The sequence below is a fragment of the Terrapene carolina genome, unplaced genomic scaffold (assembly GCF_002925995.2).
Source record: "Terrapene carolina triunguis isolate 2854851 unplaced genomic scaffold, T_m_triunguis-2.0 Scaffold836, whole genome shotgun sequence".
Classification (NCBI taxonomy): domain Eukaryota; kingdom Metazoa; phylum Chordata; order Testudines; family Emydidae; genus Terrapene; species Terrapene triunguis.
Window position 1 is genome coordinate 4,034,903 of NW_020665187.1, and position 123,106 is coordinate 4,158,008.

General features: G+C 50.8%; 4 protein-coding genes across 5 annotated transcripts; 2 read left to right on the plus strand and 2 right to left on the minus strand.

The window, feature by feature from the left end:
- The first annotated feature begins 56,320 nt into the window (after positions 1-56,320).
- CTDSP2 (CTD small phosphatase 2) lies at positions 56,321-82,380 on the plus strand. The gene is made up of 8 exons (XM_024218412.3): positions 56,321-56,593; positions 75,089-75,237; positions 75,923-75,961; positions 77,012-77,113; positions 77,623-77,679; positions 78,244-78,336; positions 78,600-78,785; positions 78,942-82,380. Exons 1-8 carry the CDS (start codon positions 56,530-56,532, stop codon positions 79,065-79,067), a joined length of 816 nt encoding a protein of 271 aa, XP_024074180.1. The 5' UTR covers positions 56,321-56,529; the 3' UTR covers positions 79,068-82,380.
- Positions 82,381-85,949: 3,569 nt separating this feature from the next.
- Positions 85,950-99,658, plus strand: AVIL (advillin). The gene is made up of 19 exons (XM_029913732.1): positions 85,950-86,076; positions 86,857-86,931; positions 87,567-87,763; positions 88,207-88,315; positions 88,698-88,808; positions 89,437-89,642; positions 90,082-90,160; positions 90,698-90,796; positions 91,002-91,155; positions 91,470-91,570; positions 92,437-92,574; positions 92,698-92,856; positions 93,589-93,768; positions 93,864-94,009; positions 94,083-94,227; positions 95,910-96,098; positions 97,517-97,585; positions 98,429-98,560; positions 99,038-99,658. The coding sequence occupies exons 1-19, from the start codon at positions 86,011-86,013 to the stop codon at positions 99,149-99,151; spliced, it is 2,469 nt and encodes an 822-aa protein (XP_029769592.1). The 5' UTR covers positions 85,950-86,010; the 3' UTR covers positions 99,152-99,658.
- A 1,041-nt stretch (positions 99,659-100,699) lies between these two features.
- TSFM (Ts translation elongation factor, mitochondrial) lies at positions 100,700-107,913 on the minus strand. Of its 2 annotated transcripts, none has more exons than XM_026660724.1 (6): positions 107,826-107,913; positions 107,059-107,211; positions 103,613-103,741; positions 103,053-103,175; positions 101,952-102,036; positions 100,700-101,316 (listed from the first exon to the last, which is right to left on the minus strand). In XM_026660724.1, exons 1-6 carry the CDS (start codon positions 107,886-107,888, stop codon positions 100,859-100,861), a joined length of 1,011 nt encoding a protein of 336 aa, XP_026516509.1. In that variant the 5' UTR covers positions 107,889-107,913; the 3' UTR covers positions 100,700-100,858. The 2 variants fall into 2 exon arrangements, with proteins under 2 accessions (XP_026516509.1, XP_026516508.1); XM_026660723.1 differs by having other exon boundaries at positions 107,059-107,214.
- A 1,136-nt stretch (positions 107,914-109,049) lies between these two features.
- Positions 109,050-111,646, minus strand: EEF1AKMT3 (EEF1A lysine methyltransferase 3). The gene is made up of 3 exons (XM_024207387.3): positions 111,409-111,646; positions 110,487-110,598; positions 109,050-109,949 (listed from the first exon to the last, which is right to left on the minus strand). The coding sequence occupies exons 1-3, from the start codon at positions 111,640-111,642 to the stop codon at positions 109,558-109,560; spliced, it is 738 nt and encodes a 245-aa protein (XP_024063155.1). The 5' UTR covers positions 111,643-111,646; the 3' UTR covers positions 109,050-109,557.
- Between the last annotated feature and the right edge of the window lie 11,460 nt (positions 111,647-123,106).

A 123,106-nucleotide genomic window follows, 5' to 3' on the forward strand; every position in this document is an offset into this window, starting at 1 on the left:
TGCACTGCAGGATATGCTGTTTGGGGTGTGATGTACACCCAACACCCTGACCATTTGTCGTCATGAAAGGCGCTGTGGCTTTTTTTTTTTTTTACAGGAACAGGTATGTGAACTGCGATGTCTTGTCTAAATTCCAGTGCAGCTAATTGAGAACATAAGAACGGCCATACTGGGTCAGACCAAAGGTCCATAGAGCCCAGTATCCTGTCTTCCGACAGTAGCCAATGCCAGGTACCCCAGAGGGAATGAACAGAACAGGTAATCATCAAGTGATCCATCCCCTGTCGCCCATTCCCAGCTTCTGGCAAAGAGGCTAGGGACACCATCCCTGCCCATCCTGACTAATAATTACATTCTGCCTGCCTACATTTCTCTTGCAGTTTAGAGTAATGGTATTAGAATCAGACCCATAGGTATTTCGCCCAATGGTGCATTGGTGAATGACATAAGAAATTCATTCATGTGCACCAGCCACATGGTCACACACATTTCCTTTAATCAAGGGCATATTGTGCTCTTATGCCAATGGATTTGGACGCCAAATATCTGAACCACGAGGGGAATCAGTTGCTGGATGCCAAATATCTGAACCATGTGGGTGGGGTTTAGAGGGATGTGTCATTTTCCATGGGAACTAAATACCGTCTTTCCCCGAAAATAAGACATCCCCCGAAAATAAGACCTACTTCCAGTTTTGCCTCTCGCTGTAATATAAGACATCCCCCGAAAATAAGACCTCCCCGATAATAAGGCCACCCCGGAATATAAGGCCCCGAAGCTACCGTAAGGCGTCTGACTCCTCTGGACTGTAGCGGCGGGCGCCGCCGCGCAGTTTACTGATTGGCCGTAGGACAAGAAAAATAAGACCTCCCCTGAAAATAAGACCTAGCGCATCTTTGGGAGCAAAAATTAATATAAGACACTGTCTTATTTTCGGGGAAACAGGGTATGGTTTCACACAGGAAACACTACGTTGTGCCCCTAGAAGGACTGAACCTGTGATCACAGCTGAAGTTTCTGTTGAGTTTGAAGACATGAAAATATGAGTAGTAATAATTGTAGAGAAAAATATCCAAAATATGCCAGTCAGGTTAGAGGTGGCTAGGTGATAGAGTGGAAATTATTTGAATACCCCCCTTTTAAAGATTTTACAGCAGGTGACCAGCAGGTGGCATCATCTCCTCAAACAGACTATAAAAAAAAATGGAATGTCAATCTACTCTATTTACCCAAGTGCTGCTTTGTCGGTGGTATTTTATGTAATTCCCCTAGTGTTCTAATAAACTGGTTAATGAGAAGAGAAAAGTAATGGCTCTGGATCTTTAGGTTGTTATCCAGAGAATGCGTAGCAAAGGGTTACTGAAGCAAGCAATACATGATTAAAATACAAGTGTAAAAAAAAAAATCTAATTTCTTAAGCCCCATGTGTTGATCCTAAAGAAAATATGTAATCGTTCTGTAATAGCTGGGACTGACACCTGCTAGAAGCCACAACACACATCTGAACAGGTAAGGCACAGATTCCAGCTCCAACCCGAAGGCTCCAGGGAATGAAATAAAAATACAATCGTTCCAGATTGCTGGCATGGCCCCTCCTGGACTTTTATCCCTGTTACAACACCACCAGATTGATGTGCTGGATTTGGCAGCCTCTCTGCAAGGGAGGCCCAGGATTGGGAAGTGTAGAGATGTTGCAAATCAGGAGGAGAGGGGGCTCAGAAAGCTTTGTTAAATGCTGACTCTGCCTAATCTGCATCAGACAATACTAAATACGCTGTAATTGTAGCTGTGGCAGTAGCTCAGTCACCCTCCTTGTCTCTCTCATACCAAATACAACACCCTCAAGCCAAAACTTCTTTGAGCCCTAAAATAAACAACAACAAGACGCTCAAGAAGGAGAAAGAGGAGAAAGGTGTGAGAAACTGCTACATACTGAGGGTTTATTAGGCGATTGGACTAAAATCTAAAACAGGCAGGAAAATCTGAATGAGACAGAATTCCAAAAAGGATAACTTTATTTAAGTTTCAGTAACACCCAGGAACCACAACCAAGATTGGGACCCCCTGGTGCTAGGTGTTTTATCAACACATGAGGTCAGGATCATCATCCCAAAAAGCTAACCATGTAAGAAAACTAGCAAAATATGAAGAGGGAGAGGGATACAATCAAATAGTTGTAAAATGGACTATCTGATTTGATTCTGACAGCCAGTCACTGTGTTGGTGTTGGGTTTTTTCTTTTTAAGATACTGTTAAGGTGAGGAAGGGCCAGAATTTCCCACATCTATTGTTTCTGTCTGTGAACAATCTATTCTAATCAAGTTCTTATAGGGTCCCTAGTATTACCATTGTATCTGAGTGCCTGTTTACAGCATGCATATGATTATTTTATTCAAAATAAGTACTTCAGTTCTTATTTAAAAGTACAGTGCCAGCATTCCAGCACAAAAAGCAGTCCCCAAATTAAAAAAGGTGCGTATCCCAGCACTCCGGAGTTACCTTATAGCAACAAACCAGTGTGTGCAGCCCAACACTCAAGCAACCCTACAACAGCAAACCAGTTTGTGCAACTCGAATGCTTATAAGCTATCATGCAGTAACAAATCACTGTGCTTATGTAGCTGAAAGAAGCTTTTGTAAGGAAGGGTTTCCGTTTCAAATTTGCAGGTGTTGTTATAAATGAGGAACATTTATTTCAAAATTATGAACAGTAACATGACCGTGCCCTTTTAAGTATGCCCGTGTCAACTGTATATCTGCACTTATTTCCTCTAAACTAGTGCACACGCACACAAAAAGACTGGCTGAATGACAAATAAGTTCAGCATTTCAAAAATGCCTAGTAATGAAGGGGGACAGGGTTTGCCTAATCCGTTAGAAAAAATGTGAAACACAGAATCCCAGTTTGCTAGTCTGTTTTTAAAAAAGCGTATATGCAATGCTGATGAAACTCAAGCCAGATCATAGTCACATGCTAGTTCCCCAGAACAAGTTTTGCTTCATCTGATTTTACATTAAAATACGAAAATGTGGAAGTTGTGTTGCTATTTTTATAAGAAGTTTTTAATTTTATGTCCTTATTTGACAGGATAAACACAGCTGCTGAAAAATAATGTAATTGCATACGGCTTCAGTGACATGTACTGATAAAGGCAAAGCAAAATCAACTGCCACTTGCACTCTGCCAAACCCTGTCATTGCTATGCACAGCTCCACTCAGGTCAGCCATAAGCCCTTCATTCCCAGAATAAATAAGTCTCTTCACACTCACATTCCTGCCCACTTGTGCACACACACAAATACACCAGGCACACGCTACTGTCTCTACCACAGACACACTCCATTCCTGCTACACTCACATGCACCACACTTACGTGCCTTCCTTCACACATAGCAACACAATAATTTCCCCTGCATACACGTATGCACAGAACACACTCAACACCATTTCCTTCCACATAGAGATTTGCAGCACTCTCCCCCTATAGACTCACATGCTCTCACTCCCCTTCTCTGCTGTTACCACAGCCCTCATAAGTTCACATCACTTGCTATTATTTCAGTTGATACTGATGTAACTTTAGAAGATAAATTTAAAGTGGAACAGAACAGACTAACATATAAATATTTACCAAGATTTATCAACAGATTCCAAGGCACTGCAGTAAATTACTGTATTTACTGGAACTGCCATATTCCTTTCTGGCGTAACTCAGCTGACTTAGTGGAATTACACCAGAGAAGAATTTGGTCCCAGGTGTGATTTGATTTCTTTTGCTAGCATGAGATTCATCACAGGTCATTTTTAAATCCAACAACAGAGTATCAGTTTGGGTCAATCCTGACATTGCTGCTGTGTTGTTTCTAGTGCCTGTATTACCCAGTATTCTTTCTATTGATGCTACACTTGTGAATCAAGGCAGCTTACTCCTTGCACGCCCAGTACACTACTATGGTGATGGCTGGCACCTCTAAAATTTACAAGATACCGTGTTCACAACTGACAGCAACTCTGGCATGCTCGTGGAGATGGTGGTTGCCTAGGAACAGCAAAATATTTGGTGACTTTCTTTCAGAGAATTGTAAGCGGATGGACCCCTTCAGTATGCATATGGAAAACAAACAAAATAACCAAACTGTTCACAGCTTTCCAAAGAAGTAGTTCTAGGAGTAAAGGTGGAACTAGAAAGTTTAAATGGGTTTAAAATGCACTTGATCAGAATCTCCCATCCCTAATTAAATTTTTGCTATTTTCCAGAAGATGTCTTTACACACTTGCAAATTACTTCTATCTGTTTGAATGAACAAGTAATCTATCAAAGCAGTCTTGATGCAGACTCTTTCATAGAACTGCCCCTGTCAGCGACAGACCGATGAGTGCACATGATTGTGCTTTTCCCCAATCCGCAGGAAGTTTCACCTTGTAGGAGCAGGCTATTCTCTATGGCAAATACTTGCAGCATGAGACATTGTGTATATAATCTTCCTGACAGCATTGATGCTATTACGATAGAGAGATCTGAGTCCACATTCAGCCCAAGTAAGCAGGTGTAATTTCAGTGAAGCCAATGGAGTTTTCCTACTCCAGGACTGAACTTGGCCCAGAATTTTTATGTCTGCTACCTGGATGATAGAATCATAGAACTAGAAGGGACCTCGAGAGGTCATCTAGTCCAGTCCCCTGCACTCAAGGCAGGACTAAGTATTATCTAGACCAGGGGTTCTCAAACTGGGGGTTGGGACCCCTCAGGGGGTCGCGAGGTTATTACATGGGGGGTCACGAGCTCTCAGCCTCCACCCCAAACCCTGCTTTGCCTACAGCATTTATAATGGTGTTACATTAAAAACACTTTTTAATATATTTATCAGAGACTTGCTATGTGAAAGGAGTCACCAGTACAAAAGTCTAAGCACCCCTGATCTAGACCATTCCTGACAGGTGTTTGTCCATCCTGCTCTTAAAAATCCCCAGTGATGGAGATTCCACAACCTCCCTTGCTGCAATTTAAGCCCATTGCTTCTTGTCCTATCCTCAGAGGTTAAGATGATGATGTAACAAAGAACAAAAGAAGACATACTTGTGGGAGGAAGGGGTTTTATATCCCATGTTTTTAGAGTGTTATGAACTTTTATATCTCGGAAGGATTTTAGCCACTTGAAAAGTCCTGTTTATCTCTGTCCCTTTTCAGCTTGCTGATTTCCCCCCTCCCCTAAGTAATACAATGTTCTGTGAAGCCCAGCTGCTTCATTATTAGTGTCACACATTGTGAAGTGTTGCATAAAATAATTCATTGTCTCAAGCATCTTGCTGGTTTTAATTCAGTACAGTTACAAATGATATACATTCACCTTATATTTATATATACAGAGTAGTTTCAACTAGGGCTGTCAAGTGATTAAAAAAATTAATTGCGCGATTAATCGCACTGTTAATAATAGAATACCATGTATTCAATTTTTTTGATGTTTTCTACATTTTCAAATATATTGATTTCAATTACAACACAGAATAAAGTGTACAGTGCTCACTTTATATTTATTTTTATTACAAATATTTGCACTGTAAAAAACAAAATAAATAGTATTTTCAATTCACCTAATATAAGTACTGTAGTGAAATCTCTTTATCATTAAAGTTGAACTTACAAATGTAGAATTATGTACAAAAAACCAACTATATTCAAAATTAAAACAATGTAAAACATTAGAGCCTACAAGTCCACTCAATCCTACTTCTTGTTCAGCCAATTGCTCAGACAAACAAGTTTGCTTAAATTTGCAGGAGATAATGCTGCCCGCTTCTTATTTACAATGTCACCTGAAAGTGAGAACAAGCGTTCGCACTGCACTGTTGTAACCAGCGTCACAAGATATTTACATGCCAGATGCACTAAAGATTCATATGTCCCTTCATGCTTCAACCACCATTCCAGAGGACATGCATCCATGCTGATGACGGGTTCTGCTCGATAACGATCCAAAGCAGAGCGGACCGATGCATGTTCATTTTCATCATCTGAGTCAGATGTCACCAGCAGAAGGTTGATTTTCTTTTTTGGTGGTTCGGGTTCTGTAGTTTCCACATCTGAGTGTTGCTTTTTTAAGACTTCCGAAAGCATGCCCCACACCTCGTCCCTCTCAGATTTTGGATGGCACTTCAGATTCTTAAACCTTGGTCGAGTGCTGTAGCTAAATCTCACATTGGTACTTTCTTTGCATTTTGTCAAATCTGCAGTGACAGTGTTCGTAAATCAAATAACATGTGCTGGGTCATCATCCGAGACTGCTATAACATGAAATATATGGCAGAATGCAGGTGAAACAGAGCAGGGGACATACAATTCTCCCCCAAGGAGTTCAGTCACAAATTTAATTAACACACTATTTTTTTAACTAACATCATCAGCATGGAAGCATGTCCTCCAGAATGGTGGCTGAAGCATGAAGGGGCTTACAAATGTTTAGCATATCTGGCACGTAAATACCTTGCAACGCCGGCTACAAAAGTGTCATGTGAACGCCTGTTCTCACTTTCAGGTGACATTGTAAATAAGAAGCAGGCAGCATTATTTCCCATAAATGTAAACAAACTTGTTTGTCTTAGCGATTGGCTGAACAAGAAGTAGGACTGAGTTGACTTGTAGGCTCTAAAGTTTTACGTTTTGTTTTTGAGTGCAGTTATGTAACAACAACAAAAATCTACATTTGTAAGTTACACTTTCACGATAGAGATGGCACTACAGTACTTGTTTGAGGTGAACTGAAAAATACTATTTCTTTTGTTTATAATTTTTACAGTGCAAATATTTGTAATAAAAATAATATAAAGTGAGCACTGTACACTTTGTATTCTGTGTTGTAATAGAAATCAACATATTTGAAAATGTAGAAAAACATCCAAAAATATTTAATAAATTTCAATTGGTATTCTATTGGTTTAACATTGTGATTAATCAAAATTAATTTTTAATTTTCGCAATTAATTTTTTTTAGTTAATCGTGTGAGTTAACCGATTAATCGACAGCCCTAGTTTCAACATTAGCACCCCTTCCTTAAAATATATAACTCCCCTACCGACCCAAACAAAAAAACTTGGTGAAAAAATACTTTAGCTTTTTAACATATGCAGAAAAATATTTCTTTAAGTTTTTCCATTTCCTCTCAGTTTATGCTTTGTTTCTATGAAAGAAATTAGCACTTGCTCCTCATTTTATTTGTGACAACACAGCATTCACTGAAATGCACAACATGACAAATGGAGAAACAGTCTTCTGGCTTCCCATGGTGGCCTCTTCCTAAGTGAGTCCACTCATCTATAGGTCTGCATAGGATGGAAAGAGATCTTAGCACTAATATAGGTGTGTCAGACAGAATGAAGGGTAGTTGGAAAACTTCCTAGAAGGACAAGAGGCAGAGATTTATCTAAGGGTACGTCTACACCCAGCCGCTAGTTTGGCGGCTGGCAATCGAAGTTCTGGGTTTGACTTATCGCGTCTTGTCTGGACGCGATAAGTCGAACCGGGAAGTGCTCGCCGTCGATTGCGGTACTCCAGCTAGATGAGAGGAGTACCGCGGAGTCGACGGGGGAGCCTGCCTGCCGCGTGTGGACCGAGGTAAGTTCGAACTAAGGTACTTCGAACTTCAGCTACGTTATTCACGTAGCTGAAGTTGCGTACCGTAGTTCGATTTGGGGGTTTAGTGTAGACCAAGCCTAAGTCTTCTAAAACAGCCACTGGAGACTGAAATGAACATCACAGCTAACACCCTTTGCTCTTCCTCACAAACCCAAGGGCTAAGAATTCTTAGCATAACACTTTCAGAGTGCTTTCCAAAATTCCGCCAGCTAGCCAACTCTTTCTATAGAATGGTTATTTGCATCCACCTTACTTTTGTAGATAATAGCTTTCTAGCTTTGCTATTTGAGACAAGTTCCTGTTTCTTCTTAATAGTTTCTTTAACAGTGGAAGCCGAATGTAACCGTCCCAACGAATGTAACGATCAGATTTGATATATCTATACTCCTCTGGCTGGACTGACTCACCACTTCATTCTTCCATGGTAGATAAACTTGAGTTTCATGCACTTCACTGTACATCGGACTCAAAAATCAAGGCGTTGCCTGCTTTCGTTGACTTTAAAGATCCTGTGGTGCCTTCAAAAATGTTTGTCTCAATTGCCAACATTTCCCTCAGCTGGTGGTGTGCAGTGGTGTAGTTCCCTAGCTGTCATCTTTCACCACAGATGTGGCTGCATTTTAATTAAGTTGTATGTATAGCGCTTATGGCATGCCCTAGGAAGTGTGCATCTTTTATTATCACGACCGTGTCCTCTCCTTGCATCAGAAAGTGCAATCTACTGACACCAGGGCTGAGGCCTGACTTTGAAATGGCCGAACAAGACTCTTCTCTGGAAAAGAGACCCTGTGCCTTTAAATCCACAGCAAATGGAGAAAAACAAGCTGTGATTTATATAAGCTGGGTAATCATGTGATTTGCAGGAAAGCTCTCTCCCTCTGCCTCCTCCCCTTCCCTGTTTCCCCTCCCCACACTGGCCTCCAACTGGCATGCAGCACAGTTCCAAGAAAGAGGCACCAGCATTGGGGCCTGAGCAGGGGGCGGAAAGGAGAATGGGGGGGGGGTTCATTCAGAAAGAGAGAAAGCAAAACAAACAGAAGCGAGGCGGGAAAGAAGAAGGCGGGGAGGCGGGAAACGAGGGTGGGGGGAGAGAGGGGCCTCCACATTGTTTTCATTTCTGCAATTCTTCGCCCCCCCATAGAACTACATATGGGCTATCAGAAAAGCTGGTTTTCTATCTCTCAGGCACTTACCACAACTCGAAGCCCAATTCACAAACTGATCCCACCAGCAGGTTATTTATATTCATGCTAGCAGGGGTAAAAAAAAGAAACATCTTAGACTGTTGACAGTATTCTGGTAGTATCCAGTACCCGTACAATGCAAAAGCATCCTACCTACCAGCCGTGACGAAAGGAGAGACATCTTCATGTCTTCTGCATGCCGGCATTCGTGTGTGTGTGTATATGTGTAAATATCCCATATTTACCCTTTGATTTATTTTATTCATTAAGGCCCAGAGACATTTTATTCATTTAGTAGTAAAGATAAAAAACCCAACTCCATGTGACCAAGAGCAGAAGCAAGTAGTAGATAATTTTGTACTGAAAAGTAGGAAGAAGTGGCCATTTATAGAGCAGAAAAAACGATGTTCTCCTTTGTGATTAGCACATAGGATTTTGCTTCTGGTGAATTGAGCATGGCCTTTTAGATCAGTGCCAAGAACAACAGAAACTCAGATTTTTAGATGCCATTAGCTAAAGGGATCGAACGACCCTTTGTTTTACTCCAGCAGTTCTGGCTGGGCAGAATAAAATCTAAATATTCCCTGCAACATTTTAGCTCATTTCAAGCATACTTTGGGCTTTTGTTTGTAAACCCCCCCCCCCACTCTCAAGATGTATTTGGTGCTGAGACTGAAGTACGTGGCAATGACCCGGGGAGGTAACACTGAGTGATATGCTATCAGGAGATGCTATACATCAAAACGTCTCACAATCTTACGCCTTTTTTACCCATTAGAAACACAAGCTCAAGTGGGATAATAAAATGTCTGTGAAATTCACAGAAGTATCCCCACATTTGCAAATGGCCTGTCAATTTAGCATCAGGAAATGCAGAGTATGTGTAGCATGCCTCACGTGCTGGGTACACTGACTCATGGCAGGGAATGAGTATTGCTAGTTTCTCAGCCCTTTAGGGAGGGAGCAAGGGTCTTTTTCTTCTGGTTTGTTTCTGTAAACCTTGTAGGAAAGAAAGCGAGTAAGGGGGGAAATCCCTAAACATAGAAAAACAGAGCTGCTGCTTGTTTATCGGAGGCTCCCCTGAGACACGTTTTGCAGGGCTCCCATCTGCTTCGGTCTGTTACTTTAAGCCCCTGCATTCTGTTTTGCCACTCAGGCCCGAAGGGCAGCCCCATCCTAGATGTCTTTCCCTCTCTCACTTCAGGGGCCATTTTTCACTCATCTTGGAGTTTGCTGCTGCATATGTTGGTTGTGTTCTGCCAAGAGCTGTCCTGCCAGTTTGCTTTGTCCTGCCAGAAGTTCCATCCCTCCAACGCTTTATTTTGTTAGGTGTAAGCAGCATGCCTGAGGGCCCAGCATGGGAGATGGGGAGTGGCGGGGGGGGGATAAAAGCATGTAGAAAATGAGCATTATGGCTCAGGAAAAATATGGGGGGTGTTTGAGGCTCTGGGACACAGCGGCTCCCCCCCTTTTATCTTTCTACCCATGTAACAGGAGGAAGCACAATCCATAATTAGCCTTCAGCGACCTCCATTTGAAAAGCAACAGTAAGGGCACAGCTGTAATGTGATACATCAGCAGACTGGTTACTCCTCTCCTAACAGTAGTTGAACTGAAAATCTCCTGGCGAGGTACGAGGCCTTTAGAAAATTCCAGACAGATGGTTCTTTCCCCTTCCGACCCCCCAGAGTTTGTAACAATTAGGGGTCTTTCCTCCTCTTCATACCTGACTTCAAAGAAATACCCACAGCCGCTTTTCCAGTTGCATTGCTCAGAAATTTGCAGAGGCCAAGAGCGTGAGGCCTTCTTCGCCGGTACATGGCATACACTTCAGAATCTTCCAGGGCAACGGACAGCTCAGTAATGGGAAACAGAGACCAGCGGGGACGCCGTTTGTCAGAGATCTCCTTTTCTTATGGATATGGGGCACTACCACGTGGAACTAGAGCAGGTACTCCTACTAAAATACTGCCTAGCCATGAATCACATTGGCAAACTTGCCAGGAGCCTAAGGACCGTACCTAATTGGTATAAATGGAGGAGATGGCAGCCGCAGGAAAACTGGTGAAATTAGGCATGTAGGAGGGAGTTGCCATATTGAATCAGACCACTGGTCCACTTAGCCTGTTATCCTGCCTCCAACAATGGATTGTACCTGATGTTTCTGAGGACAGAGAACCCTCCATAATACATTGTTATTGGTTCAGCGTTCCACATGGAAGGTGGAGGAATGTGGATTCTTTTCTGCTCCTTGAAGGTGATCAGCTGATGTCTTAAAGCAGAATAGGTTTCAGAGTAGCAGCCGTGTTAGTCTGTATCCGCAAAAAGAACAGGAGTACTTGTGGCACCTTAGAGACTAACAAATTTATTAGAGCATAAGCTTTCGTGGGCTACAACCCATCCGAAGAAGTGGGTTGTAGCCCACGAAAGCTTATGCTCTAATAAATTTGTTAGGGTATGTCTACACTACCGCGGTAGTTCGACGGCTGGCAATCGAACTTCCGGGTTCGATTTATCGCGTCTGGTCTGGACGCGATAATTCGAACCAGGAAGTGCTCGCCGTCGACTGCGGTACTCCACCTCAGCGAGAGGAGTACCGGGGAGTCGACGGGGGAGCCTGCCTGCCGCGTGTGGACCGCGGTAAATTCGAACTAAGGTATGTCGACTTCAGCTACGTTATTCACGTAGCTGAAGTTGCGTACCTTAGATCGAATTGGGGTGTTAGTGTAGACCAAGCCTTAGTCTCTAAGGTGCCACAAGTACTCCTGTTCTTTTTTAAAGCAGAATAGTTGATTACTCTTATCATTATCTTAACATGCACATTTATAAAAGTTATCAATGCCCATCCAATTATTCAGCCCTAATCTAAAGTTAGAGACAATAGAAGCTCCTTTGCTCCACCTCCTACTTACACCTCTTGCTGCTGCTGTTGAATGCATTCTCCTGAATGGAGAAACGTTTTCTAATGCCACATGAAGGTGTTTCACCCACAATACACTCCTGCTCTGGGAGGAGTTTGTAAAGAGACAATGAACATGTTCAGACAAGGCTGTCAGTAAATGACTGGAGAGAGTTCTGGCAAAACAACACTCAAAGAGAAATAGAGAAGTGTGCAAAGAAGTTCAGAGCTCTGTAGCAAAGCACAGTGGAGTCAGGTGTCTAGCGACACAGCCTCGCACAAGGAACACAGCACTGCCTCCTGCTTACTTTTTCTTGCATCTTTACTTTTATATTTGAGAGTTTCTTTTATCCTTGATTTCTTAGCATGCATGTTCCTCGTCTCCCAAATAGTCATGTCAGAGAAGCAAGGAATTAGTAAATGCTGGCTAGGACTCCAGAAGTAAATGGCACAAGTGAATTGTTAATGCACTGGCCTTTCACCTTTCCAGGGAACTCTCGCATCTGGGTGAGGTTACAACTGAGATGAGTTTAGGGGTCCTCCATTTAATCCCTAGATGAGAGTAAAAAAAAAACTTTACACAAAAAGCACAGTTCGCAATTTCTGAGTTTTGATCAGTTTCTTCAAAATACAGGAAAATAGTTCCTATGATTTGGCTGTTTGCTTCACAAATCCTTTTCGGCTGGAATCCACAGCAAATACCCCTAAATCCAACATTTTTACAAAACAAAAAAAGCAAATGTTAGCAACCCATCTCCAATGTTTGGTAGCTCACATAATCATTAGTGCAAAAATTAGGTGGGGTATTAACATTGGGAGCTATGTTTAAAGCACCCCTTTTGTGTTTTGGTTTGTCTCTCTTTCCCTTTCCCCTCCTCCCACGCATATCTATTCTTTTCTTAATCTCCTTCTCTCTTTCTCCAGTTAACTGGAAAAAAACAAGCAGCTGCACATTTTAGCCAGCTCCCATCTTGGGCACGTTCCAGTTTACTAATCTTGGACATTTGATTTAGGGTTAAGAACTGTAGGGGAATTACTTCTGTTTAGATCAGGCTTTCCCCCCTTCAGTCTTCTCTCGTGTGGCACCTCTCCTTGTTTACCTTGAGTCCAACTGTGCCATTTTTACCGTGGTTAACGTTTATTCAGCAACCTGCTTCTCCGGCATGTATTTTACAGGAAAACCAAATGACCAGTCTAGGACAGCATGTTTTTCCCATTAATTGTATAGGAGAATAAAACAATGTCTGTATGATGTGTAGAACTAAATGTTTAAGCCTTCTCCGTGGTCTGGAAGCTCACCCCCAAAGCATCAGAGAGAGAGAGAGAGAACTAGATAAATTCATGGAGGTTAAGTCCATTAATGGCTACTAGCCATGATGGGTAAGGAATGGTGTCCCTAGCCTCTGTTTGTTAGAGGGAGGAGATGGATGGCAGGAGAGAGATCACTTGATCACTGTTAGGTTCAGTCCCTCTGGGGCACCTGGCATTGGCCACTGTCAGACAGGATACTGGGCTGGATGGACCTTTGGTCTGACCCAGTAGGGCCGTTCTTATGTTCTTATCAGGTGTGACATGACATAGAAGGAAAATTTAAAAGAAAAAATGTCCAAAATGTGGTGGATTATTTGTGTCTATGAAAACCTGAGTCTGATTGCACAAGCAGCACTTGTGAGCACTGTCTGGATGCAGCAAGTGCCATGTGTGCACTCAGAGTCAAGCTTTTCAACCTACATATTGTGGATTCAAATTTGGAGGTTGGTTTGAGGCCCCTTTGAAAATTTGGTGCAATGTGTAAACAGGAAAGCCGCCAGCTTTTCTGCCGCCCTAGGCGGCGAAAGGTCCCGCCCCGAAATGCCGCCCCCCACAGAGGCGGCGGAAGGTCCCACCGCCGAAATACCGCCGCGGTCGCCGTCCCCCAAATTGTAGTGCCCTAGGCGACCGCCTAGGTCGCCTAATGGGTTGCGCCGGCCCTGTGTATAGAATTGACCCTTTTCACTGTTGAAGTCATTTAGCTTTTTATCCACAAGAAAAGAAAATGTGTAAGAATACCATTACTGCAACAGCTGTTGGTTTCATAATTCCCTGAAAGATAACCAAAAGTCACCCAGAAATGAATGGCACACTTAAGCTTCTACTGTTCAGCAGTTTAACAGTTCACTTGGGTGTACAGTAATTCTACAATATATACAAGGGAGAGAATAGGCAATTCTATTTTAACAAAGTACCTTTGTTTGGGAAGCAAAGTGTTCTGGTCTATTTTAAAGCTATTGAAACTTAGGATCCACATCTGGTGACATGCTGTGCTGCAAATTTGTTTTGGATATTAGAGCAAGTAAAGTTTAGGTAATACAGACCATCAAAGGCAAAATAGCAATGCTTAAGTAGCTGCAGAGGTTCTGTAGATTGTATACCAAAGACTCCTTATGTCAACTAGCACTGATGAAACAGTCTAGTTCATGAAGGATATGCCATCTCGGAAGAAAAACAGGCTTTAAAATCTTTACAATTATGCTTTGTTTTAGTTACCTTCCCTTCTTCCCACCCCCCCACCCCCAGTCCAAACAACTCAATGCCACTCCCAGAGAGTGGGTAGACAAATTCTGGTTTGTCCCTGCTAGGAAGAGGGCTAATTCTTGGAGGCAGAAGGTTGCTAGTGGTAAAGGCTATTTAACCACAGTGCTTTCTAAAATTTCTCCTTGTTTTCCCTCTTCAGTGTGTAAAAGTAAAATGTGTGGTAATTCCAGAGCTTCAAGAGATGAAACTAAACATCTGACTCCCTTGTAGCAAAGGGGCCCTCAAGAGGTAAAGCTACTCCAAGGTCAGGACAGAGAGTCACTCTCTAATTCCCAAGGGAACACTCTTGTTTCACAGCAACCCCTGAAGAATTTCCAACGCTTTTAACCAGAAGAATCGTGAATCGAATATCTGCCAATTTCCTCTGCTGCACCAAGAAAGCCTCTCATTATTGGTGTTTGTGACTGCAAAATATATCCTCTCTCCCCCACCCAGTGTTCCTTTCTGGATAAGCAGTAAGGAGAGACCAAGCCACTAGTGAAGACTGGACTTCGGCCGAACCCAAACGCACATTCAGTGTATATTATTTCACCTCCATCGGCCACCTTGAGGGATGGAAGAGACATGATCTATTAGAAAGCAACAGAGGGTCCTGTGGCACCTTTAAGACTAACAGTTCTGTTAGTCTTAAAGGTGCCACAGGACCCTCTGTTGCTTTTTACAGATTCAGACTAACACGGCTACCCCTCTGATACATGATCTATTAGGTCTCTTCCATCTCTAGTTTCTCTGAGTTGATTAACTGATTTCAGCTTAGAGCTTTAGGCAGGCAAGTAAAGTTTAACTAGTTTTAAAGTATATCTCTGCGGTGCCAAATTCAACATAAACTTTGCCCAGCTTCTCTGCCCAGCTGCACAGACTACCTGGTGCTCCAACTGGGCAGTATTCTAATTGAAGATGCCCATATATTCCTGAGAATTAGAAATACAAGGGCTGATGTTCAACTGGCAACGTTTGCCTGCCATCCAGCCATTCGAAATATATCTGCTAAAATGATCTTCCTGGTCCATTGAGCTGGACTTGCCACTCCCACTCTTTGGATCCCTCCATTGGCTTACCCTTGGACACTGCATCAAGTTCAAGCATCTCTATTCTGATTTGATTCTGTTTTTGCATCCCCTTCGTGCGAGAGTAAACAGGTACACCAGGAGCAGAGCTACAGAGAATCAGGCCCCCCATTGTCTGTGTCTCTCTTCAGGGCAAGGACTGTCTGTATTTTTGTGTCTTGCACAGTGCTGAGCACAGATTTTAACTACTAATAAAATACTGTTTGATAATAATTACTCACCATAATCACTACATCTTATTGAAAAATATCACTAAATATAGGTAACAGTCATGTAGAACATTTTATAAGTTCAATAAGGCTCTGCTTCCTTCCTCGGCTCTCTCCCTTTTTGTCTTGGTGTTATTTCACGGCTCTCAGGGGCTGATTACAGCAACATTACTGTAGAATTTGGCTAAGAAAAGCTATAAATCTTTGGTGTTTGAGTGGCTATTGGCCTTCTTCCTCACCCTCTCCCTGGCTCACATTTTAAAGTATGTTTGCTTTGATAGTTGTTGTTAATTCCTTTAATCATAAAAATTATACATATGTAAATAAATGAATAAACTGATCCTCAAATTGAGATTCTGTTAAAGGGTTTTGCCATCCAGATTTCCAGAGAGGGACTATTTAACATACAGCTGAGAAACAGAGGATTCTTTCTAACAGAGCTGTTGACATGATGGTAAATTTTGCTGCTGCTGTGATTAATATTTGACATTCAGCTGCCATTTTGTTTTTCCAAAATTATCCAGAAATGCAGAACATAACAATGAATAATTAATAAAATGTAATGTGGGTGCTGTGGCTTGGCAACCCTGTAAAAAATGTCTGCTTCAGTCACAGGTTCTCTGAATCTATCAATCTGTCATAACTCAGGTATGGGATAGTTGACAAACCAAAGCATTCCTCAGATAGTTTGCACATGAGCAGCTCACCCAGCCAAACCCTGTCTACTCCAGCACATCCTTGCAAGCACCGCACACCTGGGTGAGTCCTGTACATCTGAGCAATCGCTGCACACCACAACAAGCCCTGCCCACTCAGGCAGACCCTGCACAATTGGTCAAATTCCAGAGACCCATGCAAGCCCTCCCTACAAGGTTTTCCTCTAAACGGCAGGGGGAGATGATGACTAAACGCATACACAAAGTGCTTTACATGAGAGTGGCAATGAGAGATTTGTGTTTGATTCTTCCTGAGGTTGGCAGTCTGCCATTTCCCCCCCCCCCCATTACATGTACAGTTGCTTAATGATCCCCTTTTGTACAGTAGAAGTGCAAGGGGGTGGGAAAGGGGAGGGACAAAAGGAAGGGACTTCCATTGTCTTTTGAAGGATTAAGTAAAGAAATATTTAAGGGCATCAAGTTTTCTTTGTGTAGTTTCCTCCGCTCCAGTGGCAGAAAACATAGATGTCAGGGCTGCACATGACACAGACAGTCCTAGTGTCTCTCTGATGTAATCAGACTGAATAAACAGCTCTGTTTTTCCTCTCGCACCATGGTGTTCTCTGTCCTTAGCATTTTCATATGTTCATGGAGCTGAATCGAAATCTGATGTGTTATTTCAGGATCCTCAGAGGAAATGCCGAGTTCACTACAGATGGTTTGACACACACATTGAGCCGTGTTCAATTTGGACCACAGATTCTGGCAAATGTTAACAAAATGGAGGTGCCACTGATCTGGCCGAGGTTGGGGGGCAAGCCTGTTGCATGGCACTGCATTACTCCTTCCAGTGCTCTCTGAGGCGCACTCTGTATTGCTTTCATCGGTGGGGTGTAGTGGATAGAGCAGTGGACTGGAACTCAGGACACCTGGCTGCTATCCCTGCCTCTGCCACTGTCCTGCTGAGTGAGCACATTTCAATTGAACTGAAATTAATTGGCAGCAAGTTTAAAACAAACGGAAGGAAGTATTTCTCCACACCGCGCACAGTCAACCTGTGGAACTCCTTGCCAGAGGATGTGAAGCCCAGCACTATAGCAGGATTGCAAAAAAGAACTAGATAAATTCATGGAGGATAGGTCCATCAATGGCTATTAGCCAGGGTGGGCAGGGATGGTGTCCTTAGCCTCTGTTTGCCAGAAGCTCGGAATGAGCGACAGGGGATGGATCGCTTGATGATTACCTGATCTGTTCATTCCCTCTGGGGCACCTGGCATTGGCCATTGTCGGAAGACAGGATACTGGGTTAGATGGACCTTTGGTCTGACCCAGTATGGCCGTTCTTATGACCTTGGGCAAGTCACTGTCCCCTCCCTGTGCCTCAGTTTCCCCATCTGTAAAATGGGGATAATGATGCTGACCTTACTTCATAAAGCACTTTGTGATCTACTGTTGAAAAAAGGCTATATGAAAGCTAGGTGTTATTGTTTGTCACTATTCCTTGGGACTTTTACAAGGCAATAGCAGATGAATCTACAAGTTTAGAGTTATAGATTTTAGCACTAGCTCAGGGTTGAAAAACCACTCTAGAAATTTTACCAGGCCAGAGGTTTTTTCCTTTGGTATTACTGAAAATAATGACTGTTTAATAAGGAGTTTCTCCATTACTGTATAAGATCTGCAGAGGGCGACTCCCAGCTGAGACAAGACATATAGAATTCTTACCAGCAAGCTGATAGAGTTCAGCACAGCACCTAATAGCTCAATCGGGAAGGTGATTTCCAATAAAGACCAGTTCAACACAGCTGCTTCCTGTTCAGCTAGAGATATGTGACTCCCAGCTGAAAGCAAGGCCAGTAGGGGGTGACTTCCAGAGGAGACTATCTCATTCCAGCTTCTACCAGCTCAGGCAAGGGTAAACTGCCTTCTGGATTATTTCATATAGCTGCTCCATACAGACCCACACCAGAGTCCAAGTTTGAGTCTTGGCTGTGGTAACACAAAGGCCTCGATCCTCCAAGTCCTTGTGCAGAGTTGTTGGGCTGCAGCACAAGTGTAAGTAGAGGCTATGCATGAGCACAGGTAAGGTGAGCTGATGTGCATAGTCCTTCATACTCACTGGAAGTAAGTCCCAAGCCCACTCCCTTAATCTCAAGAATGCAGAATATATAACATGCAGGATGTGGAGAAGCTATGGGCTTAAATGCAATTCTCTTAAGTGCAAGTGACATACTGAGTTATACACGCCCGTCTTAGGATCTTACTACAAGGCTGGGGAAACCTGACAAACACACCACAGTGCTCTTATTAATGCAGGATTAGGGTCTCCTGCATTCCCTGTCGTGCGTATAATTTTTTACCTTGCATTTGTGTATGCCGCTGGGCCTCCAGATTAGATAGGGGACTCTACTGGTTGGTTGTCTGCTCTAGTATTTGTCAATCCTCTGGCAATATAGCATTTTCACAGCCCACCTCACCTGAAATCCTGCACTGAAGTAATAATCTTCACAGCCGGGAAATGATTGTGATGTGAAAAATTCAGCAGCATGACGTCGCTTTCAGGGTCAAACAAGAAGAGCAGAAGGCAGCCGGTGGGAGAGGAAACCTGAGTTCAAACCTTCTTGGGTTCTACCCACATGGCTGAGTAAAGAGATAATGAAAAGGGGAAGGTTTACAGTTAGATTTGATCTGTTTGAAAGTTTTCTCCAGTATGGAAGCACTTTACAAAACAACAACAATTGTTTTCTGCAATTTTCAGTATTGTAATGCCAGCCTCCAGTAAGTGGTGATTCAGTATAATTGGATCAGCTTTTCAACAATGAACCATCCTCTGCACTGACACCTTTTTGGAGATGCTGTATCTGGGATTGACATTCCAGTCTGGCCAGGGTGTTACCCATCTAGATGGGTTAGTGATGCAGTTAATAGAATACCAGCTCTTACCACAGCTGGATGAGCAACTTGGCAACCCTGTGTTTGGGTTAGCTACCCAAGTCACAGTGCCACCCTTAGGTCTCTCAAGGAAACTAAGAAAAATTGAACGCTGCCATTGTTTCACATCAGCTTCTGGGATTTGGATTTCAGGCTGCGTCCACTTCCAAGGCCTCAGTTTAGAAGACTTGGGGCTAAATTAGGTTGGTTGTTCAGGACATGTTGCATTTGACTTGCAAACAAAGTAGCAGCAAGTTCACCAGGCATGAAGGTGCAGAATTGGTCAGCTGTTCAATGTGATCTTAGGCCACATAAGGCTTTGAAAATCCATTATGTGAACTGCTAGTAGTTTCTCAGATGAAAATAATTGTATGTCACTTTAAATGTTCAGTCAGCAGCGGTTACAACTCATTATGAGGCAAAATTAGTGGTCTGACTGAGTGGCAAAGTGATGACCCTGCCAATAGAAATGCAAAAATAAGTGTCTCTTCTTTCTATTAGGACTTTCTCAAGCTGAAAAAAAATGGCCAGTTGCCAATTACATGAACGGGACAGGTGAACAGGACATATAGCGGTCCAGAACCGGGCTTCGTACCCTCTAAATATCTCTTTTGGAGACGCAGTTATAAGCCAAGCATCATGGGTGTGGCAACACCTAGGTCCAAACTCATGCCGCAGCTGGAAGCGGAGGAAGAGCAGGGATTCTGACTTCCCTGTGGTTAATAATTTTCTGGTATGTGTGTGTTTAAATTTGACTTTCCTCTGCTGGCATTGAAGAAAAGAATAAAAAGGCTCCCAAAGGACCTATAAACCCTTTTGTGATCAGTGTTGTGTTGCTTGGGGAGAATGTGTAACCTTTGGTCACTGCCCCCTCCCTTTCCCTGTGAGGGGAAAGTGGGGGAGTGGTTCAAGTTAGTACAGCCGTCTGTCATAAAGACCAGGTTTCTCGCTCTCTGTTTATATCTGTCCCTTACTATGTCTGCCAATCACTCTGTGTGATTTCAGTACTTTTTAGTAGGCTCGGTCTCTCCTAGAATGTTGTGTTTCAGTTTGTCACTCTCTTTATAGTTCACGGAAACACTGCGATCAGTCCCTGACCCCAGACACACATCCTCTTATGGGATCTTTAAGCAAGGATCTCATTGTGATCACCCCCACTGCCATATGCTCTCTAGACTTCCTGCCTCCTTTTAAATGACCAGAGGTGCAATAATTTTAATGGAAGATGGGTGTCTAAATCCCCTGCACTGTTTTGAAAATCTCTAACCAGATTATGGTCATATTCTACATTGTAACCCTGACCTCTCTTTCTTATGGGAAAAGGGAGAAATTCAGTCTTTGATAACATAATACCTAGCTTTTATATAGTGCTTTTCATCAGTAAATCTCAAACATAAAAAATACGGGGAGATGGCAATAAAGGAGAGTCTGAGTTGGGCAAGAAAGGACTCAGATAACCATTTTATCTCTGATAAATCCACCACAAGTGAAATTAAAGAATGGATCTGCTAGGATGCGCTCATTCCATCCTAGATTATATTACACTTAATCAACATTAGTATTAACAGAACTACAATTGCACCCCATCACAATGGGGACCTTATTGGAGCAATGATACTGACCTGCTTTGTAAAGTGCTTTGAGATCGATGGATGAAAAGCGCTAGATGAGAGCTAAGGCTTATAGTTACTACTGTGTTGGATGCTGTACAAATGTAAAATAAAATATAGTCCTTGTCCCTCACAGCTTACCATTTTCAACAGGGCAGAATGTGACAGGTGGGGTCAGAACGTAATTGGGTGTGGAAGGAGGAGGAGGAGGATGGCAGTAAAAGGAACACAAGAACTCACCGATCTTCCAGGCATGATGGCTCTACCTTTCCAGCAATTCCTTTTACAAACGTAACTGCTGCTTTCAGCCATCATCCGCCTCTCCAGCTGTACTAGGCATGTCATCAGCTATTTGCACAGCTTCAAACCGCAAGTTATGGCGGAGATACTTTTCATAAAACATGTTGAAACAAAAGCTGCACATGAGTAAATGTATATTGGTGCCTGACGAGGCTTAAATGGGAAACAGTTTTGCAGAGAGGGATTCTATTAGTATCATCCACACCTGGGGATAAATCCAGCTTCTTACTGTCTGCGGAGGGGGAGCCAAAAGATAAGGAGATGACAAAACACAACTTTAAATGTTCTCTGAGAAGGTATAAATATAATGAGTCATCAGTAAAACAAAGTTTCAGCTGGAAAAGAAGGAAGCTGTTATGATTCTTCGAGCTTAATTGTTCAGAGGTTCTTTGCAAAAAAACGCAAAGTATTGGGGATTTTAAGGAGATTCCAAATCTATTCTTCCATTAAAGTCTTGCAAGTTCCATGCAAACATCTACCGGTCCCTCCCTATTTTTGTCAGATCTCAGCTACATATGTGCAACCCTCATTGACTTGAGTGGGACTTCAGTCTAGCTGAGAATATATTTTACCCCTGGGTCTCTTGACTTTCTTTACTAAATATTTGCATCAGGAAGCGTGGCCATTTCTAGAAGTGGAGAGGCACAAGGCAGCAACAGATTCTCAAAACAGAGCTCCCCTGATTAGACATGGAACAAAGCCAGGGATAAGCACAAAGTATTGGACTGGGATGTTAATGAGAAGCTGAAATTTTCTGGGCCTGAGTCTGGTGCAAGCAAATCTCTCTTCCTTTGCATTGATATTTTGGAAATCTGTGGTGCTATAGTTATTGGAATGAGGCACCATTGTGTGAAATGTGGCAGCCTTTACCATTAGGGCAGCAAATGTGACTTGGAAATGGATCTCAGCTAATTTGATCTCACTTCTGTTGTAATTATATTTCTTTCAGGCCCCTTGGAGGCCAGGAGGAGTTGTGGGTCACAAGGGCAGGGGTCACTGGTGTTACCTATCTTCTTTTATGCCCCATAAAGGTTTGAACTGTGGTTTGTGTTCTCCTCATGCTCTGACAGAAGCCTCTGGGGTTACAAAGTGCTAAAACTGCCTGGCAACAGATGACAGGTTACTGAAATCACTGAGGGCAGACAGGGAAGGGTGGAGGATAGGATAACTCATACTCTGTTCTTGCCTGTTAGGTCCCTTTAATGTTTTTTGTCTAGGAACGTAGGATTTGCCATACTCCATACTGCCATACTCTTGTCTCCAGCAGTGGCTAATACCTGATGCTTCAGAGGAGAATGGAAAACCCCCATAATGCAACTGGCCAACGTACAATTCTGTGATGGCATGGGGCCCAGTGATATTGTATACCTCTTTGCAATATGGTGAAATGCTTTGTAGTGCATTCCATACCTATTGCAACACTACAGCCTCTGATAGGTCCCGCCTTTGTGCATAATGTGTGTTGCTTGTCTCCATTAGTTGTTCAGTCTGGATTGGATTCAGAACTGTTTTCCAAATACAAATTGTACAGTAGATTTTTGGGCCCCATTGTCAGCTGGTGTAGACTGTCCAAACTCCATTGAAATCTGTGGAGCTATACTGGTTTACGCCAGCTAGGAATCTGTGGCCCTTAACCTCTCAGGCCGGCCTCTAGAGAGACAGGTTGGGAGGTGGAGAGGAACCACATGCCGACTGAAGGGGGGCTTTTGCAACTGAAATGGGACTGTGGAGGGGAACTCCCAGATGTAGCTGGGGATTTGAGAGGTCTCTGGTGCCCAGAACTCAAGTGGAATATCAGAACTTAGTCCCTCGCCTGTTCCTAAAAAGTATTTGGTATGCCTTGCACTCGCTACTGCATTTCCTTGCTCTAAAGACTCTCAAATTCCAAATTCAAAAAAGGTCCAGTGGAAGCAAAGGCAGGATAAATAGCCGCAGTGAGCTGAGCTGAAGAGCTGGAAGCTCTATTCATGTGTTTCGAAAGACTCTGAAGGTTCCTAGCAGCAGCTGCCGCACAAAGCCTAGCACGTTAATTCGGAGACTGCCAGAAATAGGACTGTCAGGCCTGAAATATCACTGCATTTCATTATTCTTTAATGTACATTACCATTGCCACTTTATTACAGACGAGGATATGTTCTCTCGAACTGCTCTGGAGGTACGAGGAATCCTTGCGCTCCAGTGAAGCGAGGCAATCGGAGGGGACCCTATGGGCTTTAGTGGACATGTGAACTAATCTGCAGTCGCCTGACCTATGAAGTAGAGAGGTTATATTGTATATTTATTACATTGGGAAGGGAGATGAGTAGGACCCAAGGATCAGAGACTTGAAGTGATCTTAAAGGGCAGCAAGAGACCCTGGGTCAGAGAGAGTTGGGGGCTTTGCCCAAGTGCTGGGCAAGCAGATGCTGTGCATAGAGAAAAGTGGACTCCGTTTAGTGAATTCAAGGGGTTAGCAGCGCCCTGCGGAAATGAAAACCAAGTATGGCCCTGGCTGGAGCAAGGTGTTAGGTATCATGAGTCCAGGTGGACTTGGAACAAGGTCTGGGTATAAGGAGTAGGGGAAAATAGGAACAAATGCAGGCAGAAAAGTCAGGAGGAGAGAACTCCACTATCGATCCATCCCCGGCAGGGGAAAGCATGCTGGAGTAATCTGCATGTATATAATAAAACTGACACTCAAAGCTGCCGTGAATAATTCAGTGGGAGCTGTGATCTCACTTACAGTGCATGTCCCAGAGGTACAAAGAGAGAGAGCGGCTCAGGACCATTCTGTGCCATTCTGAAAGGGCCGTGACAGATGGGGCTTGCATCACCGTAATCAAGTCACGCTTCACATGGTTATTGGTTTTAAAAACAGGGACCCAGTGGGTGAATGAATCCGACGTGCCGCTTGTTGCTTTCAATGATCCAGCTTGTTTCAGTCAGCCAGTCTGGTGCTTCTGTGTGAGTGAGGAATTAGAAAGTGGGCGTGGAACAAGAGAGGTGAGTAACCCCACTCCATGTGTTCAGTCCATCCACTCACCACAGCAGCACACTGGAATTCCCCTCACCCTTCCAGACCAGTCTGCAATCTTACATTGCCAGTCCCAATTTCTCTTACTTAATTGGCCTCTCAGAGTTGGTAAGACAACTCCCACCTGTTCATGCTCTCTGTATGTGTGTATATATATCTCCTCGATATATGTTTCACTCAATATGCATCCGAAGAAGTGGGTTGTAGCCCACGAAAGCTTATGCTCTAATAAATTTGTTAGTCTCTAAGGTGCCACAAGTACTCCTGTTCTTTTTGCGGATACAGACTAACACGGCTGCTACTCTGAAACCAGTTCTAATGTGGCCATCTCTCAGGTAAGACCCAGGATTTAACTCTCCATTTCCAAAGTCAGGCCACGATCCTGAGAGAGATGGATACTCTGTAGTTGTACCAAAACTACAAATGCATTATTTTCCCAAAGTGCAGACACTTTATTTTCACCTATAGTTTGTGGTTGAGTTTTACAGATATTGCTGCCAAGCTTACAGAAGTGACTCTAAAAATGATATGCCGCTGTTCCATATCTTTCCCCTTCAGTGATTTTCAGATAAGTAGGCTGCACCGTTCGTTTATAACTCAAAATCTTCCAGCTGGCATCGCAAGCTCAGCCTCCTCTCAGAAAATCAAGCTGTGCTCTCCCTACTTCCTACATCATCACCAACAGTAAAGATTCTTGGATCTGAGCTTAGCTGACAATGTATTTGAAAACAGGGGGGGATGCAACAGACTCCAGTTCGCTCCTTCACATCTTTATTGGCATTGAAGCAATGGTGAGAACAGAAATTTTGCTTTTGTGAATAAATTAAGCGGATAGGACTCAGTGGATATGCAGGGAGCAGATTTGTGCAGAAGAATTTTTCTAACACTAAACCAATATCAAAGCTCTTTTGGAATCTCTCTGTCTCTAACGCTACCTGCCTGTGTTTCAGCTGATGTCCCATCTCAGCAGTGTAGTGGCAACCAGCAAGAAACTCAGAAATCTCAATTTGAATGAACTATTAAAAATCCCTCTCCTGCATTGCAGATACCTGCACCCAACTATGGGATGCTGGCCTTCCTTCCTGCATAGCAGTAATTCTTTTAATTGAATACTGTGTAGTCCTTGGATAGAATAATCACAGCAAGCCTAGTATGTATCTGTCTCCTGTTTTCATACAGAGCCCTGAAAATGTAGCAATAACAGAGGAAAAGCCCTCTTACCTTTGTCTCCAGTTGTTTCAAGGTCATTGAAGACACCAAATTATACCAGCAGTTTTTCAGAAGACAACCAGGTCATTCTTATTGGTGAAAGAAGAGAGGAATTGAATTCATGCATTTGGCTGACCACGGTGTAGCATCACCATGTGCTTACGTAGCTGGTAGGAGTTACACCATTTCTTCTGCATGGTGTTTCAAATCACATCCTGGACACCACTCTCTTGGGCTAGGACTGTTCCAGACAGATTCTTCTATAGAATAATAATAATAATATAATCCAAAAAGATCATCAGATTCCTTATGAATGAGGACAGGTCAATTTCTTGGATGGAGAAGTGTGTGTTCTCTGTTGTTTGAGGAATTCAGATAATGTTTTAATTATATTTTCCATTGATTGTTTTGGTGAAATGCAAGTAATTAGTCTATGTTTATTATATGGGCCTTATCACATTTGTATCTGTGCCTCACAAACATTAATACATTTAATACCTTTCAACTCCCCTGAGGATTAGGTTTTATTATCACCATTTTACAACTGGGGGGAAGTGAGGCATGGAGAGAATAAGTGACTTGCCCAAGGTCACACCAAAAGTCTGGACCATCACTTTAGGTTCCAGTCCGGTGCTTTAACCCCAGTGCCACCCACTCGCTGGAATGTCTGTTGTGCTGGTCAGGAGGATTGTCCAGCTGAGAAGAGTTTAATGCATTAATACAGACGTTTCCTGTAATGAAATGTGTTGAAAGATTGCCAAACTAAACTGCATGATCTAGAGCTGAGAGAGTCTCCAATGCCTCTTCTAATATTACATCTCAGCTTCGTCTTCCTGCTTCCAGCACTACCCTGCACAAGCTCCTCGTGCATGATCTATTCCAGCATATATATTAGTGATGGAGAATATGCAAAACTTCCAGTTATGATCCAAATGTGGCCAGAACATGTCATCATAGGTCTGTGTTTTACCATATCTTACAGAATAGTGGTTATTCAGGAGCGATGTCGGTTACCAAATCTAGAGATGGTAGTAAATCTATGTAGATTTGAATATATTGGGAGCAGGAGACTTTCTCTTATTCGGTGTTTGTACGGTGCCCAAAACAATGAAGGCATCAGCCTAACTGGGGGTGTAACACAAAGTTAATTTAATAATTTGTGTCCTAGGTTACCTCGTTTTTCCCTTAAACATTCAAGTAAAGTTTTTATTCTTATAGTAGATAGTATGATATTTCAATGCATATCAAAAGCAGATGAAATAGAAGGAAACATTCATAATATACTGTATAGTACTTATTTGGAGCAGATGCTAACCCCTTTATGGGACCTAAGACATAGATAGTTGTCCTGCAGAAGTTACACATGGGTAATACCCTTGATTCTGTGCATGGAGATACTTACTTCCAGAAAGGCTTTGAGAATCTTATATTGTTGTGTATTTTACATGACTTACTTTTGTGAAATTGTGGCCTTATGGGGCTATCCTACATGGCTGTGCGCACTGTATGATTGGATATCTTACAAGATTGTGTGTCTAGCATGGCTGCAAATCAGTAGGAGAGGGAGAGTCCAATGAGACCAAAGTAAAGGGGAGAAGAAAAGGTGACATTTTCTTTTCAAGGAATGCCATCACCATTTTAGATAAGCTGATAACTAAAAGGTGGGGTTTTGTGGAAAGTGTAGAACCAATAAATGCCATTATACAGTTCTGCTATACTGGCAGGATTATAGTGCCAGATACACTCCAATGGTGAGTATTTTTATCATGCCAGGAAAATTATTAAGATGCTGCAGACTATAAGAGTCTCTGCACATTTCTCTCACCACCTCCCCTTTTAACTGTCGGTCTATATTATTCAGAACATGATTATTTGAGGTTAATATAGTAAAAAATCATCAGTTCTAGGAATTGGAAACATGCAATCTTTCTAATACCTTTAGCATGTTATATATTTCATTTTCAAATTTGAAATGTCTTTTGTGACGGGATATACAGAACCCTTTGCCTCGCAGGGTCGTTTTAATCTCCTTGGTAGTTTAGTGGAGTGGCACAAAGGGAACGAGCCAAAGGCCCATTGCTTTTAGAACCTCCAGGCGAGACACTCCAACTTACAACGGCTCACTGGGTTACGTTAATTGATTCAGTAAATCAGAGTGAAAAGGTTACACAGGGATTTCCCAGCCCTGGCCATGTTAAGTACCTAGGGAAAGCAGAAGGATGTTATTCATTGCATATTCCTTCCATCCTTCTCCTGATGCAACTGAGTATGGACTAAAGTCCTTATGACTAGTTGATTAAGAAAGGTTAACTGGAGAGGGCCACAGTTCCATGCAGTGTATTTTACGGACGTTAGCCACGGAATTACTAAAAGGCCTAATTAGCTCCGGATGGGGCCCTATAGTTGTATCTTTAAAATGAGAAGAAATAAATACATACATTTACCCTGCAAATCTGAGCTAACTTCAACAGCATGACATTAATTAGCACTCTAGCTCGCTATCTGCACTCTGATAGCTGAGTGATTTAAGAGGTGATCAAATAATAATATCTTGGCTTTCTTCATCGCAGTGCACTTTACAGACCAAGGGCAAGATTCATTCATTGGCCTCTGGCCACAGAGGGTCTGTTGGAAATGGGCGCTCAATGGTGCAAGCTGCCTGTGAGGATTGGGCTGGAACTTCACAGTGCAGCCTATGAAGTTGGGAGCTCTAGCCAGTAGAGAGAAGGGATGGGAGTAGGCCAGCTTGAAGATGCCCTTATTCAGGGCTTTTCCCAGACAACCTCCAGGGATTTGAATGCTGCCCTTCCCCAGCCAAACTGACCTGAAGAAGGACAATGATGGTACAGCTATTTGTGATTCACACGGGTGGATCCTTTCTAGCAAGGATGTTCCTGTGGAGGCAGGAGATGAAGTTTGTACCACCCTGTGCCTGCAGGTCTGAATCTGGCCTTAAATGTGCAGCAATCCTTTCAGCAGCTTCTGAATCAGAGGGAAGTGCATCTACCGAGGCCATGTAATGCTACAAAATTGTATTGACCTAACTTATGTCGGCATCCAGCCAGCGCAGTTATCAAATCGCTTGTGTGTGCGCACACTTGGCTCCTTGTGTCAGCAGTGCGTGTCCTCACCAGGAGCTCTTGTATCAATTGTATTGTCAGTGTGGGGCATTGAGGGACAGCTCCTGAAAGCCTGTAACAGTTGACATAAGCAATGCAGCGTCTGCACTGATGCTGCGTCAATGAGGTGCTTTTATTGGGGCTATGTCTACACTACCGCCTATGTCGGCAAAACTTTTGTCGTTCAGGGGTGTGACGATTCCACCCCCCTGAGCAACGTAAGTTACATTGACATAAGCGCTAGTATGCACAGTGCTATGTTGTGACATAGCTTACGCCGTTCGCAGGGATGGTCTTTTTATGCCAACAGGAGAGCTCTCTCCTGTCAGCACAGAGCATCTTCACCGCACATGCTGCAGTGGCGCAGATGTACCAGTACAGCTGTTCTGCTGCAGTGCTGTACATGTAGACATGGCCTTAATTGGCGTAGAGAAGCATTTACATTGGCAGAAGACAAATTTAAGTGAAAACACTTCCACAGGTCGATACGAGGCAGTTTACGTCTACCTAACTGTGTAGTGCAGACCAGGCCTAAGTTACCAATACCACTTCCTGAGACTCTGGGGTGTTCCTTGGAAGTCTCATCCAATGCTACTTAACTTCTGATATCGGATGAGATCATATGGTATGGCTAATGGTAATATCTGACAAGGCCAAGATAGTGTGGTTGCAGGCCATATCTTCCGCCATAGATTTGAGTTTAAGCACTAGGTTTTAGGATGTTGCATTAATAGAAAAACTATTTAGAGAGAGATTTCAATGGGGCTTATGCCCCTGAATCCATTCGTTACTTCTGTACATCTCCATGGTGTTGAGCCGTCCTGCTTTTGATAGATTGACGCTGCATCAAGATGTAAGAATAATAAGACCAAGAGGCAGCGTGGGTGGGGAACCTAGATCTCATTTCCTTATGCAGCAGTTGCAACATATAAAACACACCCTGGGCATCTCTAGGACTTCCCCAGATAGATTCTTCTATAATCCTCCTCCTCCAAAAAGATCATCAGATTCCTTAAGTATCAGGACAGTCCAGTTTCTTGGCTGGAGAAGACTAAAGGATGTGCCTCGTTCATACAATATGGAGATAGCACTCCGTGTCAAAAAGCATATGAGAGGCACTTGGATTTGTTAATGCAGCTATTGACACAGCAAAACCACAGTCAAGCAATTAACTGTTAAACATTTCAGAAGAACTTCCCTACTTTAAATTGACAATTCATTATCATTGCCATACTTAGGGTGATCCAGATGCATATAAACACATTGCCAGAATCGGGGAGTTCCCCAGACTGGAAGGGAAATGAGGAAGGCAAATGTATTTATGTGGCTAGCCAGCTCTTCCCGCACAGCCTTTGAGTCAGAAAGTGGTGAGGCAACACCCTGGCCATTATGACTGAAATCTCGTAAGTACAAAGCAGACACCAAGGATCCGTCCAAGAGGTAGGAGTGCGATACTGTGGGCTGAGCATAGGATTGGGACTCGGGAACTCTACATTTCTAATCCTACCCTGGCACTGTTTTTCCTCAGTGGCCTTGGATAAGCCACTTTTTGCCTCAGTTTACCCATCTGCAAAAGGAGGATAATATTTATCTAACTCACAGGATGTGTTTGTAAATGCAGACAATGTATAGAACGTAATAGGTGCTAGGGAAGGGGGATTTTGCTGCTGTTTCCAGTCATCTTGGAGGTGAGAAAGGAGCCAGTCCTCATAGAGGTTCATCGACAGAGCAGCAGTAGAAACAAGGATTGCCACATCTACAATCCTGGAGATGGGAACTACAGGACAAAGGACAGAGAATAAGCCATCTTACTGAACTCTTGCCATCTCCTCATTCCCATGTCCAGTTAATCTCAGCAGAGAAGAGCCTTGGTTTGAAACCAGAAAGACATCCAGAGTCCTCTTTGGGCTATTCTTGCGACTCAGAGTACATAGATTTATGTGCGGCAGTACTAAATTTTCACCAGTGAAGATGCCAGTTAAATTCCAAATTCATTATTTGTGACTTGGAATAATCCTAGATTCTCTCCAAAATGGCAGTTGGAGCAAGGGAAATAAATGACTTGTTTCTTGATGGACTGTCCTGTGTGTGGATACTTAATTCTACAGTATGAACACACACACTAGAACTAATGCTGTGTCCTAATTATATAATGATTCTGGAGGCGAGTATTGAGTTTAAATCATCGAGGCCAGCATGAGCTTGTTGCCTCCTGGGCAGAACCCCAGTAATAGTTATACCAAAACTCAACCAGTTTCTAATCCCAAAGTTAAAATATGGCCCCAAAATAATTAGTTTAATGCCTTCTTTCCCAACCTATGCCCCTGCTGACCAATATAAAACGGGCTTCTTTCTGTTTTCTACTTTTTTTTACATTTTTCTACGCATCCAGGACCAGTCAATATAGCACAGTATGTTCTGGAATTACAGCGAGTTCCTTCCAATTTCTTAGGGCTGGGCCATTTTGACATAGGTTCTGGTATAAATCTGCTATGATAGAAATGCAACAAGCACATAATGAAAAGCCATTAAACTCCTAGTAATAGTTTCTGTATCAACACAAAGGATTATTTGTATGATCTCCATGTTAGTTGCAATTTTGAGACATCAGAAGAAGTTGTGATTTCTGTAGACAGTAACGAAGAATTATCAGTGAAGCTCATTCAGGCTCAAGGTATAATCAGAAGTATAATGGTATTTTTCCATCTTGACTTGCGCAATGAGCTGTAAGTCTGTAGCACTTAGCAATCTGCTACAACTCCATAACATCTGCCTATGGGGGAAAGCTATTGCTCAACGCCCAGGAATGCATAGCCAATGTGACAGCAATAGGAAATAACCTCAGAGATTATAGTGGGGGCCACGAAGGGGCAACGAATTCAAAACACAGACTGAATGTAAACAACATCTTAAGTGTGCAGGATTCCTGCTTTGAGAGGTCTCCGAACAGAGACCTCTCCGATCGTTAAATAAGTAAATAAGATGATTATTTAAAGACTTTCTCCAGATTCTCCCGCCCCCCAACAATGAAAGATAACATTCTTTCAAGTCAGTTGCTAATGGCCAACAGTAAAAATGCAGTTAATTGAGAGTTTTCTGCAGAGGTTACTGCCCAGTGTTCATTTTGTGTTTGTGCGTGTATGCCTGTGCAGATGTGGGGGTTTCTGTGTGTGTTAAGTGTCTTACTGTATATTTTTGAGTGTAGGGTGACCATAACGGGCAAGTGTGTACGTGTCCAGTTTTGTGTTAGAGGATGGGCTCTGATACACTTCAGTTTTTAGCACTGACCTGATAGTCACCCAGTAATGAAATCTGCACCAGACAGTTTTGTTTTTTTTTTAAGTCAAAGGGGAAGAGAGGGAAATATCTTCCAAATAGCAGCATGGAGTGTGTTTTTCAGAATGGAAACAAATGATATAAAGTGGTGACGTCTTTCTATCAGCATATATTCTCTGGGCCAAATGGAGGGTGAATCTAAACTGGTCTGACTAACATGTAACTCCGACTCATGCCCACTTACCAACATGCAACTCTCCCCAACGCCTTCCACAATTAGTGGGCCAAACTAAGAGGTAGAGTAAAAGTGTGGGGCCTTGCTATTGCACAGACGACTTCTCTTTTAATGATCCAACACAACAGCTGTGGCTGTAGCTAATGAATCTCAGAATAAAGTTCTCAGGAGTCAAGTGTTTTCAGTGGCAGGCTCTCAGCTGAAATTCTCTACTGCTGGAGACCACGGTGAGCCAGAATCTTACCACTTTGAGGGGACTTGGCAAGATGCATCCCTTTGCACAGGCCTTCCTCGTTAATGATGTATTCGGAATGTTCATCAGCACCTTTCCTGGAGCTAAAATGAAAATAAACTAGTGAAAGAAGCTGGATCAGTGATGGAGGGGCAACGATCATGGTGGAAATTGATGCTTTTTAATCTGTGTATATGGCATCTGGATAACATGGTGATGGGTTTATTAAAAATCCCGTTGATAGAATCGATACATTCCTTAGGTCCATCGCTAAACCCTATCCTTACAGAAAAGGGGTGGAAGAGATAGAGGCCCTGATTCTCTGCAGTGTCCAAACTGTGCTCTCTGCCACTCGCCCTGCCCTCCTCTCCTCCTGCCCGAACAACCCTCCTCCTCCCCTTTGTACCAAGTGGGGAAGGGCAGGGCAGCTGTAGGAGGTGGCTATAAGAATGGGAATCTCTGGCCAGTCTGAGGCCATTTTTTACTACATAAAAGTGCAAAGTGGCCTTAGTGGACTGTAGATTCCAACTCTTAATTTCTACCCTGAATTAAAGCAGCCATTGTAATCCGAGAGAATGATTCCCCGGGCTGTGACACAAAGTATTCTTAGATCCTTGTAAATGGGATCTGTTGGGGAGGGACGACAAGCTTTTCCAGATCTGATGGCTTCTTAAATCTCATCACTTATTCTACTGATACTCTCAGAGAGATGACACCAATCAGATTCAGGATTCTCCAACATCTTTGGCTTTTTCCACCCCTGTGAAGGTGATTGCAACGTCATAGAATCATAGAATATCAGGGTTGAAAGGGACCTCAGGAGGTCATCTAGTCCAACCCTGTGCTCAAAGCAGGACCAATCCCCAAACAGATATCTGCCCCAGATCCCTAAATGGCCCCCTCAAGGATTGAACTCACAACCCTGGGTTTAGCAGGCCAATGCTCAAACCACTGAGCTATCCCTCCCCCACGTCCAGTGTGGACAGACAGGGAATCTGTAAATTGTCATTTGAATATGCAGAAGAGACCTTTGACCACAAAAAGGTCATGACATATGTTGGTTGCCAAAACCCCTGAGTTCTGCCATGACTCACAAGCTAACCACAGAGGACAGCTGGCCATGCCTCTGAAATACAAGCCAGAAAGTTTTGAATGGCTTGTTAGTAAGAATGTGGCAGGCAAAAGGAGAGATCAAGAAAGGTTGCCCAACCCTCTATTCAGCTTTAGCCATTTTTATTCACAGGAGACAATGGCTTTCCAATGGAGCTATGGCTCCCAGTGACCCTATCCATCCATCTGGAGAGGAACAATGCAGCGGGCCATGCACCTCTGCTAATTCCCCATGCAGTAGTTTGCACTGAGCATGCGTCTGTTACACTCTCAGAAAGCATTCAGTATTTTGGAACTCTAGCCCTTTAAGTCTAACAATAAACTTCTCTCTTACGTGGGATTGTCAGACAAATTACAGAATCAAGAGTGCAGACTGCCTCATCCCTCGGTTTACTGATACATGCAGAAAAGTGGTTTGAATGCAGTGTGGCATCCAATAATACTTATCAACCATCAGTAGCTTTGCTGTACTAAGGGTTCATCTCAAGCACACGTTTGCGCAAAGTGCTGTCAGTCGTAGCAGTAGGCTAAAACCAGTGGAGGGAAAGATTTTCAAAATGCAGGGGGTAGACATGTTAGTCTGTATCTACAAAAACAACAAGGAGTCTGGTGGCACCTTAAAGACTAACAGATTGATTTGTTAAATCTGTTAGTCTTTAAGGTGCCACCAGACTCCTTGTTGTTTGTGTAAATCTGCTCACTTTCAATGGGATTAGAATCTAGTTGTCTAAGACCATGTCTACACTACAAAATTGTGTTGACCTGACTTACGTCGGCATCCAGCCACCACAGTTATTAAATTGCTTGTGCGTGGGCACAGTTGGCCCCTTGTGCCGGCAGTGCGTGTATTCACAGGAGTGTGTGTATCAATTGTAATGTCAGTGCAGGGCATTGTGGGACGGCTCCTGAATACCAGTAACGAAGCATCTACAGTGACACTGCATCAACCTAATTACATTGACCGTGACTCTACGCCGTTACGAAATCGGTGTAGAGAAGTGCTTACCTCGACAGGAGCCAAATTAAAGTGAAGAACCTTCCATGGGTAGGTTGATGCAAGGCAGCTTACATAGAGCAGGCCTAAGAGAAGTCGATACCAATTTTATGGGGAAGCCTGGTGCTTCAAGTCTTTATATTGTTCTCTAATGTCTGGATCTAGCTGAACACTGAAGGGGAAAGGAAAAGAAATCAGGGAGTTCTATACTTTGTGTTTTTGTGTACTTTTACTGTTAGTGTATTTTCATTGGTTTCTGCCTTTTAACTTTCTGAATAGGGCTAGTGGGTTTTGCTTTGTGGCATCAGCCAGTCTCAGAGTGTGGGTGGCTGTCTGACATCTCAGCCTGACCTGGTTGTAAGAAGAATGCTCTCCACGCCTATTTGGTAACGGGTCCTTTTCATGCCAAGCCAGCCACGGGTAATACATTGTCTGTGTGTTTTTTGTTTTAATGCAGGCTCTTGAAAACTCCAAGAGAAACTTTGCTGCCCTCCCTTTCACATTGGGAAAATGAGGACATCTGGTAACACAAACAGTTTGCTACCAAATTAGCAAATATTGACAAGACCAGTTAAAGACATTCAACTGTGCAAAAGACCAGTATTCCTTCCCTGGGTCTGTTCTTTCCTTGGGTATTTGATAAAAGAGGGTGTCATTGTTTGTTTAAATATAGGATTGGTTCAGAACATGTGTTCCTTTTAAAAAAGGTCAATTTCTAGGGCATTTCTCTCTTTAGTTTTATTATTTGCTCTAACAGATATTGATTGAAAAGACACTCCTTCTATGTCTCTGTCTGATTAGGGTTAAGTCAATGAAAATAACCAACAGCTACCGTTATTCTTATGTGGCTTCCACATGAGACATCGAGCTCTTCTCAGCACAGGACACTCAATTTCTGGTCACGTGTTCCAAAGGTCAGTGACGCTGGATGTGATGAATGAGATCAAAACAAGGGACTCCCCCTGCTCGTTTCTGATCATATCTGTTCGGCCTGCCCTGGGCTAGAGGAAAAACTGGAACTCATCACTTAGGAACAGTCTGCGTTGTGAAACCTCCTCTTTGATAGCAGGCACCCCTGTGTGAGCTTGGGCAAATCGTTTCTTCTTTCTGTGGCGTTTTTCCCGTCTGCAAAATGAAGGTGGTGAACCTGCTTCCCTGATGGATCATGGGGATTAAATCCATTTATACCTGTAAACAGTGACACAAGGCCTGGAGGAGCGACAGCGAGCTGCAGGTGTGAGGCCAGAGGGATGCTGTTGGGCTACAGATGCAAAACCCCAGTGGATGTTACTGGGCCTGAGGCATGCTGCCCTCCTTGGGCCTTTTCTCCTGGATTTTTCTATTCTCTCCTCACTTGCACTCCCTCCTGCTCTGTGCTCAATTATTCCACCGCATGCCAATTAGGTGTGACGCTCGGATTCCTAGCAGGGTGGCTCATCTGCTGGGGCAAAGTTTGGGTGCATCTGAACGGCAGCACAGGAGCTCCAAACGGGAGCTCTCTGGGCTCAGGATCTCCTCTTCAAACTCTGGCTGTCATCCTGGGTATTTGGATGTGGCGTGACTGGTCTCCAGAACAGGATCAATGCAAACCAAAATCTGCACTGGAGCCTTCCTCCTTCCCACGTGGCTGGCTGCTTGTGAGAGCAGCTGTCTCCAGGGAACAGCTCTGGCTCCGTATACTCTGCCAAGCGAGAGGCAGCCGCTGTACTTTTCAGGAATAGCTGCAGCGTTCTCCTGGCAGAACAGTTCCTACTGATTCTGTGTCCCAGGCTTTGAAGTGCTGAAGCTGTGGGTGTTTCCTTTCCCAATCCTGCGGGAACTGTCACAAAACCCTTACGGAAGAGTGGTGAGAGGAGGCTGGGTGCAGCTGTTAGCTACTGCAACCTGACCTAGGGACGAGATTGCTCCAGTGATGCAAAGCATCCATAAACCCAATAGACCAGCCTAAAGTAGCCCCAACATATCGATGAATCTGGCCCTACATGTCTAGTGACTCATATGATGAGGGCTAGGCTCCACTCCTTTCACTGGAAAGCTACTTGGAATCATTGTCTTGATTGCTAAATTAGCTTCCTCGATAGGAATTCAAGATCCCAGTGCTGCTGGAAATATACAATGCAGAGCCACCCCTCCTGTCTGGCTCTTTTTTCAAACCCAAATTCCTTCTGTGGCTGTGATACCGTTTGTGGAACTGACACTGACATCCCCAATCTCTCCTCCAAAATCAGTAACGAGCTCATTGGTATCAATCAACACAAAATCAGGGCTGTAAGGAGCCAGCCCGTGTGAAAAATATCAGCACCAGACCCAAGAAAGGGCCTTGCGAAGGTACATTTCGCTAATTTCCATCCCAGCCTCCTTGACAGGGGAGCCATTCTCCTGGCAGTCTGGTTGCATAACAATGACGCTGGATTTCAAGGCCACACAAACAAGTGAGTCCTTTGGTGAACCCACCTCACAGAGGGAAAATTCAGACCAGCTGCTTCTTTCTTCCCCCGCCGCCCTCCCCACCCTCGCACGGCGCACACAACTGCTCCATCGCCAAGATCTTTATCCCAACCCATGGAATCAAAACAAAATTGCTTAATGACCTCTCTGAATATGGGCTCAAATCTTTATTTCTGAATCCTCAGGGAAGTGGGCCCTTCTCGTCCCAGTCCCCATCATTCAGTGTGATGTTTGTGGGGACAGATAGTAAAGGAAGCGGCCTCAAATGGCCCTTCGTGGTTTCATAACAGAGCCGAAAGACTGAGAAGGTTTTTCAAGTGTAATTATTCTATAGCGTAAATCCAAAGTATAGAGGGCTCCGTCAGAACAGAGAGCTTAACCAGGTTGACCGTGATTCTCATACCAATGTCATATGTATGAAACATATTACAATAGCTCCCGCCACCTGAAAGTGTGAAATGGAAAATGCTGGTCCCAGGCCGGCATACCCTGGGCAGACTTTGTGCAATACACTTCCCTCCTGCCCCCGGCACCCCCTGCTAGTCCAGTTGTGGGCCACTCCTTAAACACAAATCTACCATTGAACCTAAATCCTAATCTGCAGACCCCCCCGCCACACTAATCCAGTCTCAGGACCCTCCTGAGCAAAATCTGGTTGTGTCAAATCGTATTTTGATTGTGCAGCAATGGGATAAAGAGGGGACTCAGTGAAGTCACCTAATGTGTGACCTGATAATCTATATTCAAACAAACTAGGACAAACAAAGATAAAAGGCTCACCAACTCTCCTCCTCAAATAGCCCCAGTTAACACAGCACACAGCCAGGAACAGGCCAGGTGAGAGGAGCATTTTTACTTTTGTCTGACCCCCCCCCAAAAAAATTCTGCATTCTTATTAAAAGGGCTTTTACACGCTGGTACCCATCATTAGTCTACCTGAGGAAGAATATCCGAGGCAGAAGATGACCTAACATTACCGATCGCTTTATTGCCTTAAAGGTGGATCTTGCTACATCTGCACGGTTAGGAACAGTTTCCCAATGCTGTTTCCCTAGTCATTGATTAAACTGCATATTTACTCAGCTCTAAATTATACTAGGGAAACAATAATTGCTGCACTCATGTCTCTTGGAAAGAGAGCCGGGGGGGAAAAAGCCTATAGCAGCTAAGAAATACTGAGATTTCTTCTCATTAAAAATACTCTAGTCACTTCCAAGTGTTTGAGTTCACAATAGAGGAAAAACGGGGAGCATCTTTAATTTTGAAAGCCTGGTGTTTGGTTGAAGGGAGTATAGATTTATAACAATAATACTTTGCCTTTTCATGCAAGGATCATAGAATCATAGAATATCAGGGTTGGAAGGGACCTCAGGAGGTATCTAGTCCAACCCCCTGCTCAAAGCAGGACCAATTCCCAACTAAATCATCCCAGCCAGGGCTTTGTCAAGCCGGGCCTTAAAAACCTCCAAGGAAGGAGACTCCACCACCTCCCTAGGTAACGCATTCCAGTGCTTCACCAGCCTCCTAGTGAAATAGTGTTTCCTAATATCCAACCTAGACCTCCCCCACTGCAACTTGAGACCATTGCTCCTTGTTCTGTCAAAGCATCTCAAAGCATTCTCTAAATAGCAATTAAGGAAGACTCACAACCTCCTAGAAGATAGGTAATTGTTGTTCTCTCCATTTTACAGATGGGGAAACTGAGGCATAGATGATGACTTGCTTAAGTCCACACAGCAGGTCAGTGGCTGAGCCAGGATTAGGATTTAGGAATCCTGCCTCCCAGACCTGGCCTCTAAGTGGAAACCCACGGTAATTGCCAGCTGTGACTAGAAACTTGAGTGCAAACTTCCAGTCCTCTGCTCTAAGTGCTTTCATTTTGTAGTCCATGCTGAGGTTGCAAGGACAGGTTGGAAACCCCATGTTCCCAGACAAATACAATCCCAGATAAACCCTAGGACTGGGAGACTTTTTAAAGAACAGAGTCTAAACTATAATTTGCAGACCTGCACTACCAACCTGAATGCTGGGGACCTGTAATGATAGCAGGGGAAGAATAACATGTGAAATGCAGGGTCCATTGTGGAACTGGGATTCTCTCCCCTAAAAATCCCCCCACTCTCCTCTGATTTGTGAAGGTTTCAGTGACTGGTAAACTACAATCTTGCCTCACTTCCAAGGTTTTTGATTACAGAGTGTGGGTGTTTTTTTAACAGCAGATTTCAGTGCCAATAACAATAGTTTTGTGCTGATTAAAGGGGCAGTTTGCCGCTTAGAATTTGTGGTTTGCTTGCCCACTCGCTGGGCTCACCACACTGCTTGCTCTCATCTCAGTCTCTCTCCCTAACGCTAGCTCTAGAGAATGACTGGGGAGATTCGCCCCAGCCAGATTGGCTTCAGGCAACCTTAAGTCTCAAAGCTCTGCTCTATCTGCTTCAGCCCTGGGAATTGCTGGAGATTACCTACCCTGGGCTAGGCCAAGCTCTGGGACAGGAAGCCAAAAAAATCTAACTGGCAAGCTATTTGAGTAAGGCTGTCCCCTGGGTCCAAGCACCTGCAGTGCATTGGGTAAGCAGAATCAGCAGTCAGGCCGGAGACCAGCTACACTCTGCGATCTACAGCTGTGACCAAGTAAGGCACTGGGAATGACTTGAGGAGAGGAGATTGGATAGAGTGGATGTGATGGCTGGTGACCTAGCCGCAGCCCCATTGTCACTTCAGAGTCGTCAGCGCTTGAGTCAGTAGCACAGAGCCTCAATGGTGCAGCACATAGCAGCTCACTGCCTAGGAGTAAAAGATGCCCAAAGCAACTGGAGCTTCGAGAAGAGGCATTGCCCAGATACTCCACTGATGGGCTCACTAGAAACACAAAGCTCGATCAGAGTCCTTTACAATTTCCTTTTTCAAATGTTACTTTGTTTTGTTTCTCTCCTCTATTTAGCTGCTTTGGAGGGAGGATCTATCAATGACGTCTGCCCTGTGATGAGTTGGAGCCATCATCCAGTGCATTTCATGTGTCCGTACCACCTGGTTTGTCTGAGCATTAGGTGGTCGACCCCTTGGGGAAGGGGACATATTTTATATGCAGATTGTTTGCACTGGCTCACTGATGATCAGTTACGGGTTAAGCCTGGACAGCATCATGCTTGGCTCTGGGCAAAACACAAACACAGCAAAAATCCTTACCCCAAAGAGCTTGCAATCTAAAAGACAAACACAGAGAAAGCAGATGGCACTGGGCAGCCCGGAACAAGGAATAAATTAGAATAGTTGTTTTCTTCTGTATTATTAATTCATTTAGCTAATAATGCTTCCCCCATGGGGTAATGGGTGCTGGTCAGTAGCTGAGATCAATCCTGAACGGGTGACATCAGTTGGGGGAGATCAAAGCCGTCATTTAAGCCCCAGGTGTACCCAGCCCACAAGAGGACCCTGCTGCTCTTCCAGGTCAGGGTCTTAGAGCATTGGCAGGGTTGTGAGGGGAAATAGGAGAGCTCAGAGTATTCTCATTGGCATTGAAACTCACCGTCCAGCCCTGGTCCGTGCAGTGGTGACATGATAGCAGAAGGGAGGCCCACCAACCAGGCTGGCTTGGCAAAGGTAAGGATGAGCAACTCAGCTGGAGAAGCTGGAAGTGAGATCAGCCTGTTTTGCTTTGCTGAAGTAACCCGTAAACACAGTGCTTGGTGAAACCCTATCTGCTCCCATCGCTTCCCTATTTAGGAGAATACACTGGCGTTTGCTGCTAAATTAACTCCTGACTCCTGGGGTATGATGTCACATGACCTTTATGGTATAAGGTTATCATACATTCCAGAGATGTATCCAATGGGAAGACAGGAATCTGATGTCATTTCTGCCTCCCTTTCCTATTTTATTTCTGTTTGCCCTTATCTCTAAATAACAGTCAAGCTATAATTTCCCATTTGACATTCTATTGTAGAGGAAAAGTTTCAGATCTGTTTCCTTCCCCACTTCTCTCGCCTCATATCTTATTATTATTTGTTATTTGTATTAAAGTAGCTACTAATCAAGATTGGGGGCCCCCATTCTACACACATATTGTAAAAGACAGTTACTATTCTGAAAAGCTTCAGCCTAAATAGACAAAGCAGACAGAAAAAGGCTTATTACCCCATTTTACATATGGGGGAAACTGAGGCCCATGGAGTCACATGCCCAAGGTCACATGGGAAGTCTGTGGCAGAGCCAGGAAATAAACCAAGTCTCCTGGATCCTAGTCCAGTGTCACCCTGTTATGTCATGTCTTGACTTGTCTCTCTGGGCTTATCTCTCATTCTCGTTATCTCTGACCACCTCTTTCTGGGTCTCTCTCAGGAAGTCTTCCCTTCTCTTGCCCTGTAGGCCTTTTGTTGCCATGTATTTGCTTCTAAAGAGCCTATAGGTCCATCTCTGGCTATTAGCCAGAATGGTCCAGGAGGTAACCCCGTCCTCGGAGTGACCCGAAATCTCTGCCAGAAACCAGGAAGACGGCAGGGGTGGGTCTCTCCAAAATTGCCCTGTCCTATATTCTCCCCCTGAAGCCCTGGTACTGGCCACTGTTGGAGACAGGATACTGCTAGATGTACCATTGGTCTGACCCAGTATGGCCATTCTCATAGTGTCAGTGAGGACTGGGTGTCCTGGAGTAATAGGGCTTGAACAATGGTTAAAGATTAGTCAATGGAATGGATTGTATTAATTTAGGGCAAAATTCACCCCTATTCAGAGGGTCAGCGCGAGGCTGACCTGACACACCATTTAAGTCCTCACCATGGGGGTTAAGTGTGATTTAATAAGGGTGTTAACCTTATGTTGTCCTGCATAGAGGTAGGTTTCACCCTGGAGGCTTTGTCCTCTCTTTTTTCCATTACCTCAACTATTTAACCCTCGCTGTGGCAGTAAGTAAATCACAGCCTGGATTTTCGCATTGTGCAAGAGCTCCAGAGTCTTACAGATTTCGAATTTTCCTTCAAGTGAAATGACTGGGAGATCTTAAAACACTTCAATTGGAAGGTTTAAAGGAGATTATCGATAGGGCCCACCAACAAGAAAAGAAGATTCTAAACCTGGCCTGGGGAAATAGGGGAGATCACTATTAAGGATGGGCTTTAGGTCACAAATACCTAGTTGTGTGAAAAGTCAGAGAAGGGGTTCAGCCAGGGACCTTTCTACAGGTACCCAGCCTACCATAATCACAGTTGTTTTTACCTATATCTGTATCTTTCAGAGAACTGTATGGAGTGTAATATGACAGGTGACTTCTTTGTTTAGGATCAGCAGAGTCAAAGCATACACCCTCCTGTAATATGGTAGGTGTATGGTAGTATAGATCAGGCATACAAAGAAAAATAGTACTACATAGCATGTACCTTGCTAACGTACAATAAGCTACTGTTTAGACTTTGCAAATCTGCTGAGTAGAGAGGACAGACTGCACTCCTGTCCTCTCACCTCACAGTAGGGAGACCAGACAGCAAGTGTGAAAAATCGGGACGGGGGTGGGGGGGTAATAGGAGCCTATACAAGAAAAGACCCCAAAATCGGGACTGTCCCTATAAAATCGGGACATCTGGTCACCCTGCCTCACAGACACATTCAGGCTCCAGCCAAACGCTCCAGAAGCCGGAACTGTCCTAACGATGTTGAGTCAGCTGCCCCGATACCATGCAATTATAGCTACACGCTTCTTTTCCTACTGAAAGAACAGGAGTACTTGTGGCACCTTAGAGACTAACAAATTTATTTGAGCGTAAGCTTTCGTGGGCTGCAGCCCACTTCAGTTCAAGTATCTAATGAATTCCAACCACCTGAGCTGGCTCTGGAGTAGCAGACCAGCCACTTCCTTCATGTCCCAAGGGAATCAGCTCTTGGAAGCTATGGAGTTTTACCTGTCATTCTTGCATGTCAAGAACAGAAAGGGTGTGGAGTGAGGGAATGCGGGGTGTGAAAGGACAAAAGGTGTCTCATGATTGGTTAAAAGTTCAAGCACTGCCCCAGCTGTGTTCCTGCTTTTGATCTTTGGGAATCGGAATAATCCTTCCCCACTTGTCTCTTAGGGCTCCTTTTCACCTCTTTGTAAATACCACACGGGGAAGTGATTTAGGCCTTTAGGAGCACAAGCCCATTGCATTTCAGTAAAACATAGGCTCCTAAGTAACTTGGGCAGCTTTGAAAATTGTCCCTGCAGTCCTTACGATTGACCCCTGGTTGATCCAATGATTTTTTTGCTTCTGTCTTTACGAACAAGGTCAGCTCCCAGACTACAGCACTGAGCAGCACAGTATGGGGAGAAGGTGACCAGCCCTCTGTGGAGAAAGAAGTGGTTCGGGACTATTTAGAAAAACTGGACGTGCACAAGTCCATGGGGCCAGATGTGCTGCATCCGAGGGTGCTAAAGGAGTTGGCGGATGAGATTGCAGAGCCATTAGCCATTATTTTTGAAAACTCATGGCAATCGGGGGAGGTCCCGGATGACTGGAAAAAGGCTAATGTAGTGCCCATCTTTAAAAAAGGGAAGAAGGAGGATCCGGGGAACTACAGGCCAGTCAGCCTCACCTCAGTCCCTGGAAAAATCATGGAGCAGGTCCTCAAGGAATCAATTATGAAACACTTAGAGGAGAGAAAAGTGATCAGGAACAGTCAGCATGGATTCACCAAGGGCAAGTCATGCCTGACTAACCTAATTGCCTTCTATGATGAGATAACTGGCTCTGTGAATGAGGGGAAAGCAGTGGATGTGTTATTCCTTGACTTTAGCAAAGCTTTTGATACGGTCTCCCACAGTATTCTTGCCGCCAAGTTAAAGAAGTATGGGCTGGATGAATGGACTGTAAGGTGGATAGAAAGCTGGCTAGATCGTCGGGCTCAACGGGTAGTGATCAATGGCTCCATGTCTAGTTGGCAGCCGGTTTCAAGCGGAGTGCCCCAAGGGTCGGTCCTGGGGCCGGTTTTGTTTAATATCTTTATTAATGATCTGGAGGATGGTGTGGACTGCACTCTCAGCAAGTTTGCAGATAACACTAAACTGGGAGGCGTGGTAGATACACTAGAGGGTAGGGATCGGATACAGAGGGACCTAGACAAATTAGAGGATTGAGCCAAAAAAAAACCTGATGAGGTTCAACAAGGACAAGTGCAGAGTCCTGCACTTAGGATGGAAGAATCCCATGCACTGCTACAGACTAGGGACCGAATGGCTGGGTAGCAGTTCTGCAGAAAAGGACCTAGGGGTCACAGTGGACGAGAAGCTGGATATGAGTCAACAGTGTGCTCTTGTTGCCAAGAAGGCTAACGGCATTTTGGGCTGTATAAGTAAGGGCATTGCCAGCAGATCGAGGAATGTGATCGTTCCCCTTTATTCGACATTGGTGAGGCCTCATCTGGAATACTGTGTCCAGTTTTGGGCCCCACACTACAAGAAGGATGTGGAAAAATTGGAAAGAGTCCAGCGGAGGGCAACAAAAATGATTAGGGGTCTGGAGCACATGACTTATGAGGAGAGGCTGAGGGAACTGGGATTGTTTAGTCTCCAGAAGAGAAGAATGAGGGGGGATTTGATAGCTGCTTTCAACTACCTGAGGGGGGGTTCCAAAGAGGATGGAGCTCAGCTGTTCTCAGTGGTGGCAGATGACAGAACAAGGAGCAATGGTCTCAAGTTGCAGTGGGGGAGGTCTAGGTTGGATATTAGGAAAAACTTTTTCACTAGGAGGGTGGTGAAGCACTGGAATGCGTTACCTAGGGAGGTGGTGGAGTCTCCTTCTTTGGAGGTTTTTAAGGCCCGGCTTGACAAAGCCCTGGCTGGGATGATTTAGTTGGGAATTGGTCCTGCTTTGAGCAGGGGGTTGGCCTAGATACCTCCTGAGGTCCCTTCCAACCCTGATATTCTATGATTCTATGATCCTCCTGAGTCGTGGGAGGCAGTGCACAAGCAGAGGAAATCTTCTATCAGCACAACTCTTTGGCTTGGCTGCGTAGGAAGAAATCTCAACAGGATGTTAGCTTCCCGATCACCACCTTCCTAGCTGCTGCTCCATTAAACCACTCACTGCTGCTGTCGTACCTTAGAGGCAAAAGGGCTTTCCTGAAGTCCTAATAATTCTCCCTCGAAATCCTTTGAGAGCTTGCAGGCCCACACAGCATGTGCAAAGGGGATTGTGAGTGACATGCTTGGCTGGAAGACCCAGACTCACCCGTTTCTACCTTCCTCGGATGGTCATTTTGCACATCCGTGCTCTTTATTTCACTCCCTGCGGAGGTGTGCTCACTCATGGTGAGCTTGGATGTGCTGGTGCTGTTCATAATGAAGCAGGATGAGAGTTCTGGTTTGTTTCAATGTATTTGCAAATTCTCATTCTAGTGACACTTATTACAGAAGCACCTAAGGCCCCCTTTGAGTATGTAAAGCTCATATGAAGCAAGAGGCTCGGTCCTGAGGAGCTTACATTCAAGACAGACAAAACGGGAAGCCTGATTATCCCTATTCATGCTAAAAGGCACTCAGGTTCTTGTATTAACCTCATACTCTAGCTCTATCTCCACAGACTAGAAATTCTAGCATGATGCCTTCACTACAAGACCACCCTCCCTCTCCAACATCAGCTGAAACTTCTGCTTTGAGTCAAGTGTTCTGCGAAAAGAATGACTTAATTGTTAGAGAGTCCTGCTGCATACGGAGACCAAGCACACAAGGGCTTGCAAATAGAATCGACATTGCGTGTTTCGGTGTATTCCATGTTGTGCTGCTGTCTCTTATGCAAAAACACTACATTATTCCACTGCAAATACTTCAAAGCCTGACATAAGAACGCTGTAGTAGTCTGGACATACTGAAATATATATTATATATGTGCACACAAATTACGTATGTGTAGGCATGTTACATGTTGTGGTCTAATTTCTCTCAATATTGCGTAACTGCTTGGGGGAAAAGTAGGTCAAAATAACAGTAAACCTCAAGGCAGCTATTCCCAGTAGGAATGTTATCCAAATTAATGAAAGGTTCATGCTGGATGAAAAATCAGACCCATCCACTTTTCCCTTCTTGAATAGGATCCACCTTGTTACTGCTTTCTTGTGCCCTCGGAATTATATTAGGCTATAGCGCCTGTCACGTAGGGGAAATGCCATCTAAACCTCTATGTCATAACTATAAAGGGAAGGGTAACAGCTCTCTGTGTACAGAGACTCCAAATCCTTTTACCTGTAAAGGGTTAAGAAGCTCGGGTAACCTGGCTGACACCTGACCCAAGGACCAATAAGGAGACAAGATACTTTCAAATCTTGGGGGGGGGAAAGGCTTTTGTGTGTGTCCTTTGTTTAAGGGGTGGTTCGCTCTTGGGACTGAGAGGGACCAGACATCAATCCAGGTTCTCCCCATCTTTCTGAACAAGTCTCTCCTATTTCAAACTAGTAAGTAAAAGACAGGCAAGGCGTCTTAGATTTACTTTGTTTTCTCAACTTGTAAATGTACCTTTTTACCAGAGTGTGTATCTTTGTTTGCTGTACTTTGAACCTAAGACAGAGGGGGGTCCTCTGAGCTCTTTAAGTTTGATTACCCTGTAAAGTATTCTCCATACTGATTTTACAGAGATGATTTTTACCTTTTTCTTTAATTAAAAGCCTTCTTTTTTAAGAACCAGATTGATTTCTCCTTGTTTTAAGATCCAAGGGGGTTTGGATCTGTATTCACCAGGAGTTGGTGAAAGGAGGGTGGAAGGAAGGAGGGGGGGATGGTTAACTTCTCCTTGTTTTAAGATCCAAGGGGGTTTGGATCTGTGTTCACCAGGGAATTGGTGAAAGGTTTCTCAAGGCTTCCCAGGGAGGGAATTCTTGTGATGGTGGCAGCGGACCAAAGCTAAGCTGGTAGATAAGCTTAGAAGTTTTCATGCAGGCCCCTACATTTTGAACCCTAAAGTTCAAAGTGGGGATCCAGCCTTGACACTCTAACTGCCAGAAGCTGGGATTGGACGCCAGGGGATGGATCGCTCAAAATTGGCTTGTTCTGTTCCTGCTCTCTGAAGCATCTGGTACTGGCCACTGTCAGAAGACTGGCTGCTGGGCTAGATGGGCCATTGGTCTGACCCAGTAGGGCATTCCGACATTCTGAAGCAGTGTAGCCTTATGGAGACTGCATTGGGCTGGCAGTCAAATGACCTGGGGGCTGTTCCTGGTTCTGCTGCCGGGTGGCTCCTTGACACCGTTTCCCTGTCCATAAAATGTGATTAATGATACTGACCTCCTTTGTAAAGATCTACAGCTGGGAAGTGCTAGGTATTATTATATGGCTATGCTGAGGATCCCAGTTTATTTTGCTTTCCCAACTATTGGTTTTCCTTGTCCTTTCTGCTCCTCTCTTGCTGAGCCCGCCCTTCACGTCAGAGATGTGAGCCAGGCTACGGGGATGATGTATTCGCTATCACACAGCAATCGCCTCATCCTTGGAGCTGTGTGCTCCTCCCAAGTCCTGCACTATCTTACTCAGTGGCCAGTGTACCGTATAACCACGAGAGAGAAAGAAAAGGGAAATGCCATTTCATCCGGCTCTGGGAGATGAGACCTGAGTTTCTACTTGTCTCTCATCATCATAAGAACTCTCTCCTTCGATATGTTAAGTTGACAGAGAATTAACAAGAAACGATATCCCTGACACTCACACAAGTTTACCAGCCACATGCAGGGATAGCTGGAACCCAAAAGGAAACACGGCCCTTTATTGCCCACAGCTCTTGGATCTGCATCAAAACTTCGTTTGGGCCTTTCTGCTCCGACTTGCTCAAGGAAAGGCTAATATCCAAAGGTGAACGGTGCTGAGGAAGGCAGCAGAACCAGGAACATTCTGACTCACACATCAGACATGAGGGGAATTGTTCTTCTCTTTTTGTATCTACGGTGGTGGTTGTGTTTTCGTTTTACATTTTTAAGGGAAGTTAATGCTGGTGAACCGTCCCAATTTGATGGGCTTGGAGGTTTAAACCCTTCTCTGTTTGTTCCCAGAATAGATACAACATGAGCAGGGTCTGTGTATGACCTTCCCCAAACTATCCTGCCAAAATGCTTCAGGCTTCCGCCCTAACTCGGAGGGACAGCTCTACTAGGAATTATTCTCTGTGACCCATTTCATCCTTGGCTTCGCTGCTAAGACTGCCAGCAAGGGGCCCAGTCGCGGTAGTGCTGGTTTTGTGATGTGCTTTCTAGAAACTGGCCTACGACTTGCCAAATCATTTCTCACCGGTAACCAAATTGCCTTCAGATGAGGACAACCTTTGGTTGCTACTGGATCTGGGATTTCTTTAAACCAGCATCCTAGATGTTACTAATGATATAGGTGGCATTAAAATGGGAGACGGGATCAGCAGAGAGAATGGACTTGGATATAAATCAGAGGACCACCTCCATCAGGCTGTCTTCTTGCTTCTGCTAGCAGGGGCTGAGCTTACCATTAGCAGTGATTTGATGTGAAGTTGGGTGCCCTTTGCAATTTTACCCATGTGCCTCAGATCTACCTATAAACTCACATACAACCTGCAGCACTCCATAGTGTTGGCAAGTCCATCTTCATCTCCTCCAAGCAGATTGTCCTGTCTCCATTAGTTTGTCAGTTCTGTGCTCACAACCCTTAGGGGACGAGTACTCTGCTGAAGCATGAGTGCTGCCGCTCAAGTGCGTGTCTGTAACTGAAAGAGCCACCATGGGGTAATTAATTCAGCCTAATTTATCATCTGCAATTACAAGTTCATTATTTACCATTCGTTTCTGAATGTGTGTACAATCCAATGTTTATTAAGTATTGTTTGTGTTGGAAATCTCCCATGTGTGTCTAATTGCCCTCTAACGTATGGAGATGAATTCTCCTGAGTCTCTCCTGAATGCATCTGAAGAACCAAATCAAGCTGAAACAGGGAGTCTTGGGCTCAGATAGAAGCTGTTAATCTACCAATGATACAGGCTGTCTCAGCAGTAAAATCAAACCCTGGCAAGCCAGAAAGACTGGAGCAGAGAGGTCCCAAACATGCTGTAGGCCAGTGGTCTTAACTAGCCCAGAAAACAGAGAAGAGCCAATAACCTCTCTCCTCACAGAATAAGTGTCCTTATTCTGCAGCATACACAGGTCTCTACTTTACAGATCTGACTATTAACCACTTCCTGCCCTATGTTCTGTAACATGAATGAACCCTCCAGTTTCTGGTACCTTCTTCCTTCAAACTCCAGTAGCTGACATGGACCCCTGTGGCTTCTCTGGGCACATATTCCATGGCTCTGGGGATCTGCCCATTCCACCCACCCCCAGCATTAACTTCCTCCCTCAGCTTGCAGCAACCAGCCATCTCAGCCAGCAGTGACCTAATCAGCACTGGTCTTTAATTAACAGAAGGGGGCACTGTGAGGATATGAAACATGCCCTTCTGTAGCTGAGTGTGTGGATTCTGGAGCTAACTCACCACCTGGTCACTCAGATCCCCTCCAGTGGTGGTTAAAGCACAGTGGTGGTTAAGAAGCCCTGGAGTGGTTGTGCTCAGTGACTGAGGCTGGAAAGGACTCTCAGGGGACCAACCACCCCATGAGTTTCTGGGGCCTTGTCCAGGATTAGCAGTCCTCATCTGAGTGGGAAGTTGAAGAGGGAACTGGCGCGAGGTTCGGTGGTCAGGGAGAAATGGAAGAAATCCTTAAATGGTGGGTAGAACAACAAAAGGATCTGCAATGGCCCATGCAGCTCTTTCAACAAGCAAAGCGATGGTCCAGGAGGGACTGGCAGGCAGATCGGAAGAAGGTTCTCCAGTAGGGTGACCAGATGTCCCGATTTTATAGGGACAGTCCCGATTTTGGGTTTTTTTTCTTATATAGGCTCCTATTACCCCCCACCCCCGTCCCGGTTTTTCACATTTGCTGTCTGGTCACCCTACTCTCCAGGAATTTACTAAGGAGCAGATGGCAGCACAACACCAGATGCTGTAGAATCTGAGTCCTGCGTCTGCGGCAGCAGAGCCCCGGGAATCTGGCTATGTGAAATGGCTCTGACAGACAACTCTGAGGCCTTTCTCGACCTTTTCAGTGGATGGTGCTAGGTTCTGGCGGGGATAAAGCATCATGATCTTTGCGAATGGCTCCCTATATGACAGACAAAGCCCAAGCAGGCTCCCGTGTCCCTAAGTGCCAAGGACTACAGCGTAGCCAAGACAGCCATCGTGGATAGAATGAGTCTGTTGTCGGAGAAATGCTGACAGAAATTTCGAGCTGTAAAGTGGACGGAGGGAATACGGCCCAGAGCTTTCATGCACAGACTGTTGGGCTGCTGGATGAGGCTGGAGGAAGAGATAGATGCAGTGAATTTAGAACAGTTTTTGCAAAATTCCCCCAAGGTGACCCTGAACTTTGGACAATGCGGTGAAGCTCACCAAAGGGTTCTTGGAAGCTGACTTACCCAGGAGAACAGTCCATCCCTTGTGCGGATAGGGAAGAAGACTGTAGATACCCAAGGGGGGAAAGGGACCAAAAATGGTGGGAAGAGCCGTAAGGAGCAGAGATGACCCATGCCAGCTGATGGGGGGGGGGGGGGGGGGCGATGACACAGAGATGGCAGCCCCAGTGTTACTGAGCATGCTTAGTACAAGCCAAGCAGCAAATCTGAGGAGGCACGTGACCCCCCCCTCATGCCCTCCCCCCATGCATCACCTCTGCTAAGGGGCCCTCCTCTTCTGCAAGCAGAGGGGTGTATTATCAATGCGGGCGGCCAGGACATATAGAGAGACTGTCCATAGATGGATGCCATGTTGGCAGAATTTTGTGGATGGACTGGGATGCCCGGGGGGAAACTAATGGCTACTCTTACGGTTAATGTTGGCAGGAAATGGGTGAAGGGTTAGTGGATTTGGCGGCTGGCTGGTCGCTCATGCAGGGGGACGTTGTAAACCCCTATTGGATGATAGCCAGGAAGGGCATTAAAGTTAGAATGCCTACATGGGGAAAAGAGACACAGTACATTAGTGGAAGTCCCCTTAGAGGTCAAAGGAGTGTTTAAATGGAAACTGGTGGGGGTGGCAACGGCTTTGACCCATCCAGTCATGTTGGGAATTGACTGGAAACCCTTCCCCTTGAGTGAATGAGGAAATTCCAGGAGACCATGGGGTTAGTTAGGATGTGGGGAGGAGGGGGGGATCAAAAAGAAATAGGAGAGCCTAGATAGGTTACAAGCCAGGAAGATCAGTAAGAGAAGAAAGAATCCCGGGCAGAGATGGAGATGGTAGAGAAGGAAGGGAAAACAGAGGTAAAACAGGGGCTAGTGACTGAGACCTATACCGATTTAGCCACCGAAGAAGGGGTCTCTCATGTAGTCCCAAGAACAGACCAGTATGAGAATCAGTCTTTGGACAAACAAGGGTCAGAACAAAATATCCTGGAGAGTGAAAGGAATACAGAACCAGGAGTAGAACAGCGACAGGTTAAAGAGGGACGTCAGATAACGGAAGATCCTGCCGAGTGCCCTCAGTGTGAGGATAGATGGGCCAAGACCGAATTGTGAGGCCGGCCCATTGTTCTTTGTGTGGGTGGACATCAGAGAACACCCGTCAAGGGGCCGGGAAGAGCCCCAAAGGTGGGGTCCCACACAGAGCAGGGAATGATAAGAAGGGAAGAGCTCAGACCAAGAGAAAACAGAGCACTGAGAAGAGGAGACCCTGGCTGGGAAGAAGGGGGTGGTGGTAGTGGTGGTGCGTAACAGGGGGTGTGGACTCAGGAGCTAACTCAGTACCCTGTCACTCAAATCCCCTCCAGTTTATATCAACTGTTTGGCATTTCGCAGAAGAGGCCAATTAAATGAATGGAGGTACAGCTGAGGATCTAATTGGATGGAAGTATCCCCTGTATAAGCAAATGGAAGGAAGTGCTGAGAGGAAAGTTGGGAGCCGGAAGGAAGGCAGAAGTAGGCAGGATTACTCTCTCGGAGACAGATGAAGTACCAGAGCAGACCTTGTGATGCTTTGGAACTCCTCTCCTTCAGGGAGGAATTACTTTTAGAATCTCTACTGGGATGGAAAATCCCCTCCTCTTCCCCCACCGCACATTTTAAAATTAAATAATAGTTGACGGCTCCAAACTGCAGAGGACTGAGGACTTTTTGTCAACATTTAACGCACAACTTAGAATTGCTTTAAGGCAGAATTTTATTTGCCTCTGATAACTAGTATATTAGAGATTCTCAGCGTTGGGACAAAGAAGAGTCTCCTTCAACCCTGGTGCAGCTAAAACAACAGCCATTAAGTTGATCTTCCCCCATGCATCCCACACTGCTGCCTGCCCTGGAGCGGATCTGCACACGCCAAATGTCCACACACAAACCTTTTTCCGCTAGGAACACCGCAAACGAGATTCAGATGTCTGCTGAGAAGTAGGATGTTTTCAAATGGCCTCAGTGAATGATGTGTTTGTTCTTCGTGGGATGTGGTGTTGGGGTTTCCTGGTTTTTTCCAGGGCTTGTCACTAGAAATCCTAGTGAAATTATACACAGAAGGAGCCGTTGATTCTGTGTGCAGGGAACAGCTACTTTTAAACCTATCCATAAATGTCTCCACCCTTATTCGTGAGGAATTATATTAGTCTATAAACCATCAGAGTCAAACCATGTGGACCAGCAGCAAAATTCTATTACAGAGAACAGCTTTGTTCTCACTTGCTTATTGTCAGATGTTTGAGTTAAACAGGTGTTAGAGGAATTTTTTTTTTAAATGTTGCTACAAAAGTTTATTAGCCATTTATAAAATAGTTTGCCAACCTGCCTCTTCCATAGTTCCCAAGATAGCCTGCTCTCTGCTAACTTCAGTTCTGCTTTCCATTTTAAAGGGAGGCTTGGAAAGACTCGATTTTTATCAATAAATGCTGATAAATGTCAATTCCACCATCCATGCACAAACTGAGGAAAACGTATTTCCATTGATAACAATAGAGAATTACAGCTAGACAAGTAAGAAAAATGCGGTTTGAGAAGTTATTAGAGTTTGAATTAAGGATGTTTACTTTGTATATTTTGACATGTGGTGGAGACAGCTTGTGTTTTACCAATTATAAAGCTTTAACTCTTTGAAATCAAAGTCTACTGTCATTAAATAATTATCTGACCTGCCCTGTCTGAACCCCCACCCCATAATTTCCTGCAATTGTGAACATTTAAATTGATAAACAATGGGAGGGGGGGAAGCTTAAAAATGGATATCCCTTGAAATTATATATATAAAAAATCAAATTCTGACATGCCTATTTATAGAGCTTAGCTTCGGAATGCATCCTCAGTGTCAAAATGGCACTGTGAGGTTTCAGTCACACAGCAGAGCACCGTGCATATCTGAACTTGTGGCTGTCAGCTGGGAAAGAGGTATACAGTACGAAACCGAATGGATGGCTTCCTCACCTTCTTCTCCTACCCTGTCTCTTGTCCCCAGGGCCTCCCCATTCCCTGGCATCCAGCCTCCTCTTTCTCTCTCTCTCTGCTCCTGGCCTGCTGTCTTATTTCATTCTGTTGCTGAAGAGCGGGCTTTCCCTGTGGACATCACTCAGAGAGTCTGCTCTGCACGAGACAGTGTTCATAGTGCCCTCTCCCAGCTCAGAGATTTTCCCAGCATTCATTTCAGGGAGCAGCGATGATGTTCTTGAACGTCAGCCGCGGCTTCAACAAAAACAGGTACTCTCCACCTTTGAGAAGTCTGCACCCTTCTGTCTCCTGAACCTCACCCTCCGACTTCCTCTTGCAGCCTTTTCACCTGGGCAACCAAGGCGAAGAAGACATGGGCCATCATCAGGAAAGAGAGGGAGAGAATGCTGCTGGAGCAGCTGATTCCCAGAAAGCCGAGTTCCCTCTTTGTTGTACGTTTATTACACTGAGCATGGGAAATGCTCTCCAGCCCTGCAGGATGGAGCAGTCGCTGCAGATAAGGTTTATTGCCATGAAATGCTGTAAAGATTGAAACATAGACCTTGCCATTTCTCCCTTTACTTCTTCTTTCAACTCTTATTCTGGCGTCCTTTTATTTTCCTGATCCCAGACGCTACTGATTGTATCCCTATATCCTTGCCTGGCCTGGCAGCCGCCTTTACACCTGTTTTAATTAAATCAGGAAAGATTTATAGGGTGCTGGGTTGGGCCAGGGGTCCCAGGCAGTCTTGATACTTCTCTGATAAGTAGGATTCTAATTCAGATGCTGTGTAGGAAGCTATCAGATATTGTGTAATAAATCCCAGGTGCTGCTCTTAGGGACAGTGAAAATGTCATCTTTCTTTTGCCCGTCTTTTAAGGGGCTGTGGGGGGATTTTTTTGACCATAGATTATAAGGCCAGACAGACCTGTTGTGACCATCTAGTCTGACCTCCTCCATAACACGGGCAATAGGCCTTCCCTGAATGAGTTACTCTTTGAACTAGAGTGTATCTTTTAGAAAAAAAAACATCCAATTTTTATTTTAAAATTGCCAGTGATGGAGAATCTGCCACGACCTTTGGTAAGTTGCTCCAGTGTTCCATGATGCTACTGGAGTAGTATTCCAGGTGCACCTTTCAGGCAGTTTTTGCCATGGTGATCTTTAACCAGCCTAATTCAGTCGAGCTGGGAGCTATTGAGACACTGCTTATAATCAGGAGTCAGCAGAAATCATGGAATAATTGCTCAGTGTCAGAGAGAGATTGTACCCAGAAGGTAAGGTCTGGTTATACCATCTTCAGATAAAATTTGGTATATGGGGAAAATCAGAGATAATAAAAATTATTTCTACGAAAGAACTATCATCGAATTAGCACAGTAATTAGCAGGTGTCCGAAGAGCATTTCATGAAGGAGCCTGTAGTTTCTGCAATGTTGGGTCTCTGTATTTAATATGAGAGTGGCTAATTTATTGCTCTATTTTATCCAAATTAGCTATGGCCAACAGCTAGGAAAAATTTGGGCACCTGTGTTGATTATGGATGCTGTCTTTATACATTTTTTTTTTAACAAAAGGCACCTAGGTGAGGAAATGACAGAATTAAGGTCGCACAACCTTATATTCTTGTTCTGTGTTTGTACAACAGACACTACAATGATACAATAATTAATAATGATGGTAGTCTTTAATTATGTGATCATATATTCATTCCCTGCCTAATTCCATGCACAGTGGATGAGGTAGTTGTAGACTATTTTTCTTTTATCCTTCTGTGCACCATCTAAATCCTGCACTGAATACAGCTCTGTAAATTTCAATCCGTGAGTACTATGTATCTGTCCCCTGAATGAAGCAGGGATACAGGTGGAAAAAAGAGTGCAATTCAAGTCTATATCATAACAGGGATCCAAGAAATCCGTTTGCCACGAATTTGAGTTTTTTTACAGAGAATGTTGAGTTTTTACATTCTGTGGAAAAAAGAAAAACATACCGTAGAACCCTGTTTATCTGAGCCTTCATTATCCGGCTCTCCCTATTATCCTGGGTCAGGGCTTGGGCTGTCAGCCCCCTGCGGCGGGGCTCCCTATTGTAGCTGGAGAAACTAAAGTTCAGCGTTTCATTTTAATTGTGGAAAAACATAGATTTTTTTTTGGTTTTTTTAAATCAGAGAATGGGGTGGGGGGGGTTATCACTGAGAACTAGGATTCCTGATCATAATGCATAAGTACAAGGGGGGCAAATTAAGGTTACTTGGGCATGCACGCCTCATAGCGATTGTCCTCTTCTCAGGGTAAGGGGGGAGGAAGCCACTATCCAGGGCCGGCTCCAGGCACCAGCTTAACAAGCAGGGGCTTGGGGCGGCCAAGGGAGAGGGGCGGCACCTGCGGCAATTCGGGGGCGGCGGGTCCCTCACTCCCTCCAGGAGCGAAGGACCCGCCGCTGCACTGCCGCCGCCGATCGCGGTTTGTTTTGTTTTTTTCTTCCCCAATTGCCCCCAATTGCTTGGGGCGGCAGAAACGCTGGAGCCGGCCATGCCACTATCACACTAGAAAGTGTGGCATACCGCTTCTTGCCCTTACGGTGGGCTACACAATCCTGCACCGTGACCTAACCTGCCAGGTCTTTCTCTTGCACAAGCGGGGAGGGGGTCTGTCCCCCACCCTGACCCTTGGCCTTGCTTGCACGGATCCCTGGGGTAAACAGAGGCACAAGCAGAGCGAGGTGCAGCCCCTGGTGCGAGAGGCGTGGCCGCCCCTGCCCACTCCCGGGGCGGCTGGAATGTTTATTAGGTAAACACCCCATAGTGAGCGTTCTAGCCCCGCCCTCTTCCCCGGCGGCCAATCAGAGCCCGGGAGCAGTTTCAAGGTTCCCCCCCTCCACTCTGAGCGCCTCTGGCCTGATACAAAATAACAAAGCTTCGAACGTTGCCACAAAGTAACCGGGGGGCGCGTCCCCCCCCCCCTCCCCGTGCGCCGCCTTGGGCTGGCGGGTCTCCCCCCCCCACCCCGTGTGTTTTGCCCGGGGTTGGCGCTCCGCAGGTCGGGCTCAGCCTGCCTCGGGGGCCCGGGGAGCTGCTGCTGGTTGTTTATCTGGAAGAGGGAGGGGGAGCCTGGAAACCGCGCCTGTGTCCCATTTCCTCTGGTGTGTGTGTGTGTGTGTGTGTATGTGTGGGGGGGGGGGGGGGGGGGGGTTTTTTTTTTTTTTCTTTGCGCTCCAGCCCCGGATTCTCCATGTTGGACCCGATCTGAGAAGCCCGGAGCCGCTGCTCGGCTTGCATGCATGCATGCAGCCCACTCCAGGGCGTTTGCAGCTGAGGACCACCCCACCCCTCCTACACACAGCACCCCCGCCCCCACCTCCCTGGGCCTCTTCCTTCCCCCAACCCCCTCCCACCCAAAGGATCCCCTGGATCTGTGGGATTGTTAGATGGAAAGCGGTTCTATCATCACCCAAGTGCAGAGGGAAGAAGCCCTGGTGCTTGCAAAACAAGGTAAGGGAGAGAAAGTTAGAAACTTTGCAATAAGGAACAGGAGGCGTCTCTCTCCCCACCCCCCACTATCACCCCCACCTCCCCAATCTGTGCAATGGGGGGGAGCGAACTCCTGAGCTAGGCAACGTGGGGGCGAAGGGGCTGTTCCTGTTCTGTGCAAATGCGGAGGGGGCGTCTCTTGCACCCTTCCCCACTCGGGTTCGGCGCTGTCGAGCGACCTGCGTGGGGGGCTTTGCTCTTCCATCTCTGCAGCTACGCGGGGCCCTTCGCCTGCCGTCCCCCCCCTCCCCCTTTGCAAAAAGAGCCTTGGAAAGGGGGCGACTCAACCCAGATGCAAAATCCTCACTTGACCCTTTAAACGTGGTGGCGATTTTCTGCCTTTTCCCCTTCGCTGGTGGGTTTGTTTTTGTCGCTGTGATCGGCTCCCTCCCCTCCTTCCTCTTCTGTCCTGGGCGGCTGGGATTTGGGGAATTTTCATAAACATCCCAGTTATGTGGAGAGGAAGGAATGCCAGGGGCTCCCATGCGTTCCCACTCCCCTCCTCCCCCCTTTCCGCTGAGCCCAGCGCCTGGATGTGCTTTGCATTGGACACGATTTATTTTATTATGATTATTTTTTTTTTGCATCTGAGATCTTAAAACGTCAGGTTTGAGCTGCATTGCTTCCTACTCGCTGCTGTTTGTTCCGCCCTGCCCTTGTCTACACGTAGGGTGAGCAGACGTCCTGATATTAAGAGCTTTGTCTCATATAGGCAACTCCCCCCCCAAACCCCCCCCAAAAGTGTCCCAGTTTTTTCACACTTGCTATCTGGTCACCCTGTCTACAAGTGGGTGCTCTCACGTTGGTCTAAGGGACTGGATGTGGCTCTGTGCTGACCCCTCCAAGCAGCCTTTTCCCAAACCTGGCGTTTTCCAAGCTGGTATAGGAGATGTGGGGGGGGCAGTTCAATCCCAAACTGTCTCCTGCTTTTGCCATGCCACAGGCTGCTAACTTTGCAGGCTTTCCCCAGCATAGAGCGCCATGGTTTCATCATGGAAAAAACAAGACTGACCCAATGGGCTTTGCCAATTGCAGGACACTAGGATTGAAAGATCGATCCTCTTTGGCTTCTGTATGGAAAACCTAGCTGGAAACACGAACCGGTTTAAATGTGCCCCTTATTGGTAGCTCTGTAGTCCAGTTCTGCTTTGGTTTTTTTACTAGCCACTAGTTTCATCTACGGGCAATAAAACCTGTGCGATGGATTATTTTTTTGAGGGAGGGGGGAGGTTTTTGGAGAGATGAGATCTTGAAGTCAGCTGTGCAAAACTGTACTTGGAGACTGTGAAGTGCTGTGACTGGAGGAGTAGGAATAATTAGTCCATTGTTTATTGGGTGTTTCTGATTGCCCTGGTGATGCATTTGTTTGTGTGCAACAGAACATGGAATTGTCTCCTTTTTTTTTTTGAATGCTCTGGGGTTGCATGCGGGTTAATTTGGGGCCTCAGTTTTTCTCCAGTTCCTTTTCCCCACTGCCTCCATGTTCTTAAAGAGGCAGTGTTGTTCCTTTTAGGGCCAGAACTCTGAAAAAGTTCAGGGGTCGATTTATTTCCCTCCACCCACAGTTGGGCGCACATTTTCCAAAAGAGCTCCGCTCCAATTTTTAGGCCTCTAAATAAAGGCCCCTTTTTTCCCCAAAGTGCTGGGCACCTGGCAGCTTCTCCTCAATTTTTTTTTCTTCCAAAAGAGCCAACCACGCCATGCGCCAGCCGCTTCTTTGGGTGCCCGAATGAGAGCTGCACGCATGTTGGGTGCGCCCAGTGTTTTGAAATTGGCGAAACTGTGCAAAAGTCCAGTAGATTTTGCCCCTTGGACGCTAGAAATCAGCTACGTGCCCCACCGTGAGCGAAGGGAGTTTGTTTACCACCATTCCCTCTGGCTGATTGGGGCCTACCTACTGATTAGCTCTTGGCAGGAGTGCCAGAGATCTTGGAGGTGGCATTGGCTTTGAACTTGCGTTGCTGTTCTCCCCCGCACCCCACCCCCTTCTTCTTGGTGCCCTGGCTGATGCAGAAAGGTTTAATTGAATGCCAGCATCTAGTCGCTACTCTGGCTTGCCTTGTTTCAGGGAAATGGAGGCTCATGGCAGTCGCCCAGAGAAACACTAATTTGGGTGGAGAAATCCCTAGCAAACAAACAAGTTGGCTCTATTTGGAAGTTGGTCGTGAGGAGGCCTGTGTGTTCTTTCTCCTTTTGTCTCGGTGGGTGGCACAGTAAAGGAGATGAATAATTCTTAAGTATTTTACTAGTAAAACTTGATCTTGATAAGGAAGTGGAACAAGTGTTGTTTTTTGGAGAGCGATTAACTACAAGTCGGAGCGTGGGGGGCACGCGGCTTTGGATCCCCTCATTCCGTAGTTTGCTGTTGGACGCTGGCACAACCGGATACTGTTAGCAGTGCTGACTTTGGGTTTAGTGCAGACGAGATGAGTCCTTCCCCATTACTGAGCCCTTCTGGGTTGTGTGTGCTGATCATCCTTTGGATTTTTGTGGACCCCAAATGACCACTTCAAAGAGAAATTTCCCTAGTGTCTAAACTCCCTGTTATAATCTGCTTGATATGTCGTTGGCTTTTGACAGTGTAAATTCCTCTTAAAGTGGAGGTTTCTCTGCTTCTGTGTATGTTTGTTTGTTTTTTTCCTTTTGGAGTTTGCCCTCAGCAATTCATTAGCGAGGTTTCAAATAACTAGTTGTTGGACCTTCACAATTGCAGTGGTAGAGAGATCCCTCTTGATATTTGACCTGAGTTTTTCTCAGACCCCAGTCCTTCCCCGCATGATCAGCACGGAAGATAGTCACAGGATTGTCAAACCTTCTTACTGGAATTAGTTTAGAAGAACGCCACTTAATAGGAAAAAAATCATTAAGTCCTTAATTGTCTGATGAAATGATCCTTCAATTTTAGAGGTTTGGAATCTTTGCAGAGGAATTTTGGGGTCTTTTCTCAATTTTTTTTTTAATCTTGAAAATACAGACACAAATTTTAAAAAGGTATTCCCACTGTTTGTGGGTGAGATTTGTAGTTAAGGATAATTTATTGACTCGGTAGGAGCTGCTCCTGATACCTTTGGGATGTTTACAGAACAGCAAAGTTTTAATGGGTTTTTCTCTTCTTAGAAGCAGTGATTTATGTGTAAGCGGGAGAAAGCCAGTGAAATTCTCCTTTCTAGAGGATCTCTCTCTTTCTCTCTCCACTCTGGCTTTCAATGTTCAGTAACTTCCCAGGCAGAAAACGTATTTCCTCCTCTTCTATATGTTTCTTTGTGGTTTGAACACAATATTGCAACATGACGTTTAACTCAGTCAGCCGCGCTGGGACTTTGTCTGTGTGCATTTCCCCCCATTTCTAGGAACTTCCCAAACAGATTTTTTTTTTTTTTGCCTAAAGCAAATGATTCGTGCTGAAATGTCCCCAGAGCGGATCCTCGGGGAGGAAAGTATGTGTTCCTTCCATATGTCCTTAGGGAGTACAATATCTTCGGTACCATTGAGCTCAGTACCAGGGGCACACACGCCACCCCCTCCCCGGGTGGTTGGTGTTCCTAAAGGCTGGGATTGGGCAGGATTGCTTTTCCTGTTGAGTTATTCTCAGGGCTGGATTTTGATTGCTGCAAGAGATCAGGATTTCTGGTCGTGACAGCCATTTTTGGAGCCAGATCAAACAGCAACGTGCACTGCAAATTGCAGGGCTCAGGGAGGTAACTGACTGGGGTGCGTGAGGCCATTTTAAGATACATTTTAACCAGCCCTTTCAATCCGTTTACAAAATAATGGATCGGGAGCGGCATTGGTTGACCCCTCTTCCCTTAATCCCACAAAACAGCTTTTCTCTCTGATTTTATTTGTTGAAAGAGAGGCACCAAAAACCTTGTTTAGCATGAATCTGATACTGAAACGTGCTCCTTGCTGATTTTTGCAAAAGATCTACAGTTTGGAAACGTTTCTTAATCCCATTATAATGGATAGCTGTATTTGCCTGGGAAAACTAGGGGCGTAGAGAACATGATGCCAAAATGTCCAACAGGAAGGATTGTCTAGGGGTTAGAGCGGTAGCTGGGGACTCGGGAGACCCAGGTTCAATTCCCTGCTTTGCCACAGATTTGCATTGTGACCCTGAAGTGGGACCCACAAAGGTACTTAGGCATCTACACCCCCGATTTACATGCCTAAATCCCAGTTTTGGCTCCACTGCGATCCCCAAAACTCCTGCTGAACCCTGTAAGTTAGTTTTCAGGATAACGGTTCCCTCGACGCCTATGTCCTGCCTTTATGCAGGCGCACCAGTGTCTTCCTCTAGGCACCTGGACGCTTATGTCCTGCCTAAGCCCCAGAGCGATTAACGAACTGGGGGGAGATAGAGACACATCTGCCTATGTTGCATGCAGGGTCCAATCCGGTAGGCGTGCTGAGAAACTGCCTCCAGGATCGGGTCCCTGTCAGAATCCAACTAGAGGAGGAGGTGGGGATGGTTCCCACCTTAAATCGTTTCGCCCAGTGGTTAGAGCACGCGCTGTGGGAGAGCCAGGTTCAGTTCCCTCTCTCTGCCAGAGGGGGAGAACGGATTTGAACAGAGATTTCCTGAGCTAGGGGGTATTTTGATGTGGGGCTCCCTGAGGCCATGTCTACACTACAGACGCACAACTGTGTCGCTCTAGTGCCATAGTGTAGACGCTTCCTACATCAAAAGAAGGTTTTTTCCCCCCCATCAGTGTAGCGTATCCACCTCTCCAAGAGGCGATAACCAGGTTGGCGGAAGGAGTCTTCCTTTGAGCTAGTGGGGTTAGTTAAATTGACCGAACTGCGTCGCACAAGGCCTGACGTTTTTTCACAGCCCTGAATGACGTAACTAGGTCCATACCAGGCCTTAGTCCCTCCTGTTAAAGCTGTTCCACTTTGGTTAAATACTTAAGTCGTTGGGCCAGAGAGAGTCACTGTATAGGTCAGTGGTTAGGTGGGAGACAGGACACCTCGGGTCCAGTCCCGTGCAGCCCTTTATGATTTATCCACAGTGGAACAGCTTCAGCAACAGACACTGGGTCCCCCGATCGGAATAGCCCATAGTTCAGGGGTTAGAGCACTCTCCCGAGAGAGAGGATTTGACCAGGTGTCTCCCTTCTCCCTCTCTGGCAGAGAGGGGGAATTGAACCTCGGTCTCCCACATCCCGGGTGAGTGCGAGGCAGGCAACAAACCGCTTCAGTGCCCTGACTCCAGGGGCGGGGTTCCCATTCATGGCTCGCTAACAGAGCTAGATGCCTCCCTGCAGCCTGGATTTAGGTGCCTATCTCTATGAAAGGGGCAAAGGCTTAGCACGCCGCCCCCCCCCCCATCATTGACATCTCCCATTGGCTAGCTTAGGTGGCTCCCCACCTCCCATGCTGGCTTTGCCCATTTTAAGGCACCTGTCTCTCGCCATTCATTGTCTAGGGAGCCTGGTTTGGGCTTTGCGGATGGCGGGGGGCGTTCCTGTGAATTTCTAGGTGCCTAGAAGTTAGGTGCCGTGAGGTTGAGTGTTGCAACGCCTAATATGTGGATCCCACCCTTAGTTGCTTTGTCCACAGTTCCTCTCCTAGCACTGCTCTATCTCAGGAGGGGTGGTGAAGATAAGAGTATGTGGTACTCAGATATCATGGTAAGGAGGACCGTATAAGTAGACAAGATAGATCTTGCCAAGGACTTACGAATCCCCACACCCTTAGACCTTGTCTTACACCCTTAAGTCTTGTTTTACATATTAGATAATCACAGTGGTGCCTTCTGGTATCTCTGAATCAACGCTGGGATTTCCCCCACAGATGTAACCATGCCAATGTAAGCCCTCTAGCGTAGATGTGACGTGCGCCACCGCAGGGTGATGGGCACCAGGGTAAATGAGGGCGGGGGGCTACACCAGGAGTTTGCATTGGTGCAGCTACATCAGTGGCAGAAATTCCAACATAGGCTATGTATTGTTGTTCGACGTATATATTGCAGCGGCACATAAAAGGTCACAACCAAGTTGGGGCCTGTTGTGCCGGGCGCTGTACGGATCTGTGATAAGTGACCGCTCCTGCCCTAAAGATTGTATAAACTAGACCATAGCGTCAGCCTCACAGAATAATGTCCCTCTGGGCAGAGGCTTCTGGGTTATAATTGGATTTGCCTTTTACACCTTGGCATGTGCTTGAAATAATTTGGCATTTTCCTTCTGCTTCGCTATAAATGGTGCCTGCCTTAGAGAAGCAAGTCCCGCTGGGTATTGATTCAGTGATATAATGCAGTGAAAGGCCATTGTTGTGTTGGTTTTTTTTTAAATGGAGATGCCCATTAATTAGGCAGTGAGCTGATGGGGAATCTAGCGTGGTGCTCCCCACCCCCATAACCTCGATCGGCAAACCCAGCCCCGGCCATTTAAGAGGGTCGCACTTCACCGTTCTTAATTGGCCTCTTCCGCACCTAACTCCTAAATAAGGGCACTTTGCATAGGCCGTGAGAGGCGCAAGGGCAGCATGGGCTCGGGTATCGTTGGGAGGGTTGCAGAGGAGGTGCAGTAAGAGCTCTCTGGTTGTAGAACACCGAGGCCTTTCCCTCTTAAATACATGATTGACTCCCTCCCCCCTTCACAGCAGGACTCGTGGTTTTTTCCTGCAAGAACCTGGAGTGTCGTTGGGCTGTGTTCCCTTTGGCCTCCTCTAGGTGGTTATTTTGTACTGTTGCGGCACCATTGGTGGGAGCTCTAGTGTAGAGAAGGCTCTGGGCGACCATCAGCGTTTTTCATGCCCTAGGGGCGTGAAATGACAGGGTCAGATGACCTAGTGTTTAAAATACAGACTGGCGCCTGATGCCTTGTCTACACTATTGCTTTTCCCTCCCCTTCCCCCTTTGAAATTGTACTAGCATTAGCGATGGGAAAGAATTCAGAAAGAAGATTAATGTAGGTACGGCCTCTGGGGGTGAGGAGCGGTGTCTTTTGTTGGGAGAGACCCTGGTTTGCTCTGGAAGACTTAGGTATATCTCCATGTATATTTATTATCTCATAGAACTGGAAGAGACCTCGAAAGGTCATCGAGTCCAGCCCCCTGCCTTCACTAGCAGGACCAGATTTTTGCCCCAGATCCCTAAGTGGCCCCCTCAAGGATTGAACTCACAACCCTGGGTTTAGCAGGCCAGTGCTCCAACCAAGCACTTACATCACGCTTTTCAATAGTACAAATGCTCACTAGGTTAACCTTAGCACTTCCCTTCCCCGCGCGGTGGTTGCGATCGTCCCTGTTTAACAGAGAGGTGACTTGCCCGAGGCCATAGCGGGAGCCGGTGTTAGCTCTGGGATTAGAACCCAGGAGTTCCTGGATCCCAGCCTCACGTTCAGTCCACTGGACCTTATGTGTCAGGACTTAGATGCAGTAAATGGAAGGTGCATAGATGAGACCAAGGATTGGGGGTTCTCCAAATGGGAACTAGGTGCCCCCAATCCTGGCCAGGATGCTCAGCCGAAGCTCGATTGTTCTCAGCCACAGACTCGTTAATTTGACTCGACTTCTCTCTCCTTAATGCAGCTGAGGAAGGGGAGATCTACGCCTTGGATTTTAAAGGCCTATATCCCATTTTCAAATGTCTGTCACAGTCGTGGTGTCTCTTTACGCTGGCTAAGGGCTGGTCTACGCTGGGAACTTCATGAGCATAGCTTCTTCGCTGAGCGAGGTAGCTATACCAGCCTCACCCCTGGCATAGACTGTGCGAGGTTGATGGAAGAATTCCTCCATCGACCGAGCTGCTGCTGCTTCTCGGGGCGGTGGATTACCCGACACCAATGGGAGAACCCTTCCCAGCCACATAAATAGTGTCTACACTGGAGCTGTACTGCTGTAGCGTATCCAGTGTAGACAAGCCCTGAACATCTCCGACCAGGCAGTTCGGCCTTACGACGGTTGGTGAAGCTTGTCACTGCCCCTCTGGCTTTGGGCACCTCTTGAGTTCCAGGGAAGACTTTGTGAGCTAGCGGGTTGGGGTGAGACGACATATTGCCCTGGCGCATCTCCCGACCTGTGGCTGAGGTTCAGGAACAGGGATTGGGAGCAAAAGAGCGTATTCCTCACCCAGATAGTTCAGTGGTTTGAGCATTGGCCCCCTAAACTCAGGATTGTGAGTTCAATCCTTGAGGGGGCCATTTAGGGATCTGGGGCAAAAATCTGTCAGGGACGGTACTTGGTCCTGCTGGTGAAGGCAGGGGACTGGACTCGATGACCTTTCAAGTCCCTTCCAGTTCTATGAGATCGGTGTATCTCCATATTAATTAATAAAGTTTCACATGCTGCTCCTAGAGACCATTGTGTGACCTTCCAGAACTGGAAAAACCCCGGGTCCTCAGAGCCTCCTCAAATAGCATTGAACCAGTTTTGTGATCTCCTCCTTAAGGCGAGGCTAGACAGAAATTATATAGAGGAAGGGGCCCATCCACTGTCTTGTAGAGGAGTGGGAGATCATATCTGACCCAGGTGACATGACTGAGACCTGGCGCGTTGGCTGTGAGCATTAGCTCATCTGGGCTGCTAATGGAAGAAACTCGCCCTGCCCAACCACCAACCTCCTCCCGTCAGTGTGTGCAAGAAGGAAATCCTGGGAAGCTGCGAATCAGACTCTTAACGAGCTGGTGGGTGGAGGAGGGTTATGCTGTGCGTCCCAGCCCAGGAGGAATTCCTGTCTTTCTGCCCTGTTAGCCTTTGCTAAACAGGTTTAAGCTGGGGGTGAGCCTGTGCTGCCTGGCTCGTCCTCACCAGTTGCCTTGTGCTAGGTGGATGATTGAACTGGCAGCTGCTCAACCCCAGTGAGTGGGGTTGTGTTTCATAGGGACCGGACCAGCTGTGTGCCAGGCAAAAGCCATGGCTTCTCCTGCTGTAACTTCTCTCTAAGTCTGGGCAGAGGCTGGCCTGGAGGATGGGAGGGGCTGGGGCATCACTCAGTGCTGGGTCACTCTCCGAGTGAAAGTAGGTTTCATTTGACTCAGGATAGCCTGTGACTGAAAGCCGTTTCCCCCCAGCCCCACATCTCTTTGCTCCAGCAGGAGTGACCCCTCTCCCGTGCTGCTCTTTGCTGTCCATCAAACCCTTCACCTGGGGTTCCGGGGGCTGGGCCCTGGGGTTCCTGTGTTTTGGGGTAGTGACGACACTGAAGTGAGAGGTGAACTTTTGCGGTTTGTCGCTCCAGAGTCCACTGGTTCCTGAGTTGTTGTTTTTTTTGGCTAGGGCTAGGAGCAACATATCCTTTTTTTGGCTCTACTGATTTTGAGATGATCCGTTTGGACTTGTTCTGGTCTTTTTTTAAAAAGGAAAACCCAGCGAGCGTGCGCTGTTGTCTTCTGTAAGCGCAGTCACCTGCTTGGGGGTGGTTGAACTTCAGTCTTGCCGGCTGCCAGTTTGCAGTCTGGGTGACTGTGCTGTGCGTTGCCAGAGACGTGGGTGTTAAAAATGCCTGAGCTCATCTGAGGTTTGTCTGTCTCTCGACTTCCACTGGTGGTGGGAGTTACAGGGCTAAAATCCTTCGTTTCGGAGGCTGGCTTCAGGAAACCCGGAGCATATCCTGGGAGCATTTCCAGTAGTGTCAGAAAACATACAGAACTGCATGGAAGGGTTTGCCTGAATCTCAGGATCGTTTCAGGGCATAATCTCCTGCCCGGGGGGTCTGGTCCTTGGCACACAGAACGCCAAAGTATGTTTATTCAGTGTCTCGAAATCAGTCAAGCTGTGTATTTATCTCCAGCGTCCAGCCTCCTCGTTCAGTGGGTGCTGCAGGGTGGTTGCAGGATGTTGGATAGTTTACTCCTACACACAGCCAACGTGCTGCTAAGATCTTACATCTCTGTTCTCCCTGTGCCCTTGGCCCTGCTTATGCCGTGCAGGTGATTGAGACAAGTTGGAGGTTCTCCCCAGGGCAGGTGGGAGACGCTGTTGGGAGGTTTAACAAATAAACCATACTTTTGACATGTAATTTCTCTGCTTCGATACCTTAATGACAGTTCCCTGGATTGGGAATGCACTGGGATTATTGCAAAGCAACTCCCTCTGTACCACGCCCAGCACCATGCTTGCCCTAGCTCTCCCTCTCCACGATCCCCTCTGTGAGAGGAAGCTGTCAGCGAGAGGCAGCTGTGGGCTGCCTGGACAGAGGGACTGGTCTTTGTTCTGCAAAGTTGCACTGAAATATTGGAGTTGAGGAGTGGGGCTGGGTACATGTCACAAGGGCTGGGCTCGGCTCAGGGTGAAAAGTACCAGGAGGATTGCAACCGATTGGGGCTCGGAAGCTGCACCATCACTGGTCTAGGGTGGGTGTAGGGACTGTTTAAACCCCCCTCCTTAGTGCAAGGGGAAGGTCCCTCGGTCGAGCTCTAAATCTCCCCCCTGTTGGGAGCTGCAAAATCTGTGCAAGGGGAAAAGTCTCCTGCTCCTTCCCAGCCCCACCCCCCTGGCCAGGGGGCTATTAGTGCTTGCAGCGGCCAGCCCCTTGGAACTGGTGACACTTGATAGAATAGGGGCTCTGCCATGTGAATAATTCATGTCCTGGAGCTCCCTGCCTGCTCTGAAGGGCTCATCTGCTCTGGGACCTACCAGAATTCCTTTCTGCTCTGGGGCCTCCGCCCTTACTGCTGTGGGTTCACCCCCTCCCCCTTCCCTCTCATCTGCTCTGCAGCACCCCCAGTCTGACCTGGGACCCCACCGCTTGTCTTGGGAGTGAAGTTGCAGAGCGAGGGAGGCAGGAAGCTAAGGAAGGAGGCAGCGGCTTCTGGGAGCCGCAGGGGGGAGTCGCCTTTCCCTTGGCACTGCTTGTTCCTGGGCCAGTGTCCTCACAGGGCAGGCAAGCTGTCAGGTGCCGGAGACCCTTCCTCCCCTCTGCGTCTCATCCCAGGGGATCCCGCTCTGCTGCCTGGCCCTGATCTCCCCACGCCGGGGACAGGCTCCAGGCAGAGGGAGTTTCCACTTGGGATTCCTAGAAGGAGTAGCTAGTTTCCCCCTGGCCCCCCAAAGAGAGACAATCCCAATCGCTTCCTGACCCTGTAAGCTCGTCCCTCCCAGCTAGCAACCCGGCGGCACGGGGCCCCGGGCCAGGTCACGGAGACGTGCTGAGGAGGCACTCGGTGTATTTTTGACACTGAGTAACTGCTACGTGCATCGGCAGCGAATATATTAACTGGCAGCTTTGGTGCATGGAGCTTGCTGGGGGGGGGGGGTGCCTGGGCCAGGGAGGATGGGGGGGCTCAGCCCCTCAGCATTGTGGGCTGAAGCCGAACTTGCCTCCAGCTGCAAGGTGTAAAGGGGGGGTCATCTCCCCCTCATTATGGGGACGGGCTGGGGAGGGAAGTCTGGGCTTGTTGGGACGGGCCGATAAGCCGTCCGTTTCCCCTCTGTTGTCATTCTCGCTTCAGTCCGAACAGACTGGAAATGGGTGGGTGACGTTTATTGGGCTCCTCTGGGTGGCTTCCCCTGGGGCTGAGGGTCTTTGAGATTTCCCCCTTCCCCAGGGCAACTAGAAACCCAGAGGAGAAGTAACCACCTGGGGAGAGTCCAAGTATGGGACGAGGGGACAGGTGCAGTGTGATGGCTGCATTGGTACCTAGGCAGAACAGGGAATCAGGAGGGCAGGGTGAGAGGAAAGGGCGGTGGGAGGGGACTGAAGTGCACTGGAGGGGAGGGGTCTGGCAAAGCAAAGGGTGGGCACGGGGTGGGGAGCGGGGGAGGATATGTGCGGGAGTGACAGAAAGGGGGGTGCCCTTGTGTGCCTCCTAGGAAGTAAATCACTATCCTGTTGCACCAAGGCATAGGCTCTCCAGGGGCTGCCGTAGGAAGGTGAGTCTGACTCTTTACAGGGACAATCGGGGTGGGGGTACTACACTAAAGCCCCCACCCCCAGGGTACAGAGTGGTGGCACTTTGGTTCCTGAGGTGAGTTCAGTCACCAGCAAGATGCGCCCCTCTGCTCTCCCTGCAATGGCTGGGCCTGGCCCTCCCCACAGTCATGCCTTACCTTAGCCCAGGATGCTTGCATCTCATTAACCTTCAGCACTTAGGCTTGGGAATCGAGGGAGCAGCTGCCTCGGATTGGAAGACCCACCCCCGCACCGCACCCCGAACGGCGTGGCTCTGGAAGGGAGGTGGCGAGACCCCACCACCTGCAGCATCCGGCTGGAACTGCCACTGTGGAGACAGAAGATCCGGAAAGGTGGACAAATAAGATGAAGGCCGCAGTACGACAGCACCCTCTGTGCCCAGATACTACGGTGATGGGTGCTCTAGAAATACCAGGATTTGTATTCTCACTGCGGTGACTTGTCCAATATCTTTTTCCAGCTCCAAGTGCAAAACCTTTTTAATCTCTTCCCCCAAACCACTGTTGCTGCAATTTGCATCCAGTGCTCTCCGGACAAGAGCCTCTGCTGTGACCAGTTGCTGCTGGGTCTTGCCCTCCAGCTCCCCTGTGTCCTGCCAGATGGGATTTCATGCTGGCAGACTGAAACCTCACCTGGTCTGTTCCATGGGCTCCCCGGTCCTGGGGCTGCCGCTACTGCAGCGAGCTCCAGGACCTGCCCAGCCACATTCACCTGGAAAACAATGAGGAGAACTTCAAGCCAGATCCGTTCTTGCCCTGTGCTGGGAGCCTACAAGGAGCTGGAGCTGGTGCTGCTATGAGCCCTGGAGCGGTTTGGGGAAAGGTGTTTATTGGATCATAGAAAAAATCGGAGGGATCCATGCTGTGGCCAAGGAAAAGGTCTCCGCTGACTTTGGATTCTTCTCACAGATGGTACTTGGTATCCCGCGAACCTCTCCAGCTCACTACCCCTCTCCCTGTTCATGACCCTGGCTCCCTTGGCACATAGATTTGCCTCCCTTTATGAGCCCAGGCGTCCATCGCGACCAGGAGCCTGTCTTGGAGAGCAGCCATCCCAGCTCCCTGCAGGATGTTGGGCCTGAGACAGTGGTACCCAGCTCAGGAGAAGTGGTTGGATACCATATATATATACCACGGCCTCCTGTACCTTTGCCTCTGGCTCCTTGTCACTTGTCTCCTCCTCTCAAGAGCTGCGTTGGAAACTGGGTTACTAGAACTGACTTCAGTCTTGGCTATTTTGAGAGCTGCTGGCTGACTCGTGCATTGACCTTCGCCACCACGTCCCCAAACGGTGGTGCGCCTCGGCATATACAGTAGGAAATACAGTCTTTTCCAATGAGTGTGTTTTGGCCCATAAAGGACCCGGTGATGCCGGAAATGCTCTGGAGTCTCCATTTGGGAGCCAGATGATAGCTATGTCCCTGACCCTGTTATTCCAGGGGTTGGGAGCTGGCCCTAAGGAACCCATTCCCCATCTCTCTCCGCCTTTAAAACACATACATGTGATCTCAAGCCACTAATGCCCCCCTAGACAAATAAGCATGTGACAAAGGTGTTGGATTAGCAACAGCGAGGTCAGATCAGCGAGGTCAGGGTCTTACCAGGGGTTGTGGTGAATTCTCCATTACTGGCAAACGAGAGGGAATTCAGGGGCGTTACGCGGGAGGGCAGACTAGATGATCCCAGTGGTCCCTTCTAGCCTAGGAACCTTCTGACGCGCTTTGGGATGGTTTGGAGCATTCCCAAGCTAGGGCTCCCTGCAAAAACACTTCTCTCGATACTACCCCGGCAGCCCGACCCCTCACCCAGCATGAAGCTATTCCCAACTTGCCTGCTGTTCCTGGAACGCACGTGTGAGCCGCGTTGGGGGAGGTGTGGGGGGGTGTGTAGGAATCCCATGGGGCGGTGACTTGGGGCTGTCTCTCTCTGGGGTGGGCAGGAGAATCATTGAGAGCGAATCAAAGCCCAGCAAGTGCTTCCATCATGGAGTCTTGCTGGTATCCAGGTGCCTCTACCACCTGCTTCTGTCTTCCTCATGGCTGTCAACTTGAATCCTTCCTCATACTGCCATAGGCAATGCAGCTGGGTCATGGTCTGCCTCAGTAGCCCCAGCCCGCCCTCCAGGTCCTGCTATGGCCAGCGTGCTGGCCGTCACCTTGCTAATGCCACTGTTAAACGTGTGCAGCCATGCCTCTTCCTCGGCCACCAACTCGGCTGCAAGGACCAGGCAAAGCTGTTGGAGAGGACAAGGCTGTAGGCCCATCTCAATTGCTGGGAGGGTTGGTTCTGCAGGCAGGTGCCACGGTATTGCTGCAGCTAGCTTCCAACATGGGCTGCACCAGATTCTCTGTCGCCAGGGTCTGCCACCACCGCAGATGGCTCTGCTGGAACTGCCGCTCGTTAAAAGATGGGCGCATGGAGTGAAACCTCCCAAAGCGGTTGGGCTGCTGGAGCCTGGTGGCTGGCCCTGTGAGAACAGGGGTAATTTGGAAGGCTAATTGAGGTAATAAAGTTTAGGATCCCCTCCCTGCTTTGCACATACTGTCTTTATCATCAGCTAACAAAGCCCGGCTTGAGCCTCCTTGCTGACTCATTGACGACAATTGTCCTGCTTGCTTCCTGGTGCATCAGCTGGAGATGCAAATTCAGAGAGGGAGCCAGGTGGGGTTAGGTTAGGGTTCAAGATGAGCATAAAACTTGGAGAGTGGAGAAGGCTTCTTGAACTGCTCATTGTCTCGTCTGTATCAGCCAAATCGCCGGCTTCCCCCGGCCCAACATCAAAATAGAAACCTACAACCTGGAAAGATTCCCCCAAGGTGGGAGTGGATCTATGGGTCGGGCGCTAATTGCGGGAGAAGGGAAATAACTGATTGGGTTCCAGTGTGGTCTGAAATGTCACCAGGAGTGAGAGAATGAAGCCAGCTGGGCATGGGACACTGAAGTCCGTACTTTAAAGAGATTTTTAAGGCTTGTGTACACGGGGAGTTATTCCAAAAGCTATTCCTGTCGTACTCCGGAATAAGAGCAGCACCCGCATGTGGGGGTAATCGGGAATAGTTAAACTGCTTTATATTCACACCCTGCCTTAGTCTGGATTAACTTCCATGTGTAGACGTGCCTTCTCCTCCATTTCCATGGCTTGTGGCTACTTTTTGTTTGCAACTGATTTGTTTTAGAGGTGATCAGACTTCCTGATTGAGGGGGGCAATTCACCGTGCCCTGACCGTTCAGCATGGAGTATTCAGTAGCATTTCGTAGCAATCGCTGTTGGAGCTGGGATGCTGGACACATTGGGCCCACAGGCTGCTGTGATGGCAAATCCTCTGTTCCTATATCTTCTTCGGTGGGGCGTTCTCAATGTTCGTTCTCCTAGGGACACGTTCCTGGCACTTTGGGGTTTGGAGAAGCCCCAAAGAGCAGATAATGCAGTGATGGGGTTGGGAGCATCTGATCTGGAGACTTGAGTTTGACCGTGGCCTGGGGGTTCTTGGTTGCCGGTCCTATCTCGTAGAGCTGGAAGGGACCTTGAAAGGTCATCGAGTCTAGTCCGCTGCCTTCACCAGCAGGACCAAGTACCGTCCCTGACAGTTTTTTGCCCTAGATCCCTGAATGGCCCCCTCAAGGATTGAGCTCACAACCCTGGGTTTAGTAGGCCAACGCTCAAACCACTGAGCTATGCTGTGGAGCTTCTGCAGCTGGTGGAGGAGTGAAAGGTGCTTCCTCCCTCCCGGTGCTTAGCTCAGCATTGTGAAGGAGACGGGGAAAGAGTTTCGGCCCAAAATGGAGGTTTTAAAAAGGAAATTTAAGATCCGCTTGTGAAGAGATTCTCTGACCAGGGAGGAACAAGGAAATGCAGCAAGGGTTAGAAATTAATCTTAGCCCGGGAAAGATGCTGGGTATGTGCGTGGGGGTGTGTGCGCGTGGGGGTGTGTGGGGAGGCTGTTTTGTTCCACCCTTGAAGGCTACCCTGTAAAGGGCAGAGCGCCTGTCACTTTCCACCCCGTGTGCCTCCTGCTGCCTCCAGGCCTGGTACCTCCCTCAGTGCTCTCCTAGCACCCCACAGAGCTTGTCCCTTTGGATTGTCAGCAAAGCAAACATCAGGCTTATCATTAACCGATCCCAGCCCTGAGCCGGCAGGGCTCCGGCCCTGCTTCTAGCTGGCACGTCCATTGCAACGGTTCTTGTCACGATTGGGAGCGAACCCTGCATTTGCCTCTGTAAATGGGAGGTGGCTGGTGTGAGGAGACCATTGGCCCGTGATCCGTAAGGCTAAGGTTTTACAGACTCTCTGGAGCCAGCCAGTCGCCTGCCCAGCTTCCCCCTCTGTGCTGTCCTATAACTTCTGCACCCTGACCCTGAGAACGGCTCTCTTGGTATGGGGCCAGGGCTCTCGGGAGGGAAGCCATCGCCAAATGCGGCTGGGGTGATTAACGCTGTTTAACCTCGTCCGCCAGAGCACGGCGCCAGAGAAAGAGGAAATGCCGCTGCAGTTATTGGAGAAGGACAGGGACGCAGCCTGATCTTTCTCGCCGCCGGGAGCTGGTGCAGGGAGCTCTAGACACAGATTACCCATGGGTTGGGATTGCTGCTGGCCCCAGGTTCCTCTCCCCAGTTACAATCCTGGGGACACTCTGCTCAGATCTCTCCAGGATGGGACGGGGATGAAGCCTGCCAGGCGAGACACTCCCGGGTGCGTGCTGTGAGCATGCAGATGCATGAGGCACTTTCAGCCCCCAGAAGAAGGTACTAGTTGCAGGAGAGGTGGAGGGACTTGCCCAAGGCTACACAATGAGTCGGTGGCGGAGTTCATGGTGGGCGAATCCTTAGCCCTCAGCCCCCCTGTGCCTTGCTGTGGCCACGCTGCTTTCCCGGATCAGGCTGGCTGCACAGCGGCGCTGGTGTGAAGTCTCTTCACATGGGCTTCACTCCAACTCGCCAGCCTCTCTGCCTGCTCCTCTGGCCCATGGGCTGTGTCTGCCTGTGCTGCATGGGCAGGTGGGGCACAGATAAGGAAGGGGCGAATCTCTGTGGAGACATTTACTCAAAGGGCTGCGTGTGCTCAGCACCCTTGAAGGATACCAGGCACTTCTGGAGCCCTGGGTGCAAATCCCGGCTTGGGTCCCAAGAGCAGATAAGCCCCACGTCACCTCCGTGGAGCGTGGTGCAACGTTTGGCCTAGTGGGCAGCCTGTCCTCGAGAGACCAGCGTGGAGTGGTGGTGGGGAGTTGGGAGAGTTGTGGTGCACGGTGCCTGGAGTTGGCCAGTCAGCCCTACCATGCCCAGGTGCCCATTTGTGCTTAGATGCTGCTGGCCCTTAGCACCTGGTTGCCTGGAGGTGCTGGTGACTCAGGTGGCCCGGAAGGTGATGGGAATTCTTCTCAACTGACTCTAAAACCCAAGATGAGATGCTGGGACTGGAGGGGAGCAAAACCTGGGGTGCAGAATGACAGCGGAGGGGGTGGAGCCAGAGAGTGCGAGGGAGGGGCCCCCTTTCACCCCGGGGCAGTGGAGTTATGGCACCAGGATTGTGCTGATGGAAGGATGCAGTTTCCAGAGCGAGGCTCGGAGCCGCTCCGGAGTGCGGCCCGCCGACTGCAGGCTCCAGCCCTGCTTTGCCGCTCCTGCTGGTCTGACCGCTCTGACTCCCACGGAGTTGCTCCCGCTTTACACCAGCGTTAGCGAGGAGATCAGGCCTTTCGTTTTCGGACGCTTTGGGAGGGAGGGATTGGGGGTCTCAGTTGCACAATGGTCCCAGAGACGCTGCGGTCCCTCCCCAGCCCAGCGGCTCAGAGCCCAGGCTGGCATCTCCGCCCTGTGAACAGCTGCCTGGTTTTCTTGGGGGGGAAAACCTTGCAGAGTGAGTTTGTTTGTTTTTTACTACCTGGTGCCCAAGAATGGCTGGATTTAGCATGTGTTGTCCCCAGCTCACCTTCCATCCAGGCTCAGTGACCGTCACTTGGCTAATGATCACGCTAGGGGGCTGTGACATGTGCCCCCAGGTTGTTTCCCCCACCATTGGCTGTTTATCTCACCAGCCTGCCAGCTCCCCCTCCTCCTGGGGGCTCCCCCTCCCACTTCTGGTCCTCCGGCAGCTCCCGGACATGACTGTACTTCAAAGGCGCTGGGGACTTGTGGGTCTGCAGCGCCACCTTCTGGCTGCTACTCAACATGGCAGCCCTGGGTCCCTCCCAGTTTGGGGCTGGGAGGGTCGCAGCCTTCAACGGCCGTTGGGTGGGATGGGGCAGTGGGGAGGGACGCGTGGTGGTGGGTTAGCACGTGGATGAGTGAGGACCGTTGGGCTGAATCCACTCCATCCTTCAAGGAATTTTGCCCACAGTCCTTTGCTTGGATTTCTGCTATGGTTCGTTTTTCAGGGGCTCACTCCTCTCCGCCCCCTCCGGTCCTGCCCTGTTGGGCCCATATTCCTCATTGATTGCAGCCCTTGTGCTGAGCTAGTCTCCCAGACACGTTGCAGTGGACTGGACCTCTCCCGCCAGCCCCTGCAATACCGAGAGGTTGGGTCTGTATCCCGCGTAGGGAGCTGGCTTTGTGCGGGCGACCATCCTGCTTACGCTTGGCTGTGGTTCTCTCCCCGTGCTCCAGGGTTGGTGTCCAAGTCTTCTCCCAAGAAACCTCGTGGCCGGAACATATTCAAGGCGCTTTTCTGTTGCCTCCGCACACAGAATGTCGGTCAGTCAGGCTGCGGTGGGGAGCATGCACCGCACAAGGAGGAACCCAGCACCATCGCTAAGGTAAGGGGGCTGCAGGGCAGGGGGGACCTGGAGCTGGGCTACCGACCCGCTAGACACCAGTGTGTTTGACCCCACATAGGACATGCCTGTGTCTTAAGAACGAAGCTTGTTTGTCATTGATCCCGGTAAACCAAAAAGCCAGAGAGTCTGGTTCTGGAGCCGTGCCGCAGATGCGAATGGAAGGAACCCTCATCCAAGCACAGCCCCCTAAAGTTGCACCCATCTCCCCCAAAACTCATAGAGCAGGTGTGTGTGCAGGTACCCCCACCTGTGTGATGGGAATGTTCCACCAGGTGGCAGCACTGGGCCCCTTCTCCATAAACAAGTGTGTGTGTGTGTGTGTGTGTGTGAGAGAGAGAGAGAGAGAAATATACCTGCTGCAGTTTCGTCTCTGAGCCCTTCCCTGCTTGATCTGTCTTAATTCTCATGTTCTCCGGCTGACCCAGTGCTTGTGCTGCTATTCATTAGCCTTTGATTATTTCTTAACTGATTTCTCTCCCCTTCTCTCCGGTGAGAATTGCTGTAAGCACGTGGCAGCAAATCGCAGGGGAGTTCTGTCCTGTCCCCGGATGGCTAGGGCTAAGGGGCGGGTCAGTCCCGCAGCCCAGTCAGGGCCACGCTGTCTCTCTGCTGCTGCCGGCTGTCACGCTAATACCTGTGTTTCTCCTCTTCTTTCCCGCTTTAGTCCGATCTGCTGCAGTGTCTTCAGTACCAGTTCTACCAGGTATGTGCCGAGCAGCCGCCGGGTATTTGGGTGGGTGGCTGAGATTCCCAGCTCCGATCTCCCAAGCAAAGGCCCCTTCCTCTCCTGCCGAAACAGGCCCTGATCCGAACCCCACAGTATCCGTGGGAGTCCTGCGGATTTTGCTGGGGTGTTGGCTCCAGCCCAGAGTGAACTGCCTTCCCAGGGAAGGTGGAGAAGCTTAAGACTGTACCATTCCCTTACTCCCCCTCGCTTCAAAGTTCCCCACTCGTCCCTGAGCATTGTGGGATGGGGACCGCTCCTCCACTGGAGAAAAGGGAAAGGTCGCCATCTCTTAGCGCCACCATCTCGTTGCCAGAGGGTGTTGTGAAGGCCAGAAGCATAGTTCAAAAGAGAACGAGATAAGTTCCTGGAGGAGAGGTCCATCAATGGCTATTAGCCAAGATAGTCAGGGACACAGCCCCATGCACTGGGTGTCCCTAGCCTCTGACTGCCAGAAGCTGGGACTGGACGACAGGGGATGGATCACTTGATAATTGCCCTGTTCTGTTCACTCCCTCTGAAGCATCTGGTACCGGCCACTGTCGGAAGACAGGACACTGGGCTAGATGGTCCATTGGTCAGACCCAGTATGGCCATTCTTATGTGCCACGGTCCGTGCAGCTTTGGCATGAGGTCTCTCCCCAGTCCCTGTCCGCTCCCAGTGGGAATTCAGGATGGTCCAGATGGGAAGGAGGCTAGTAATTCTGTAGGGTGCTCCGGGTCATGGGGAGGGTATCGCCCAGATCTCTGGATGGAATGTTTAGAGTCTCCCTGCTGGTCCCCATTGGAATTCTCTCCAGTGTGAGGACATGGATGGACACCCCAACTCGGTGTGAGATGGGGGAGCTGCTGGAGATGAGGAGTGTGTGTGTGGGGCGGGGGGGGGGGGGGTCTGCTGGTTAGTTCCACTGACCCTGATCTCCATGGAGGGGTCTCGCTTTGGGGAGGGGCAACTCAACCTGTGAACTGCATGTGGGCCAGGGCTGCTCCCCGAATCCCTCTGGCAGCTGGGCGTGTATCTGCTTGCAGATTCCCGGGACGTGCCTGCTCCCCGAGGTGACTCAGCGGGACCAGGGCAGGATCTGCGTGGTGATCGACCTGGATGAGACGCTGGTGCACAGCTCCTTTAAGGTGACCCCACGTGCTTGCTCAGGGGGTAGGGTGGAGGGGTGGCGCAGGGAGGCTGCTGGTGGGAAGAGACGGTGCGGGGGCAGGAGCAGGCGGGTCTGGCTCTCCGGACCTGGGTTCGGAGCCACTGCTGGCCATGGAGAATACTTAATCCCAGATCCCGTGAATGCCCGATAAACGGGTGACGCGCCGGGGGCTGGAAACGAGGCATGAGATGTTCTTGGAGGGACTGGGGCAGCCGTGGAGGTTGGGATCTGCTGCGCCCCGTTGGCTGGACAGCAGAGCAGCTGGGGGTTGGAGCAGGTCCTGGAGGCTCCTCCCCCGCCAAAGCAAAATTCTCCGACGCCATCTCCCCCAGAGCAGAGCCAGATGCATGCGGAGACACCACGGCATGCCTGCTCTCAGTCTGGTTTTCTGTTGCCCCTGGGGAGCTGGGGGTTGCCCCTCTGGGGCGCTGAGGAACCCCCTCTGCTCTTGTGCTAACAGACTCCTTGATTCCTTTTCCCCCTCAGCCAATCAACAATGCTGACTTCATAGTGCCTGTGGAGATAGAGGGGACCTTGCACCAGGTAAGCGAGTCCCTCTGATGGGGTGGGTGGCGCTGTGACCAGGATCCGTTCCAGGAGCGGGGCCCGTCCTGTCCTGTCTGCGAGGAGGCCCAGTTTCCTGGGGCCGCGGAGGATCTGCGGAGGCCGTAGCCCGGTTCAAGTAATCCAGGATAGGCTGTTACCAGGCAGCACGGCCTATTCTTGATTACTTGTTTCAGGAGGCGGCTGCTGGCGCCGGAGGAAGATGGACTCGACGGGGCTGAGTTCGGCGCCGGGCGTGGCTGGGGGAGGGGAGCGGTGACGGGACCCGGGCTGAAGCCCCCACGCTGGCTGCAGCGACGAGCACGGGGCAGCCCCTCCGTGCTGCTGTCGGTGCCCCTCCAGCTGGCTCCCAAGGGGCAGCTTGGGCAGGCGGCGCTAGGCACCAGACTCCATCTGCTTGAGAATAAGCCCCAGGCCAATGTTGGGGGCCCCCCCCCACTTGCCAGCAGAAGCAGGGAACCCGAGCATCGTCCCCCCGGGGGCTGTGTTCCCCTCACCCCGGAGTCTCTCCTGCCCCCTGCTGACGGCCCCTCCCCTCCTTAGGTCTATGTGCTCAAGAGACCTTTTGTGGACGAATTCCTGAGGCGGATGGGCGAGCTGTTTGAGTGTGTCCTCTTCACTGCCAGCCTGGCCAAGGTGAGGGAAAGCTGGGGGAGTGGGGTGCTCCCCACGCTGCCAGCCTGCTCCGGGCAGAGGGGACGTGGTTGGGGGAGGTTCTCTGTGCTGCTGGCCTGGCCGTGGCGTAGCCATGGCGGGAGGGGGGATATCTTCTAGGCAAGCCGAGCCGCTCCTGCTAGCCCTGGCGCTGGGCTGCGGGGGACGGCGGGGAACCGAGCCGCTCTGGCCACGTGCCGGCGGAGCCCGCGCTAAGCAACACGCCGCTCTCTTGCTCTTGCCAGTACGCCGACCCGGTGACGGACCTTCTGGACAAGTGCGGGGTGTTCCGGGCGCGGCTCTTCCGGGAGTCCTGCGTCTTCCACCAGGGCTGCTACGTCAAGGACCTGAGCCGCCTGGGCCGGGACCTGCACAAGACGCTCATCCTGGACAACTCGCCGGCCTCCTACATCTTCCACCCGGAGAACGCGGTGAGCGCCCCCATCCCCGGGCCACGGCTGAGCTCCTGGGGGTGGCTAAACGGAGCGGAGACAAGCCATGCCCCGTCGAGGATCTGGGCTCAGCCTGCCTTGACTTCTCTGTGGGGCTCCTGCTGACCCTCCCCTCCCGTCCTTGCCCCCCTGCAGGTGCCCGTCCAGTCCTGGTTTGATGACATGGCGGACACGGAGCTGCTCAACCTCATCCCCATCTTCGAAGAGCTGAGCGAAGCGGAGGACGTTTATACCAGCCTCGGCCAGTTGCGGGCGCCGTAGAGCCTCCAGCGCCCTGGTGGCCCATTTCTGCAGGGGACTTTCACTCAGTGCCTTCGCTAGCAGCCGGGAGGAGGGGGTCGGGCAAGGAGTCGGCTCCCGGGCCCCAGTGGCAGTGCCAGAGCCCTCGCCTCTCGGACCGGGGCGCAGGACGGGATGTTGGATTGCAAAGCGGGGAAATCTCCGTAGCCCCGGTCACAGGTCTGAGCCCATCTCCTGGTAGCCCTGGGGTCTCTGCACTGCGGGGTGCAGGGCTCCCCGCGCTCCGACTCGCAAACGGGGCTCTGCTTCCCGCCCCGCTCGCCTCCCTGACACACAGCGCCTGCGGATTCCACGTGGAGGGCCTGGCTGGGCGACTCCTGCCATGGGGGGTGGGGAGGGTTGTGCATCCCAATGCCTGCCTTCTCCCCCCACGTGCTGCTCTGAGAGCAACTGCCTGAACAGACGGCCAGCCTCCCGGCAGGACGGCCCTCCAGCTCTCCAAAGGGCAAACGCCAGCTGTCCCCGGCCCCTGGAGGCGTCCCCGGCCCCTGGAGGCGTCCCCGGCCCCTGGAGGCGTTCCGCATGGCGGGGCAGCTGCTGCAGCACCTTTGCTGTGGCTTTCTCCGAATCCTAGTCCCACTGCCGGTGCCTGGGGCTGGGCCAGAGCCCTGCCTTTGCCATCCCCCCCTCCCAGTCTCATCCTCCCAAGTGGAGCCACTGATCCCATTCCCTGTCACCCTCTCCCCCAGGAGGCACCTACTGAGGCCTCTGGAGCTGGAGCCAGGCCTGTCTGGGGTCAGCAACCCATCCCCCCGGCAAGGCCCAGGCCCAGGGACTCATATCCTGAGGGAGCCTCTCCATCCTCCCTTGTCCCTTAGCCGGCTCCTTCCAGGAGCTGGGTCTCCAGCCCAACCAGATTCCTCCTCCCTGGCCTGGATCCCAGCCTCGGGCCAGCGTCGCTCTGAAGGATGTTCCTGGAGCAGCCCCAGCTGGGCCCCGTGGCTCCCAACAGCTGCCGTTGCCCAGTGGAGCCGAGATCCTTGCCTCATACCAATTGCCGCTCGGCTCCGAAGGAGGGGGAGATGCTGAGAGCGGCCCAGCCAGAGGCTGCCGTAACGGGTAACTTTAAACCAAAGCCACACTCCACCTCCCTAGCCGGTTTAGCCCAAAGCAGGGGCCGGCGGGGGCACCTTTGAGCTGCAGGGAGACGGTCACGTTGCACTCCCGCTCCTACAGTCCAAAGCAGCGCTCTCTATCTAGGGGACCACGCCCACCCCCCTCTCTTAACTGCTGCCCTCCATGTGGGACATGGGGCCCACGGAAACAAGATGCTTCCTCCACCACCAGCAGGCTGGTGCCTGGAACATCCCCTCCGTGGGGTGCTGAAGGGGTCGGGAGTCAGTGTGAGAAGCCCCCCGACACTGAAGTCCCAGTGTGGTGACGTCTTCAGCTTCAACAGCTCCTGCAGGTGGTCTCAGGAAACGCTCACTGGAGCTGAGCCCCTTGGCGATAGGAGACTTTGGCACCAGCCCCCCCCCCCCCAACTCTGCGTTGTGCTGACCCCGCTCTCTCGGCACAGCTTGACTTCCCCAGACCAGCCTGGCGAGACGGGGCCCTTTCCTCTGATCTCCGTCTCTCTGATCTCCCAGCATTCCTCGTCGGTGCCACAACACAACCCCGCAAGGCCCGGAGGAATCTGCCGGGATGGAGTTTGTGGCATGTCATATCCGTGGCCGCCCCGACGAGCGGTGGCTGCTCCGGGCACCTCTGCCACTCCAGCATTGGCAACCGCCCCTCTCCATCTCGGTGCCTTCCCGTTCCTGCTGCACCTTCTGCTTTGGCATTTCCAAAGAGAACCAGCTCTTCGTCCGAGCCAAATGGCGACCGGGTTGCAGGCAGCATCCCCTCCCCGAGGGGGCTCTCGGGAGGGCTGGGCCGTGGCTGTCGCTCTGCCCGTGTGGCGTTGGGGCCTGGCGCACATCCCTCCGGCAGCAGGACAGACTCTGCTGGGCTGTTACACCATCAAGTGCCATTAGGCCACAGGCCAGTGCCTGCTGTGCCAGGGGGCACCCCCGTCTGGGCCTGGCCCCCACTGTGAACTTTGTGGGTCACGGCCCAGGCCCGAGGAGGGCACCATGGGACCAAAGCTGTGAGACCTGTGCCTGGCTGGGCCCTGGGGCAGGCCGACCCCCTTCCTGCCCTCGGGGGGTGCCGTTCTCAGGCCCAGCTAGGAAGGGCCGGGACCTGTCGGAGTGACTCAGAAGGAGAAGGGCTGACAGCCTAGGCTTGGGGTCGGAGAAACCGGGAACCCACTCCCCCTGCCCCTCAGGATCCGAGCCTTATAGGGGAGATCTTAGTAACAGGCCGGTGTGTGCCGGGACCGGGGACTCCAGCTCTGCACATTGTAGAGGGGAGCCCAGCAGGGAGCAGTGGAGCACCAGGCCTGGTGGGGGGGGGGGGCACCCCAACTTATAATAAATACAGGTTTCCTCTCCCCCCTCGAATTCCCTCCCTCTTCGGGAACACAACTCTACATCGAGCTTCTCAGGACCCTTCCACCCCAACCTCTGATGTGGCTTGAAATGCCCATGCTAGGATGTGAAATTGGTCCCTTGTTTGCTTCCCCTCCCCCCAGGTGGGGGCACCACCCCACACCTGTATTGTAGAAATTTTCCAGCAGTGGTTACCACATCTGACCTGTTCTCCCCCCCACACACACCTGCACATACCGGGGGGCCTGCCCCAGCATCCGGTCCAGCCCCACTCCTATCCCTCGTCTGCTGACTCAACGGCCTCTGGTGAGTCACCCCGAAATGCACATGGCCGTGGGAAATCCCCACCCCCTGTACTGCAGCCAGGAGCCCTGAGGACGGGGGAGTCTAGCTGCAGGTGCTTGGGCAGGTCTCATGCCTCCGACACCCCAACTGGCAGCAGGTGAGCCCCAAAATGCAGCCTGGCCGGGGCCTCGGAGCTGGGCTTCCCCAGGCCTCCTTCAGCATGCACATGCTCACCTGAGCTCACTGATTTGCCTTTCACCTGGGGCCGTGTTCCCCTAAACCCCATAGCTCTGCTCAGGCCCCCCCATTGCAATCGGGGGGGGTGCCCCCATCTCCCACGGTGGGGGTCGGTGCACTCAGCGTGAGGCCCTGGGGTGTCCCCCCCCTCCGGGGCGTAAAGACTTCGGTTGCTTTGGTGACACGGTCACTTCCTTTGGTTTGTTACATTTTTGTCTTATTCAAAAGAAAAAACTTGAAGCCGGCGCCGCTGTCTCGGTCTCTTTCTATTTTTGGAATCTTTGTATTAACTGCGATTAAAGCCAGGAAAGGAAACTGAATTGGGTCTGGTTATTGGCTCTGCTCGGTTGATAAGGGCCTGGCTTTTTTGTACTAATTGTCTGACAGTGCCCCCTACAGGCTCAAACCAAGACCGAAGGCCCAGTTTGCTGGGTGCTGCATAGACAGACAGACCGACCCCACCAAGAAGAGCTTAGGCCCTGATCCTCACAGGTATTTAGGCTCCTAGCTTCTATAGACTTCAAGGATTCAGGCCCTGCCATCTAAATACAAGGCAGATGAGGGGAAACTGAGGCACAGAACGGGGACAAAGGTCAGCAGCGGAGCCAGGATTAGAACCCAGGGCTCCTGAGTCCCTGGGAGGGGGTCTACCCTCTAGGCAATGCTACCCTGGCTGACCAGAATGCCGGCAGACGCCTTGAAAGTGGCGTGTTGGCGTGGAGCAAGATATGGGTCTAGAGAGCAGGTGCAAAGGGTGCAGCGGCAGGCTGGCGGTGGGCCACGGCTCTGGCCCTGGATGGGGTTTGCTAAGGAGGCCCCCTGGGGGGGGTGGGAGATGGGAAAGACCTAGAAGTCCCTGCTGGATCCCCATGGCCTGTGGCTGGGCTGACTCCCAGCAGGCCGGGGCTGCCCCATTCCAGGGCAGAGCGTCCCTCCTGCTCCGTGGGATCATGGCTGCCGAAGCCGGGGGTGGTGGGGAAAGGATGATGCTGGATCTGTGCCCTCAAGGCAGCGGGCAGGCGGTGATGCTCTGTCCCTTTGCTGGGTCAGCGGCTTCTGCTTTCCCAGAGTCGTCCCCGCCCCGGCGGCCGCTAGGTTAATAGGATCCGCAGCGTGAGCCTGGGAGCTCACCCCATGTCCCAAAGGCTGCTCTGCTGGTGCATTAGCTCGTGGTTCATGGCCATGTGCCTCTCCCCCACCCCCCTTGCAGCAAGGGGCCAGCTCTGGGCTTGGGGCCAATGCCGTTAACCTCCTGGTATCGGGGTAGCAGGAGCTGCTCCGGCTCTGGGGATGGCCACGCACGGGCCAGGACACTCAATAACCTACAGCTGCAGGCCTGGTCTGCTCAGGAGATGGTTGACTGTCACCAGCCAGAGCCCAGATGTTTGGCGCTGGGGTGGGCCCTACGCTCAGGGGGGCAGGAGGGGCTGTGGGGTGTGTCCAAGCCCTCCAACAAGGGGAGGATGGAGACACCCCCCCCATTTGGGAAAGGATGGGGCCCCCTTTCCTGGGCCTGTCCCCTTTATTAATTGCTTATCTTGCTGCTGCTTTTTCTCCCCCCCCCCCCCCAATCTCTGGTGCCCCCTCGCTGCAGGGTAAGAGCTGCCCCCTTCAGGGCTCAGCTCCTCCCCCCGCCCCGTCTCCTGCCTCGGCTCCGTGCATGTCGCCCGCGTGTGGTTAATTTCCCCCCCTCCCCTTTGAATTATTAATCAGCCCGAGCACTTAAGAAAAATCGATGGGAAGAGGGCGTGGACGGAGGCGAGCCAGGCGGTGCCGGCCTTCGAGTCCCTGCGCCCCCACCCCCGCTTCAGTGCTTTGACCAGAAACAAATAGCTGCTTTCCCTCTGCTTTGCCTATGTCGAGCGTGCGGCCAGCCCAGTGCTCATTGGCCAGGGCCGCCCAAAGGCGGCTGAGATGCAAACTCAGGCAAATATAACGCCTGGGGCCGGGCGCGCCGGGTGACTGGGGCTCGTGCCAGCGGCTGCCCCGGGGTCTCCTCAACAGCCGCCCGCAGAGGACAGCAGCGAATTCAGGTGAGTCCCGGCCTGACTTCGGGGTGGCCGAAGACCTAGATCAGCGGCCTTAGGGACCACTCCTGTCTTGGGCTGGGTGAGGGAAAGGGGCTGTCTGAGCTGGCCCCAGATCTGTGGGGCTCAGGGCAGAGGGTTAGTGGTGGGGCTCAGAGAAGTAACTTGAAGCCCCCCCCCCCCCATTCCTGTTGGGTTCCTGGTGCATAATGCCACCATGTGGCTGTTTAATGAGAGAACTGGCAAGGGCCCTCGGCGGCGACTCGGGCAGGGAAAGAGTGAAAATTATTGAATTAAGGTAGATCTAAACGGGGCGGGGGGAAGAGATCCCAGCTGAGGCAGGATCCGAGAGCGTCCATCGCTTGCGCCCTAGGCAGGAGGAACTGGTGCCAGCCAAGGGTTGGATCAGGGAATGCCATGCCAGGTTTCCCAGTACTGGGTTAGCTGGTGCCACATGGGGAGGGAAAGTCTGGCCCTGGGGTTTTCCCCCCAGGGGCTCAGCACGAGCAGACGCCTGCCCTGCGATCGGGCAATGGTCGGAAAGGGCTGGCCGTGTCGGAGAGGAACGAACCAGTGTGAACGGCCTCTGCCAACGCAGCCTGGCCCAGCCCCGAAACCAGCACATTCCTGGCTAATCAAACCCAGCTGATGGTGTCTCACCGAGCTGAGGCTCTCCTAGCGCTGCGGCTGGGCCGGCTCCCTGGGTCAGGTTACACCATCTGGCTTCAATGACTGAAAACTGGGGGAGACATGGGGGGGGGGGAAGAGCGGTTACGGTTTGGGCTGCCGTGAGCCCGGCCCCTCGAACCCATTCTCCTCCAGAGCCTGCAGTCAGGGCGTGTCCCTCCCTGCAGTGCAACGGGCAGCGTGGCTAGAGCAGGGCCCACGCCCTGTCTGTGCCCGGGCCAGCGTGCTGGGTAGCTGGACCCACCCCAGGCAGGGAGCACCCAGTGGGCAGGAGAGATCCCTGCGGTGTTCGTAAGTATCCGCAGGGTGCCCTTGGGGCTGAGCCCCTGACCCCGGCGAAGCCAGAGGCGCCCCAGCCCAGCTAGGGACTCAAGATCTAGGGCATGGAGAATGGATCCAGAGCTTAGAAAACCTGCTCTCTGCTGGGCTCCATCCCCGCCGGTGCAGGGAGGGCGGGAGAGGCTGCTGTGCAGTGTGAATGCGCAGCTCGGCCTGACTCCGGTTGGGGTGGCACAAGAACCAGCTGGGTGGGGCCCACATGCCCTAACAGCTTCCATCTGCTGGGGGGGCAGGCCAGGCCTGGGAAGGAGAATTCCTCCTTAAAGGGGCCATGGAGTCTCCCAAACCCTGGCTGGCGTGACTCAGGGAGAGGCGGGGGGATTATCCTGAGGAGCTGGTGAGCTCTGGCTCCAAGGGAAAGCCCCAAATACCAGGCACCAGCCTTTAGCATCACTCGGGGGAGGGGGACATCTGCAGAGGTGAGCCCCTGAGATGTGGGGCGGGGCAGATCCCCAGTGCTGTGAGACACGTGTGTGTGGGGGGGGAGCTTCTCCTGGGCGTTGGCTGCTGATTCACGCTGCACGCATCACCCCCGAGGAACATCCACCTCTCCTGGGTCCCAGGCAGCCCCTGTATCCAGGATCCGGGCTGGCCCTTGGTGTGTGTGTGTGGGGGGGGGTCTCATACGGATGGTGCACCCTGCTGAGCTGCTTGGGTCCCATCTCGTGCGATTTGGGGGATCCCCTACCCCACATTGCCTCGCTTCACCCCTTTAATTCCCCCCCCTCCCAAAGCATGCAGCTTCCGGGCAAAGCTTTTACAGAAGCTTTTTACACCCCTGGCTGGCTCAGCTGGGACGTGTGCGGCTGCAGTGTCGGGGATGGGCTGGCCTTGGCTCTGGGCTGACTGTCTCCTCTTGCCCAGCAGCTCCCTGGCGAGTCCCCGGCGCAGGGCGCGATGGCTCTGAGCAGCGCTTTCAAGGCTGTTAACAACATGCCCGGCCTCATCGTCTGGAGGGTCGAGGTAAGCGGGGCTGGGATCCCCTTGGAGCTCCCGAGCTAAGCCGGGTCTGGCCTGGTAACGAGGACTTGGCTGGGAGACCTCCAGAGTGCAGAAGAAAGGGGTATGGGCAGTGGGCTAGCGAGTGCTTCCAGTGGGCCACTTGTCTTTGCCCACGGCCCTTTCGTGGGGGCTGGGCTGGGGTGCGGTGCCCTGGCCTAATTCCAACTCTAGCCCTTTATGCTCTGTGTCCCTAAAGGCTCCAGTGTCCAGGCGGGTGTCTTCACTTCCTGTCCCAAACGATGGTGTAGCATTGTTGGCACAGCTGCCCTGTGCCCCTGGTGATCCATGTGGGGTACTCCCATAAACAGCTGCCACGCCCCTCCCCAGAGGTGGCTGCATTCCAGTGGTGGACGTGCAGGACTTCCATAAACAGCTGCCATTCCACCCCCCAGAGGTGGCTGCATTGTTGCCGACCACCAGGCCAATGCTCACCCCCAACTCCGTAGGCTTGTCCAGATCCCCGATGGCCCAGCCGGCCCCTCCCTCCTGGCTCTTCCTTTTGCCGGCCCTGCCCTGTCTGGGGGAGCTGAGCGGCCCATGGGCTCTGGCCGGCCCGCTGGGGAGAGTCTGGCTGGTGCTTTTCCCCTTGGGTGCACACCCAACGCACCATTTCGGCTGAGCTGCTGGTGGGGGGGGGGAGGTGAGGGACACTCTGGGAGGGGGGCTGTTGTGTGCCCCATGGCTGACGCCAGGACAAGAGGGGGCTGCTCTGGTCTCAATGCACTTCTGCCTCCCCCCCAGAAAATGGACCTGGTGCAGGTGCCTCCGAAATCCCACGGCAGTTTCTATGAGGGCGACTGCTACGTCCTCCTCTCGGTGAGTGCCCCCAGGGCTGCCGCCACCCCTGCTGGGGGGGAGGGTCATTACCCCCCCCCCCCAGGCCACCGACCGGCTGGGACTCGCTCCAGGGCCCCTCGCTCTGCTTTAACCCCGACGGGTGTGGGACAGACAAGCAGCTCTGGGAGGCTGCTTTGCAAGGCTGATCTCTTCCATTTCCTCCTTCCATTTCCCTCCCCTCCGCCTTGGAAGAGCTGCAGAGAAGGTGTGTGTGTGTGGGGGGGGGGGGAGAGTAGTGCTGATGAAAGGCGAAAGCAACAGCAGTAGGTTTAAGCTTGACAAAAGGAAATGCTCTGTGCGACGTCCTGTTAGCCTGTGGGACTCCCTGCCACATGATTTGGAGGCAATCGTTCTGGTTCGGATTAGCGCGTGAGTGAGGATAGAGCAAGGAGGGCTTGTCTGTTTCGGCTTCCGGGCGGTCCCCGACAAACTGATCCCCAGTTGTAGCGGGGCAGGGTGTCAGGAAGAAATTCCCTCCCTCCCTCCCCCATGCAGTGGAGGGGGGGACATCTGCCAGCTGGGATCCGGGAGCACCTGGCCCCCGGCAGTCCCGATGCTGGTCTGATCGGCGGGGAAGACGCAGGGTCACTCCTCGGGCTCTGTCCCTGCTGCAGACCCGGCGCTCGGGCAGCGTCCTGGCCTACGACATCCATTACTGGGTCGGGAAGAGCTCCTCGCGGGACGAGCAGGGCTGCGCCGCCATCTGCACCACCCAGCTGGACGACTACCTGGGCGGGGGCCCCGTGCAGCACCGGGAGGTGCAGGGCCACGAGTCAGACCTCTTCAAAGGCTACTTCAAGCAGGGCATCATGTGAGTAGGAGGCCGAGGGGCCCTGGTCCCGGTGGGCCTGACCCACCGACCCTCCCGCTTGGAGCCCCATGGAGGGACAGGATCTCACTCCGGCTGCCCACCCCACCCAGACGTCCGGGGCGTGTGCGGCCTACAGACCGTCACCACCCACCCAGCCCCCACGCGGGGACGTCTGGGCGGGGGGTGTGGCCTACAGACCACCCCACCCACCCAGCCCCCACGCGGAGACATCAGCCTGCAAGCTTTGCAAGGAGCTGTGGCTGTAGCACCTTCCGGGGCTGGGGGGGTGACGGGGCCGTGTTTGCCGGGGTGAGGACGGTCCTAGCACCCCCCGTGTAGGTCTCCCCTTCCTGCCCCGTGACGGCCCTTCCTCCCTGCCGGGTTGGCCCGGGCCCCCCTTCCCTGCTGTGGGCGCTCACCCTTCCCCTGCCCCTCTCCCCCAGCTACAAGAAGGGCGGCGTGGCTTCAGGGATGACACACGTGGAGACCAACGTCTACAACGTCCGGCGCCTGCTGCACGTCAAGGGGAGACGGAACGTCACGGCCACCGAGGTGAGCCTGGGCTCCGGCACCTGTGCTGGCCAGCGCGGCCTCCACCTCCCGACCCTGGCCTGGGCCACCGCCTGTCCTATCGCAAGGCAGCCTCCCTTCTCCCCTGCGTCCCCTGGCCTCTGATTCCCTGGGGCCAGCGTCGCCACTGCCTTCCTGGTAGAGCCAACGCTCCACCCGCCCCATGCCCCCGCTGCCTTCCCACCCTAGTGCTGGCACAGTCCCTGCCTCCCGATTCCCCCAGCGTGGCGGCTGCCCCACTGCCCGCCCTACCAGTGCCCTTCCCACTTCAGTGCCACCAGGGCCACTGCTGCTCGGTCCTCCCGCTTCCCCTGGTGCCAGCCTCCTCACGGCCTCCTCTCCGTTCCCCTGCCCCCGGCCGCAGGTGGAGATGAGCTGGGACAGTTTTAACCTGGGGGACGTGTTCCTGCTGGACCTGGGGAAGGTCATTATTCAGTGGAACGGCCCCGAGAGCAACACCAGGGAGCGGCTGAAGGTAGGAACCTCGCTGGACCTGCCCCACCCTGCCTGGGATTCCGATTACTCCTTCCGCTGTAGGGAAGGGAAGTTTGGAGCATTCCCCTCCCTGGATCTGGATCGGAACCAGCGCCCTAGAGGGGAAAGGCCTGGATCCCGCTCCCTGGCCTACTGGGCTGGCTCGGAACCAGCGCCCTAGAAGGGAAAGGCCCTGGATCCCGCTCCCTGGCCCTACGGGCTGGCTCGGAACCAGACCCCTAGAGGGGAAAGGCCTGTATCCTGCTCCCTGGCCCTACGGGGCTGGCTCGGAACCAGCGCCCTAGAGGGGAAAGGCCCCATATCTCGCTCCCTGGCCCTACAGGCTGGCTCGGAACCAGCACCCTAGAGGTGGGTGCGCTCTGTACGACACCCTGGAAGGGCATTTGGCGAGCGCTGGTTCCTCTCTCCACAGACCAGGTGAGCGTGCGGGGTGCCGAGGCCGGTCTGTGTTTGTACTCAGTCTGTGATCTGCCCTTCACCTGTCCCCTCCGTGTCCGGCCGTCCTGCCTTTTCAGACAGCACAGGCTCTCGGGCGGGGGCGATCTGGTGCCTTTGCCCAGTGCGCTGCGGGGAGCCGATGATTGTTCTCTTTGGGGGGTCTCATTTAGGCCATGCTCCTGGCCAAAGACATCCGCGACCGGGAGCGCGGGGGGCGGGCGGAGATCAGGGTGGTGGACGGCGACCAGGAGGGAGCCAGCCCGGAGCTGACAACGGCGCTGCAGAGCGTGCTCGGGGACAGGCCGCGGAAGATCAAACCCAGCACCCCGGACGAGGTGGTGGACCAGCAGCAGAAAGCCACCGTCCTGCTCTATCGGTAAGCGGGGAGGAGGGTGCAGCGCAAAGCAGCGGGGGGCACATCAGACAGAGGCTACCCCATCTCGCTAGCTCCAGGGCGTTTGCCTGGCCTCACTCCCCATCCCTCGCTAATCCGCAGCTCCCACGCAGGCTTAGATTGATCCAAGCGCAACAGAGCTGGCTGGGTTTTGTTCCTCAGGGATCTTCCTCCAGGGACGCCCCCACCGCGGCTGGCGAATTCACAACCAAGCAGGGCTCCTCGTGCCTGGTGGCTCCTGGATTTGCTGCAGCATCGTTGGGATGGGCCCTGACGGCCCCGTGCCCGAGAGACCAGTAGAAAGGGGAGCGGGTGGAAACTGTCCCATCGGATTGCCCTGGCGTCTGCTCCCCTCCTGGGCCCGGAAGCCCCCACATCCCTGGCTGCCATGGGAATAAATCCACCCCTCTCCTTTCTCTAGCGTCTCGGACTCCGGAGGGAAAATGCAGGTGCTGGAAGAGGCCGCGAGGCCGCTGGTGCAGGAGCTGTTGAACCATGACGTGAGTGAAAGACGGGGGCTCCTGGGGCATCGTCGGGACTTTCGCCACGTGCCGTTTAAAACCCACCTCTGCGCCCTGGGGCTCTGCTCCTGTCGCTCCACTTCACCCAGAGCCCCACCTCTGCCTGCCCGGCTCTGCCCTGCGTCCCCAGCCATCTAGAGTCCTCTTTGCAGGATGGGGCTAACTCTGAGACTGGGGCGGGGGATAGGGGGACCAGATCATCCCGCATCTGCTGGCTTCTTGCGCCTTCCTTTGCCGCGTCTGGCGCTGGCCGCTGTCAGAGACAGGAGACGGGGCTGGACGGACGTCGAGGCTGATCCACTCTGGCACCTCCTACGTCCCCTTCAATCCGGGGCTGGACTGAGCACTGGGGTGTGGTCCGGGAAGCCCCCCGAACCAGCACATGGTGCCTGATTGGATCCCTTGCACCCCATTTTAAGCCCAACCCCCCCTTCGCGCCTTATAGGGCAAGGCAGGGAGCATAGCATGGGGCCAAATCAGCAGCCCCAGGACGTGGTTTAACCTTTTCCTCCCCAGGACTGCTACATCCTGGATCACGCTGGGACCAAGATCTACGTCTGGAAGGGGAAGGGGGCTACCAAGGCAGAGAGGCAAACAGCCATGGCCAAAGCTCTGGTAGGACCGAGGTTGGGGGTGGGGTGTCTCGCTAACCGTGATGCGGGGAGGGGGAGGAGCCGATACAGACCGGGGACGAGCTGGGGGCCTGGAGTGAAAGCAGGATTCCTGACTCCCTGCCGCCAGAGGGTGGGGGCCCCTGGCCGGGCCTCCGGGTCGCCCCCCTGACCGGGCTCCTTGCCGCTTTCCGCCCCCGGCCCGGCAGGAGTTCATCAACATGAAGGGCTACCCCTACGGCACCAACGTGGAGACGGTGAACGACGGAGCCGAATCCGCCATGTTCAAGCAGCTGTTCCAGACGTGGGCCGTCCGGGACCAGACGGTGGGGCTGGGCAAAGCCTACAGCGCTGGCAAAGTGGGTAAGGAAGAGCCTCCTCTCTCTTGGAGCTCGCGCCGTGCACGGCTGCCTTCCCCCCAGCCTGCAGGGCGCGGCCGCCGATCTGTCTGCAGGGAGACACGGGGCACGCGGCTGCTCTGGTCGTTTCCTAAACTAACCCCCTACCCCCCATGCCGAGGTCTTCCCCAGGGTGCCGGGATATAGCGTATAGGGGGAGATGCTGTGGGCTATAGGGTCCACACTGACAGCTGCGGCCCTGACGCCCGCATCTGCTGCTCCCTCCCTCCTGCTAGGCTGCTGCCCAAACCCTGATGGTTTTTTTTTTTTTTTTTGCAGCCAAAGTCAGCCAGGAGAAGTTTGATGCCACGCTGCTGCACGCCCGGCCCGAGCTGGCCGCCCAGGAGCGGATGGTGGATAACGGGGAAGGGAAGGTGGAGGTAGGAGCCGCGAGCCGCACTGAAGCCGACTGCTCTGTTGAGTGACCCCTCTGCCCTTTCCCTGGCAGGGCAGGTGTCTCTTTAGCCCCCGTGGCTGCTTTAGCCCTCGCGCCCATCGCAGTGCCCAAGCTGGCAAGCCCCAGGGGAGTCCCGCGCCTGCGAGTGGCTTGGGAATCCTTAGTCGTCGGGCCTGGCTGCACACGGAAGACGCCCGAGTGGCTCGCGGCGTCTCTGGGCTGAGCCGGCCAGCCCTGGCCGGGCCCCTGGTGCTGATCAAAGACCTTCTGAATGACCCCGAAGCAGGGGCGTACACAGGAATAAAAATCTGGCTGCTTTCGGAGGGGCACTTTCTGGGGCCCCCCCCTCCCCGTGGCCGGAGGAGCTGGCTCTCCCCCACGGCCTTGGGGCAGTGGACCCGGCTCTCCCCCACGACCCTGGGGTGGTGGAGCTCACTCTCCCCAGTGCCGGAGGATCTGGTTCTCCCTGCTGCAGCCCCAGGGCCAAAGGAGCTGTCATCTCCCACCCTGGCTGGGCTGGAGGAGTTCTGTGCCCCCATTGATTGGGGAGGGCCCACGCCCCGGCTTGCTCCCCCCTTGCGCAAGCTCCTGCCCCAAAGAGGGTCCCGCGTCTGGCCGATTTCCCATGGCCCCCTTCCCCTTCCAAGCTTTGTGCAGGGAATGGGCGGGGTGCGGCCTCCCCATGAGCCAAAGCTCCCTCTGCTATGGGGGCAACAGTTTGAGTGTGGGGGAGGGGAACCTGCTTTTACAAAGGGTCCACCCTCGTCCCGGGGTCAGCGTGGACCGACCGGCCGCCTGAAGAGCCCAGCGCTACAATTCCCGCGCTAACATCACTTCCGTTCGCTCTAGGTCTGGAGGATCGAGAATCTGGAGCTGGCGCCAGTGGAATCCCAGTGGCACGGCTTCTTCTACGGCGGAGACTGTTACCTGGTGCTTTACACCTACGGCGTGAACCACCAGCCCCGCTACATCCTGTACATCTGGCAGGTAGGCGGAACCCGGCGCCCCGTCTCCGCTTCACGGTGCGCCGCACGGGGGCCTTGCCTCGCCCGCGGGAGCGGAGACTCCTCCGGGCCGCCGGTCTGAGCTGGCTCCTCTGTGCGTACCCAGGGTCGGCACGCCACGCCGGACGAGCTGGCCGCCTCCGCGTACCAGGCGGTGGAAGTGGACCGGCAGTTCGACGGGGAGCCGGTGCAGGTGCGCGTGAGCATGGGCAAGGAGCCGCGCCACTTCCTGGCCATCTTCAAAGGGAAGCTGGTCATCTTCGAGGTACGGCCGCGGCGAACGGGAGCAGGGTGAAGGGGAGGCTGGGGGCAGGAGATGCTGGGCTGGATTTTCCAGTCACCGGGGCAGTTGCTGTTTCAATTAGAGGCTGCTGCCAAGATCAAGGCCCCTTTGCGCCAGGGACTGCACGAACACAGAGCTGGAGGCAGCCCTTACCCTGAAAAGCACCATCTACAACAGACAAGGGCTGGGAGGGGAAACTGAGGCACGAAGCGGGGGGCGGGGGGAAGGGACTTGCCCATGGTCACGCAGTAGATCAGTGGCAGAACTGGGAATGGAGCCCAGGTGTCTGTTCCACATTGCCTCAGTTACAGGGCATAGACTCTTCCTCCCTCCACCCCGCTTGTTGCTGGAGTGAGGTAGAAGCAGATGGAGCAGTAACTCTGCTGTGCGGGGGCTGGGGGTGGATCGTTTCACTAATGAGTGTTTCCCCATTCCCAGCTGTGGTGGCCTCCCTCCAAACCCTCTGCAGCATGAGGTTCCCCCGTTAGCTCTCTCCTTCCCCAGCACGGACCCTACCCATGCCTGTCCTAACCCAGCTGGAACCACTAGGCCCCGCTCTCTCTCTCCTGGGGCTCCGTTGGGGCTCGGTCTCAGGCACCAGGTCTCGGTTCCCCCCCCCCCCCCCCCCCCCCCCCCCCCCCCGGGGCCCCCTCGGGGCCCGGCCCCCGGCCCCCGGCCTCGGGCCCCCCCCCCCCCCGCCCCACTTCTCTCTAGGGTGGGACATCCAGGACAAGCAGCAACGAACCGGAACCGCCCGTGAGGCTCTTCCAGATCCACGGAACCGACCAGTCCAACACCAAAGCCGTGGAAGTCCCGGCGTTCGCCTCGTCGCTCAACTCCAACGACGTCTTCCTGCTCCGGACCCAGACCGAGCACTACCTGTGGTACGGCAAGGTAAGGGGCAGCCACCGGGCAGCGAACCCCCCCGCGAGCGGCCCGTCGCCGTGCGCCACCGACAGCGAATGCCAGCTTGTCTCCTTGCCCGCCAGGGCTCCAGCGGGGACGAGCGGGAAATGGCGAAGCAGCTCGCTGCCACCATCTGTGACGGCACCCAGGAAACCGTGGCCGAAGGGCAGGAGCCAGCCGTGTTCTGGGAGGTGCTGGGAGGCAAAGCCCCTTACGCCAGCGACAAAAGGTACCAGGGCCCAGAGCGGGTTGCGCTGCCCGGCTCAGCCGCGGAGGGTTGCTGAAGGAGCTGTGTGTTGCAGGCTCCAGCAGGAGGTCCCAGATAACCCGCCCCGGCTCTTTGAATGCTCCAACAAGACGGGACGCTTCGTGGTGACGGAAGTGACCGACTTCGGCCAGGATGACCTGAGCGAAAGCGACGTCATGCTGCTCGACACGTGGGACCAGGTGCGCTGGGAGAGCAAAAGCCACCGGCTTCCCTGTTTGCCCAGCCCCGAACAGGGGCGCCCGTCAGCCAGGAAAATTCCTGGGACGTGGGTTTTCCAGGGGGCTTTTTAATTAAGGACACGTCAGCTGTCCCAGTGTGAGAGTTGCCCAGAAGTGGGATGGCGGAGGGGTTGGCTACAGGTCAGGGGGGTCCTGGTAGAACTGGCTGTCTGGGGAACTTGGAGCTGGACTAGCACGGGGGGCTGCGGGTCAGGATTGAGGGGCATTGGTAGAGCTGGGGGAGGGGGGGACCCAGGACTGGACGATGCACAAATCCCAGCTGAGGTTCTTTGGCCTCTGTTAGGCAGGAGGTCGACCAGGTTATTACAACCGGCCCTTCTGGCCTTAAGCTTCGGCTTCAGTCCCGTTCCCGTAGGGTTACCATATTTCCACAATCAAAAAAGAGGACACTGGGGGGGGGGAAGCCCCACCCTAGCCCCGCCCCCACCCCATCCACTCCCTCCCACTTCCCACCCCCTGACTGCCCCCCTCAGAACCCCAACCCCCCCTGCTTCTTGTCCCCTGACTGCCCCCTGCTGAGAACCCCCCCACCCTAACTGCCCCCCCAGGACCCTACCTGTCCCCTGACTGCCCCAACCCTTATCCACGTGCATGGGTGGCAGGGTTGTAGACATTTTGGTGGTGCCCAGAACCCCCCCCCCACCTGCCTAAGGCTCTGGGAGGGGGGTTGGGTGGGGGGAGGAGGTCTGGGGTGCAGGTCCTGGGCTGGGGATTAGGGTGCAGGTTCTGGGATAGAGTTTGGGTGCTGGGTGCAGGCTCTGGGATGGAGTTTGGGGGTGGGAGGCGGTGCAAAGGGAGGGGGTGCAGGCTTTGGGAGGGAGTTTGAGGGCAGGAGGGGGTGTGTGGGAAGGGGGCAGGGGGTTTGGGAGGGAGTTTGGGGATAGGAGGGGATGCAGGGGTGAGGGCTGTGGGTCTGAGGATGAGGGGTTCATGATGCAGGAGGGGGCTCAGGGATGGAGCAGAGGATTAGGGTGTGGGGGGATGAGGGCTGGGGCTGAGGGGTTTGGGGCGTTGGAGAGGCTCAGGGCTAGGGTGGAAGGGCAGGGTAAGGGCAGCCTGTCTTCCCATTAGTGGATGGGGGCACTAGGAGCCGGGGGCAGCAGACAGCAGTTGCTGCTGGCTCTGGCAGTACAAGCAGACAAGGGAGAGGCAGGCAGGGAGGGGGGGGTCCACGGGGGGGGGACACGCGGAGGGGGGGTGGCAGGTGGAGGCCGGGGACCCATCCAACACTCTCCCGCTCCCTGACTGCCCCCCCCCCCCCAGACTCCCCTTACCATTCTGGCTCCACGTGTAAGCAAAACACGCTGCCCGGTGGGTCGGTTTGTGTGTTACACAGGGCTGCAGACGGGGGGGGAAGCAGGGGAGGGCTCTGGCTGCTGGAGGCCAATGGGAGCAGCTTAATCAGCCCAGCCGCCCAATCAGCAGCCACACTCTGCATGGAAGGGAGGCGAGGGAGAAAACCCCCCCCGGACATTTTAACCTTGTTACCAATTTCTCCCGGACGGCTATTTAGAGACGCAAAAGCCGGACATGTCCGGGGACATACGGACGGATGGTAACCCTACGTTCCCGTGCCTGGCTAATTTGCGTTCCACTGACCAGTGAGACTTTTCCCCTTGCAGGTCTTCTTGTGGCTCGGGACGGACGCTAACGCCACGGAGAAGGAGGCAGCGCTGGCCACTGCTTGGGAATATCTCCACACCCACCCCAGCGGGCGAGACACTGACACGCCCATCTTGGTGGTCAAGCAGGGCTTTGAGCCCCCCACCTTCACAGGGTGGTTCGTAGCCTGGGACCCACACAAATGGAGCGTGAGTATAAATAAGGTGGAAGCCTGAGCACAGCATTCTGGTGGGAGAGTGCAGCGGGCGGCTCCAGCCGGGAGACGGGACCGGGTTTCTCATGCTCATCTGCTGCTCTGGGATCAGAGTGCACCGTCCGGGGCACCTGCCTCTCCTCTCTGCTAACACAGGGCCTGGCCTTGAGCAGATGGGGAAAAGGAAACGGAGCCTTAGACTAGCAGGGACCAGTGAGGGCTTTGTGGTTGCTGATAAGGAGCCCAACGGGGAGATTGTTGAAGGCACACAGGGGAGTCCGCTGCCCAGTATCCACTGCCTTTCTCCGGAGGCTGGAGGCCTGGCTGATCTCCACACTCAAGTCTCCAGTTTCTTCTCCCCTCTCACTCGCATGGGAACGATGGAGAATGTAAGGAGGGGAGGAGAAAGTCAAGGCAACATAAGGAATAAGGCTGGGCCAGAGAAGAGGACAGGTCACTCATTTCCGGCAGCCTGGAGCGCTTGGTCAACTGAGTGCGAACAAACAACATGCGTTTTAATACGGCTAAATGTAAAGATCTAGGAACAAGGAAGGTAGGCCATCCCCACAGTGTGGGGGACTCTATCCTGGGGAGCATGATGGCCAACCAGCTGAACATGAGCTCCCAATGTGATGCGGTGGCCAAAAGATCTAATGGGATCCTGGGCTGCATAACCAGGTGAATCTCGAGTAGGAGAGAGAAGTTATTTTGCCTCCATATTTGGCACCAGTGCGACCACGGCAGGAATCCTGGGTCCAGTTCTGGTGCCCACAATCCAAGAAGGATGTTGATAAATTGGAGATGGGGCAGAGAAGAGCCACGCGAATGATGAAAGGATTTGAAACCTGCCTTGTAGTGATAGACTCAAAGAGCTCAATCTATTTATCGCCGTCTAAGTAGCTACGTGGGGAACGAATATTTAACCACGGGCTCTTCACTCGAACAGCGAAAGGTAGAACACGATCCACCAGCTGGGAGCTGAAGCTAGACATGTTCAGACAGGAAATAAGGCAAAAGCTTTTAATGGGGAGAGTAATTAACCACTGGAACCATTTCCCAGGGTCATGGTGGATTCTCCTTCACTGACTGTTTTTAAATCAAGCTTGGCCGTTTTTCTGAACAATCTGCTCTAGGAATTATTTGGGGCAGTTTTCTGGCCTGTTACAGGTCAGACTAGATGATCACAATGGGCCTTCGGGCTTTGGAGACTCGCTGACAAGGGATTCACTCAAGCTGCTCTCTCCTCTAGTTGCATTCCCAGGTTGACCGCAGGCATTCCCCGCTCTGCTACGGCAACAGCTGGGCAGTTCTGCACCCACTTGGGGCACCTCCCCGTGAACAGGGCAAGACTCCACCCCCCGTTGTTGCTATAACCATGGCTAATGGGGTTCTCCGCTTTCTGTGTCCTTCCAGGAAGGGAAGACTTACGAGCAGCTGAAGGAGGAGCTGGGAGATGCTTGTGCCGTTGTCAGGATCACAGCCGTGAGTTGTGTTTGTGGCGCGGGGTGGGAGGGAGGCGGCCGGAACTGGATGGGATTCGGCTCAGGTGGCCAAAGATAGGGAGGACTTCTAGGAAGCAAGCTGCCCACACGTCTTCCCCCTGCTGCAGAGCGTGGGGTGGGACATGTCCCCTCCTGCCAGGTTAGCAGGTGTCTGGCCCTCTGGGGAGTCAAATAGAGAATCTGCACGCTGCTACGCCCCTAACTGGTCTCTCCTTGCCCCCACTGTGCCCATACTTACAACTTATAGCTAGGTGGTGGGCGATCTCTCCTACGTGCCCAATCCACTGAGTCTTTCCTGCCCTTCTCCTGCAAGACCCTGTGCTGGGCAGCCACCCGCCAGGCTAAAGCGCCGAGCACCTGCCGCTCCCATTAATCTCCTCACAACGGCTACAAATCAGCCCCTAAGCGCCTAGACAAACGGCTGTGCTCAGAGAGCTGAAGCAACAACCCTCTACGTTTACCTAGCACCTTCCAACTAGAGAGATCCCAAAGCACATTGCAAATGGCACATGTAGGAACGCTTTCCCCTGCCAGAGAAATGCAGCCACCTCTGGGATAGAACACAACAGCGGTTTAACAGTGCATAGCAAAAAGAGCCCATTTCTGGGTACAGGTGCCATGGGATCGTGTAGCTACGTGAAACTGTAAGGGGACCTGCAGGGAGACTGAATGCAATTGAGGGGATCCCAGCAAGAACAGCTAGACCGCGGAGCTCTTTCATGCAGCCCCTTAACTGAGTTAGGACCAAAGTCTCAGCAGAGAGGGGGCATGCCTCTCCTGAGCGAGCGAACTTGACGTGCTCCGGGGTGTTTCTCCTGCGTAGGATCTGAACGGGACAGCTCTCTCTCCCGGCCCTGGGGCCCAGAGTGCTGGCGTGGCTCAGTTCTACCCTCTAGAAGTGCTAACCAACCAGAGGGAGGAACTGCCTGGAGACGTAGACCCAGCCAAGAAAGAGGTGAGCTTTGGGGACCAGGCGCTTGGGCTCAGAGCCTGCAGGGCTTTAGCCCCCCAACTCCCACTGATTTCAACAGGCACCTAAACCCCTTTGGGAATCCAGCCCTGAAAACCTTCCCTCCCGCCGGCAGCACCCTGGAGGAGCTGAGGGTTTATTGGCGAGGCCTAGGGGGGAGAAGCGAGTACCCACTGCACTGGCTCTTGCTACCTCCTGGGAGTGGCTGTTCCAGCAGGTTGTTGGGCTTCCATTGAGTCAATGAACTTCTGTCCCCTCTTAGTAATTGTCTTGTCTGCAGCCCCGGCTTTCCGCTGCCGGAGCCCGAGTCCCAGCCCAGCGCCCCCTCGGCTCTACGGAAAAGCAGCCCGGCCTCCCTTCCTACCTAGCTACGCCCCCTTAGGTTCCAAAATGACCTTCCCGCGGCCACTGCGCCGCACCGCACCCCACCCCTGCTAATCTGCCCGGCCTTTTCTCTGCCAGAATTACCTCTCCGAAAGTGACTTTGTGGCTGTGTTTGGAATCGGGCGGGAGGAATTTGCTGCTCTTCCCAGCTGGAAGCAGATCAACTTGAAGAAAGAAAAAGGGCTCTTCTAATGAAGAGAATGGCACGCCCCGCCAACAGGCAGAGAACATCCAGAGCCCCACATCATAGGGGTGGGCTCTGGCTTACCGGGGCTATACTACACCTGGGACCGATGCAGTAAGGGACAGGAGAGGGCGGGGGGTGGTTTTTACTCTTGCAAGTGTATTCGATCAGCTGATAGTTTAGCTTTTTATACACATTTAATGTCATTTCCTTTGTGGCAGTGCAGCCAGGCATGCGGGCTGCATTTCAGCTTCCCCCGGCCGGCCAAGCGCAGGAGGCTGGAAAACAAAATACTACGTATCACTAGCTCCGGCTTTCAAACTTCAGCAATTGTCTCCAACCTTTAGTGCTGTTGGCAGGACAACTGTACCTGCTGGCATCTCCTCTCCAGAGGAACACCTCACGCAGGTAATGCTAGTTTGCGAACAGTAGAAGGGCCAGTTCTAGCACATCTTCTGCCTGTAACCTCCCCGCCTGGGTCATTTTTTAAAAATAAAGATGTATCATATGAACTAGATGTTGTGCCTGAATGCTTACTACCAAGCAAGCTGGGTGGACAAATCTGTGTGAGCGATACCCACCAGTGCTGCGGCCTGCACTTAATTCCCTAGTGCCCAGGTGGATTTCTCCTAGGACCTGCCAAAAAGTTCTTTACCCCCATTTCTTTAGTCTTGCCTCTGTCCATGTTGAGTCTTAAACAGAATCAAGACCCACAAATCCCAGCCTACTGCTACACCTCAGCAGCCAGGCATTTAACTGAGTCACCAAGTTACAAGCTCCCCAAGGCTGTGAGGTGTCACAGCTGCAGCCGGTAACTGATCAGACTCCCCCTTGATTGGATGCAGCAATGTCTCAAAATGCACCCTCGTGCACTGCAGCTCTGTCTCCAGGGGAGTGGCTGTAGCAGAGACACACCTGGCCAGAGATCTATTACAGGCTGAAACAATTTCCTCCAGGCAAAGGTCATGGCCCCTTTATCACAGGTTGGAGCCAGCTGAAGAGGAAGGTGGTAGTCCTGCATACAGGCCAAATACTCACTACTGTTTGGGCTGGAATCAAAGTGGAAGCTTCTCCAGCTCGCTAGCCAAGCACTGGGGCCTTGCTCCTAGTGGGCAGCGTACATGTCCCTGGTCTGCTACACCTGCTGAAGAAACAGCTTGTGCCCCTTGAGACATCACTCGGTTCCTGGCAGGATAGTGTGTGCCCAGGGGAAGGAACTGTTCTTCGGGTGGGTCTAAGCAACATAAGGCAACACCCCCGCAGCACTGCTAGCTGGCTGCCCTACACTGTTATTGTCCAGGGGAGGGGATGTGAGTGAAGGGGCTAGTCTGGTTTTGTGGGAGTAGCTTAAGAGTAGGAGAGTCTGGGATCAGTGGATGGATATTGGTCTAAATGGTTAAACCCCAGCGGGTCTCTATCCTGGCCCCCTAGGGTTAAGATTATTTAAATATAGACTCCAGCAGTCCGTGCATCAGCCGAGATCCAACGCTCCCTGCTGACTTCCCTACAAACAAACAGGCCAGCCCATTTTATATAAAATGCCCTCATAGGCGTAGTACAGGACAGTTACCAAGGTCCTTTAATGCTTTGCAAAAAAAGTTCCCTGTATTAAATGTCCAGCACATGTGAGATTAATTCACTATTGATCCCGTCTCATCATTATTTCCTTACTGATCCGATATGTAAACGCCCGGCCCACGGCCGCAGACGTGAGATTACGAAGCGTTTTCTTCCTGTGTGAGACGTTGCTGCGTCTGCTCCGCTTCTGGTATCTCAGGGTCCTCTCCGCACTCGAACCGCACGAAGTCCAGCACAGACACACCTTGGGGCTGCACGTACTGGCCCAGGGTAATGCTGGGGTCCAGCAAGAAAGGTTGGGCAAGCATTTTGGTTTCCGTGTCTCCGCCAGGTTCATCCTCCAGAGATCCCACCGACAGAGGGGCCATTCCCACTACATGCTGACCCAGCCTCCGGCCTAGATCAGCAAGGTTTGACTTCTGGCTCTGGTCAGAGGCTTGGCAGATCACTAAGGCACCATACTTCCCAAGCGCCATGTTAGTGAGGGCGGGATTATCCGCTGGCAGCGCCCCGTGGACGTAAGAGCCAATGTAGTAGGTCGCTGGCACGGCCACCCAGACAGCCCTCGTGATAGCCATGTTCTCCCCGAGTTTACCTTTAGAAACCCAAAACAAGAACAGGTCTTATTTCACTTTTAAAGGTACAGATCAGGCTGAGTGTTCTGGGGCAGGGCCGTTTGCTGTCGCTTTCTGCCCTCTCCCGCCCCACCTTTGAGATGTCAGTTTCCTTGGCAGTTTTGCTGCTCAAGGACTGTAAGGCTGGAGAGTTGTCTCAATATAGGTACTAGGCCTGTCCCCACAGTATCTGACCCTCTCCCCTGCATTTAAAAAAACAGAAAAGCCCTTTCTGTAAGAGAGAGCTTGGTTAGCTCACTGCTTATTAGAAATGCTAGAATGACAGTACATTGCAGTAGCCTAAAGGGATGCCCCACATCAGAAAACTCCCTCTGAACTACTTTGCAGCAGTACTACTTCTGAATGCCTGAGAGTGGTTATAGGACAGGTCACAGAATTTAATGGTCCCCAGTTAAGCCTCAGTGCTGTCAGAGGCATCGGCACAAGCCGAGGCTGGAAACAGACAAGACTCATGGCAGCCAGCCCCGTGAACGCAAGGCGGAACCCTCCCAGCGGAAGGGGTTTCTCCGTCAATCCCGCACAAGGCTGACGGAAGCCGCACAATCGCCTCCCTGATTTCTATCTTCTAACCGGCAGCTGGTACTAGAGCACCCACCTATAGCTAGAGCGAGCTGGTCACTGAGCAAACATCCAGCAGGCCCGGTCCGCAGTTGAGAAAGCTCAGCTGCCTTCATGAAACGCTGAAAGAGACGAGAGACAACGGATTACGCTGCAAGCCCCCTGACTCTGGGAGAGCGGTAGCCTCCCCCCCCCAGCAACTCCAAGAGATGCCTCACGCGGTGTATCCTCACACAGCACCACCAGATGACCTCCTAGTCAATCGACTTCTACACATTGGAGATTACGCAGAACAAATTCCTCCAACACGTCCTCACGTCCCCTAATTCAAACAAGAATTTTGAGGTGGGATAGCTGCTTCGCTGGGACATATCCCAGCAACGTGGCTTGGCCGAATGCGCATGATTGGGAAGGACGTCTTAGTCAGGCCAGCGTCAGCGAGAATTCCACTTCAGCGAGATGCATTTGACGTAGTAAATCCACCTGCCCAAGAGGCGGCACCGAGGTCGACAGAAAAACTATTCTGTCGACCTAACGCTGGCTACACGGGCCTTCGACATAGTTAAGCTGACCTGTCAGGGGAGTGGGGTTTTTACACCCCTGAGCGAAGTAGCTGGGTCGAGCTAATTTTCTAGTGTAGATCTGCTCTAAACCTATACTCAAAGTTTTGCTGACATAGCTATGTTGGTGTGAAAAAAAGTCACATCCCCTAGACAACATAGTTGTAACATCAAAGTCCCAATAGCTCAGTGCTTTGAGCATTGGCCTGCTAAACCCAGGGTTGTGAGTTCTATCCTTGAGGGGGCCATTTAGGGATCTGGGGCAAACATCTGTCTGGGGATTGGTCCTGCTTTGAGCAGGGGGTTGGATAGATCTCCTGAGGTCCCTTCCAACCCTGATATTCTATGATGTAGACACAACTGTGCTAATAGAAGTGTGCTTCTGTCGGCCTATGCTGAGTCTCCACTAGGGGGCTCTGTCAGCAGAGCTATATTGGCAAAGTGCAGACAAGGCCACCATATCTTTGTGTCTCAATAGCACTTCCCTACCTCACGGAGGTGTTGGGAGGAAAATATATATTAAAGAGAGAGAGGTGGTCAGATGGGGAGGATAAGTACTTTAGATAGATCTCACTTACCTTGATATATGTGGTTAACTGGTCCTTAGCGCCTTGATGGTGGAACATTGTCCCAGTTGCTGCTTGTTGAACTAACTGTTGAAATTTGACATTTCTGGCCACAAAGTCTGTCTCGCAGTTCACCTGGTAGAGAGAAACAGCTGATTATTCTGAAGTCATTGTCTGACCGCTGCCCTTCCACTTAAGGGGTGGCCGTTACGGCAGTCAGAGCTGCTGTCAGGGAAGTTAGCAACCCGATGGGACAGAAATAAGCCCTCCACCTTTTCAGAGCAGGAACTGCCTGTGACTCTGTTTCTAAATAGAATAGTAATAAACAAACCCTCAGTCAGTCCTACAGTGAAAAGGAATCCATGTGGTATCAGTCATGCCAGACATTCTCTGTTAATCAGGATTTAACTAGGCCGATTTGTCTATTTCATATTTTAACCTAGTTCAACTCACAGCTGCAAGATTTGAATGTATGCACACAGGCCAGCTCAAGGGACGGGGAAGCTACCAGGTTAATACGACTTACTCCATCCCAAGGAAAGGGTCCCTCACACACTAGGGGAGGAGCTTACCTCCACCATCACTGCTGCGTTCCCCTCCTGCAGCAGCCCGATAAGGCCTTCTTTTGTCTTCCTGCCCTGCAGTTTGGAAGCTTTGCTCCATCCCTCCTTTTGGGCCTGCTCATGCAGCCAGGCTTCAGCCTTTAAAGACAAAACCAAGAAGATGAACCCAACAAAACTCAGTTCAGAGACCAAACTCTCTGCTTGACCTAAGTTTTGTAACACTGAAAGTGGAAAAGTTGCCTCATAGGAGAGACCATAATGGTCAGACCACGTCCTAATAGTTCCAAAAAAATGCAAGAAACCCAAGCCAACATGACACTGACCAACTGTGTGGTGCTGGCCCACTTGGGATGATTATTTACAGTGCCTTTGTAGCCATGTTGGTCCCAGGACATGAGAGAGACGAGGTAATATCTTTTATTGGACCAACTTTTGTTGATGGAAGGTACAAGCTTTTAAGCGACACAGAGCTCTTCTTTAGGTCTAGGAAAGAAAGCAGACCGTCTGAGCTAAATACAAGTTGGGACAGATTGCATGTTGGAGGTGATCTCTTGAAATGAAGTGGGCAATTGGGGGTTAGATTCTTATGCATAAAGGGTTTGAACATAAGAATGGCCGTACTGGGTCAGACCAAAGGTCCATCCAGCCCAGTATCCTGTCTGACAGTGGCCAATGCCAGGTGCCCCAGAGGGAGTGAACCTAACAGGTAATGATCAAGTGATCTCTCTCCTGCCATCCATCTCCACCCTCTGACAAACAGAGGCTAGGGACACCATTCCTTACCCATTCTGGCTAATAGCCATGAATTTATCCAGTTCTCTTTTAAACCCTGTTATAGTCCTAGCCTTCACAATCTCCTCAGGCAAGGAGTTCCACAAGTTGACTGTGCACTGTGTGAAGAACTTCCTTTTGTTTGTTTTAAACCTGCTGCCCATTAAGTGGGCAATTAAGAGTAGTAGCAGTGAGGTGTGTTACAAATTGTTGCAATGAGCATCTCTGGTAAGTCCATGGCTTTTGGTGGCTAGCAGAGTTATGAATTTCAGTTCCCAGGCTTGCCTTTTGAAGGTGTTGGGCAGGTTTCTCTTGAGGACTGTATTGAAAGATCAGATATGGAGTAATCACTTTGTGAAGTGTTCACCCACAGGTGATACGGTGCTTTTGTTGTATACCATTTTTCTGGGTGAATTCATTCAAGAGCTGAGTGATTGGTTTCACCCATCTAGTTGTTAGTGGGGTACTTGATGCACTGGATGGGGTACAGCACATGTTGCAATAGGCATATGTAGGACCCGTGAATCTTGAAAGGTATGCTGGGGAGTGTTGATCACTGTAGCAGTGGAGATGTATCTGCAGGTTTAGAATCTGTTGTTCTGGCAGGGTCTGGTGGTGCTTTTGAGTTGGTGTGTCCTGGTCTGTGGCAGGGTGGATTTGATTTAAATCAAATTGATTTCAATCACTAGTCAGGAAGACTCTATTCAATCATGGATTTCTACATAAAAGTGCATTCTGGAATACGCTGCTCAAACAGCTTCACTTTTGTTTCTCTGCCTGTCCCTCCCTTCTCACATTTATCTCCAGACTTCTTCTCCTTGTCCAGATCTATCCCGCCCCGAACCATCTTCTATTCATTGAACTTTTTGAAACTTTGTATTTTAGAGAGAGGTAAGAGATTGACTCTGTGTACACAAATTTGCAGAGGAACAAAAGCGTTGAGGTCTTATTTCTCACCTCTATATATTTATTTTGTTTAAAAACATTTTTCCTGTTAACAAGCATGTTATCTCTGGAGACACAAATCCATAGTCTGAGAACTGCAAAACTAAGCATCTCTGATGGTATCTTTTAGACTGAGCACTGAGTCCCATTGGGTAGATAGAAAGATTAACCTAAATAATCTATACAGAAGCCTAATCTGTATGGATCCCTAATCCATGAACTATTGGAGCTCATTCACAAAACTTTTCTTAAACATTACATGAATATATTGTCTCACTATAGAATTAGAATTTATAATCCCTATTCCACGATGAGATATCTTTGAGCTATAATGTATCTTAATTAAAACTATCTTTAGATGCTTTTTGAGGGAAAAAAAACTTATCAAAAAATCCAATTTAAATGAAAAAAAAAAGGATTTTTTTTTTTTTAAATCATTGATATTTATCCACCCTGGTCTGTGGGGAGCTTGCTTCTGATGATGAGTTTGGCAAGGCTTGGGAGTTGTTTAAAGGCCAGAAGAGGGGGTTCAGGAAACATTTCTTTCAGGACATGGTCCCCATCAAGTATGGGTTGTACTTGTTTGATGATAACCTAGAGTGGTTCCCGTGTGGGGTAGTAGGTGACAACTAGGGAGGTGAGGTCAGTGGGTTTCTTTTTCATGTATTGACGCAGGTTCTTCCAGGGTATCTGGATGTCCCTTTCCATGATACGATCTACTTTGCTGGGGGAGTGTTCTTGTTTAGCGAAGGCAACTTTAAGTGTGTTTAGGTGTGTATTCCAGACTTTCTCGTTGGAGCAAATTCTGTGATAACGGAGTGCTTGGCTGTAGATAACAGATTTTTTGGTGTGTCTGCAGTGGTTGCGTTGCATGGTGATCAGTGGCTTCTTCTATAAAGCTGTTAGTAGGATCCCATTGTTGACGCGGATTGTGGTGTCCAGGAAGCTGATGTCCGTGTGGGTGCGTTCTAGAGAGTTTGATGGATGGGTGGTGGTTGCTGAAGTTGTGGTGGAAATTAAGGGAATTTAGATCTTTGCCCAGAGGATGAAAATATCATTGAAGTATCTCAGATATTTTGTTGGTTTCATGGTGCATTTTTCCAGAAATTCTTCCTTGAGACGGTCCATGAAGAGGTTGGTAAAGTGGGGAGCCACACCAGAACCCATGGCTGTTCCCCTGGTTTGGACAGTGTTGTTAAATGGGGTGATCATGGGGGTGAGGATGACATTAATGAGTTTGGCAATATGTTTTGGGTGGATTTCCAGGCATTATGTATTAGGGATGTCGTCTTTCTGACCTTCTGTCGCTGATCTACTTATGCCTTGAGAGCAGGAAACTAAATTCCCCATGTTTCTTTCAGTGTCAGCTTGTACAGCTATAGAGATCACAACATTATCCAGACCTTTTTAAAAATCAAGCCTTCAATGATCAATGCCCGTTGGAGAGAATCCTACATAATGACTACAACAGAAACGCAATGAAACCTATTGCCTTGGTATCTATGCACCATCTCCTTTAGTATGGACTGAGGTAAGTAAGAGGAACCGCTTGGTTTTAAATATATCCTTCCTTTGTTTTTATACACCTGAATGCAGTGCACCACCCTCCCCCCACCCAAGTAGGAATTCTAGTCTCAACTCACTCAGATTGACATTTTGAAAGACACCTAAGGGAGTCAGGTACCCAAATCCCACTGAAATTCAGTGCAAGGTCAGGGTGACGTTCAAGCAGCTCTCACCTGTTTGGAGTCGCCACTGAACTTCTCTAAGGCTTTCTTACAATTCACGAAGGAATAACCGGTTTTCCTCCTGAGCTTCACCAGCAGCTCCTTATCGGCCGCAAAGGCACGGAGACCAGTGTGAAAGAGACAAACCAGCTGCCAGGAAACGACCTGCTGGCGGGGAGAAGATAAAAGTTGAAGTCCCATGCAGGAGAGGCCCATTGGATGCTGAAGAAAGGGGTAAGGAACAGCCTCAGGCTGGGAATGATTGCGCTGGGGGTGACCAACCCCCAGCCCTGTTGTCTATCTCAGCATTAACTTAGCTCAGCCCCCTGCTATGTAACCCATTCCTCTCATTTGCTCCCACTGGCTTCATGCTCCTTACTGCCTCCTGCTGCGAGTGTATGCACAGGCTGACACCCCGCGACTGGAGGAGCCCGCACAAGGCCCTCGGGCTGGGCTGGGGCAGCACCTGGCTCCAGTGACGGCCTCCCCGGGCCAGCACCAGGCCGCCTCACCGCAGGGGTCTCCCAGTGCCGCCTCACCTGGGGAAGGGGTGTGTGTGTGTCACCGTGCCCCAGGCTCGGGAGGGCGGAAGCGAGCCCCATACCCCGAGTCCGGGGGGGTGGGTTTGAGGAGGGAACCCAGGCGTCCTGCTCCGCCCCCCCCCAGGGCCTCCACGGGAGGGGCCGAGGGCACGGGGGCGCACAGGGAAGCCATGGGGCTGGGACCAGCTCCCCGGGGGGGGAGGGCAAACCCCGGCCTATCCCCCCTGCCCCCCTCACCGGCCCCGGTCGGGCCCCCCCGCGCAGGAGGCCGCAAATTCCGGTCAGCGCCGCCCTCTGCATCCCCGCTCCCTGCCGGGGCCGGACGCCACGGCGCGCACGTTATACGTCACACACCGCGCAGCCTATAGGCGCCGGCGTCGGCAGCCAGCCCACGGGCGCGTGCGCAAGGGGTGCCCCACCCGCGCCTCCTCCTCCTCCGCCGGAAACCCTCGCGGAGCCGATTGGCCGTCGCAGAGGGTGACGACAGAAGTCAATGGCAGGGAGGCGGGGGAAGGAACGAGCCGTTTCATTGGCTGGCTGCTGGAGCAGGGAGGGCGGGACAACCCACCTCCTGGGCATTTCTCCCCCCCCCCCCAAGGCCACCCTTCCCCCCCCCCCCATACCTCCAGCCCATGCCCCTCCCACCTAGGGAACCCAGGCGTCCTGCCTCCCCTCCCCCAGCCAGGAATGGAACCCAGGCGTCCTGCGGCCCTATCCTAGAGCCTGCGCTCTCCCCTTCCTGACCACTACCCCATAGAACGGGAGGAGGCAGTAAAGCCAAGCCCATACTGCGCTGTGGGCCAATTGCTCATTGCCCCCTTGGAGTCATAGCGGCCCCGTGTAACACACTCAGGGTGCAGAGCAGAAGCGAGGGACCTTTCCCAATCAGTGCAAGTCCTCTCGCCTCTTCCCGGGTACCTTCTGGCAAAACCCCTCTCCTGTACATACGGACATGCCTGTTCAACGGAGCCCCAAGGCTTTCTCCCGGAAGGGAACATTGCGATGTAGTTACGAGGGAGGTATCAGCACTTGGAAAGCATCCAGCGGTATAGTCACAGCCCCTGCTGGGTAAAAGTGAAGGGTGTACACAGGGGTAGCTGACACACTGATCAGCAGCCAAGGAAGTGCCCCTCCCTCCCTCCCTCCTCCGCAGAAAGTGGCTGTGCCTGGGGCAGAGGCCGGGGGTGGTTCCCACAGCATGGGCAGCCTCTAGCGCCTGCAACATTTAAGATGCTGAGCGCTCACACATCCATTTCTACTTAAATAAAACCCAAGGGAGAGCCTTCATTACCTCAAGAGAAGGTATGTGTCCGGCGCATAAGCAGAGCTGCACTGCCAGCTAGGGCTCCAAAGCCTAACCCAAGACAGGGTGCAGGTGTACAAAATAGGTTGTAGTCATTTACAGTTTGATTTTAACTCTTTTTTCCCCTTCACCATTCCCAAGGAGAAGTGACACATGAAATCCATCTTTAATTCAAATATGAAAAGTTATGAAAAAAATATATTTAGCCACATTATAGGAACAAGGCACCATGGTGTCTCTTAAGAGACATTTAATGCGCTTGATGGTTGCTTCAAGTCACTGGGCCTGCTTCAGTGGCAGAAGACCTTTTGGCTTGGAAGGCCAGGGTTCCAGGGATGGGCCTAAAACAGCCATCCTCTTAAAGATCTTTGCTTTTAGAACTTCCACTGACGGCAAGAAACGCTGTCTCCAGGTCTGGGGAAAAGCTAAAACCCAGCTTCTCTCCCCAGGTTGGAGGGTGGTGGTGGTGGTGGTAACATCTTGGGTCCACATTGCTGGCAGAAAGGAGGAATCTGCCTCAACTAGGCAAAGTCAGCACCCACACTGCGTGCTCCATTTTGGCTGCTGGTGGCTCACTCAGCTGGGATCATAGCTCTCAGTTTGGAAAAGCCAAAGGCCATGTTGGGTCTGTCCCTTTCCAGCCAGGGAGAAAGGTCTTCCCTAACCTCAGCTATTCTGCTTGCTGGTGACTCTATAGATGTTAATGTTCTCATTTTCATCCCTATAGGCCAGTTCTGAAGTGAAGTGCAGCGGGAGCAGCGCCTCGTAGAACACAGCCGTGCTGTGCTCCTGCCGCATTTTGGAAGACAGGTAGATGGTTGAATGAGGGCCACAGAGGTGCCGGAGGGTCCTGATGAGCATGGGGTACGTATCTTTCAGATAGACTATGTCTGCACCCAGGATGAAGTCGTAGTCTCTCAGGAACTCCTCATGGTCCAGACCCCAAGCCAGAGCACAAACTCTGGCCCGAGCCAAATGTTCTGCAGGCACATTCCTATGGACGTTCTCCTGTATCTGCTCCAAAGCCAGAGGGAGATCTGTGATGGTTACATCTCCTCCTGGAAAAGACAAGAGCAACCCAGAAGGCATGGATGTTGGTTAGGAGGAGAATCCAACCCTCCCAGTACGCATTATCCAGATGTTGCAGGATTTTCATTGGCTTCCTGGATCCATGACCATGCAACAGATCCATATTTCCCATCCCCAGGCTGGCTATACATACCAGCTAATGCAGGGCTAGGGGGAGGCCCAGCACACTGAGCCGGCAGCTGCCCTCCTCTTTAACCTACAAGCTGTACTAAATAGGGGAACAGCTGTTATCTTTGCCACGCTGTAAGCAGATGATGCCCTTGGACTTTCACTAAGCTGCTGATGCCATCTTGAGATAAGCAAAGTTGGGCACACCTGCGAACTGTCGCCAGCAGGCCAGTTACAAAACCTCAACAGGTCTCTCTGTACAGCGCGTCCGCATCAGGTCCCATTTAGGTGGTTAGACACTATGGTGATAGGTAGATTAGAAATGTCACAGATCAGATGCATGACTGCCCCCCTGTTCTCCCAATGTTTCAGCTCCGCTGTGAAGCAACTGTACATACCGAGCAGGGTGGCAAGGATGCCCACGATGCCTGTCCCAGCGCCCAGCTCAATCACCTTCTTGCCCCAGAAGTTGAGCTTCTGCTTCTCAAAATATTTACACAGGGTTAGAGCCTTCGGCGCAGAGATGAGAAGAGCAGACGGACAGGTGGAGAACGAGGCCATCCGGTGATATACAAGACAGGAAAACAAAAGCATAAGGGAGACAGATCCTCCTGCACTGACTCTTAATTGGCAGATTTAGGGAGAAACTTCCCCTCCAGGCTGGTTATTTCTTAATGACCTGTTACAGGGCTTCTTGCACCTGTCTTTGAAGTACTGGCCACTGACAAAGATGGGATTCTGAATTAGATGGGCCACGAGTCTGATCTTCCACAGAAGCTCCTAAAATGGATGGGATTTGCAGCTAGAGAACAGGAATTCTGGGGTAGAGGAACAATTGAGAGGCTACAGCTTCCCAAGGCCAGGGACATCTCCTGAGCCGCACAGAGAGCCCCCACCTTATCTGATGAACCAGCCACTCCCCGTGAATGGAGCACCAAGACACCCTACAGGCACTGGGGGGGGGGGGGGACACCACTTTGTACACAGCCACCACCAGCCCCAGCTCCATGTGCTATGGGATGCCCCAGCCCCAGAGCTCAAAGGTTTCCAGCCAACTCCCAAGTTCCAGCTCCTCCCACCTCCTTGCCAAACATCCTAACTTTTCCCCCTCGACCCCTCCGCCCCTGCTCTCACCACCTCCAAGCCAGCCCTCCCCAGATCCTCCTAATCTCCCAGCTCATCCTCCCCCTGTACTTTAGGGCATCCATCCCCCCCCCTGCACCCACCCCCCAACCCCCCCCCCCCACTTCCCCCCCCCCCCCCACCCCCCCCCCCCCACTCCCCCCCCCCCACCGGGCTCCTCTGCCCCCTGACCCTCACCGCCTCCCAGACGGGCGCTGCCACCCCGAGCCGAGCCCCGTGGTGCTGGGCGATGGTTAACACGTGGCCGCAGAAGCCGTAGCGGGTCTCCTCGGGGAAGGCGTCAGCGAAGAGCCCGACCTCCCGGGGGAACACGGCCTCCAGCCCCTCGGGGGCAGCCTCCGGCGGCTCCCGGGCAGCCACCGCCCCGCCGAACTCCACGTGGCAGAAAGGCGGCTGCCTGGACGCAGCCATCTTGAGCCGCCCCCGCCCCCGCCCCCTGATTGGATAGGCGGGGCCAACCTGCTGCTCCCATTGGAGGATGGGCTCCGGGGGGAGGAGCCTAGCCCTGCTCACCTGGGGCAGGTAAGTGGTCCATCATGGGCTGCTGTTCTTAGGCATTTGTTTCCATGGGGCGTTATCCTTAGCATCCAAGTGACTTGGGGCATGGAAGGGCCGAGCCCGGCCAGCCCCACTGCCCAGAGAAGGCAGCTGAGCTGGGCCACACAGAGGGGAAGGGCCCCTGCGAAACTAGCATCCACTTATCATTAATTATTATCATGGTAGCGGCAAGGAGACACAGACCAGGCCCCCACTGGGTACAAACACGGACCAAAAGACGCTCTTTTCCCCAGAGAGTTTACAATCTATTTTCCATCAGCTGCACGGTCAGCCCTGAATGCTCAGAAATCATCAGTCAGCCACCCCCCCCCCCCCGCTCCCCCAAAATCATGCTATTGGCAGACAGGTGTTTGTCTAATCTGCTGTTAAAAATCTCCTCCAAAATCATGCTATTGGCAGACAGGTGTTCGCAGGGCCGGTGCAAGGAAGTTTCGCGCCCTAGGCAAAACTTCCACCTTGCGCCCCCCCTCACCCAGCTAAACCCCCCCCCTCCCGGCGGCAGCTAACCCCACCTGGCTCACCCCAGCTCACCTTGGCTCCGCCTCCTCCGCTGAGCACGCCGGCGCCGCTCTAATTTTCCTCCCCTCACAGGCTTGCGGCGCCGATTGGAGGAGACTTAGAGCGGGGGCTGTGTGCTCAGCGGAGGAGGCAGAGACTGGAGGTGATCTGCGGCGGGGAGCAGTTCCCCTGTGCGCCCCCCCCCCGTTACTGCGGGCGGCCCTCCCCGTGCCCCCTCCCCCGCCCCAGCTCACCTCCACTCCACCTCCTCGCCTGAGCAGGCTTTTAGGCACCCCCAACCACTAGGCGCCCTGGGCGGCCGCCTAGTTTGCCTAAATGGTTGCGCTGGCCCTGGGTGTTCGTCTAACCTGCTCTTAAAAATCTCCAGTGATGGAGATTCCACAACTTCCCTAGGCAATTTATTCCAGTGCTTAACCATCCTGACAGGAAGTTTTTCCTAATGGCCAACCTAAACCTCCCTTGCTGTCATTTAAGCCCATTGCGTCTTGTCCTAGCCTCAGAGGTTAAGAACATTTTTTCTCCCTCCTCCTCGTAACAACTTTTTATGTACTTGAAAACTGTGATCATGTCCCCCCTCAGTCTTCTCTTTTCCAGACTAAACAAACCAATTTTTTTCAATCTCCCCTCACTGGTCATGTTTTCTAGACCTTTAATCATTTTTGTTGCTCTTCTCTGGTCTTTCTCCAGTTTGTCCACATCTTTCCTGAAATGTGGCGCCCAGAACTGGACACAATACTCCAGTTGAGGCCTAATCAGCACAGTGTAGAGCGGGAGAATGACTTTTCGTGTCTTGCTTACAACACTCCTGCTAATACACCCAGAATGAGGTTTGCTTTTTTTGCAACAGAGTTATACTGTTGACTCATGTTTAGCTTGTGATCCACTATGAACCCCAGATCCTTTTCCGTAGTACTCCTTCCTAGACAGTCATTTCCCATTTTGTACGTGTGCAACTGATTGTTCCTTCCTAAGTGGAGTACTTTGCATTTGTCCTTATTGAATTTCATCCTGTTTACTTCAGACCATTTCTCCAGTTTGTCCAGATCATGTTGAATTATAATCCTATCCTCTAAAGCAGTAGTTCTCAACCGGGGGTCCGGGGCCCCCTACGGTGCCTCAAGCAGGTTTCAGGGGGGCCTCCAAGCAGGGCCAGCATTAGACTTGATGGGCCCTAGGGCAGAAAGCCGAAGCCCCACCACATGGGGCTGAAGTCCCGGTCCCTGAGCCCCGTCACCCAGGGCTGAAGCTGAAGCCTGAGCAATGTAGCTTCGTGGAGGCCCCTGTGGCATGGGGGGCCCCAGGCAATTGCCCTGCTTGCTACCCCCCTAATGCCGGCCCTGGCTTTTATATGCAGAAAACCAGTTATTGTGGCACAAGTGGGCCGTGGAGTTTTTATAGCATGGTGGGAGGGCCTCAGAAAGCAAAAGGTTGAGAACCTCTGCTCCAAAGCACTTGCAACCCCTCCCAGGTTGGTATTGTCCGCAAACATTATAAATGTACTTGCTATGCCATTATCTAGATCATTGATGAAGATATTGAACAGAACTGGACCCAGAACTGATCCCTGCGGGACCCCACTCGTTCTGCCCTTCCAGCATGACTGTGAACCACTGACAACTACTCTCTGGGAACGGTTTCCTACCAGTTATGCACCCACCTTATAGTAGCTCCATCAAGGTCTTCTCTCCCCACTCCTTCCTGCAGTGAAAGCTGAATGTCTCCTGCAATCCCTTGATTCCAGCAGCTGGAACTTTACGACCAACACCAAGTCTCGCGAGACTCGTGATGAAATTGCAAGAGTGGGCAACGCCACACCTGCAATTGCGTTAGAGGCGTGAGTGCGCCGATTGGCCCTGGATGTTCAGTTTGCAGGGGCCAAAATGCTTGTGTAAATTGCACCTGCGAAGAAATGGGGAGGGTGGGGGGCCATCCTTTTGAATGGTTCCCTTAAACGCAGGGAGTCTGTAGCACCACCAGGAACAGAGCCCCAATCTCCCGATCCCACTCTACTGCCCAATGCACCAGACCTCCTACCTTTCTCATGCAGCAGAGACAAAGAGGGAGGTAAGATTGTTTTTGCCCTGTTTTAAAGCACGGAGGGATTGGCAGAGCCAGGAACTGAAGCTAGATCTCCCAAGTCCCTTAATCACAAGGTTGTCATTCCTTTCTAACACTGCTGCCAGCTCACGCATGTGACGTGACCGTGGTTTTGCGGCGATGTTAATCCAAGTATCAGGGGTAGCCGTGTTAGTCTGTGTCCACAAAAACAACGAGGAATCTGGTGGCACCTTAAAGACTAACAGATTTATTTGGGCATAAGCTTTCATGGGTAAAACACCCCAGTCTGTTAGTCTTTAAGGTGCCACCGGACTCTTCGTTGGTTTTGATGTTAATCCAGAAGTTCTTACATACAGTAAAGAGTGTGGGTGTGTGTCAGAGACGTCCGTGTGTCCAGCGAGACCAGGAAAGGGTTCATCTGGAATGGGAATGTGTCCGGCAAGGCCATTCTGCTGCTCCCACAATGCTCTTGTCTGCAACAGAGACAATGAGGGTTACGTTATCTCAACAGGCGCTGTCCTCCCTGTGGTAGTCCTGTCCCAGCAACACGGCACCAAGGCAAATCCAGGGTGGTAAATGACACAGTTATTGGCCTAATGCGCTGCTCTTGCTCCTACAAGAAAACACTCAACAGAATCTGCGGGGTTCTCCCTCTGCACCCTCCTTCTGAGATTCAACAGCACAGAGACCCCTAAAAGGCACGAGGCTCTGGACTTGGAGCTGAGATGCTAGTGTTGGCCTGGAGCTGACAGGTGTCTGTGCTAATGCATTATGGCTGAGATTTCCAAAGCTGTCTTGGGAACGTGGCTGCTCAAATCCCATTGGCAGGGGCACTAGTGGGAGAGGGGGCCTCACCTTGTTTAGGGATACATCTGAACTTTGGGATGTTTATCTGAAGCGTCACTCGCAGCCCTTTGACTCGGATCAGAGAGCAGGAACCCCGCACTACCTGCGACATCTCATTCTCCAGCGGAAGCCACCCGTGTCCTCTGCTGAGCCATGGGGGGGGATAATGCCACCACTCAACGCACATTGCAGTTAAATGTTAACCCAGCAGGGCAATGCTTAGGGACTCCGGCTCCAAACAGCCAGCCCGGCTTGTTTGGGTGATATAATTAGGTCAGTTAAACAGCCAGGGAGCTAATGATCAGCTACAGTCTAGACCTCTAGCCTCATAGTAGATCCCACGTGGCAGCTGGATCCTCATTGTTTTCCCATGCTTATCAGGGACGTCTGTTCCAGGCTCAGCCCGCACTCTCACAGCATCCCATGTCTGTCCAGTGAGGGACACACCCACAATCCCTGCAGATCACTGTGGTACTAACACGGCTACCCAGGGCTAACAACATTGGGGTGCTTTCCCCATCGTAACCCAGCTGCACGCTCTGATCCATTCACACATCCCAGGTTGACGGTGCAAATCGCTTCCTGGTCTTTATACAACAAAGAGTGCGTCCTAAATCCCACATGGCCAGCACCAAACTCATCTTGTATCTGGTGAGGACATTTAGTTCTGTGTAATGAGATCTGAGTTAACATTGTCTGGTGCTGGAAAAGGGGCTTGGTGGGGGCTTATCACAGAAGGAATCCGAACCGGGGATGGGGTAGGTGTCAAACTCTCCGACTAGGTAACAGGACTTGCTGCTTCTTCAAGAGAGGACACAGCCCTGGGCATCAGCCCCGGGAACAAGAGACCTGGATCAGACCCCTGGTCCATCTGGCACCGTAGCCTGTCTCTGACAGTGGCCAGCACCAGATGCACCAGAGGATGGTATAAGAACCCCACAGTAGCAGATGTGGGATAATCTGCCTCCCACATTAAGTCTTATCCTGATCTCTATAGCTAGCGGCTTAAGCCTGAAGCGTGAGGTTTGATATCCCTTCCATATTCTTGTTATCCATATAAATGTCTAATCCCTTTTTGAAACTTGCCAACTTTTGGCCTCAACAACATCCAGTGGTCATGAGTTCCACAGGATAAGTGCACACAGTGTGGAAAAAAAAAAGTATTTCTTTTGATCAGTGATGACTTTTCCACCTTTTGGCTTAATGAAATGTCTCCTTGTTCTTGTGCTAGGAGACAGGGAGAACAGCAGCTAACTCCCAATCTACCTTCTCTAGACCAGTCATTATTGTATAGTTTCCCCTTTTATTTGTCTTCTTTCTAAGGTTAAATAGAGACCAGGGACCAGTTTGCAGGCACGTGCCTCTGGGCAAGCCAACAGGGTTTACAAGATGCAACCCAAAGAGTTCCTAAACTCTCACGTGCCTCTTGCGACGCCCGCCATGTGTGGCTGAGCCATCTTGAGAGCTCTCTGAAGTGGAGAGCAGTGGGGAGAAGGAGCTGAATTCCCCATTCTTTCTTTCCTTGTGTAGAGCTGGGTGCAGCCGGGAGGGGAATAGCAGTGGCTGAGCGAGGCCAGCCCAGGCTTCGTCAGGTCAGAGCTGAGAGCAAACCGAAGTCCCGGCACTGTTTCTGCTAGCTTGCAAACACACCAACGCCGTCACTGGAGAGACCCCTGCTGCCCTTGTGTTCGCTCACCCACAGCTTCTTGGCGCACACGGGGCTGCTGGTCGGACCAGGGTCCATTACTCTTTAACGACGTCCTTTTCCTCCGTCACCGGCCCCGAAGTGCGTCAGAGCCATGGGTCGCTGGAGCGTCCTGCACAGCTCTTTGGCTGTTAACGCTTCCGTCGCTAATGCGGGTGGCAAGCCTGTGCCAGTGGCCACGGCCGTGGTGCCAATGAGAAACCCGTGTTACAGGAATCCCAGGGCTGCCAACTTCTTGCAGGTGCTGTGGTTAGGGCAGGGGAAAGTTTCCTAATGTTCCCTGGGGACTCTGCAAACTCCGTGAGAAACGCAGGCTCAAGGCACCAGGTTCCTTTCCTTGTCAGTTAATGGCTCAGGGCTCTCCCCGGCTGCATCAGCAGCCTGAGTTTAGCTCCTCGTGGGCCAATCATGCAGTTGGGCTCCCCCCATTTGGGTGCCTGGAAAGCCACTGTGTGGTTTGCCTGTGAATTTTGGTGTCTGCTCAAGGGAGGCCCAGTTTGGCACTGCAGATGCTGTAAGAGTCGAGGTGCGTTGTGGGACATGCTGAGAAAGTGACTCGCTCCTCACCAGCAGTGTTCCAACAGGGCTATGGGATGGAGTGGGATATGATTTGGGCAAGTCTTAAGGGAAACTCCAGAAAACTTTCAGAACCTCAGAAAGAGTGCCCAGGCCGGGGGTTGATGGCTTATAGGCTCAAGAGTGCGAACAGGAAGCAGCCCCCTTCTCCATCATGATTCAGCTGCTTTATGGGGGTGCAGGGGTGGGGCAGCGCCTGCCTTCCCAGATTTGCCCAATCTGATGAGCACTTCGTGCCTCACCGCCCCGTGTTTCTACGTCGGCACAGGTCCCATGGCCTCTGCTTCCTCTGCGGCTCGCCTTGCGCAAGGAGCGTTTCCCATAGAGGGTGTGCCTCTTCCACGCTACCATGGGCCCTTTGCCCAAAACGCCTTTCTCTGAACGGAAGCCCTGCTTTCGAGTCCAGCAACGCGAATAGCCGGGAAGTGCCCCACATCTGCACCGTCTTCTAGGATCTCTCATAGGCTGTGAATGCTCTCTACCCATGAGTCACCTCAATTACCGTGAAGTAGAGGAGGATACCATTTGACCACAAATTCTTGTTGCACAACCCCACAGCTGGTGAGTTCCCGTTGCTGTCAAGATGTCAGGACTCCTCGAATGCTGAGGCTCCCCGGCTCCTTCCAGGAAGCACCAAGAACTACAGCAAAACATCTCGGATGAAGCCCTGAGAGAGGAAGAAACTTCCCATCTGGCTCCCAGCAGAGAGATCACAAGAAAGATGCGGGGCCATGGCAAAATCCATCCCACGACACTGTGGTTCTCCTGGCAATGGAGGGCTTGTGCAAGGACCCCGAAAAGGAAGACCAGTTTGGTATAGCAACCAGGTTCCTCCCTTATCCACAGTTAAATTTTCCTGTCATACACGCACACAGAGATGATCGTCTTCAGAGCATCCCAGGCTGGGCCACAAGTCTCTCTGCTGTACAATGCACCTGTTTGCTTCTGCAGCAATGCTATAAAAGCTGTACAGGGTGGCGGCCATGTGGGGAGGAGAGGGATTGATGGGGAGCCCCAATATTTCCTTGGGAAAGCAGAAAGAGAAATTTGTTTCTTCCCGTATCCATCAGGCTGGAGCAGCCCTGAGACACCGGAGAGGGGAGATGACAGAGCTGGGAAGATGACTGGGGAGCTCATTTCAACCTGTTCTCAAACACCTACCGACTTCGGAGCTGGGACTTCACCACAGACATGGGAACACAGAATTTGCCCTGTTGGATCAGCCTACTGGTCCATCTAATTCAGTGCTCTGACTCTAACCATGCTTAATATTTGATGCCACAGGGGAAGTGTCACACACATACAAAATGTACCTGGCCATTTGTGCACAATTCCTTCCTGACCCTGCTGGGATCAGTCTGTGCCCCGCTGAAGCATGAGAGTTGGTTATTCCACTCTTATCACAATGGCAAACTTTGACCTACAAAATTATGTCACGTCACCGCTGTTAGTAACGAGACTCCTAAATCCGCGGTGGGGATTTCAAGAGAATATTGCAAAAGTTGCCCCATCCCAAATGCTTCCTGCTTTAGGAGCCAGGATATCATTTTTTGGGCCCAATGCACCAGTTTTTCACCATGGATGAATTCTTACTGGGATTGATGAGAAATAATTGGGAATCACCCAGTTTGAGCCCTGCACCCTGCTTTGGATAGAACCAGCATTTAATTAATTTTGGAGGCAGGGTGGTACGGAACGTGCCATTTCAGGATGAAGTGTCCAGCACAGAACCATGCTGACTACGGCAATTCCTCCTGCCTGGATTCACAGTACAGTGGTATGCCCCTACGGCAATGTGTATTCGTGTCCCTCTGACTCACGGAGAGACACTCAGCAGGCATGTGGTCTGTCCTTAGGCTGCAGCTGTATTGTTCATAGTGAAAGTGACACATTCCCCTACACGAAGAGCATACTACCGTAATCTGCAGGGCTGCGTGGTAATGGCACCAGTATGATTCAATCCATATCACAGGATACCGGTACAACTTTTTAATAAAGGCACCATCAGAAATACCCACATAAGAGGACACTAAGGGACACTATTTTGCCATATCCAGGCAGCTCCAGTAGCCTGTATCTGGACTTATTTTGGAAATTAAGCACTAGTTACATTTCTTTGAATGAATGGAAGTTGGCAGCTAGTTACCCAGTCACAATTTGGAAGCAGGTTACTTTTCAGAGCCTTAAGAGGGCAGAAAAGAGCTCTGTCAGATCCTGGTTATTGAAATGAATAAATAAAAGCTGCTTTCGAGATTGTCTGCCAGGTGTATGGCACATCTGGGCTCTGGTAGTGAGTGACAGAGTGAGGACGCAAACCAATCCGTTCTCCCTGGCCACTTTCTTACTGTGTGAGCTCCCATCTCTGGGCCTCAGTTTTGCCAGGGGAAGCTGTGAGGTTTGATTCATTAATTGTTTGTAAAGCGCTTTCAGGTGTGAGGAAAGGGATCCGGGCCATGCAAAGAGCTATCAATAACGAGGCAAGGCAGGAAACGCTGTGAAAATCAGGCAGCCTTTGTCCTTTGCAAAATCCTACCCAACTCCCCCATTTCCTCTGAATTCCTATGCATTTTCCTAATTGCTCATTAATTTGAAACGATGTGAACAGCCAAAGGCCCAAGGTGCATGACTCATAATTATCTTCAACCCCAAAATTCCCCCTATGTATTGGTTTACAGTAATGTCCTGGCCACATCCCATGTGTCAGCCAGCGGGAAGATTTGTATGTGTGTGTGTGTGTATGTGTGTGGGGGGTTCCTTATAGTTGCATCTCTTCCTCTTTTACTCTCATTGTATATCTCTGTCCCTCACCCCTCTGTGGGCTGGTTCCCAGACCTAGGCCACATCCAAGCTGCCCAGCGTCAGACCCGATCTGTAACTAAGCTCAAGCCCTGGTTGTCTGCATGAGCAAATTCTGTAGCTGCGATTCACCAGCTCATGCAGCTTTGCCAGTGGTAGCCAGATGGGGCAGATGACATGGTGATAAAAACACATATACCTTCTTTAATCTACAGCTTCCTCCGTTGCTACCTTCGGTGGAGCTGCAGCTAAGAAATCTGCAGAAACAACCTGTGGGTGAAACTATGTTGCTAGGTGTGTGTGGTTAAGGTCTCTGCACATCCCTCTGCACATCCCTGTAACCAGGGCCGCCCAGAGGATTCAGGGGGCCTGGGGCAAAGCAATTTTGGGGGCCCCTTCCATAAAAAAAAGTTGCAATACTATAGAATACTATATTCTTGTGGGGGCCCCTGCGGCCCCGGGGCAAATTGCCCCACTTCCCCACCCCCCACCCCTCCGGGGCGGCCCTGGGGAAAATAAACATTTGAAAACCTTCCGCATCTTGGCACAAACACAGTTTTGAGAAAACTTCTTTTCAAGTCACCTTTACAAGGTATCACTGGTTCTCAGCATCAGCTAGTGCTAAAAGGCACTAAAGCTCATTAAAATGGTTGGACAAATATTTTCCGTCAAAACTCTTTTTGGATCAAAACTAGGGGTTTTTAAAAAGCAGAAAAAAATCACGGACAATGTCTGCTTTCCTTCAAAATTTGTTGTTGTTTTTTAATTGAAAAGCTGAAATTAGTCTGCCAAAACCTGAACATGGTTTGGGGGTTCAGAAGTGTGTGGCCAAATATTTGCTGCTTGCTGTGTTTGATTGTTTAAAGAAACAATAAAAAAATTCTGCTTAAAAAAAATCCAAAACTTTTGAACCACCTCAGCTTGTGACCAAACACCTCAGCCCATCCAGTCAGAGATTTTTCCAGGTTTCTGATACTTTGCTGGCTTCCTTGACTCATATCTGTCTCCATAACTTTGGGTTCATTTAGGTTAGAACATAAGAACATAAGAACGGCCATACTGGGTCAGACCAAAGGTCCATCTAGCCCAGTATCCTGTCTGCCGACAGTGACCAATGCCAGGTGTCCTAGAGGGAGTGAACCTAACAGGTAATGATCAAGTGATCTCTCTCCTGCCATCCATCTCCACCCTCTGACAAACAGAGGCTAAGGACACCATTCCTTACCCATCTTGGCTTTATAGACATTAATGGACTTAGCCTCCATGAATTTATCTGTTTCCTAGAGACTGGCTCCGTGGGGTCCCTCACAAACTGGAGACTGTTACTGTGGGTTTGTCTTTAGTATAGCTTATGTACATACTCCACGAACTGAGCATTTGAGCTTGTTCCAGAATCTGGGATGAGCCTAGGTTGTGAAAACTGAAATGCTCAAAATAGCACATGCATGTGAATGGACACAGGGTGCTAAAATTAAATTAACCCAGGGGTTCTCAAACTGGAGGTCGGTACCCCTCAGGGGGGTCGCGAGGTTATTACATGGTGGGTCCCGAGCTGTCAGCCTCCACCTCAAACCCCGCTTTGCCTCCAGCATTTATAATAGAGTTAAATATATAAAAAAGTGGTTTTAATTTATAAGGGGGGGTCGCACTCAAAGGTTTGCTACGTGAAAAGGGTCACGAGTATAAAAGTTTGAGAACCAGTGAATTAACCCCTCTGGAGCCTCGGGGAATGCAGGGGAGGGGGGGTCTCCCTTGGTAGGGTTGGGAAGGAGGTAGGTGGTGTAGGATATTGCTCTTCTCATGTGATCCCTCCCCCATGGCTCTCTTGGCTCTATCACTGTTAATCTAAAGAGGCTAATTTTCAATGAAGCTCCCCTCCCCTGACATGAATCTCCCTACGGCACTGAAATTAAATGTAGACTGTAATTTGGCATTTGAGAAGTGAAAGGGATGGTGGTAGCCCTAAGGGGAAAGGTAACAGCTTGGCTTATTGTGTTAAATAGCTGTCTGCAAGCCTCAAACTGCTGAATGAGCTTTAGGGTAGGGAAGGCTATGCCTCCCCAAACAGCCTGGCCCTGCCCCTTATCTGACTCCCACCCATGTCCTGCCCCCCGACTGCCCCCCTCAGAATCCCCAACCCATCCTGCTCCTTGTCCCCTCTCCGCTCCCCCCCCAACCACCACTCCGGGACCCCACCCCCCACCAACCCCCCTGTCCCCTGACTGCCCCGACCCCTATCCACCCCCCCGCCGAGTCCTGACAGACCCCCGGAACGCCCACGATCCAACCCCCCGTTCCCCGTCCCCTGACCGCCCCCCCCAGTAGCGCTGTCCAGGGCCGCTCTTGGGTTACCGCCGCCTCTCCCCTCTCTCGGAGCCTCAGCGCGCCGCGTCCAGGAGCTGCCCCGGCCCCTGGACAGCGCTGCAGTGGCGTGGTTCCGGCGGGACCGGAGCTCGCAGCCCCGCCCCCTTACCATGCGGCTCTGACTCAGTGGGAGGAGCTCAGGCCCCACCGGAGCCACGCCGCTGCAGCGCTGTCCAGGGCCGCTCCTGACGCGGCGCGCTGAGGCGCCGGGGGATGGGGGAAGGCGGAGGTGGGGCCTAGGGCCCCTGCGGGGCCTGGGGCAAATTGCCCCATTTGCCCCCCCCCAGGCCTCCCTGCCTGTAACCCCCCAGAACCCCAGCAGCTCTGCCCATGCTGGGGTTTTAGTGAAATTCTCTCACTGGACAGTTTGTGAGTGGGGTGTTGGTGGGGTTGTAAGGGGGTGCCTGGAGGGGATCATTGGGGTGGGTGTTCAGTGGATTTGAGGGGCAGCTA

What these genes read in the sequence shown, in the direction of transcription:
- AVIL (XM_029913732.1), top strand. Translation starts at nt 86,011, where the DNA reads ATGGCTCTGAGCAGCGCTTTCAAGGCTGTTAACAACATGCCCGGCCTC. An exon ending in GGAACGTCACGGCCACCGAG is followed by an intron (nt 88,316 to 88,697) that starts GTGAGCCTGGGC and finishes CCCCGGCCGCAG; the next exon opens with GTGGAGATGAGCTGGGACAG. An exon ending in ACTACCTGTGGTACGGCAAG is followed by an intron (nt 93,769 to 93,863) that starts GTAAGGGGCAGC and finishes CTTGCCCGCCAG; the next exon opens with GGCTCCAGCGGGGACGAGCG.
- TSFM (XM_026660723.1), bottom strand. Translation starts at nt 107,888, where the DNA reads ATGCAGAGGGCGGCGCTGACCGGAATTTGCGGCCTCCTGCGCGGGGGG. An exon ending in GGGGGGCCCGACCGGGGCCG is followed by an intron (nt 107,215 to 107,825) that starts GTGAGGGGGGCA and finishes TCTCCCCGCCAG; the next exon opens with CAGGTCGTTTCCTGGCAGCT. An exon ending in TCAGTGGCGACTCCAAACAG is followed by an intron (nt 103,742 to 107,058) that starts GTGAGAGCTGCT and finishes TTGTCTTTAAAG; the next exon opens with GCTGAAGCCTGGCTGCATGA.
- EEF1AKMT3 (XM_024207387.3), bottom strand. Translation starts at nt 111,642, where the DNA reads ATGGCTGCGTCCAGGCAGCCGCCTTTCTGCCACGTGGAGTTCGGCGGG. An exon ending in CAGCGCCCGTCTGGGAGGCG is followed by an intron (nt 110,599 to 111,408) that starts GTGAGGGTCAGG and finishes TCTGCGCCGAAG; the next exon opens with GCTCTAACCCTGTGTAAATA. An exon ending in CATCCTTGCCACCCTGCTCG is followed by an intron (nt 109,950 to 110,486) that starts GTATGTACAGTT and finishes TGTCTTTTCCAG; the next exon opens with GAGGAGATGTAACCATCACA.
- CTDSP2 (XM_024218412.3), top strand. Translation starts at nt 56,530, where the DNA reads ATGGAAAGCGGTTCTATCATCACCCAAGTGCAGAGGGAAGAAGCCCTG. An exon ending in TTCAGTACCAGTTCTACCAG is followed by an intron (nt 75,962 to 77,011) that starts GTATGTGCCGAG and finishes ATCTGCTTGCAG; the next exon opens with ATTCCCGGGACGTGCCTGCT. An exon ending in TCTTCCACCCGGAGAACGCG is followed by an intron (nt 78,786 to 78,941) that starts GTGAGCGCCCCC and finishes GCCCCCCTGCAG; the next exon opens with GTGCCCGTCCAGTCCTGGTT.